This window comes from Chrysemys picta, chromosome 2 (assembly GCF_011386835.1).
Source record: "Chrysemys picta bellii isolate R12L10 chromosome 2, ASM1138683v2, whole genome shotgun sequence".
Lineage (NCBI taxonomy): Eukaryota > Metazoa > Chordata > Testudines > Emydidae > Chrysemys > Chrysemys picta.
In genome coordinates this window covers 200,190,973-200,326,726 of record NC_088792.1, presented here as the reverse complement: position 1 = coordinate 200,326,726, position 135,754 = coordinate 200,190,973, and the positions used below count along the sequence as shown (strand labels likewise).

At 42.2% G+C, this 135,754-nt stretch overlaps 2 protein-coding genes and 1 long non-coding RNA gene across 3 annotated transcripts; 2 read left to right on the top strand and 1 right to left on the bottom strand.

The window, feature by feature from the left end:
- The first annotated feature begins 40,726 nt into the window (after positions 1-40,726).
- Positions 40,727-43,621, top strand: MC5R (melanocortin 5 receptor). The gene is made up of 2 exons (XM_005282706.4): positions 40,727-40,862; positions 41,821-43,621. Exon 2 carries the CDS (start codon positions 41,903-41,905, stop codon positions 42,878-42,880), a length of 978 nt encoding a protein of 325 aa, XP_005282763.1. The 5' UTR covers positions 40,727-40,862; positions 41,821-41,902; the 3' UTR covers positions 42,881-43,621.
- A 4,268-nt stretch (positions 43,622-47,889) lies between these two features.
- Positions 47,890-98,511, top strand: LOC135981679 (uncharacterized). The gene is made up of 4 exons (XR_010598818.1): positions 47,890-48,486; positions 48,821-48,898; positions 95,583-95,688; positions 98,201-98,511. It is a non-coding gene; the product is annotated as an uncharacterized LOC135981679 (long non-coding RNA).
- On the bottom strand, positions 89,434-109,566 carry MC2R (melanocortin 2 receptor). The gene is made up of 2 exons (XM_042860382.2): positions 109,446-109,566; positions 89,434-92,908 (listed from the first exon to the last, which is right to left on the bottom strand). The coding sequence occupies exon 2, from the start codon at positions 92,759-92,761 to the stop codon at positions 91,808-91,810; it is 954 nt and encodes a 317-aa protein (XP_042716316.1). The 5' UTR covers positions 92,762-92,908; positions 109,446-109,566; the 3' UTR covers positions 89,434-91,807.
- Positions 109,567-135,754: the final 26,188 nt, after the last annotated feature.

The window sequence follows — 135,754 nt, the reverse complement described above, 5'->3', positions numbered from 1 at the left end:
CTCCCTTTGCAAACTGTACCCACTGCCCATTATGTGTGTCCAGATATCTACCATACTTTCTGTAATTATGGAGTGTGGAATTGTCCACACTAGTAGCGAAACAGGTAACAAAGCTAGAGAGAAACTTACTGACTGAGTCACTGTCCTAGTGGCCCTGGACCTAAAACACAAGAAGAAATAGACTTTCTATCCCCGGGAATGTAAAGTGTCTAGAATGGCACAAAACCAGTAGACAAGCTGAGCAGGGAAGAAAGTGTCATTTCAAACAAAGTATGTAATAAGCAGTGTCATGTCGTCCATCTTACTGGAAGTCTAATGGTAAATCTTCGAGCAGGAGCCATTTTAAGGCCGGTGGAAGGATTAAATAATCTCCACTTTTCAGTCACTTGGAAGAACACAACTACCATATCTGCAGATTGGACTACTTTCTGAAACTCCCTGGCTTCCCTGGTGTTTTTCAATTTTCCATCCCTTACCTTTCTACCCTAAATATACCGGTGAGTTACATTTTTGGGGGCTGGAGGGAGAATCTGGGAATCCTCTGTAAATTTAGAATTTGAAATATTTCAGATTTCTTTTTTGGCACGGGGGGATATACTCTGTACCTTTTATCTTTGTAACTCTATTGTTCTGTGGATGAGAAATTTCAATTCACTTCTCATGAATTACCTCTATTTTTACTTTTCTAGAGGCAAAAATATCTAAAGAACAAACTGTTACCTAAACTAATCGTTCATGGTAACTTATTAGGTAAATCCATATTGGCAGACCTAAGTAGTTAAATTGAAACTTGTGAGGAAAAACTGTCAAGTTAAGGGTGTATTGCACACTGCCTATGGAAGTGTAACAGCATTGACAACAATTAGTTGCTAATTAAAGCAGGTTTAGCTGGCAGTCTCACTGCTGAACTGTTTTGCAGTTTCAATGCTGAATGATTATTGTACTAAAGAATCATTGCGAGTTTTAAATACTGTTTAAGAGGGGCTAGTTTTTGCAAATTAGATAACTGCACACAAATGCACATGATTTGGGTGTGAATTTGTAATTACCACATTTGCTAATTAGATATGTGATTACATGCTTTAACTGTCCAAATATCTGCCCCAAGCTTTATGGGAGTGTACTGCACAATCTCTGAGCCAAATTGTGTCCCTTTAATCAATCAAGACACTCACTGGCTCAGACAGCAGTTTTGCCCTCTAAGGGCTTCAGAATTTGATCCTTTTGTTACTGAATGGAAAGAATCTGGTATTTAAGATTAATGCTGCTGTTATTAAATTGGGTTTTATGGTAAACTGCTGCCATAAAATATTTGCATTGCAGCTATGACACTGATTAAGTGTTCTCTCATAATAAATTATTTTTCAGGTTTCTAACTATCTGAAAAACTTAACAACTCTATTCTTAGCTCAAAGATGAACTTCTAGGGCAAGATCAGAAGACATCCATTTGGCTATTTTTGAAATATGCAAATATAAAGGCCTCAAGGGTTTTATACACAAACCAGCTAAGAGAATGTTCAGGTGCATTTTTGTTGCCCTCGCATACTTCTTTTTAGTACTACAGGCCCAGTCTACACACACAAATTGCACTGATTCAACTAAATCTGTTTCCTTAAAATTGGTGCAGTCCCCCTTCGTAGGCATCTTGAATCAGTTTGAGGGGTTAATATTAATGAATTCAACCTGTACAAATGCTCCTAAGCTACTGTGAGGCTAAATGTCTCTGGCCCGTTACTAGAATTATAGCTTAGATATATAGAGCCCTGTGCGGATACAAAATTTGTATCCGCGTCAAATCCAAGATCTGCAAAAATAGTCCAGGGATATAAAGCAGATATCTGCAGTTTTCAGGGCTCTTGATACAAAATTTATATCTGCATCTGATCTGCATAAATGGTCCACAGATAGCTGCATCTGTGGATTTGCAGGGCTCTACAGATATAGACGTTAAATATTGGTTACACCCCAGGACATGTAATTCAGCCTACCCACTCTGATGGCATGAGTGTTGTGGTTTGTGGAGAGGGAATGGTTGCCATAACACCTGTGTACCAGCCTGTGTTGACTTATGGCCCCTGGGTATGTGTCATGGCTGATCCAGTGGCCATGCCTTCCCTAGCCTATCCCAACTTGCTTTTGATGGCCTACTTCTTCAGAGCCCAGTTCTGCAGTGTTCAGCTGTTGTGCCGTGTTCCTGTGCTGCTGAACAGTGGTTCTGCTGTACTGGTGGCTTTAGTCCTGTGCATCAGGAAAAATTTCATCCCTTTGAAAATAACCTCTTAAGATGCTGCTGGGTGGAGACCTGATCTGTACAGTGATGTACCAGCACCTTTTTTTATTGAAGTAGGTTCAGTGATGGTGAAAGATATATTAACAGTGCTAGAGAGTGATGGAGACTTGTATTCACAAAACAGGTACATCACTATCCTTGGCAATTTATGCTAATTTGTCACCACCCTAATATAACTCAACTTTAAAAATGCAGAGATCACCTCTTGTGAGTATTTTTGTCTTCCTGTCCTCTACTGAGGCTACCAAAATAGGTGCCAATTGTGGTAGTGAGTTTTGTGATATGGATGCCTGTCCTCTCTAAACATTTTGTGCAGAAAAATGATAATCTGTGCTAGAAAGTTGCATCCTAAAATTGAAAGTTACAGTTTCTGCAAAAACTGCAACTCAACCTTATTGCCCATAGTTAATAGCCTAGTCAGTAAAACAATGGCTTATGAGCTTGATTTTTCAAGGTGCTGAGCCTTTTGGCTTTGATCCCACAAAGCACTTAAGCATGTGCTTACCTTTCAAGCATCTGAAGTTATTGGACTAGTTGGTCTTAAATATAAGCAAGTGCTTAATTGGAAGATTGCTGTATTGAATTTTTCTGGTATAAAATACTTTTTATGAAAATGGTACAGGATTTGAAGTAACCCTTTTACAGTATTGGAATAGTTAATTTACATAAAGGATATGTCAGTCCTTTGATTGAAATGAGGTATTTTTCAGAATCTCATTCCATATAACCAAACATTCTGAAGTACACATTAATTAAAAGAGGAGTAATTAGCATATGCTTGCTACAAATATAGTTTAGCAATTACAAAGCCTTTAAACAGTTACTTTGAGGAACATCAGTGCTAGGATAGAAATAAATCTAAAACAGCTGCAAAGTAATCAAGTGGTTGATAATCATCTTTGTAAGCTACTTAATGCCAAAGTAATACTGTTGGGGGGAAAACAGCCTAAAATCTTTATCTGTTAAGATCACCGTCACAAATTATCCTATTTGGCACATCTTTGCTATTTAGAGGTAGAATGAAAATACTGGGAAGAATATAACTGATTTATTGTAGGTTTAGGATTTTCTGGTAGTACACAAGTATCTTCTTAATAGAAGCTGACATCCAAAAGTTATGTGGTATCTTAAACTTCATAATTTTTTTTACTTTAAGCTCTCTTTCAATAATTAGTTGAAGTTTAGTTTCAAATAAAGGTGTATTTTGCTTCTGAATACATGAGGTTTTTGCAAATATCTTCTGTCCTGTTTGACTCTCAGTTCTAACAATTTGAGCCTTAGGAGAGGGGATAAACTTTTAATTCCCTGAAACTAAACTAAGACCCAAGATAGCCCATATTGTTTTCACTATTAATTTCATAAAAATGTCTTCAGTTCACTTTGAAGTCTCAAGTCCTTGTCTAGACTCTTCCACGTTTCTGAATCTTGCAGTCGTAGGGCATGATTCCCTGCTGTTTTGCATTTTGTGTAGTTGTTTACTTACAATGGTTAAACTGGGATTTTTTTTTAACAAATTGTAAATTCATTGAAAAATGCATTTTTCAGGGTACTGAAACTGTTCCAAAATTTGGGTCAAATTTGGGCAATAGTTTGGGCCAAAGAAAGTAAATCTTACATATATAAAAAAATAAGTCAAACCAATTTTGACAACTCTATATTAAATGTTTTGAATTTGTTTTGAAATATAGCTATATTTAGTATAAAATAAAAAATTGAAATGCCTGAAAACAAAACTGGAAAAAAAATGTTTCACTTATAGTTCTTTTGGTTTTGGGGGGGGTTTAATCCTAAACTTTTGCTTCCATACTTTCATTTCAGGAAGAAAAACGTCAGTTTCATTCTAAAGGAATCTTTTTCTTATTATTTTTCAATTCAGCCCTTCAACTGAAAAATCAATTATTCGCTCATAATTATTGCATGGTGAAAGTGGATGAGAAAATAATCAAATCAAAATGGTAATATTTTACACTCACTTTATATTGATGTGAATGATTTACACAAGGTGTAGAGCACTAGTGAATGAGTTCCCCAGAATCCAATCCTTCCTCAATCCTGCATTAGTTCTTGGCTTGGAATCCTGACTTCTTCACACCACCGTCTTCAGATAAAGACTACTTAACTGGTGATTCTAACTGGCTGTTGGACAACTCATCTCAAGTTCCCTTCTCAGTTCATACTATTTCTTTCACTGTCAAATTGGACAAAAGTTGCTCTAACTTGTGCATAAAGTACTAAAACTTTTTAAATGGCTGCATAAAGTAATAAACTCAAAGCCCTTTTTGTTAGCGGCTATATAAAATGTACCTTATGAATAACATCAAATTATTACAAAATCGCAACATTCAAAAAATCAATCACCATTATCACTAAATCTGGGTCCAAGCAAACTTGCTCTGCTCCTGCTCTTGCTCTGCTATCTCGTGGCAATAAGGGACATCACATTTTCAGAAAAACTGTTACAGGAAGCTACTTTGTTCACCCTAGAAATGAAAGGCTTCCCTAAGGATAGAAGTGAACAATGGATTACTTCTCAGTCCACTGTTTTTGAGGATTGTCATTGTTGAGCTTGGATGTTAGATTTGTTGCCTGCATTTTATAAATCGAGCCATAAATGTGCCAAACAAATAGCTCAACGGTAATTTCAGTGCTGGAAACTGTGTTGACTTCCTTGTTAACAGCTCCTAGTCAACAGTGAATGAGAAGCAAAGGGCTGGAGTCATTCGCTGATAACCTGAGTTGACAATGTAACAGTTATGAGCTATACAGGAAGGATAATTTAATATTTTCTGCATCAAATAGCACAGTGTTAAAATAACATGAAAAAAATTAATGGTATTGTTGACACTGGTCAGCTCAGAGAGCTGGTAATGGGTTATGGAGACTTTCCCTTAAGTGACTAGACTGAATTTGGTTCACTTTAGTTGTAACTGGGTGTTCTGTGGTTTGTCATTTATAGCCAGGTAACACTTCTGTATGCTAGATACTGTAAAAATATGGGAAGGTACAGTTCCCATCCCAAAGAGCTTACATTTGAATGCACCGATCCTGCAAGTAGCTCTGCATGCATGGACCTTTGCCTTCTCTAGGGCTGTGAATGGCCACAGGATTCTACCCAAATAGAGCAGCTTACAGGATCAGTGCCTGACAAAGATTAACTGACATTTTATTGTAATTAAACACTCTGCTCTTTAGAATAGAGAAACATCATTCTAAATAGCAGTGGTGTTCTTTAAGCATTTTTTAAAGGGTACTTTAAAAATAATGGCTCATTTTATAGACTCACATCATAAACTACCTAGCACAGCAGGAGAAAATAAGTAGGTGCATTAGCCCTCATGGCCAGAATTCACATGCTACTACACCAAATGGACTATTACTCAAAACTCCCAGGGCAGAAGGATGGCAAGTTGGCAAAAAGAGGGTGTTAGGGGATGGCGGATAAGTCTCTCCTGTTGAAGCCAGTGCACTATGGCCCAGTGACTATTTAAATTATTATACACAGGGGAACAGTCATTGGTCCAGAGAGAGAATGACTGTGTAGTCCAGTGGTTAGGGCACCCCACTGGGAGGTGGAAGGTCCCAGTACCTCCAACCATTCTTTCATTATTTATCCACGGTGCCCACACCACTCTCCTCAGCATCTTCCAGTGGCTAGCTTAGGCGGCTCCTTGCCTAGCATATTGGCTGCTGTGAATTGCATTCTTAGACCCTCCCTGTCTCTCACCATTCATTGTATAGGGAGCGTAGGTGCCTAACTTGGCTTTGTGTTGTTCCTGTAATATTCTAGACAACTAATAGGTGTCTAAATCCCTTTATAGATCCCATCTCAAGTTCCTCCAGCCAAAGAGACACAGTCACTCTCTTTTTATTTTCTTTAGACCTAAATGAACCCATCTATCAACATGACTCAGCAAATATCAGTATCCTTAACACAGATATTTAGCACCTGAGTGACTCAATTTTAGGGCTCGTCTTCACTACAAAATTTTATTGTGGCTGAACAGTTGTGAGCAAGAAGTCCAGGTTTTGGCTCTAGATCAGTACCAGGAGTTCTGTAAATCAGAATTCCTGTTATTTAAATAACACTTTTAATCCTAGTATTTTAAAGAGCTCCTGACCATCTTTAATTTTCACAGCACTCCTCTGATGCAAATATTTTATATACATTTTATAGATGAATAACCTAAGATGCATAGAAGTGCTCTGAATTGTCCAGCCTTACTGAACAAGTCAGTGACAGAGCCAAAAAAAAATCAAAATGTTGTGACTCTCTGTTCTCTGATTACATACACTTTCAGTCCCTCCGGCTGGGGGTATTTTAATTCTATGTGCAGTTTGAACACAATTTCTTCCTATGCTCTGAAAGACAGCAACTTAAACTAAGACAATAACTAAAGACAGCCCCCTTGTGGCTATGATTCTCTTTCACTGCACTTCATTTATTCTGGGCTAAATAAGTAGGATTAGAGTGCACTTTTTTAGTACGATAAAACTCTTTATGAAAATTTCTGAGTACAACAAATCAGTAAAAACATTTTCTAGAGACTGGAAGCCTTAAGTTCAAATTAAAGAACATAGTTTTAAGGCTGTAGCAGTGGGGGAAGAGACTTTAAAGGAGTTTAAAATAATTTTGTAGGGCCCAGTCTTCTTCTTGATCTACACTTGGAGGGGATCGTGTACAAATATATACAATTTATTTCTGAAAAAATTTGAGATTTTGAAGTTCTGTTTTGTCCTGATTTGGGAATGAGTTTTTTTTACTGAAAAATAAACATTTTAGATTTTTTTTGGACTAAGCAAAACATTCCCAAAAACTTTGTTCTGGGTCAATCTGAATATTTCATTACTTTTTTGATGTTTTACATTTTTAAAACTATAAAATGCAATACATTTAATTTCAAAAAAGTCATTTGTAAACAAACAAACAAAAATCAAAATTTTCAGTTCCAACAACTTCAAACCAGGACATTTCAACATTTTCCAATGCTTTGTTTCAATTTTTTTCAGAAATGAAAATTTCACCAAAATTGCCATGATCCTACATAATGTTTAGTTTTTGATAAAGCGGGGGATTCAGATGGGTTGGAGAAGGCTATTTTGATGTCTCTCAGCCTGCATGCAACTGGCAAATGAGTAACCCCAGTTAATCTGAATAAACCTTCTCTTTAGTGGTTTATAGTCTCTGGCAGAGTGATATTTGAATGTAGCTGGCAAGTGACTGGCCCATGAGGAGGTTGGCATATTGGGGAGCCATCCTCGTACCCATGGATTTTCCCATGGTTTGTTGAGGGGTGTTAACAGGATACTTCACTTTGAAGGGTCCCTGGAAATATTGATTAACTACTTATCCTCCACTTTGTATTTAGCTGTGCCACACTGAGTATGTTTCCCAGACCTGAAGAAGAGCTCTTTGAAAGCTTGTCTCTCTCAGCGACAGAAGTTGGTCCAATAAAAGATATTACCTCACCCACCTTGTCTCTAATATCCTGGGACCGACATGGCTACAACTACACTGTATCAGACTAGTATGAGCATTTATAAACAATGACTAGACATAAAAGAAATCCCCATGGGAATCCGAATGGAAACATACATATGTGAGTTAATGAATGATGGATTCCTTATTAGCGGGCTATGAATCAAGGTGAGCTATTGTTGTCATGAACTACCAAAATAAAGCTCATGCATCTGTAAAATATCAGGTCTCCAAGACGTTCTATAGACTGAAGAGCCACTTATTTATAGTCAATTTTTCTAAAGGTAGTGAATATTCTTTGAAAGTAAACCATAGACCAGTCAACATTGCTGTCGTTAAGGAATACTAATAAGACATGGCAGGCAATACATTTCTGGACAATTGTACATACAATTCATTTAATGACACAAGGCAGAAATCAGTCACGTTAATCAGGCAGCCCACCAACACATACAATTACAGAGACTGATTTGATAAAAGGAGACTGATTAGTTTTGTTGGCTATTGATATTACTGGGGAAGTGCAAACTGAGTCAGCAAGAGTGTGTTGAATATTTTCCTATACGGGGTTCCGCAGACACCTGGGTGTCTTGCTAACTTGATCAGAAGCTGATTTGTAAAGTGCAGCTTCACTGTTCTATGGTACTTGGGCACCACTGCATCACAGAAATGAAAGGATATTTTGTTCAGTTTCATTCTGTAGTTGTCTTTTTGTAGATATTATAAGATAATTAACTCATCTTACTGATTGACTAATACACCCACTCTGATTGTACCAAATGTCAGTAGTTGTCTGACAGGCAATCATTTACTTGTCTTGCACCTTTGTGCTTCAGTGAACTAATTTGTATTCATATACAGTGCTGATACAATGGCGTGAATGAGTCTTTTGTTAGGGTAAAAACAATGAGGAGTCCTTGTGGCACCTTAGAGACTAACAAATTTATTTGGGCATAAGCTTTCGTGGGCTAAAACCCACTTCATTAGATGCATGGAGTGAAAAATACAGTAAGCAGAATATATATTAGAGCACATGAAAAGATGGGAGTTGCTTTACCAAGTGGGGGGTCAGTGCTAACGAGGCCGATTCAATTAAGGTGAAAGTGGCCTATTCTCAACAGTTGACAAGAAGGGGTGAATACCAAGGGAGGGAAAATTACATTTTGTAGTGACCCATCCACTCCCAGTCTTTATTCAGGCCTAATTTGATGGTGTCCAGTTTGCAAATTAATTCCAGTTCTGCAGTTTCTTGTTGGAGTCTGTTTTTGAAGTTTTTTTGTTGATGAATTGCCACTTCTAAGTCTGTTATTGAGTGTCCAGGGAGAGAGAAGTGTTCTCCTACTGGTTTTTGAATGTTACAGTTCTTGATATCTGATTTGTGTCCATTTATTCTTTTGCATAGAGACTGTCTGGTTTGGCCAATGTACATGGCAGAGGGGCATTGCTGGCACATGATGGCATATATCACATTGGTAGATTGCAGGTGAAGGAGCCCCTGATGGTGTGGCTGATGTGGTTAGGCCCTATGATGGTGTCCCTTGAATAGATATGCCGATATATCTATGTTAGGGTGACATTCTCTCCATTGTTCAAAACCCAAACCAACTCTAATACTTGCTCCCTTGTTTTTGTCCTGCCACGGGATAATCGTGTGAATCCTGTAAACTATGGGACAATGTCCCTAAATGAAAGGCAGGTCCAAGCAATCTGAGATCTCCAGTGAGGCTATTTGATTGAAGGTCCCTTGGTACAAGGGGGAAAATTCAGTGTGGAATATCATCTGACTTCAGCCATTCTAATCACAGGTGTTGACTTTTATTTCTTTGGTGCTCCACCCCTTCTCTGCCCCGAGGCTCCACCCACACTCTGCTGCTTCCCCTGAGGCCCCGCCCTCACTCTGCTTCTTCCCATCCCATCTCCTCCTCTGAGTGAGTCCCTCTGCCCATCCGCCCCTCGCTGCTCTCCGCCCTCCCCCGAGTGCCTCCTGCCAGCTGCCAAACAGCCCCACCAAACAGCTGTGACTGGTGGGTGCTTGAACCCCGGAACACCCACGGAGTCGGCATCTATGATTCGAATTCTACTATATAATCAGTCCCAATTTGTAACTGAAAATGTTGCATGAAAATCTGTCCCTGAGTGTTCACAGGCAGCTGAACAGAGTGAAACCTTCACTGACATGAAAAATTTAATTGAAAACACCCTATATGTCTGTGGAAGTTTCATGGACTCAAAAAAAAAAATGCATTTTCAAACTCTTATCAGATATTTTGCACAGTTTTATCAGTATGGAGCATGATGCCAGGCATTTCCTAAGAATTAATCAGACTGACTGAGTTTAATGACTCTTTACTGCATTTTGGGCCATTAACTCCCCTCCCCTCCGATCATTAGTCTGCAGGAAAGGCCCCATGCCTCCATTAGATTGCAGCAGTTATTATTTTTGTGTGGCCAGGAGTGGCACTGCAGCTCATATCACAGCTTTTAGAATTCAATCAGAAACGAACAGAATAAGCAGTACAACCACCCACACAATTCCAAAACGAACTGATTTGTGCTGTCACTGAAGGAGCCCTTAGGGAAGGCAAAAGGCAGCCCACAAATGTCAAGTTATACAATTTTAGTCACAGCAGTGGTGCACACAGGCTGATGTGTTGGCAGGCGGATGCTATCAGAATAAAATGTTTTATTCAATGAGTCCAAAGCCTTGGTTGTGGAGGAACAATAACTCCTTGAGCTATAGAGATAATATGACTTCTTACATCACTAATGCTGGAATGACTTTACCTTTCAATGAACTGAAGTCACCTCTGGGATGAAGGGTGACAGGCAGCTGCTCAGTGCTGTGGAGAGGGGAAATGTAGGTCAGGGACTGCAGAGAAAAGTGCTGTTTACCAAAACAGTGCTACCAGATTTTATTTTTTTTCCTCTGAAAAAATGACATTGTGGGGTTCCATGCTTACTGCTGTTCGTTGGTGCTCATAAATTTGCTCTGTTTGTAAAACGACAGTTTTTTCTAACAACTAACCCTGAAAGCTCACTCTGAACTCTAAAAGGCACACTGAGTAATTTCTTCCCCACACATCATCAGCTGTCATAAAGATTCTGCAGGCCAATGTAACCTTCAGTTACACCTGCATAGGGTTGCAAATGGGGTTGCATAGGTGTCAAGGTTCCTTCCCCACTCTGAACTTTAGGGTATAGATGTGGGGACCTACATGAGAAGCTCTAAGCTTAACTACCAGCTTAGATCTGGTTTTGCTGCCACCACTCCCAAGTGCTAACTCCCTTCCCTGGATAGCCTTGAGAGACTTCTCCACCAATTTCCTGGTGAACACTGATCCAAACCCTTGGATCTTAAAACAAGGAGAAATTAACCATTCCCCCTCCTTTCCCAACACCAATCCTGGTGAGTCCAGATCCAACCCCCTTGGATCTTAAAACAAGGAAAAATCAATCAGGTTCTTAAAAAGAAGGCTTTTAATTAAAGAAAGGTAAAAATCATCTCTGTAAAATCAGGATGGAAAATAACTTTACAGGGTAATCAGATTCAAAGAGCCCAGAGGAACCCCCTCTAGCCTTAAGTTCAAAGTTACAGCAAACAGAGATAAACACTCTAGCAAAAGATACATTTACAAGCTGAGAAAACAAAGATAATCCTAACATGCCTTGCCTGGCTGTTTACTTACAAGTTTGAAATATGAGAGACTTGTTCAGAAGATTTGGAGAGCATGTATTGATGTCTGGTCCCTCTTAATCCCAAGAGCGAACAATCCCCAAAACTAAGAGCACAAACAAAAGCCTTCCCCACACCAAGATTTGAAAGTATCTTGTCCCCTTATTGGTCCTTTGGGTCAGGTGTCAGCTAGGTTACCTGAGCTTCTTAACCCTTTACAGGTAAAAGGATTTTGGAGTCTCTGGCCAGGGGGGATTTTATAGTATTGTACACAGGAGGGTTGTTACCCTTCCCTTTATAGTTATGAGAATAGGTGTCCCTGCAGAATCCTTAATACCGATGATTGATGTAAGAGCTGTATGTATGAAATAAGAGAACTTAACTATTAGATCTCAGGCTGAGTTTGTAGAGCTGTCAATTAGAAAAACCCCATGTTGTTACTTAAAAACTGAGCAAATTGGATATGGAATCAGTAAAACAAAATATAGCAGGAAGCCCTGTATCTACTTTTACAGTTACATTTCAGAGTAAAAGTGCCCTTTAAGGTCTGTTCAGTACAGACACTCACAGTTTTAAAGGTCTCATTGGAAAGGCCACATACAGTTAACTGCACAGCAATTAGGAAGGAAAGTGTGAGTGACTGCTGCTCATATTTGAACAAGTAGTTCTAGGGAGTCTAACTATAGTTCTCTAAATTCAGTGCTAAGGCCACAAAGCCATCTCTCCAGTAATACGCCAAATATCACTTTGAAAAAGACCAATGTAGCCAAAATATAGTATGTCTGCTTTGTCCTTTTAATGTAATGCATTTTATCCATGGAACTATAGGCTAACAGAATCATGTCAAATTTTTTTTATTCTAAGCAACATAACTCGTGTGTGTACAATTAAATTTGTAGTGTTAACTATTAAAACAATCTCTATAAAAATAAATATAAGGATTAGATGCATCAAAAGTGGTTCAAGGTCATCTGGTTAAATTACAATGTGGTGCATAGATGCTATACTGCTAACCTCGCCCACAACTTAAACTCCATAACCTCATGATAATTAGCTTGCTGTTCATTATTATGGAGGGAGCCTCCTCACTTGCCAACATGGGGGATTTCTATCACTTTAGAAAGGTAACTTTTGTGGTGCTGGGACCCAACAAAAAGCAGAGTTCTTTGGCGCTAAAATGGATGAGGACTACTGCACCTTCTCCGTAACGTACATATTATTAATTATTGTTTTATTATTTATACTGTAGTAGCATCTAGGAGCCTTAATCACAAATCAGGACGCTGTGCTAGACGCTGTTCAAACACATAACAGAGACAGTCCCTGTCCCAAAGAGCTTACAATCTAAGTATAAAACAAGAGACAACAGCTGGGGAGCACAAGGTAATACTCAGATAAAGCTGTACCATTACAGTCTACAGTAGCAATTGAGAAACATCCACAGAAAATGCAGTAAAATTACACTACAAAGCTCAAAGGCCAAAATTTCAAAAAGGACTAGTGATTTTAGATGCCACTATTTTTAGGTGCCTAATTTGGAACAACTGAAAGAGGTATGATTTTCAAAAGGCCCCTTTCTGATGGGCTCCCAAAAACATTAGTAATTTTTTAAAAACTTGGCCAAAATGTAGAAAACATATATAAGTCCCTGTGATAAGCTACTGTCATGACTTGTGTCCATTAGTTCTAGCAGATAAATATAATACTGATCACAACACAATATATATATATAGTACCAGATATGCAGTGGTCTCCTCACCATTCTAGTTGAAATTAACATTAGGTTACATAACTACATCAAGATGAAAATCTACCTCTATATATTGTAATGTAGCAATAAAATAAGAAAGAGAATTCTATAACTGATGTGTAGTACATACAACAATAATTATCATGGTCTGCTCCACCGCACATACACAGCATGGCTTGTTGCCCTCTTGCAACAATTAAACACATTGTGGTAGAATTCTGTTTACAGCTGCATTGTTTTAAGTTCAAACATTCTATGACAATATGAGTGTAATAGTGTACCCTGTGCAAGAGCTTCTAAGGGAGTGATATTAGCAGAGAAGGCCTATTATTCATCAAATGGAAAAGTCACACGTGTAACAATGGTTGGTCAAGTTTCTGTTCACTTCATTCTGCCTTGGCACAGTGATCTATTCAGTTGCTTATTGGGTATTGGTTTAATACACAGTCTCTTTATAGAGGAGTTTGCAAGTTCATTGATGGACAGCCATATGAGTTCAGTGCTGGCTTTAGTGATTCAGGCGTTGAGTGAGATTCCAGGGGTTTCCAGTGAGGTGCTTACTATCAAACTGGTCCTCAGTTTACACCATGTGTTGCCTGATCTTTAGATTATGTATTCATTATATTGAATACTTAAGAATCCCCAGTTATTACTTTGAGGATTGACAGATTCTTGCCCCAAGATCAGGCCCAGTATTATTCAAATTATTATATAGTTGGGAACCCTGATGTGCACAGTTGCAACACTCACACTATAGGAACTCTTTTATATTTACAAATACCGTTTAATAATACATTTAGCACAGTCACAAACACCACAATTTAGTAAGATAGAGATACTACAGTATGTACATCTGCACATCCATATACTCATCCCATCTCCTGTAGAACAACCTAAAATGTTAGGTATCATCTTCCTCATCACCACCACCTTCCCCATCATCACCAGTGGTCATCCTTCTGGCACTGCCCAAGGACAACATTTTTATCTCCCACCGCCCCTAGCCTGCGATGCCACTTTTATAATATGTTACGCTGACGCCACTATGTTTGATACATATTCAGTAGGGGATTTTTTCCTCTTTTCCTTATTTTTATTTCTTCACCTTACTAATGTTGGAGTGTCTTTTTCCTATAGGTTAGTATATCAATGATCTCAACTTATTATCATATACGTCCATTCGTTACCATGGCCCTTTTGTCATTAAGTATCACATTTGTTATTTCTGCCCTAACTGGTTATTTCGGTTCTTTCCAAGTTCCAAGTTGTGGTGTACCTGTTAGTTTAAAAGGGTATGAACTTAGGAATCCCTCTATGCCAACCTGCTTTAACAAATCCTCTATGTTAAAGGTCACAGCCATATATGGACCTTATGCTTTAGCTCATCACCATCTATCTAGGTGAAAGGTCCCAAACATATGTATGCTAACTTTGCCTTAGCTTGACATACAGGATGTATGTGGCCTGCATGTCTCTTGTGTTACAGCCAAAATATACTCTAATATAAACCTATAAACCTATTATAATAAAACAAATAATCAAACCCATAAGAAAATAAGAAACTTATAAGAAAAGATATATAGGCAAGCAAGCATGCTAGTCTTAGATATATCTGATGTATCTGTTATGTACATCAGTTTGTAGCCCGGACACTTCTGTGGTTGACTTATGAACCTGTAGTCAGAACTTCCCCTTAAACTGTATTTTCAGCTCCCCAAATACTTGGGGTTTTCCACTGGGCCATTTATCTGTGCAAAGTTCATAGGTCTCAAACCTTATGTTCACGTGCTGAAGCTAATGTCTTACAGGATACAGGCCTGTAGATTTCTTGCATTACTGCTGAATATAATGCAAAGAACTGACTATAATAAAGGCAAGCTAGCCCACTGGGGACAGTAGCAGTAAATACATAATAAATTATTCAGTACTTAATCTGTAGGAGGAATAGTAATTTTGGCCATGGGTGGATCAATTTTCTTTTAATTTTGCACTTGGAAAACTGGTGAAACAGAATTATTACAACGAGAAACAAAAATAAGCCATAGTTCTTCTCCTCACATACATATATCCAATAAAAATAAAACCATAAGGAAAATATCTTTGCTTTTAATTTTAAGTAATTAAAATAGGGGAGATAGAATGTTGGATCACCTCTACAGTGTCAGTGCAACACCTGGTCCTGTATATTTCGGTACAGATTTTCTTTTCAGAGTAGCAGCAGCCTCTAGAATACTCTAGAAGCAGCAGGATCAGGCCTTGACGCAGTGTTAGGGTCTTAAGTGACTATGGCCAATGGTCATAGTGCTATCAATTAATGTAAGCCAACAAGAGGAAGCATCACAATGATACCTTTAGGATGGGGGAAAGAATAGGGAGTAAGGAGAAAGTGAAATCTCAGAAGATATCACCAAAACATTGAAAAATAAAACCATTAGAAGTCATGGGATGGTCAGTATGTAAAAGCCTTCAGTGTTTTGATGGGACATTCAGCTTCAGTCATGAGCCACTTGCATCTGCACAATGAAACCTTTAGAATGGCCTCAATTGTAGTTAAAAGTGTCATATTACAGAGCAGGGGTTCTAGAACTGGAGGGGCCAGGGGGCCTTGGCCCTCCCACTTTTTGAAAGTGGATGGGCCTGGCCCCTTCACTTTTCGCCATGGGCCCTGCCCCGTCCCATCCTCTCCTCCCCAAGGCCCTGCCCCCCGGCTGGGCCAGCAGCTGGAGCCTGGCCGGGGAGCCCAGGCAGATGTGGGGAGTCACAGACCCTCCACCTGCCTGAGGTGGGGGGCCATGAGAGCAGCCCCCAGCCTGTGACCCTGCCCTCCCAGGGGGCAGAGCCCCAGAACCGCAGCCCGGCCATGGTAAGAGCTGCCCGGGCAGCTGTGGGGAGCTGCAGACCCTCCATCTGCTTTGGGCAGCGGGTCTGGAGGGTGGGGATTCAGGCCAGGGGCTTGGCTGTGGGTGGGGCCCCAGGGGGAGGGGCAGGGCCACAGAGGGAGTGGGGGGACCTTGGTCCCCCCACTTTTGGGAAGGCTCCACCACCTCTGTTACAGAGAACATTGTTTTCCTCTACTAGTGGCAAAATTCCTAAGTAAATTCATGACCATGCACTTAACATTTTAGCTGCAGAGGTCTTGCGAAAGGCTAGTGCCTGATATCTTCATTAGCATAGTGCTCTGCTGCTTTTCAGAGAACTCCTGATATTTTCCTTGAAACCAATCAGTAGTTCTGATTACTGACCGTTTGTAGCTGTGCCTTCTCAGCCAAAAATAATTGAACTTGATGTGCTGTTAAACCAGCATTTTAAAATGAATGTATTCAAAAGAGGTATGTTTGTCTCAAACTGTGGGGCTCATTAAAATTTTGAAAGTACTTTAAAAATACAACCACAATGTGATTATATTTTAATAAAACAAAAACAAAACCTTTCCCATTTATCTTTTAGATTAAGTTTGACATTTTCTATTTCTTGATTGAAAGGAGGGGAGAGAGTTGCTCTACTGATAACCCCAGAGGCAGAAGCAGCCGTGCTGAGACATTGTAACAATTAAAGGAAAATACCTGTCTGCTTGTCCTATAGCTCTGGCATGGGGCTAGATTCCCAGCAGCTAATGGGAGAAGGAGTGATTAGAAACCATCTGCCTTCTTTGGGGGTGAAGTTGCTATGAACTGGAGGAAGGAGCCAGTGATAGCAGGATACATCTCACCTGGCTTTTCCTCTACTTTCTGTTCCTCCCCCAACTGAAAGGAGAAGTGTCTCTTTCCCACAGAGCCCACCCCAGCCTTTCTATCTGGCCAGCTCCACTGTCTGTGTGTGCATGGATAGGCACAAGGGCTAAAGCCTCAGACATACATGCAGACCAATGGTGAGCAATTGTACCTGACAGAGACCTGAGGGTTCAGCCTCTAACATGTTGGCAACAGTTGTATAGCTTTTGTCTTGCCAATAAAATATTACTGACCTGAAAAATTGTGGATGTGTGTGACATACCAGGGTACAATCCATACCAATGAGTAGCTGTGTCACCCCTGCCCTGTAACCTAAGGTGCTTTTTACAATGTCTTGCTGCTGTAGCCTCCAACCTGGATTGCCCAGAAACAGCCTCACAGCATGTAAGTAACTCCCAACTATTTCTGTGTGTGCTGCAGTCAGCCAGTCAGACCTTGGCCCTTACCAGCCTTAAAGACTATCACAGGGTGACCCCAACATACTCCCAGTGCCAGATTTCCCCCGAGAAACATATGTCCTGTACTTCCCAGCTCTCTCCTGGACAGTACAAATTAGGGATCTCGAAAGATTAAAAACATTAATTGGAAGATTAAAAACATAATCGCGATTAATCGCACTGTTAAACAATATTGGAATACCATTTATTGAAATATTTTTGGATGTTTTCTAAATTTTCAAATATATTGATTTCAATTACAACATAGAACACAAAATATACAGTGCTCTCTTTATATTATTATATTATTATTATATTACAAATATTTGCACAGTAAAAAAGATAAACAATATTTTTCAATTCACCTCATACAAGTACTGTAGTGCAATCTCTTTATTGTGAAAGTGCAACTTACAAATGTAGAGGTTTTTTTTTTTTTTACATAATTGCACTAAAAAAATAAAACAAGGTAAAACTTTCGAGCCTATAAGTCCACTCAGTCCTACTTCCTGTTCAGCCAATTGCTAAAAAAAACCAAGTTTGTTTACATTTATGGGAGATAATGCTGCCCGCTTCTTATTTACAATGTCACCTTAAAGTGAGAACAGGTGTTCGCATGGCACTGTTGTAGCCGGACTTGCAAGCTATTTACATGCCAGATATGCTAAACAATTATATACCCCTTTATGTTTCAACCACCATTCCAGAGGACATGCTTCCATGCTGGTGACAGGTTCTGCTCGATAATGATCCAAAGCAGTGCGGATTGACGGACGTTCATTGTCATCATCTGAGTCAGATGCCACCAGCAGAAGTTTTAATTTTTTTTTGATGGTTTGGGTTCTGTAGTTTCTGCATTGTAGTGTTGCTCTTTTAAGATTTTTGACAATATATTCCGCACCTCGTCCCTCTCAGATTTTGAAAGGCATTTCAGATTCTTAAACTTGGGTTGAGTGCTGTGGCTGTCTTTGGAGATCTCACATTGGTACCTTTGCATTTTGTCAACTCTGCAGTGAAAGTTTTCTTAAATTGAACAAAATCTGCTGGGTCATCATCCGAGACTACCATAACACGAAATATATGGAAGAATGTGGGTAAAACCACAGAGCAGGAGATATACAATTCTCCCCCAAGGAGTTCAGACACAAATTTAATTAACACATTTTTTTTTTAAAGGGGCTCTAAAGTTTTACATTGTTTTGTTTTTGAGTGCAGTTATGTAACAAAAAAATCTACATTTGTAAGTTGCACTTTCATGATCAAGAGCAGCGAACAAGAGTGGCTAATTGGGGAGTTTTGTGAGGGAGTTCAGAAGGAGAGTGTGAAAGAGGACTAGATACACTTAACATTCTTTAAACTTAAAGCCAAAAATATCCCCCCAAAATAACAAAGCATCAACAAAAGAGTGAGCTGCAGGAGTAAAAAGAGAATGCAGGCAGAAGTCCAGCAACAGAGTGGGGGCTATCCTGTTTATTGCATCCAATGCAACATGTATAATTACCTGCCCGATGGGTAGGTGGTGTATGTGTGCATTCGGTGCCAGGAGCTCCTGGCCCTCAGAGACCATGTACGGGCTTTGGAGATGAGAGTGGCTGAACTGGAGGAGCTAAAGACCCCCGTCGCGGCTTCCCAGGGCTGTGTGCCCTCCTCCCCAGTTGGGGCTTGGCGGGAGCTGCAGCCAGGACCTCGCACCCCTGTCCCACAGCTGCGGCCAGCTCTGGAGTGGGGGCTGCATGCCCCCTATGGCTGCATCCCCTGCTGTGGCTACTGGCGGGGGGGCTCGGCCTGTCAGCCCCTCTCACCCCCATCGGACTCCATTCTTCCCCCCTACCTAGCGCTGACCCCAGGTTATTTTTAGTGAAGTCACGGACAGGTCACAGGCTCCGTGAATTTTTGTTTATTGCCTACGACTTTTACTCAAAATAACCATGATAAAATCTTAGCCTTACTTATGGTACCTCCGCATTCTAGCCCTAAGTGAACAATTGCCAAATGAGCAAGACAGGAGGCAAGAGTTGCTCTATGATGGAGAAGTACTTCTCCCTCTAGGATGGAGAAGTAGAAAAGAAGGCTCATGGGAAGGAAAACATTAAATTATTAGCTTCCCTTCCCCTCTTTCTCCAACTGTGCCTGTGGTAACCCACACCAAAGTCTGGCACCGGGTTTCTGGTCTGCACTATTTGCCCACCTCAGCATCCTATACTAGCAACTGTTTGAGGCTCTTTCTTTAGTCAGAACAGCATACCATGATGAGAGCTGTGCTCTGACAACCCAGAGTTATTAGAAGAGTGATATTGCCCCGACTTTTATCTTAAAATATTATTGAACAATATGAGTGCACTTGGTCCTAAATGGCAAAGGTTAGAAAATACCAAAGTTTGTTTTAACTTCTAGGTATTATTTTTCCAAGTAAAAAAAAATCAAACAAAAACAAATACAGCCTGAGATTTTACTTTTAAAAGCCATTTCAAAATTGTTTAAAAGGATTTATAGCATGGGGAAAACTGTCAATACCCACCTTTGAAGTTAATTCACATGGCTGTGGATGAATTCAAAAGGCACTTTTGTTGAAAGTGCTATTAGCTATTTATTTTTAAAACAGCAACTCAAGTCCAGCTTTTATCGATAGGAAAAGCACAAAGAAAAGTCCTCTGCACTTAAAAACGATTGATTTCAAGAAAGAGCAGGAGTTCTCTGAAATGTAAAGGAACAGAGTGTTAAGGCTTCAGGCACAGGTTTATATCAAGATATTTGTGCCCATTAACTGAGGACAGCAAATGTCCTATGGACACATTCACCCTGGCTTTTCTTCAGATAGGGAGAGTGGATATAAATAGAATGAATAGGACTCCATCTCCTTCAGTGGTAGTGAAGGTCTTCAAAAAACATGACTTCAACTAGGGCTGTCTACACACAGAAATGGTACTGCATTAATAACGCTGGTATAGTTAAAATGGAACAACCCTTCTGGGATGGACACAGTTACAATGATAGTAAGATGCTTATATCAGTATATTCTTATTCCTGGATGGGAACGGGAACTAACTATACTGACATAAGGCACCTTTATACTCATATAATTAGGGCCACACAAGGGGTTGTACCAGTATAACTATTTCAGTACCAGTACATAATCGAGACCAGGCCTTAATTGCCAACCCCCACTTCACAAATAGCCCGCAGAAGTGCACATGCAATTACTAGCCTACCTCCGCTTCACCATCTTTAGGTAGCCCCCACATCCCACTTTGCATTTATTACCACTTCTCCCAAGCAGGGCTGGCTCTGACTTTTTTGCTGCCCCAAGCAAAAAAAAAATATAAAAAAATAAAACCTGTGGGGTAGCCGGAGCGGCGAAGCAAAAAAAAAAAAAAGGAACAACCTGCGTGGCGGCCGGAGCCAGGGTACAGGGGGACTCCCTGCACTGCAGACATGCCCCGGGCAGCAGAGTGCGCGCCCCGGCTAGCAGGGGGAGGGGGAGGGAGCGGGAAGAGAGAGAGGGGGGGGCAGGGCTTCCTTCAGCAGGGCGCTCGCCACGCGGCCCCTCCCACTGCGCCGCTTGCTGGGAGGGCTCCGCGCTGCTCCGATCAGCGGGCAGGGAAGGACGCGGCTGCCCTGTCAGTCTTGCTGCAGACCTGGCACCGGCTGGGGCAGACGGAGTGTGCAGCCCACACCCAGCAGGGCGCTCCACTCCTCCGCGCCACTGCTCCCCACAGGGCGGCCGAAGCAGTGAACCAAAAAGAAAAAAACCCTGTGGGGCAGCCGAAGCGGCAAAACGCAAAAACCAAAAAAACAAACAAAAAAACCCTGCGGGGTGGCCGGACTGGCGAAGAAAAAAAAAAAAGGATTGGAGGGAAGCCACCCCTTAGAATCTGCCGCCCCAAGCACGAGCTTGCTGGGCTGGTGCCTGGAGCCAGCCCTGCTCCCAAGTTGGCAGAAAAACTACTCCCTGGCCATGTCCCTTACAGCCCATCCCAGGGGTCTTACACAAATGGGGAAGATTGTGAAAACATCTTATCAACTCCAAGCTCACCCAACCCTGGGAAGAGCCTATGGGAATGGAATGCTAAAACTGAGGGGAAAAGCAACATTTTATCACTAAGCATGGAAACTCGAATTTTGACTTTAACTAGTTGTCCTCCCCACCCCCCGGCAACTGAGATGTTGTGGTGACAATGGACAGGGGTGTTATCACTTAGTGACCATCTGTCCAATCCATGTAGGAAGAAAAGGAACTCATGAGATGACACGTGCAAGGAACTCTTATGCACAGTCGAAAAGAAGGATTAAAAGATGGAGAAGTGGAAGGAAGGGTTCCTGAAGCTTGACAAAGTGGAGAGAGAAAAAGACAGGGAAATGACTAGCTCCTCACACACTCAGCTGCTAGGGATGATGGAGAGGTTAATAGCTTTCCAGGAGAACATAGTAGCTCTATGGTGAAGGACAGTGCCACACCCCACTTGAAGCCCTATACCTCTGAGGCTACTGTATTCTGGGATAAACCATTCACTGCAACAACTCCCCAAAATAGGTCCTTTTGTAACTAACAAAGAAAATGGGAGCTCCCCTTAAGTTTCTCACCTGAGTTGCAGAGAACAGTTTTGAACATGTTCCGTGCACACATTTGTGATCTTAAAAGCACAAACTTGCTCCATCTTATAACTCTTGGTTTTTAATGGGTTTCTAAGTCTGCACATTGTTGTGTGTGTCCAGCAATTTTTTTAACTGCTCACAAAGTTGAAATTGGTATATTTATTATTATTACAAATTCATTGAAAATGTCTTTGCAGTCATGATTCCATGTCTAAAACAACTAATGAAAATGCCCTCCTCCAAGCACTAATTAATTAACCAATTAGTGAAAGTGCCCACCTTTGCTGCACCTTCACATACACTATAATAAATCGTTTAACCAGAACTATGATAAAGTCCCCACATAAATTATACAAGAATCCCCACATGTTGCATGATAAAAGTTTTGCAGCACTGCACATACACATTAATATATGTTCAGTAATCCTGACTGAAGCCTTATACAAAAGCATGTACTTTTTTCGCAAGTGACTCTTACCCTTATAGTAGGATCATAGTGCCTCCCTAATTCTGTGTCCCTGAGTAGTTGCAGCATTTTGTAGAGGCATCTTCTCTGGCTGTTCAAAACATACCGCAAGTCTGGCATCCTCCTCCTCCTCCAATCCATCTGCAAGGCTCTCCTTGCTCACACAAAGTTTGTACAGCAAGCAGCTACCTTAAAACGTGCATATTTATCATCAGCCTCCAGCCTCAACATCTGGCTCCTCCATCTATGTTTTGCTCTCCTAAATGCCACTGTTGTTTAGCAACTAATCAGGGTATACTTAAACTGTTCCTTTCTCCCACGCAATTGTCCATTAAAAGACTGCATAAGCCACAGAAGCAGAGGATAAGCTTCTCCCAGAATGAGTGGAAGAATGGCAACACAATCAATGTACATAGAGACCACGGGAGCAAGTTTTATTTCACATTGCAGAAAAGAGTCCAGAGTTTCTAAAGATCCCGGCATCATGGACCTTTCTAGACCATACTCATTAATATTCCTCTAAGGCACTCAGCTGGTTCCCATCATGGTCACTAGGCAACCCAGCAAGTTCAACTGGGCCCAATGAGCCTTCTCCAAATGGCTGTGCTTCCTGACTGGGCAGGAGAGCTAGCAGACAGCAGTCTACTTGAGCCTTGCAGTAGCACAATGGCTGCTAAGTGCATACCATACCCACGGCTGCGCTTGCCCTGCTCCTGCCTGCAGTCTTGCTCCAACCTGCTCCCAGTTCTTGTTCCAACCTTGACCCCTGACTGATCCAGTCTAGTTTTTGCCTCCTAATTCTGACTCTGGTTCTGACCCTTGGCTTGGCTCCTCAACTTTGATCCCAGCTTCAAATCAGCCCAGTATCTGATTCCTGGATCTATACTGGCCAGTAAGCTGAATTGCCACCACAACCACCAGACACGATCCTGCTTCACCCACTAGATAGGCCATCCATGCCCCAGCAGCTAGCTGTAGGGAGGGCATAGGCTTAATGACATGGAGATCCCTTCTATAATGACCACAGTGGGAGCCCAGCTCACCCTTGTGGACTTAGTTGGGGCCTTACAGGACCTGGTGGCCCAGGTTGCTGCATTTTAAGAACAGAATGTAGTCCTGCGGGCCCAAGAAATGCAGGCCTAGGCTGCCACACCACAAGACAGGAATGCCACTCTTCAGGCCCCCTGACTCTCACACCTATTGCCTGTGAGCTCAGAGTTTTCCTACCATGCCAAATTCTGGGGGTTCTTGAATCAATGTTGCCTGCTGTTCATACTGAGGTTTCTATCATACCCTGGACCCGTCTCTAGTAGGACTTGTGATTAGCCTGCTGACCGGAGAGGCTCAGGCATGAGCATGAGCTTCTCTACTATTGGAGGGGTCTACCCATCTGCTCAAACTCTTCGAGGAATTTGTCCAGGCAATGACTGGCATTTTTGATGACCCTATCAGAGTTTACATGATAAAAGCTGTGTCCAATCCCTCTGGCAGGGGTCCTGGTCTGTGACCAGCTACGCAGCCGAGTTTTGATGCCAGGCAGCAGATACCCACTGGAATGAGGCCATGCAATGACATCATTTCCTGCAAGGACTCAGTGATCCTATTAAAGACAAATTAGCTTGGATAGAATCTCAACCTAGCCTGAGGCCCTGATCATTCTGTGCATTAGGACTGATGACCAGCTAGCAGAACAATTCTAGGAAAAGAGGTGCAGCACCCAACCTTCATCAAATCCAACTCTTCTGTTGCATGCAATTCTGGGTAATCTACCAGACCCTGAGCAAGTTCAACCCCACCTCTCTGCCAATGAAAATAACCAGCACCAGGCTTGCGGACTAGCATTTTGTAGCCGGATGCCCAGTCAAGAACTGGGACACCTTTCCGGGTCAGGAAATGCTAGGACCCAGCCCCAGTAGTGAGGCTAGGACTGAATCTGTACTTTACTTCGCCCTGCAGTGAGTCACTCTGCCACAGCTCTGCCGGAATCCTGACAACTCCTAACCAGCACACCACTTCATCTTCCTCTCCATCTCCAGGATGCCACCATGCTCAACCACCACTTGGAGGCACTGGTCAAGTCAGGCGTATCCAGTAACTTCATCAACGAAGAAATTGTCAAATGTCATTGGATTCCTACCCTCTTCAAAGACTCCCCCAAGCTCACTAAGACCATTGACATCTCACCCCTCTTTTCAATGCCCATCATGTATCAGACAGGGCCTTTTGGAGGTCATCACCAGTGGTGGCCATGGGAAATTATCCAGTTCAGGGTGATCTATGCCCTGCACTAGCCAGTCATCCTCAGTCCCCTTGCCTCATCGCCTATGACCCCATAATCTGCCGGCAATCAAGGACAGTGCTCTGTGATAGAAGTCTGTGGTGTGCTCCAACCCCCAAGAGCAATAAACAGTGGGCCCAGCCACACCTAAGATTCCTCTCAAATATTGGGAATTCACCCAGGTGTTCGACAAACAGAAGGTGGACACCCTACCACCCCACTGCAATTACGACTGCCCTATCGAACTCCACCAGGGTACAGAAGTTCCCTTTGGACACATTTATGCTCTTTCTGAGCCTGAGCAGCTACAGGCCCTCTGGAAGTATCTAGAGGAAAACCCATGGAAGAGATTTATTTGTCCTTCCCCCTCCCCAGATAGCACCCCTATATTCTTTGTTCATAAGAAGGACAGCACTCTCTGATTCTGTGTCGATTACCAGGAATTAAATCAAGTTATAGTATGCAATTGATATTCCCTTCCTCTTATCAGTGAGCTCCTGGAGAGACTCAATCAGCCTGGGTCTTCATGAAATGAGACCTCCGTGGAGCATATAACTTAGTCAGAGGGATGATGGTCTATTGATCCAGATACAGCCATTTTGAATACTTGGTCATGCCATTGGCCTCTGTAACACTTCTGCTACCTTCCAACATTTTATGTTGGATGTCCCCAGGGAAATCCTTGAGCAGTATATTGTCATCTTCTCTGAAAATCAAGAACTCCATGACCCCCAGGTACATGTTGTTCTAGATTGGCTTTGCCAGTGAATTTGACAAGGACCCTGTGGAATTTTTGGGTTATGTCATCGCCCTGGCTGGGCTCACTGTAGGCCCTCACAAAGTAGCAGTGATCAAAGATTGGAAGGCACGCTTAAATGTGTAAGGGATATAGTGATTCCTGGGCTTTGAAAACATTTACAGGTGATTCACAGAACAAGGGATTCTCCAGTCTGGTCATTGCCTTAATGTCCCTCCTTAAGAAGGGAGCCAGATTCACCTGATCTGCTGATGTGCAGGCTTCATTTGATCACCTAAAAGAAGCCTTCACACTACCTCCTATCCTAACTCCTCCACACTCCACTCAGGTCTTCATCACTGAAACTTATGCCTCAGACATTGTAATAGGTGCAGTTCTTTCCCACTTCGCAGGTCCCTGTAAGGTATTTCACCCCTGTGCCTTTTTCTCTTGAAAACTGACTTTCACAGAGAAAAACTATGACATATGGGATAAGGAACTCCTGAACTTAAAGTTTGCCTTCAAGGAATGGTAGCACCTTCTTGAAAGGGCCCGCACCCCTGGCCAACTTTGGGTTGATCACAAAAACCTAGAGGACCTACAGACAGCCTGATGGTTAAACCAATGCCAGATCTGCTGGGCATTTTCTCGATCCAGATTCAATTTCACAGTCACTTATCATCCAGGGACTGATAATAGGAAGGCAGATGCTCTGTCTGTTTCATCAGCAGGATGGGCAAGGGCCAGCTGATGACCCTCTGCCAATCTGTGGTGCCAATCTGCCAGTACTTGGAAAACCCCGGTGCCTCCCCAGGATCAAGCTTCTGTCTATAGCAGGGGTAGGTAACCTATGGCACATGTGCTGAAGGCGGCACGCGAGCTGATTTTCAGTGGCACTCACACTGCCCGGGTCCTAGCCACCGGTCGGGGGGGCTCTGCATTTTAATTTAATTTTAAATGAAGCTTCTTAAACATTTTAAATACCTTATTTACTTTACATACAACAATAGTTGAGTTATATATTATAGACTTATAGAAAGAGACCTTCTAAAAACGTTAAAATGTATTACTGGCATGCAAAAGCTTAAATTAGAGTGAATAATGAAGACTTGGCACACCAATTCTGAAAGGTTGCCGACCCCGGTCTATAGCAAGGCCTACTCTACAACAGGGGGATGGTCTTGATTATTGAGATTGTGCTACAACTCCCCCATGGCAGGACATTTTGGCCAGTTTAAGACTGGGAATTTGATTTCCAGCTATTTCTGGTGGTCAACATTATGAAAAGACATAAAGGATTATATTACGATTTATGATATCTGCAGCACACTAAAAACACTGCACATGAGGCCAGTGGGCCTTCCCCATCTCCTTCCCATGCCCTTGATTCACCCTCTTGATGGACTTCAATGTGGAGCTGCCCTGTTCCCAAGGATGTTGGGAGTGAAGGCATATTTAGGCCTGACAGAAGCCTGCTGTGTATTTTAAGAGTCTGTTCTGATAACATTTAACAGAGTAAGCATAAGCAGAACTGTGTACGTGTAAGAAATTGCAGAGTAATCATGTTTGTGAGAACAAGAAAAGATAAAGTAACTAAAAAGCTAGAAAAGACCAGTTTGAACAAATACTAAACCGGTACTGACAGCAGAGGGGAGTTAACATAAAAATGAGAGACTAATACATATGTATAAGAAAAGATAACAAAAAGTTATAAATAAGTTTGCTTAACAAAGGGAGGTTGAAGCTGTATTGTTCAGTGCTGGATTCAACAGTGATGAGATTGTCCTGATAAACTACCCGCTTGTAAGTAATTGATCACTACTCGCTGAGTGTTTTGCCTTAATAAATATTTGTTAGACCTATCTGCTGAGTAAGTGAACCATAATTCAACAAAGGGCATTCAGTGGTACTGACAGTTATGGACCTTCTGACAAAAATGGCCAATTTCATCCCCTGTTGTATCCTTCCATCAGCCCATGAACAGCACAGCTCTTCCTGGAACATATCTTCTGTTACCACGGCATGCCATAACATATAATTTCTGATAGAAGTGCCCACTTAATCTCATAGTTCTGGGAGGAATTCCTTCGACTTCTCAGTACCAAGCCCCTCATCTCAGCTGCCTACCACACTGAGATTGGTGGCCAGACTCAAAAGGTCAACCAGACACTGTAACAGCATGTCTGCTGCTGCTTGAATTTTCACCAACATAATTGGGTCCCCTTATTATGACGGGTTGAATTCACTCACAATAAAGCAACCTATGCCTCCACCCAGCAAAGCTCCTGCAAACTTTGGTTTTCACTCCCAGTTTCAACCTGAACTATCAGAAAACCCCTTGGTTCTGGCAACCACAGACCTGGTCCTTCATCTTCAACAAATTCATCCCAGAGAAGGGGTAGGCAAACTTTTTGGCCCGAAGGCCACATCTGGGTATGGAAATTGTATGGCGGGCCATGAATGCTCATGAAATTGGGGGTTGGGGTGCAGGAGGGGGTGAAGGCTCCAGATGGGGGTGTGGGCTCTGGGGTGGGTCTGGGGGTGAGGGGTTGGGAGTGCAGGAGGGTGCCCCGGGCTGGGACTGAGGGGTTTGAAGGGCAGGAGGGGGAATTACGGCTGGGGCAAGGGGTTAGGGTGCGGAGGGGAGAGGGGTACAGGCCATGGGCTGTGCTTACCTCAAACAGCTCCCAGAAGCAGCGGCATGTCCCCCCTCTGACTCCTATGCAGAGGCACGGCCAGGCAGCTTTGCACGCTGCCCCATCTGCAGGCGCTGCCCCTGCAGCTCCTATTGGCTGTGGTTCCTGGCCAACAGGAACTGCGGGGGCGGCACTTGGGGAGGGGGCAGTGTGTGGAGCAGAGCCCCCTGGCTGCCCCTATGTGTAGGAGCCTGAGAGGGACATGCCGCTGCTTCTGGGAGCCATGCGGAGTCATGGCATGCACGGAATGGGGCAAGCTCCCAACCCCGCCCCCCAGCTGGAGCGCCAGAGCAGGTCAAGCCCTCAAGGGCCAGATTAAAACATCTGAAGGACCGGATGCGGCCCCCTGGCCTGCAGTTTGCCCATCCCTGTCCCAGAGCATTTTGCTGCTGCAAAGGAGTCTTATAAGAGCTATGCTGATCAACATCAGCAAGTCACCCCAGACTTAAACATAGGTGATAAGGTGTGGCTCTCTGCCAAGAACTTGAAGTCAACCCATCCCCCTCTCTGTCAAACTTGACCACAAGTAGCTCTGCCCCCTTCAGATCACCCAGAAAATAAATCCAGTGACTTTCAAACTCTAGCTCCCAGAGTCTCTTAAGGCCCACCTTGCCTTTCATGTCTCCTTTCTCAAACCATTCGTCAACAACCTCCTTTCGCAGGTTAGAGGGGTTCACCACTGCCACTGGGGGCAGGAAGAGTATGAGGTCTATCAAATCCTTAATTCCTAGTGGGTTGGGGGGAAGTTCCAATACCTAGTGCATTGGCAGGGGTATGGAACAGAGGAACCATCTTGGACGCTGTAGCAGGGTGCTGGTGCAGAAGCACCTAATTAGCCCCTGCCCGATCAGCTCCAATCAAGGGAAGCAGATTGGGGCTGATGGAAAAGGCCTGATGCCAGCCTGAGGATTGGCAACACCTGCTGGCCTGACAAGCCAAAGGCTATAAAGGCTGGGAGGGGGCCAGAAGGAAAGGGGGAAGCAAGGCAGGCAGGCAGGCAGGCAGGCAGGCAGCTAGCTAGCTAGCTAGCTAGCTAGCTAGCTGGAGGCCTCCTAGCTGAAGGCTGACTCTGCCTGTAAGGGAGGTAACCAAACCTGTAAAGCTTGTATATAGATGGACACTGGTGGTGGGATAACATTAAGTAAATAAAGACACGGGTGTTGCACAACCCTGAGGTCTCTCTGAACCTTACTGGGGAGGGCAAATGGGCCCCAGGAAGAGGGGCGGGTCGTGAACCCTGTTACAGGAGCCTGTAGAAAACGCCCATGCCCCTATCCTGTTGCAGGAATTTCACCAGCAATACCATGAAAAACCAGGACCAAGGGCCCCTAGAAGGAGCCCTAAATGAGTGGCTACAGTCAGGAGCACAGCGACTCCCAGTCTGGTCACTACACATCCTAGCAAGCTCAGCTGGGCCCAGTGAGCCATCTCCAAATGGCAATTCTTTCTGATTGGGCAGGCAAGCCTGCGGCCTGCTATTTGAGCCTTGCAGTGGCAGCTGCACAGCGACTGCTCTGTGCGTACAATGCCTGCAGCTGCACTTGCTCTGCTCCTGCTTCCAGTCCTTGTTCCTGACTCATTCCAGCCTTGACCCCTGTCTGCTCCAATCTAGTCATTACCTCCATGCCCTGCTCCCAATCCTGACTTCAGTTCAGATCTTTGACTGGCTCCTCAACCCTGATCCCAGCTTCACCCTCACCCCGGTACCTGACTCCTGTATCTATGCTCTCCCTTATTCTGAACTGTCACTGCAATCACCAGACAAGGTCCTGCTCCACTCATGCTGCTCCTGCCCTGGTATCTTACAATTTATAAACCTTCCACAGTGACCTACCAGGTCTTGCAGCACCATGGAGAAATAGTCCTGTCTGTTTATAAACTGAGGCCTGATGTAAGGGCAAAAAGTAGGCACATGGGTCTTACCAATAATTCCCCTATAATTCAGGAACCCCAACCATGCAAAACCATTAACAGTCTTCTGTGCATTGCCCAGTCTCATGCCCCAGTGTGACAAACTTCTTGAGAGCAGTGCACACCTCCATGACCACATCCCTGACAGTTGCTCTGTCAACGCCAAATTAGTTAGCTACTGATTGGTAGCAACTGGGGTTCATGAATTTCTAGTCACATGCTTCTCCATGGTGAGGGCAGCTTTCATGGTGGTATTCCACTGCTACAGCTCTAGGTGAGCTCTGCACAGCTTTCTAGGAAAGTGGCTTTCGACACCTTAAAGTTCTGTTGCCACAACTGGTCGTCCCAGGTCTGCTGCACTATCTTGTCCCACCTCTAGAGCAGTGTTCCTGCTCCAGATCTTCTAGGAGAGGTGTGTGCTCAATTTTTAGCCTCTTCCTCTTCAGGTACCCTTATCACCTTGGTTCTGAAGTCACTGCATGACTTTAAATATGCTTTCAGCAGCAGCAATCAGTTCATATTCATCACCGTGAGGCTCGCAGTACTCGCTAATTTCCTTCATGCTGCCTGACAGTGCTTTGAAAATGGTGCTGGCTCGCAAAAGCCAGCGGGATGATAGGATGAAAGGAGAGGAATCATGGGAATGACGTAATTTGACCCCCAGAAGTTCTTTGCCTTCCAGTAGGCACCCCACAACACACACTGTGAAAAATCCCACAATGCATACACCGCAGAGCAATACACCATGGGATGTCTGACCATAATGCTTATTTCAAAACATCACTATGCTGTGTGATTGTGATGATACGAGGCAAAAGTACCTTTAATAACGGGATAAACAATGCAGTGTGCGTCCACTGATTGTGCTACAGTTGTTGTGGATCACTTAACATGGATACACAAAAGTACTTGGATAACACAGTACTACATTAAAGTTAACACTTTCAAATTTGGATATCTAAACTTGGCCTTTTAAAGCACTCTGGTGAAAGTAGTCTAATTATCAGAAGTCCTGAGCACCAATAACTCCCAATGCAGTCAGTGGAAGCCATGTGTACTCAGTATCTCTGAAAATTCATTTACTTCTATTTAGGTGCCTGTGTAAAGAGTAGGTGCCTAATTTTAAGTTTAGAAGATTACACTAAATTAATCATTACAGTACAGATGTGGAATATATAGAAGGGTTATGTGACATATAGGCAAAGAACATAGTCATAAGACAGAACCAGAAAAACAAATACATTTTCACTGAACAATAAAAAATGATTCCGGTAGCCAAAGAGCGATACTGGAGTAAAAGTAGTTAAGTGTATTAACACCAAGCAAGTAGGGTAGATTTGCATTGGCTTCAGTTAAAGTTGTACACTACACCAATTAGGATTAGCATCAACTAACACCCAAATCCACCAGTGTAATAAGCTCTTTTTAACATTAATCTCTTCTGGGGGACATGTTACAGTATCCACTGATAAGTCACGCTGTCATGAATAAAGTAATATGTAACTTCCCTTTCACATCTTGCAGATATGCTATAAAGGAGTGAAAAAATCTATTTCCCATCCACTTCCACTCCTGCCTGCATTGGATTTAGACAGTACTGTATTGTAATGTATTTTTGAAGTTATTTTTCAAAGTGTGCTTACTGTTATCCTTTATTCATAATTTGCAAATTCGCTGAATGACTGCTACAGATTAGAACACACATACTACAGTAATACACTCCCATGAGCCATACCTGAATACTCCTTTACATGTACTGTATGCTCTGTCTTTGACCTGGTTGATATTTCACATCCCGAATCCCATATAACAATTGTACACTCCCTACATGAATGTATTATATATATATTGTACACTACACCAATGTATTATATTATATATGTATATTATATACATTATATATATATATATAATACATTCATGTAGGGAGTGTACAATTTATATATAAATAAATTTACAGTGTGTCTCCTCCTCTCTTTAACCATCTAAAGCAATCTTTCCTATTCATTCTCAATTTTAAAATATGATGCACATCCACTGACCGTCTTCATAATAAAGGATCATACATGTTTCAAAAAGGGTCTTTGTGAGGTGCTGTCCAGGAAGGAGTTTTTAGCAGACCTAGTTAATCATCCTATGAAAAAATAATGTATGAAGAGGGGTTAACTATGGCCTTTCCTGTTCCCTCTGTTCTGGTGGAAGCAGTCCCAGAAGAAACAGGTTTTTGGAGTGGCTTCCTGCTGCCTCTAGTGTCACCACCTTGTTTGAAGGAGATATTGAAGCAGTCATATCTCCTCTTTCACAGCTGCTGCCCCCACCTCATTGCTGCCCTATTGCAAGAGGTGTGGGCATCACGAGGTGGTTGGAATGGCTCCCTGTCCTGGTGGGAGGAGAGATGAGTGGCCATAGCAAGCCGAGCCAGCTCTTCCACTGCTGCTGTTCCATTTCCTTCTTTAATTATGGTCATCTGTGCACCTTGGGCCTATCCCTGTTCCTACAGAAGATAGTGACAAACTCCTGGTGATTTCAGTGAGAGCAGGATGGCCCTTACACCCCATCAAGCTCTTTCTCCAGAAGATCAACTACATCCTCTTTGTGATGTGTGGAGAGCCTCCTCCTGCTCCAACCGCGTGGAACAAGACTCCAAAGGCTGACTCAAAGTCTGAGTGTGTGACCTGGCACTGCACTACTGGACAACAGCCAAACCATCCAGTCTGGTGGCTGATTTCTTGTAATCAATTGGTCTACTCAGAGTATTAAAAAGAACAGTGAAAGCTATTGTAAATGCAGTTAAGCTGCGATGTAAGGAACATTATCAAGGGCAAACAGAATGCATAGAGGAATTTATAAATGGAAAGATTAGGAGAATTAAAAAGAAGACAAAATAATAAACAAACAATTAGAGGACTAAAAGAAAATAATCAGCACTGAAAAGAGCACAGTATCTACACTGTTATTGGAAAGTTTATAAACAATGAAAGGAAATGATTTCCCGCAGGAATCTGATTTCCAGGTGCTGCAGACAAAGGATTAGAAATTATGCAGAAAGCACAAGAAAGGTAAAACATGCCATACATCAGAAGTACTAAAGAAACTTTGAGATGAGAACCCTATATTCTTCTCTTTAGGCTGTGGAATCAGAACTATGAGATTCCCTGTAAACACAAACCATGCTAGTTACAACAGAAAGCTTTGTTTGAGAAGTGTTAGAGCCTTATTTATGAAACTGTGCTAACTAGCACCATCTACACAGCTGACTCAACTGTATTTAACCACTGTGCTTGAGCATGATTTAAACAGCTGTTGCTGATAGAAAGAGTTATAAACACAGTTGGATAGTCCCAAACTGTAAAAGTCTATGTTATTTAACCCTGTTAAAACACAAATTGGAACAATTTAATTTTGCTGCCCAACTGATGTTATATAAATAAACTGTTTGGGCCACATGCTTAAGTGTATTTGTTAGGCTAGGTTGTTTCAGTTGTGTAGACAAGACTGGACTACCTACCAGGTTAGTCTGTAGCACGATTCTCAGGAAAAATTCCTGTCCATAATGGTTAAGGAAGACATGCTTGAATCCTGCCCTCAACAGGATTAAACCATATTGTGCAACCAACATGGTTCTGATACCGGCGTGGATAGTTCCTTAGTACTTAGGCTTGTAATTAGAGTTGGGTGAAATATTTTGGGGTTGAAACAGTTTTTTTTTAATTTTTTTTTTCAGTTAAAAAATGCAGATTCAGTGATATCAAAATGTTTTCGAATTCTTGACACTTTTGCTGAAGTTGGAAAAAAATCTGAACAAGTGGAAACAAAAGATTATAATTAGGGCTGTCAAGCAATTAAAAAAATTAATCGCGATTAATCGCGCTGTTAAACAATAATCGAATACCATTTATTTAAATATTTTTGGATGTTTTCTACATTTTCAAATATATCAATTTCAATTACAACACAGAATACAAAATGTACAGTGCTCACTTTATATTTATTTGTGATTACAAATATTTGCACTGTAAAAAACAAAAGAAATAGTATTTTTCAATTCCCCTAATACAAGTACTGTAGTGCAATCTCTTTATCATGAAAGTTGAACTTACAAATGTTGAATTACGTACCAAAAAAACCCACATTCAAAAATAAAATGATGTAAAACTTTAGAGCCTACAAGTCCACTCAGTCCTACATCAGCCAGTCGCTCAGACAAACAAGTTTGGTTACAATTTGCAGGAGATAATGCTGCCCACTTCTTGTTTACAATGTCAGCTGAAAGTGAGAACAGGCATTCGCATGGCATTGTTGTAGCCGGTGTTGCAAGATATTTACGTGCCAGATGCACTTAAGATTCGTATGGCCCTTCATGGGTCAACCACCATTCCAGAGGACATGCGTCCATGCTGATGACAGGTTCTGCTCGATAACGATCTAAAGCAGAGTAGACCAACGCATGTTAATTTTCATCATTTGAGTCAGATGCCACCAGCAGAAGGTTTATTTTCTTTTTTTGGTGGTTTGGGTTCTGTAGTTTCTGCATCTGAGTGTTGCTCTTTTAAGACTTCTGAAAGCATGCTCCACAGCTCGTCCCTTTCAGATTTTGAACGGCACTTCGGATTCTTAAATCTTGGGTTGATTTGTAGCTATTTTTACCTTGGTACATTGGTACCTTCTTTGCGTTCTGGCAAATCTGCTGTGAAAGTATTCTTAAAATGAACGTGTGCTGGGTCATCATCCGAGACTGCTATAATATGAAATATATGCAGAATGTGGGTAAAATAGAATAGGAGACGTACAATTCTCCGCCAAGGAGTTTAGTCACAAATTTAATTAACACATTTTTTTTTAACAAGCATCCTCAGCCTGGAAGCATGTCCTCTGGAATGGTAGCTGAAGCATGAAGGGGCATACAAACGTTTATCATATCTGGCACGTAAATACCTTCCAACACCAGCTACAAAAGTGCCATGTGAATGCCTGTTCTCACTTTCAGGTGACATTTCAGGCAGCAGTATCTCCCATACATGTAAACAAACTTGTTTGTCTAAGACTTTGGCTGAACAAGAAGTAAGACTGAGTGGACTTGTAGGCTCTGAAGTTTTACATTGTTTGTTTTGTTCAGTTATGTAACAAAAAAAAATCTACATTTTTAAGTTGCACTTTCACGATAAAGAAATTGTACTACAGTACTTGTATGAGGTGAATTGAAAAATACTATTTATTTTATCATTTTTACAGTGCAAATATTTGTAATATTTCTACACTTTGTATGCTGTGTTGTAATAGAAATCAATATATTTGAAAATGTAGAAAAACATCCAAAATATTTAATAAATTTCAATTGGCATTTTATTGTTTAACAGTGCGATTAATTGCGATAATTTTTTTTGAGTTAATGGTGTGAGTTAACTGTGATTAATCAACACCCTAATTTTAATTTTTCAGTTTGAAATTCCCTTAAAATTTATGAATTAAAAATAATTAAAAAATAGAAATGAAAACCAAACATTGTATTTGTGGTCAAATGAAACATTTGGTTTGGCCTGAAACATTTTTTTTCCTGACTTTTTCTGAAAAATTTCATTTGCAGTTTGACCTGAAACATTTTTTTAAATTTTTGTCAGAATTGCCAACAAACCAAAATAGCTTTTATTCACACAGCTCTAATTGTCACTCTCAGAAATGTGCCCACTCTCCCAAAAAGAAGTTTGTCTTGGAGGGACATTAGAATGGGACAATTAGCCACATAGATATGAAATACCATTTTTTCTGGATTTTGTTCTTCTGGAGAACATAGGTATAGATGACTAATTGTGAGTAGTGGTGAGCTGGCTGTCACTACATCACCTTCCCTCTACTCATGTCATCGGATATAATAACATTGAATCCCAAGTTGGAGAATAACCTTGATATTGTTACTTGAATATACACACAGAGGAAACATGTTTTGATGTTGCAAGATCATTAAGGGTGGCATGAGCCAGAGAATTATCATGATATGGGCTTTTGAAAAGTAAATAAGGATCCTCCCTGTCCTGAGTGAGGCCTTTGCCAGCACTTTGCCTTGAACTGTGTTTGTGTGTCAATTCTGGAGAAAGTTCAAGTGGTTCCTATTTGGAGCAGCTTCTAAGGGCCTGTTCCTGCTTCCGTTCTTGTAATTGTCAAAACTCCCATTGGTCACAGTGGGAAACAGGAGTGGGAGCAGGCAAAATTTATTCCCAGAGGAACCTCATGAATCCATGCTCAAAAACACAATGAATCAAACCTCCTTGGAGGCAGGGACATGTTGTCTTCTATATTTGCACAGTGCCTAACACAGCGCCGGCCTGATCCTGAGAAGAACCTTTGGACACTACCACAGCATAAACAATTATAGTACTAAAGAAAGTTCCTGCTGTGCATCATAAACAGACACATTGATTTAATTCAAATTTAATAACGAATTCCTTGTGACCTAGATCTAAAATAACTGTCATTTCACCATATTGTTATTTGTGGTACATTGCATTGAAAACACACACAGCGACATAACATGTCCCGTTATTGTAATACAGTTTGTGCTTAGTCCAGTATTGCTGTTAATTCTTTAAGAAAACTGACATATTGAATAAAAATTTGCATTTTAAAATTGCTGTGCACTGTGGAAAAAGAACTCTGGTGAACTGCTGGCTAAGGGAGGCAAAACTTTTCACTTCACCCAAATCTGGCACCAACTGCTAGTTGATTAGTGGCTTATGTGGAATAAGTTGATGGTCTGAGTGCTGATTCCAGGAGGTTTTGTGCTGATTTTGATTTAGACAACTAACAGTCATAGCACAGAGGCAAAAGACTGAGGGCACAATCCAAAGCCCACAGAAAGTAAAGGAAAAACTCCCACTGAATCCACAAGTCTTTAGATCAGGCCCAAAACTAACACAAAGGACTAGAGGAGGTTAAACTAGTTGACCCTTGTGGGGAAATATATAGTTCTCATTGACTTTTCTTGTTCTGTGGATAGAGGCTGTCAGTCTGGCAAGCAATACATTTACTCAAACAAAAAGAAACGAAGCGCTATAGATGTAAAGCTTCATAGTTTATTTTTGCTTTTCAGTGATGTGCAGCAAGTATTTGGAGGTATCAGATGGCAAGCCTTAAATATCTTCCTAACTACTGACTTGTCTGGCAGGCTGATAAATGTCTGTTTGCTAAGGTTTAAAGTACATTTGACATAAACAAAAATTGTGCTGTCACTTGAGGTCTTTGTTGTGGTTTCATTCAAAATGTCATTTTTTAAAGACCTGCAATAAAATCCTATAAATGCAGATGGAACAATGGAACAGTTGGGTTTTATTTTTTCCATCACTGCATGTTCAAATAACAGTAACAAAGAAAAATATAACTTATTTGGAGAGCTGAATATTTATTGGCCAAACAATCATATCACAATAGCCTAGGAATAATTTGAATAACATTGTTGAGAGAGATTTGTCTTTCTTTTACCATAGAGTGAGTGGAGCAGGTTGTAAGGGCTAGATTCTCTTTTTGGACAATTTTTTCATGCTCACTTGCCATCTAATCCAGGGCAGAAGTTGGGCCTAACAATATAAATTGTGCCATGTAGACACAACCAGATGTAGGGAGTGGTGCAGAAATGACACTGCCCCATGGCGAGCAACTGTGCCTCAGAAAGGCACCATGCTTCCCAGGGCCCCATAAACGTTCTGGGGTGGGTGTCTGAAATTTGGGATGCACCTTTTTGTGCAGCATACCTCTCCACATGCAGCCACACAGCTCTGCTGGCTAGTGCATGAGGGAGGAGAAAAGGGAGTCCTGGATCTGCCTGCTTCTTCCCTTCCACAGGTTTCCAGAGGGAAGATTATAAGGTGCAATCCCTGTGCAGGGGATCTGATTCTGGGGAGGTGTTACATGGCCTTTGCCAGGGAGAAGCTGGTAAATTCTTATTTCCCCCAAGCCAGCACTAGATTTCAAACACCAGTTCAAGAGTCGTCAGATCTGCTGCCCAGTAGAAAAATAGGCATTTGCAAAATTCAGGCCGAGTAGCAGGATTAGATTTCAAACATCCTCCAAAGTTTAGGGGTGTTTAAATCTGGAGTCTTGGTTCAGGTCCAGTTTCCACCAAACACTTTTAATCTAGAATAGGGTGTTTAACATTATTACCATTTCTTGTTGGCTGTTTATACGGAACCAAAAGTGTACATGGCACTTTAGAGTGGCAGAGGCGGTAAGGTGCCTGCCCAGATATGTTTGCCATCTCACTCAGATGGATACAATGCAGGACATGTTTTATTTGGAGTACTCAGGAGTTCTCGTTCTATTAGAGAATGACTGGGAGATTACGGGGAGGTAAATGCAGCTTGTTTCGCTGTTCTGATTAATTTCATTAGTAGAATTAACTATTATTGTACAACAAATACCTCACATGCATTTTTGTATCTTGAAGGAATCTAAGGGACAAGCCCCTGCCCTGTGTGGATTTGCTAGTGGGAGCAGCACTTAGCCTTAGAGGGGGGGAGTCAGCTGTCTTGCATGCTACAGGTAAATCTACAGGTCACTATTTTAATGTTGGATAGGGGTGTGATTTTTTAAATAACATTTTTATACACTAGTAAAAGCCCTAGTGTAGACATGGTTATACCAGCAAATTAAAAAAAAAAAAAAAAAAGCTTTTGCTGGTATAGTTTAGTTTGGTCAGGGAACTGGTGAACTCTACTGATAGAATCACTCTTTTGCCAGTAGTTGCATCCCACTAGAGGGGTTGGCCAGTACAGCTGTCCCTGGATGGCTATGACGACAAACCTTGTTTAGCACAGGCTAGACATTTTCCAGCGGAACGTTTTTTGTCTTCACAAATGCTGGTTTGTTGAAATCAAAATGTCCTGGATGACCATGCCAATTCTGACAAAATTCAGGCAGAAGCCAGGCAGGTTTCCAGTGTATCCCTGCCTGGCAAGCAGATTTCAAAACTTGCCTTGTTTCCTTTTAGCTCACCTGCCAGGCTTCTCAGCAGCCTGACTGGAATGGGTAGGGTGACCAGATGTCCCGATTTTATAGGGACAGTCCTGATATTTGGGGCTTTTTCTTATATAGGTGGCAATTACCCCCCACCCCCCATCCCGATTTTTCACACTTACTATCTAGTCACCCTAGGAATGGGGAGCCTGGAAGTCTGCGAGCCCTGGTTTGTGGCTCTTTGGCAGAACAGGCTCCCAGGTCTTTCAAGGTTCCCAGCTCCAGAGGAGCCTGGCAGGTTGGCTCCCAAGGCTTCCAGCTCCTCAGCAGCCCAAAAGCCCTGGGAGCTCCCTCTCCCAGACTCCTCAGGCTATGGGCTGCCAGGGCTCTGGGCAGCTTGGGAAAACATAGAAATGTTTTAGAAAGGTTGAAATGAAATACGTTGACTTCTGGGAACTGCTAAATTTAGACCTGCAGCCCGAGCCCTGTGAGCCCAAGTCAACTGACCCTGGCTCTGAGACTTGGTTTTTCTATGCAGTGTCGACATACTGCATAGTCACAAACCTGACCCACCAGTCTGCGTTCCACTCACAGGACAAAGTGCCTGCCCAGTCTGGGTCATCCTGTACTGCCCTTATGGGCTAGTCTCTACACCTAGTGCCCATCTGGCACCCCTCCATTTGATCCCCCAACTCAGAGGGGATCCTACTAGTAAAGGTAGGCTTAGCATGTTCTTCTTTTATGTCTTTTTGCAGTTCTGTTTAATGACAGTGCAGCTCTTTGTTGAAGATCGGTGCCACTGAGAGTGCATATAAGGCAAATGCTAGGTGTTAATAAAAATAAATAAATAAAAGCTACCACAAAATTCTGTTCCTGTGCTCTCACCATTTTTGGATCGATGATTTCAGTGGAGACTTGTTTTCAATCAATACTAAAAATAATAGGGAAAGAAAAATAGAACAAGTGCGTAAGTGTAAGAAAACAAGCCAAGCAAATATGCCAGTTATTTATCATTATATACACACACACACACACACACACACACACACACACACACACACACACACACACACACACACACACAAATAAAACAGTTTGGGAGCAGGGCCAGCTCTGGCTTTTTTGCCGCCCCAGGCAAAAAAGCCTCCGGCCGCCCCCCCCGGCACGGCAGGGGAGGGCGCCGAGCCCAGCCACGGGCCGCTCTCCCCAACTGGCCGGAGCGCAGGGGAGCGGGGAGAGCGGCAAGCCCGCCGCGGCTCCACTGGCGGCCGGAGCCCCGGGAGGAGGGCGGAGAGCCCGGCCGGAGCTCCGCTCTCCCCGGTGGCCAGAGCGCTGGGGGGAGGGCGGCGAGCCCGCCGCGGCTCCGCTCTCCCCAGTGGCCAGAGCGCCGGGGGAGGGCGGCGAGCCCACTGCGGCTCCGCTCTCCCCAGCGGCCGGAGCCGGAGCACCGCGCCGGGCCAGGCCGCCCCCCCCAGGTGCCGCCCCAAGCACAAGCTTGGTGGGCTGGTGCCTGGAGCAGGCCCTGTTTGGGAGTGAATTCTGGATTGCAAATAGCTGCCAATAACAAATAGAAGTTGAAGTGCTCTACAAGTGTGAGCCACTAGGTGGTGGTAAAACCCCAAGCCTTCAGTAATGAAATGTGTGGGAAGAGAAGTTGGAGGTAAAGAAGGGGGTAGAGGAGGAGTCACAGATTGAGCACTGAAGTCATTAACTCTCTGAGACTATATAAGGCAGTTGCACAGTAAATAGTTTATACCTGGGCAGCCTTGGCTCTATGAATTTGAACATTCTTTTTTCATTTAGCTCTTGAGGATGGACAGGCAGCTAGAGGGAAAGAATACAGGATATGAAGAGAAATAGGATCTGAAGGAACAGTCCTGGTAAATAAGTACAACTGCTTCTTAATTTTATAGGAAATGTTACTTTTTAAAATGGGAGAGTAATTTATCTTAAAAGTCTTTGAATTTTATTTGCACTGACTGACAACAAGCTAAATATGTTCTGCTTATTAAGAATTTTATTGCTTATGACATTCCTCTCAAAATATTATCATTAGTGGGAGAAAAAAGCCTTGATTAATATACCCATAATTTGAATAGAATACCCATGGTTTTCCTGACAGAAATTCCCTTGTGATTTTAGAGGGCAAGTTAAAATATTCAAATCTTAATTACAAGAGAATAAAACAATGTGAAACCTGAAATATATAGATTTGTCTTGTTTAATGGTTTAAAACAGTATTGTTAAGCTGAGCATATTAGTCTGGAGCAGATAAGCTGTTTATATCACAAGTTATGCAAACTTAAGAAGTACAAAGGTCAGGAAAAATATTTAAATCTTTTGCTTAAAAGGCTAAGTCATTGATTCTTGCAGGAATTCAAATTTTATATAAGTATGATCAGATGAGAGAATACAGTCTGATTTCAGTTATGAATAGTGTATTCTTATGGGTTTCAAGGCTGCCAGGATTGAGACACCTGTCAGATACTATTTGTTGTTCTGTAGTAATTTAGCTGAAAATATTCTGTGTTCACCAGAATTTCCAGATAAAATGTGCTAGCTTCAGGGAAAGACAATCAACATTGGAGAATGAGCAAAAGTCTGAGGAGAAAGAAAAAAGAAGGGGAATAAATCTCTCTATTAGTTTGTGATTTTAATTTCCCTATGAGCAAGGATAGCTGGAAAAAAAATCGATGACAGGTTAACTTAGAATAAATATAGAATGTGGAGCAGTTGTGAGCTGTATATACTGAATTAAATACAAATATTTGATTCCATTTGATATTTGCTTTATCAACTCCTACCTGTTTTTGTCATGTTGTCATATTTTTTTGGCAGGCTTCTTGCCTTTCTGGAAAATGTATTTACCACCCTGCTTTACAAGTCCTTTGGAAAGAAGAGAGCGTATTTGCCTCCAGAGATGAACTCCTCCTACCAGCTACACATTCCAGAACTTAACTTGAGTACTTTTGGCATCAACTTTACGGTGCCTACTGTCAAGAACAAGTCATCACCATGTGAGCAAGTGGTCATAGCAGTGGAGGTGTTTCTAATCCTGGGCATTATAAGCCTCCTTGAAAATATCTTGGTCATCTGTGCAATAGTTAAGAACAAGAACTTGCACTCACCTATGTATTTCTTTGTGTGCAGTTTAGCAGTAGCTGACATGCTGGTCAGTGTTTCTAATGCTTGGGAGACCATAACGATATATTTAATAAACAATAGGCATCTAATTATGGAAGATGCTTTTGTACAACATATAGACAATGTTTTTGATTCAATGATCTGCATATCTGTGGTGGCTTCCATGTGCAGTTTGCTGGCTATAGCAGTAGACAGGTATGTCACAATTTTCTACGCCCTGCGTTATCACAACATCATGACAGTGAAAAGATCAGGGCTAATCATTGCATGCATATGGACATTTTGCACTGGCTGTGGCATTATCTTCATTCTTTATTATGAATCAACTTACGTTATCATTTGTCTCATCACAATGTTTTTCACCATGTTATTCCTCATGGTCTCTCTGTACATACATATGTTCCTCCTGGCTCGTACTCATGTCAAGAGAATAGCTGCTTTGCCTGGATACAATTCTGTTCATCAAAGGACCAGCATGAAGGGGGCTATCACTCTGACCATGCTACTAGGCATCTTCATTGTTTGTTGGGCTCCGTTTTTTCTCCACCTCATCCTGATGATTTCTTGCCCTCAGAACCTCTACTGTGTTTGCTTTATGTCTCACTTCAACATGTACCTCATCCTCATCATGTGTAACTCAGTGATTGATCCCTTGATCTATGCCTTTCGTAGCCAGGAAATGCGGAAGACCTTCAAGGAGATTATTTGTTGCTATAGCCTGAGAACGGCCTGTGGGTTGCCGAGCAAGTATTAGGAAAATGCATTTTTGAATGAGGAAACCAAGATGCAACATTATTATTTATCAGGAAAATCATGCATCAAAATTGTTAGCATCTTCTTGCCCTATTTCTGCTGAAGGAATTATAAAATGTCTTTCCACCTTATAGTTGTAATGAGGATCATATTTTTATGGAAAGCTGTTTTTCTAGTTTGATGTTATTTGGTTTATTTCCTCTTCCATACACACCTATAACTCTAACTGGCATTAATAGGAGTTAGCATATGCATGTGTATCAAGAGAAGAATAGAACACTTGGGGCCAGATTCAAGCCAGATATCTTATAAAAGTAGCAGAAATTTCATCCTTTCCCCTCTTTGATTTTTACGGACAGGGTACACCAATATGTAGATGTGGGTAGGATATCCCTATTTGCCTCACTGCCAAATGCAGTGAGCATTAACTAACACACAACCAATACATGGGTTTCTAGTTACATTTTCTTTGGGTACAACATGGCTCATTTTGGCTGTCCAGTGTGAGAATGGACAGGTTTCCTGTCAATTTCTTCATTGACATAAAACCAGAAGAATAACTGATCAGCATTAAGTGAAAAGTATAATCTGTAAATGTCAGTGTCCATATGCCTCAACCAACACAATTATGAACAAGAACTTATATATGTATATATACACAAATTTTTGTATCCCAATCATGATTGTTGCACTCACAAAATACATACTACACAAGAGGTCAATGTAATTGCAACATTTCCCAGTATTAAGCGTAGTATTTTGTGACACCTCTCTGTAGTTGTTGCAGTGTTCCTATTACTGTATATCTAGGAAAAGGTGTACCACATGCTGGTTTTAATGCTGCAGTGGTTCATCCTAAAGGCAGCACTGGATATGGGTTATTCTGGGCCCTGAAATGAGTACAGCATATATGGCTTCAAGGTAGACAAAGGTAACCCATGTAACATTTTGTGGGGAGAGGTTAGGCCAATGAGCATGTCAGAGGCAGCAGGAAGATTGTCAGATGCGGGTAGATTTGGGGCACTTATTATTGGAGAAATTTGGGTCCCCGAGTACATCTTTCACAATGGCCGTTACCCAAAGTAGGGGTGGTTTTCAAGGCATGCTGGGGGTGGGTGTCAGCAAAAGACGGCTCCCAGGAACATGGGAGAATGCCATGCCATAAATGCCATGTTTATATAGGCCTAAGCCAGCATCTGATATGCTTTTCTCTTTACCAAGAGGCTGCCATTTTCATAAAATACAGCAACCCTCTTACATTTTGTATAAGCAATTTGCTTCCTGTTGTGTTCTCTCCAATATTATCTTCTGTAACAGTTATGTAATGTGAAGAATATTGGATTTGGTCACAGATGAAGAAAGTACAATCAAGGAGCCACAAAATATTCTAATTTCTCTTCCAAGGAATGATACAAATCTACAGAATGTCCTCCCAAAAGCTGGATTTTTGCATTTAGATTTAAAATATATAAAAACTCAGAGGAAACAGTTTCATAGTGATTACACATCTGAAATGTAAGTAGCTCACAAGAGTAAATTATTCCTTTCCAAAGTCAAGAGGTTACTCTCGCTAAATTGTCTCCAGTGAACCTGTTTCAAGGCCTCAACCAAAGCCCATTGAAGCCAGTAGAAAGACTCCCATTATCCCAATTGGTTTTAGTTTAGGTCTGTAGATCGTAGCATATTTTAGAAAAAAAAACTTGGATGTTTTATTATAAATGTCAATTTTTTGCTCCAAACTCAGCACCTTATGCACAGCTAACTTCAAAAACACAGAAATCCAGAGATCCACACTCTTAGAAGGACAGCTGAATATCTTCGTGTCTACATTTTCAACGTGGAGGTTTGTGGTATTATGATAGGCTATTATCAGCCTCCCTAACTTATACTTTTTTCTTGCTCTGCTGTGGAGATTGGATGATAAAGCTTTGGACATGTGTTTGGAAAGTAGTCAAGTTTACAAAATGAGGGCCATATACTGCCCTTGATCTGCATCCTCAGCTCCCATTTACATGAATGGGCATTTCACTCACAGTTGACAGAATTTTAGTGCACCGATTGTATCAGGAACCCACCAATACTTTAGGGGCCAGATTCTTCCCTCAGTTACACCTGAGAATGGGATTTTACATTGGCAGAATTTTGCTTTAAGGTGAAGTTCACTCCAGTGCAGAGTTCACCACTTAAATCTCACTTTAAATAGCATGGATAGCAACTCTACACTGGGGTGAATTTCACTCTAGCTAGGGTGAAAATGAGACAGTACAATTAATTTCCAGCAACATAATTAAAGGCACAACAAGTCTTCAAATCACTATGTAAATAAACCATAAAATCCTCATTAGGTAATTCAGTTTGAAGATTATATATATATATATTTATATATATAAGGTCGTATTGTAAATAATTGTAAATCAATAAATAGGAAATCAAAACTGTAAAAGCTTTGGATATTTTCTTGAATTGTACATTACCTGATATTTTGTTTTTGCTCTGGAATTTTATTTTATGTAAAAAGATAAGTATCTGAGGTAATTATTAAAGTGGAGGGTTGGAAAACCCATTTGTTGTTGAATATTCATTGTAATGTAGTCTCTAGAGTTTATTTGGAAAATTGTCTGTATTTTTGGGGTGTTACTTCAAGTAGTAAATTGCAAACAGAATTCTCGAGGAATATTACACACCAGGATTTCATGTTTCAGGTTAAACTGATATTTAGTGATGAAAGCCTTATAAAAGAAGTTACGGGCTAACCAAGAGATATTTAAATTTATTTATTTGCTCCTGCAGCTGTTGACATCTTCTTTACCCATCATTGTCAGCTTTACATGGGGAAGGGGCAGCTCTGGCATGACACTGATTGCACAGAATAGAAACTGCTAGCATCTGTAATAAGAGACAGGAAAAATATGCCGCAATAGTGGCCCTGATTCTCTGTTCTGTCACACCAGTTTCAGTGGAATCATGCCAGTATAACTAGTATAGCAGAGTGGTGAATTAGGCCAGGCCCAGTGTTTATTGGTCATTGTGACTAACACTATTAAAACTAATGCTAAATAAATGAATACATAGATACCACCATACATACGCCTCATATTCAACAACTGAATGAAAACAAATGTGCTGGTTTTGTTTCTACTAGAATATGAGGGGAAAAAAAGTGAGTATTCTGATTGTTTCTGGCAGTCATCATTATTGAGTTTTAATTAAAAGTATGAACCTTCATGCCAGTAACCTCAAGAGAAAACCACAAGAAAATTAGCCACTGGCTTTTGCTCTCAGCAGCCCACCAATCCATGATATCACCCTTGCTCATGCTGTCATTCAGTTATGTTTCAACAGAGGGTCTGTCCACCTGGAAGACACATGCATAGTAACAACTCTGTAATAGAGCAGAATGTTAATCAAGAAAAACAGCCCTACCTTTGAAGGGCAGACTTGATCACTACTTCTTCACCGATCCACTAAAAGGCCACTTCATGTTCGACCTGGTGGCGGTAAGATCTCAAAGAGTTATCCTCTGATGTTTAATTTATTTTTTCCTTTAACCTTAAACACAACAGATATGACCACTATTATTTGCTGTATTGGATGTTTCCCCTTTCCCCATGTCAAAAACCAAGAGAGAAAAAGAATGGAAAACTTGTTTTGTTCTGTGTGGACACCAATGGTGTTCTATTATGAGTCATTACTATACATCTCATTTATTCTGCATTCATACCTATTAAAGGAGATGCAACTTCCATAGAAGTCACGGGGGCAACTGATGTAAAGGGATAGTGTCAGTTACACATCCAGTCAAAGGAGATCAGAAGGAACTAGGAGAGTATTAGAAAATTGAGTCACAGAGCTGCACCATAACTCTAAAAATAATAATAAAAAAAAATTAATGGAGATATCCCATCTCCTAGAACTGGAAGGGACCTTTCAAGGTCATTGAGTCCAGCCTCCTGCCTTCACTAGCAGGACCAAGTACTGATTTTGCCCCAGATCCCCAAGAGGCCCCCTCAAGGATTGAACTCACAACGCTGGGTTTAGCAGGCCAATGCTCAAACCACTGAGCTATCCCTCCCCTCCTAGCAAAGCTGAACTTTGGAATCCTCGATCCAAACTGGAGGACTGTTTTTCCCCCAGTATAACTTAAAGCAGCCCCACGGCTGCTGTAAGTTCTATTGGCTGCAGCGGACTCCAAGAGGCATGTTGTTGGAGTGTATGGGCATTCCAGCCATGACCCCCATCATGCTCCTGTGCTGGCTCTATGGCACTTGAAGATTTCCCTATGCCCTACACACCATGGTTGGTCTCATTGACTTGACAGAGGTACCAACATGAGTAAAGGCATGCAGGGTTAGGCCTCAAGTTAGACATTGTGTCAGTCAGATCGAGGAATCCTTCTCTCTGCTCATTGAACATTATCAAACTTTTCTCACTAGTAGAGCTGAGTGAATAATTGATTTTTCAGTTCAGTGGCTGAAACAAAACCAAAAAAAAAAAAAAATAATCAGCTACTTTCAAACGGAAACTGAATTTTTTGGGGGGGTTTTTCTCTCACCAAAATGAAAAACTAAAAACCAATTCACTTTGGGTCAAACAAAACTTTTGGTTTCACCTGAAATGAATCTTTATTTGTTTAGTTTCATTTTATTATGTTTTCAGGTGTTCTTTACCCCTTACATTATTTTAAACAATTAACAAAATGAAACGTCAAAACATTTTGTTTTGAAAAATGAAAAACAAAAAACAAACTTTTAATTTTTTTCCCCCATTTTTTATTTAGCCAACACTATTAGCCAAATTCCACTCCAATTCATAAGTAGTTTTGGTTGCCCTGAAACTGTTTCAGCAAATTTACTATTTGACTGAAAAATTTTGCCCATCTCTACCCACTGGTGACAGTACAGGTACACCCTCAACTGGACTTTCATATCAAGTTTAAATTGATTCTGTAGTAACTCTCTGGAAGGGGAGTGTCAGAGGGTGACACTGGCCTTTTATGAGGGAAGAGGCCAGTGACTGGTCAGTTGACCTCCTATTAGGCTTAAAAGAGGGCAGCTGGACTCTAGAGGGGGTGGTCCCTAAATGGGAGACAAGAAGCAGCAGCAGAGACTTGCTCTGGGAGAAATCTGAAGAGAGCAGAAAGCTCTGGATGACTTCCCTGGAAAGAGGGAGAAATTTCCAGGAAGCCAGCAGAGAGAGAAGCATGCTGACCTTTCTGAGCCTGAGAAAGCTCAGGCTGGAGAGGGCTGAGAGCACCAGGGGGAGATGTCTGATAGCTCTCTGAGCCACAGTGCTGAAGATAGAGGGCCAGAGAGGGCTAAAGGCTGGGCTGAGAGGCTGGAGCTGCAGAGAGCCTGAGCATGGTGCGAGATGCTGGGGCTGTACATTGATGGACTATTGAGGGCTTGCTTTGTGATGCACAGGGAGGATTGCCAGGTTTGGTTGGATGTATTCCTGGAAGTTTCATCACATGACAGAATCTTTCATTAAAGATTAATCTTTAATTCCTGGCGACTCCAGGACAATTCTGGCTACCCTATACAGGGTTGATAGTAAAGGGCTATTTATACTTAAAGACTATTTCTGGGAACCACCGAAGGGCAAATTGAGGTAAGCACAATTTGGTGTGGCTGCTACAGGAGGGCACTCCAGGCGGGAGCTTGCCCTATAACAGGGCAAGGAATACATGTAAAATTAGAATAAAACAATGGAAAACTTAGACTATCAGGATTTGTAAAATGCTACAGCTTGCCTCCCTGAGAGATTTCAGAGGTGCAAACTACAGCTGGTGAACCATTTAAGTCTGAATAATTGCATGAGGTTATCATGTTCTAGTGAATTTAAGGAGTAATTAATAAATGTGTGATAGAAATTTGATTTATAAACTTGTTTAGATAATGGATGGATTTACAGGTGTTCAGTGTTGCCCATGTTCATTCCTTAGGTCCAGTTTTCACAGTTGGATTCACATTGACACAGAAGCCTGCCTATGCTGATCTAGGGGAAGACTGGCCTTTAGATGGTAAGCGGCAGCCCATTGTGGCAGGAACAATGTCTTTTTTTCCTATGGCATATATTAGAGAGTGCCCAGCACACTGATTGTACCCAGTAAATAATTACTTTAGTTGTGTCATTTTAAATAAATCACTGGGACTCTATTGAGAGTGAATAAAAAAATGTGTTCAGCTTAATGAGAAGGGGTTAGCGGAGGAAGTTCACATGTCTGGACTATCTCACCTGAGACAAGATTGGAATACAGACAGGCTGAGAACCAAAGACCCAGTAGATAACCTAATGAAGGAAGTGGGAAATGCAACATTAGTCCCATCAAGCCTTCGTACTGTGAACCTTTGGATGGGAAAGCAAGGAATATGAAGAACCTAGTGTTTATATCCAATGACATGCTGCTGAAAATGTCACTTTGAAAATAATGTTGATAACGAGTAACTGAATAGAATAATGAAAGGTGCAATAGTCAGACAAGAAAAGGAAAGGAGAGAACCTGGAAATTCAGATATTTTAAATGGTAAAGGATAACTAAATACATCATATCCAATGAAATGTTAAAGAACGAGAAGTGTTAGTGCTGGTGGAAAATCAGATTATTTGAAAGTGTATATAGAAAATCAAAGGGAATTTATATAATTCCTAAACAGTATTACTTATTGACCGATATCTTACCACAGCCCTGAGAAGAAAACCCTGAAAATGATATAGAACCAGACCCAAAACCACACCTTTAACTAGATAGAATATTGCTCTATTAATCTACCTAAGAACCTTCCATTGACTTCAGTGGGTTTTGGATTAAGCCCTAATAGTATTTCCGTTATGTACGGCATAACACTATAGTGCCACAAATGATGGCAAAAGACTTGGTAGAGATTATGTATCTAATGCCATATAATTTTGTTGTTTTTGACTATGACTTAATTTCCCCCCAAAGTTATCCAATTTCTAATTGAGATCAAACCACAGCTGACATTTAATTCAACCATATTTTAGTTCTTTGTGCCAAAAATAAATAAATAAATAGACCTGAATTCCATTTTCTTTTTGAAAGTGTCACATTTCAGAGGCACATATCACCTTAGGGACATGTACCCCCCTGTCTGTACAGGGCGCTTTTGCCAAGTGACAGGCCTATCTCTACCTGCACTTCTCCATAGTGGAACTCACCCCACTTTAGATTGGATCACCAGCCTACATCACTCCTGGTTCCCACAGTCCAATCACGCTAACAGGGTGAGTGATGCCTGAGACCCCTTTGCAGCCCCTCTTGAATGTACACTCATGTGACAGGTTCTGCTGCCTTCACTGCTCTCCGGGTGGAACTCTGTGGTTCTACCACTCTCACAATGGATCCCAGGGTAACCCACCTGTTTCCAACTGTGTTAACACAACAGGCCCACTTGTATTTTGCACCTGTAAGAAATGTCCCTCTGGCAGCCCGTGACCAAGAATTGATTAAAGTGACTGAAAAACAGCTTCTTCAAAACAAACATATTGTTTATTCTCTCTCAAAAGGTACATAACATTCAGAGAGAAGGATTAAAACAACAACAGTCTTTAGGCATTTGGAAGAACAGGAGGACTTGTGGCACCTTAGAGACTAACAAATTTATTAGAGCATAAGCTTTCGTGGACTACAGCCCACTTCTTCGGATGCATATAGAATGGAACATATATTGAGGAGATATATATACACACACAGACAGAGAGCATAAACAGGTGGGAGTTGTCTTACCACCTCTGAGAGGCCAATTAATTAAGAGAAAACAAACTTTTGAAGTGATAATCAAGCTAGCTCAGTACAGACAGTTAGATAACAAGTGTGAGAATACTTACAAGGGGAGATAGATTCAATGTTTGTAATGGCTCAGCCATTCCCAGTCTTTATTCAAACCGGAGTTGATTGTGTCTAGTTTGCATATCAATTCTAGCTCAGCAGTTTCTCGTTGGAGTCTGTTTTTGAAGTTTTTCTGTTGTAATATAGCCACCCGCAGGTCTGTCACTGAATGACCAGACAGGTTAAAGTGTTCTCCCACTGGTTTTTGAGTATTTTGATTCCTGATGTCAGATTTGTGTCCATTAATTATTTTGCGTAGAGACTGTCCGGTTTGGCCAATGTACATGGCAGAGGGGCATTGCTGGCACATGATGTTTTAATTAATGGACACAAATCTGACATCAGGAATCAAAATACTCAAAAACCAGTGGGAGAACACTTTAACCTGTCTGGTCATTCAGTGACAGACCTGCGGGTGGCTATATTACAACAGAAAAACTTCAAAAACAGACTCCAACGAGAAACTGCTGAGCTAGAATTGATATGCAAACTAGACACAATCAACTCCGGTTTGAATAAAGACTGGGAATGGCTGAGCCATTACAAACATTGAATCTATCTCCCCTTGTAAGTATTCTCACACTTGTTATCTAACTGTCTGTACTGAGCTAGCTTGATTATCACTTCAAAAGTTTGTTTTCTCTTAATTAATTGGCCTCTCAGAGGTGGTAAGACAACTCCCACCTGTTTATGCTCTCTGTCTGTGTGTGTATATATATCTCCTCAATATATGTTCCATTCTATAAGCATCCGAAGAAGTGGGCTGTAGTCCACGAAAGCTTATGCTCTAATAAATTTGTTAGTCTCTAAGGTGCCACAAGTCCTCCTGTTCTTCTTTTTGCGGATACAGACTAACACGGCTGCTACTCTGAAACTTTTCTTTAGGCATTTGGTTTCACCTAAATGTATCCTTTTCTGGCAAGTTTTGGTAGTTTCCACGTAACCAGCTACCTCCAGCCCTGGGTGGGGAGAGACAGAGAGTCCCCTCTGCAGCTCTCTCTTCTCTGTCTCTCCTGCTGAGCAGTCGCTACCAGCTTAGTCCCCTTCCTCTCTACGCTAGGATCTTTAATATTTAATGCTCTTTTGATCCTAGGCTCAGTCCTGGGAAAAATTAACCTGCTGGCCTGAGTGGAGCCAGGCAGGTGAGTGTTTCCCATTCAATAGCTTCCCCATTGTTTCTTCAAGAACCTTGGTATTCTCTCTGGCAATAGCTCATCTTTTCATTGTTTCCCTTCAGCCTTCTTTGATTTAACTCCAGGCAGTCACACAGGGTAATATCAAACAGGGAAACTGAGGTGCACATGATATTCATAACAATAATACAGATAACCCCTTCATTTTCCATAAAATGCAAATAATATATTTTTTTTCTGGCTTTCCTAAATCAGAAATGGCTGTACAGATTTTTTCCCTCAAGTTTTCCCACACACAAAACTTACCACTGGATACAGGTCAAGAATGAGAAACTTCAGTCCAAAAGGACTTAAAATAGGATCTGAGCATCTAAAAGGGTAATTCAGACTGTATTCATACTGATTTGCAACCTTAGTATTCCTGCTAATGACATGCAACAACTTGTCCTGTTAGATCAGGAGACGTTTGGGATTTGAATTATTTCTTAAATTATTAGTAAATGCTAATCAATTAAGAATTACTTATAATTTCTCTCTTCCATGTTGCGTAAGTTGGACATTACGCCGTGTTTGCCTAAGCGGCCTCAGTGCCTCATGGGAACTGTAGTTTGGGTATCGCACCCTCTCATTCCCTCTGTGAGCTGGGCCCGCTGTTTGGACTACATCTCCTACAAAGCACTGTTCTCTCCCCTCTGATTGATCTGCTGTAGTACATTGTGACCAGCATGCATCATAGGAGACATAGTCCACCCAGCCCAGCCTCCAGAGGATTTAGGAATGTCAAAATGTTTTGATGTTTCCAAATAGAAATTTTGAAAAATTTCTGATCTCTGAAAAATTTGGATATTTTGACTTTTTATCCTGATTTGGGATGAAAACAAATTTTGAAATATTGGACTTTCCCACACAATGAAAATTCCAATTTTTGACCAGCTCTAATTTTAATGATATTTAACATTTCTACAGCACCTTCCATGACTATTTCAAAGTGTTTTGTCAACATTAATGAATTAAATCTCACAATATTACTCTGAAATAATATAGTAAATATAACACTGCCATTTTACAGGGTAGAAGAAGGGCAACAGAGAGGTTACACTAGCATTTTCAAAACTGGATAATTATAACTAGCACCATTGATTTGGCTGCTAATTTTAAGAACCTATGTTTAACAAATTATTGGTCTACACTAGAAAATAGTTTGACCCACCTACGTCACTCAGGGGTAGGAAAAATCCAGACCACTGAATGATGTAGCTAAACTGGCCTAAATCCTCATGTAGACAGTGCTAGATTGACAGAAGAATTCTTCCGTCAGAAAACCCCTTCCATCAGCTTCCATAGACAGCATCTACACGTCAGTGCTATAGCAGCACAGCTGCAACTGTGTTACTGTAGCATTTCAAGTGTAGACAAGTCCTGAGTCTGTAATCTAGGTCTCCTTTTTGGAAGTAAGCAGCACTTCTTCAAAGCAAAACATCCAGAAAAATTGTTTTTAATAAGGTTAAGTAGCCATACAGAATACAACCCATTACAGTAAAAATTGTGAAGTAGCTAAGGTCATTACATTGAATGAACTTAAATAAAATATACTTGACATAATGTTTAAATCTATAAAAGAGAATGCAATATAAGAGAGAGGGAGTAGGACAGTAAGATTTGCAAAACATGAAAGGCTAGACTGGCTTTTCTAACTTGTTTAAGAAAAATTTGCATAGTTCTCCGTCATTTTGAGCTTGCTTAATGAATCTCAAGTCCTCAGAAACTCTCTTTTAATTCTCAGGAGTATCTACTGAAGAGAGATCAAATACAACCCAGTTTCCTTACTGCTGAACTGAGACAACTATAGCCAATAGGATTTTATGGGTCAGCATTTCCACAGTCAACTATCATATTTGCATATTAACAACAGACTTAGCTGATGGTCAGCCAAGACTTTACTAGACTGGAGTTTTTTTCTGATAAGCCAATCTGATGACCATTAAAAATATACACTGAAAATTCTGTGCTAGAGCATAGTTTTAGGGCTTTTCTATAGATTTTTTTGATTTGCAATGCTTTCAACAGAATGTTAGGTTTCATTTAAATATAAAGTTTCCAGCTCTTCTGGTTACTAAGAAAACCTTCTCAACATGGAGTGCTACAGAGTCATGTTGCTGAATTCACTGACCTAGTGGAAACATAGCACTAAAAAGAAGTGACCATTCACCTCAATATGAACCCTTAAGATTTTTTTTATTGTCAACTATGTCAAGATGATCACTGTAACAACAAGATCTAACTCTTACCTTTGGCCTATGTAGTTGGAGTAATTTGAAAGGATGGTTGTCCTAGAGAGGAATATGTACAAATTGCTGTTGTGGGGATTTGAAAGGACAGCAGCAATCTATGAACATGATTTATTATCCAAGTGCATTGGCAAAACCACACAAGCCAGTGGCAGATGAAACAGAAGCTTCTTGTGCCACTTTCCTCTTCCTGGGATTTTCTAAGTGTAGGCAGAGTTATTTCTTTTTCTCTTGAAATGTACAGGAGATTAAAAATTAGAGGATTTTGGTTGACAAAATCCATATTTTTATAATATTTAGGCAAAACTTATGGCTTTTTTTAGAATACAGAATTGATTTTTCTTGTTTATTGTAAGATTAAGATACATCAATTTACTTTTAATCAGACTGTAATCACAAGTTTAAATTCTAAACATTCATATTTCCAAACATTTCTTTTATTAAAAACTTGTTTTCTAGCTACCAGCTAAGTCACATTAGTGTCATAGGCTGCTGGAGGCATTAGGTACATTGCTGATTACTCATCTATGATCTTCCTTTTTTGATTGCTTCAATTGCAGCATGAGCAGTAGGAAACTGTCTTTTACCACAAATGCAATGCTTTCATTTCCAGTTTAAGTCTTCCAGTAATCTACCACTCCAGGATTACAGCCCTAGGAACTCAAGATATAAATAATTGTGGCTTCCCATGATAGACAGCTATTAAGGTGTTTGTATCTTTTGGCAGCAAGAAATCCTGAGCTGCAGAAAATGCACTATATTTAGGATAAATTCCATGTATGTCTCCTGCAGAATTAAGTGACTGTGGATGAAAACTATGAAGTCCACCTAAATATCATTTTAATAAGGCTACCTGCCTTCTTTGATCAATGGCCAGGTGCACTAGGCCCTCTTTTAATTTGTGGGTTTCTTAAAGATTTCTGTAGCAGATTGGCAGCCATTTGTTTTAGGCCCCACTCCAGCACATTACTAAAGCATGTGCTTAACTTTAAACATGGAGGTAGTCCCATTGAAATCAGTGGGACTACTCACATACTTGAAGTTAAGCACAGGAGTGAAGTGGTCTTCTAGAATGTTCAGAACCTTGAAGGATGATGTCAATTAGCTCATGATGTCTTTTAATTCTGTTAGATATCATCAGTCTGGGCCTCTTCTTATGACACATTTCTATTCATGTTCTCTCCATAGCAGAGGAAGTTTAGGCAGGGTTGAGGATGTAGCTAATAGCCCGAAATCTGAATTCTGCAACAAGTGAGTTGGAACTTGTAGATTTCCTTTGCTAGTGCCATAGTTGTATTAATGTGTTGAACTGCTCTGGTAGGTACTTTTGCTGAAATCTGCATGTTAACAAAAAGAGGGCAGAAGTTATGGCCTTGAGGCAGAAATTTCTGGGTGAGAGTCTATGGCCTGTATTAGTCAGGAGGTCAGACTAGATGATCCTCATAGTTTCTTCTGGCCTTAAAAATCTGTGGATAAAATTCTTTGAAAGTATTATAGAGGGTTCATTTCTTATTCCTGAGGAATGTAGGTAGCTCTCGTCAGCCAACATGGTCAAATATACTACACCGTGGCCCACAATCACCAACATTTACAAGTGTGGAGGTTCACGCCAGAAGTATTCAGGAGACCAGCTTGAAATCTTTTATTTTAATCCTTCTGTTTGTAACAGCTTTAGTCATGGAGCAGAAACAGTACCATGTGAATAAGGGGAGTAGTTACACACCCGAAATGTAGAATAGTCAAAGACATAACAGAAGTGAATATGTTGGTCTTGAACTATAGGCTGAAATATGTTTGCACAAAATGTTCATAGAACAAGTTCAAAGGATAAAAATCAGAATATGTTGGTGGACATTTCATGGTTTATTCACAAACAAGGGCTAAATTCAATGAATAAATTAAATGTTAATTTTTTCACCTATTTACAAACATGCTTCCAAAACATTGGTGTTGGAAGCACATTATTTAATTCAGCACTTATTTGACTTGCTTAACCTCATATGAATTGACCCATTAACCTAATTTAACTGTATATGAATTATCCCCATTGTGAGTCTCTTAGTTGCATCCCCAATTATCCAAAGCCTTGAACATTAAGGCAGGCTGGGCCGGTTTGTTTACCTGCCACGTCCGCAGGTTTGGCCTCGCACTGGCCACGGTTTGCCGTCCCAGGCCAATAGGGGTGGCGGGAAGCGGTGGCCAGCACATCCCTTGCCCCGCGCCGCTTACCCTGATTACCCTGGAGGCCCACATGCCAAAGGTTGCCGATCCCTGATTTAGACTGTTTTAAATGCAAGGGAATTATATAAAATCACCTTACATTCATGAATGTGAAACTTAATTGCCTTGTACAAAAAGGGCAAGCCATCAATTTTGACGTAGTAATCCATCAACATTAGTGATAATCTGTTTAAATTACATTAAGTATAAATTAAAATGATATAGGTATTTCTGATAGGAATAAGAGAACTTATTTGGCCAAATTTAGAACCAACTCAAAAAAGGAGTTCTATGTTTGAAACAACTCCTTTTCTGGGGCATACATTTAATTTGGCTCTGGCAAAATTCAAGTTCTGAGCTGCTTCATATTTTTAAAAAACAGTAAATGTTTTCAGTAGTCCTAGAATCTCCTGGAATCTAGCAGGATAAGAATTACTTTAAAACAAGAATCTTTAATCTTTATTCCTTGCCTAGCTCCCATTTTTAGTTAGACATATGTACAGGTTCTTGTCATATTTCCTTTGAAGCATAAGGGGCCAGATAATCCATTGTGCTGAGCTTCCTCTCAGCACAGCAGAGAGCCTTTAGGAATAACCAGCTCTTTGATTCTCTGCCCAGCCTGGCACAGCTTAGAACAACATAGGATGAAGTAAGGCAGAGATCTGATCCAATAGCTTTAGTAATAAAATGATTGGCAAGCTCAAAGGGATATCATGAATTCTCATACACTAGGTGGTAAGATGGGAAGGACGAACCACTGACAAATACATTGTGAATGATATTCCAGGCATCCTCCGAGAGTATTTTCTTTTCCATAGCCAAAATGGAAGATGAAATAAGGATAGCTGTAAAGGTCCTGATTCTCCTGCCAGTGAAGTCAATGGAATTATACACTAGTATGAGAGGTGTGTACATGCTGAGAGGAATATCCGCTGATCAACACTCATTGGAGAGAGTATTTTTTCCGTTTACCTAATCATTTTAAGAGCTGTTTCTTCAGGACTCTTGTCTACAGCAATATTAAATATCAGCAACTCTGTTAATTAGTTTAGAAAATGATAAATAACTGCTGGTCTAATGAATTTACAAGTTAATTAATGAAAATAGCTTGATCCTTCATTTCTCACACACAGATTCTCATTGGGGGCTGCGGCTTATAAGGGTAGCCTCTCAACACAATTAAGAGAGTTAAAAACAACACTACCACTTGCTTGAATTTGCTTGGCACTTTGCAAATCTTAGGGAAAAGAAAATGTATTTTACCCATGTTGTTGGCTTTTTGTTCTGGAAAGTCATGTTAATTGTGTGGGCCTGGCTTGGCATGGGTAACTGGATATGGGAGAAACTGCCTTTCTTGGGAGTCAGAAGTAGGAAAGTAAATGAATCAGCAAGCTGGAAACAATGTCGGTACTAAGATGGGTCAGTCACCTAAGAGACCGAACGCACAACAGTGGACAAGATAAGCCTTGAATGTAAGATGAGGTAAAGAGTAGGTTGTCCATGGAGAGAGCATGCTGTCCAGGGCTTGTTTCCTACAAAATAATCAAGCCAATACCAGAGTGGGTGATGTAATTTACAGTAATGCAATGTGTGGCCTTGGCTACACTTACCGGCAAGTTCGACGGCTGGAAATCGAACTTCTGGGTTCGACTTATCGCGTCTAGTCTGGACGCGATAAGTCGAACCCGGAAGTGCTCGCCGTCGACTGCGGTACTCCAGCTCGCCGAGAGGAGTACCGCGGAGTCGACGGGGGAGCCTGCCTGCCGAGTGTGGACCAAGGTAAGTTTCAACTAATTCGAAATAAGGTACTTCGAACTTCAGCTACGTTATTCACGTAGCTGAAGTTGCGTACCTTAGTTCGAATTAGGGGGGGTAGTGTAGACCAAGCCTAAGTGTGTAAACATATGTAAAGGAAGAAGTTTTCTGTGTAACTTCGGATTTGGGATATACCCTGCATCCACCCTCTGCATTTGTGTCTGATCAGTGTTGCTTTGCTGCATGCCAAATAAAGACACCTGAGTGACAAAATTTGGAGTTGAATTGAGATCTTGGGAAGCCAAGTGGAAAGAGGTCTCAGAGGGAATCCCAACCAATTGCTTTATTTTTCACTGACCTCAGTTATTCTGCATTTTCTGGGGAGCTAATGACCAGAAAGATATTGACAAATTCGAGTGAGTTCAGAGAAGAACAAACAAACATGATCAGTGGAATGGAGACATTGATTTAGGAAGTAAATCCAGAGTTAACTACGTAGAAGGGAGACCGGGACCTTAATCTACAAATCCAGCTACCAAGAAAGGAAAGGACTAATTAAGAATTGTACTACAGCTAAGAGAAATGGCAAGTCCAATTCAGACAGTGCTGCCTAACTTGTAGCTGCAGAGGGAGCACCCAGAACATTGAGGTCTGCTCCAGCAGGGCAGGTTGAAACATTGACTGTGATGTTTACTGCCCACTCAGCACGTGCATATGATGCCAAGTACAAGCATTGGATAAATGAGAGATTTGTGGCAAGAACTGTAGGCACCCAGGCCAAGATTTTCATATGTGACTAGCAATTTTGTGTTCCTCAGTATTTGGGTGCCCAACTTGAGAAAACTTAAAGGGGGGTTGATTTTCAAAAAGTGAAATACGTACCTTGTCTTCATACTTTATGATTTCCAGGCCGGACTATTGTAACTCATCATGCCTAGAGATGAGCATTGCCTACATTAAAACTCTTCATTGATTTCAGAATTGACAGCCTGCCAGTTAAGCAACAGCTGCCAAAGCACAACACCCCAGAGCTCTGCTCCTCATAGAATACAGTGTCAAACTCAAGATCCTGGTATTAATTTTCCAGGCAAGAGTCCTTGGAAAGCACTTCACTTTTTGTGACGAGAGTCTCCTTTGACAGCACAGGATCGTTGAAGTTTTCAACCTCAAGGGAGAAGTATGTGAGAGCAGGGCCTTCTTAGAATCACAGAATATCAAGGTTGGAAGGGACCTCAGAAGGTCATCTAGTCCAACCCCCTGCTGAAAGCAGAACCAATCCCCAACTAAATCATGGTAATAGGGCCAAAGATTTGGAATTCAGTACTAGAGAAGATAGTGAAATCTGAGATTATTCCTGCCTTCAGAGTGAAGTGAAAAAAAAAACCTCACTTCACCTCAGCTTTCCCGTGGCTGTAACTAAAAACAGCAAAGAAGAAAGGAGGAGGACAAAGAGGTGAAGCCAAAGAGGAGAGAGAGAAAACGGAGGAAAATTAAATTGCTGGCTTATTGTGACTATGCTTCAGGAGGTGCTCAGATTCTGTGGTGAGGGGAGTCTTTATCAATACCTAGATAGGTAGAAAGCAAAATAGTCTTCTACGGGAGCTTTGGAATCTGTTTCTTGAGCCACTTATTTAAAATTAGACCAGAGAAGCACTAGTAAAATGAACAAGAGGCTTAATCTTGCAATGGCAGGAAAATAGACCAGATAGCCTATAGTAATAGGTCTTTTCCATCTAACATCTAGTTTATGATTTCATGGTACATCTGATGACTGTCTCTATTACTCTGTTACTTAATTTAGTCTAATATGTAATTTAATAACCATAGAGTAAAGTCTATCTGGGTCATTATATGGCTCATATACTATTAAAATCAGAAAAAAATTATGTGAACCTTTTGAAAAGAGGAAGGTATGAAAGATTTTTTCTTGATGTAGAAACATGCTGTTCTGTTACTAGTAGGAACTCTGATGTGTAGCATTAAACTGAAAATACATTTGAAAGGGTGATATTCTTGGCAGCTATACAGTGTTACACTTTGTGCAAACAAATAGTGTCAAGTTTTATTAAGTCAATCATGATTTTATACCACGTATGATTAGTCAAACTTTCTAGGAATTTAAATGAATGAATTTAAAATGCTCAGATCTATTCAGATACAGCCTCTTGATTTTTTTTCTTTAGTTTACATTTTATAGAAAGTAAAAATAGACTTTCACTGCTGCACCGCTAAAATGAAAGGATAGATTTTCTGAAGGGGGTGGATTATGCTACTCTGAATGATCTCTTTAGTGACTGGTAATAGTGTCAGTACATGAATTCTGTCTCTCTTTCCGATAATTTTGTTTCGATGATTAACTAGAATTTGCAACATATTTCTTAGGAGGAATTATTTTAAAACTCGCCCTAAAGAACTGTTTTCTAAGAAGAATGTCACTGAATTGAAATTCAGTGTATTAAATAGCAAAAGCTTGAACGAGGCAAAGTATGAATAACTTTTGTGCAAACTTCATTGCTGTAGAGTTCCACCAATGTTTCTCAGCCCTGATTTGCAACAACTATGCTATTCCTGTCTTGGATGTCTCCAACTGTCAACTGATCATGCCAAATTGAATAAATCATGCCATTCTTAAATCCCATTTAACACACTAGAGTATTTGTCCCTTCTGTACCGGAACTTGAATGTCTTGCCTAGGCTTCATTCTCTTGGCAAATTAGGAATCTTAGGGTATCTCCAGTGGTATACACAGCAAAAAGTCAGAACAGGAATCAACTTCCTGCTAGAGCTGGGCAAATAGCAGATTTTTCAGTTTGCTGGACATTCACCCCCCTCTTGCCACTCCCCCCTCTCCCCAATCACTTTAGGGTTAAACCACAAACAAGATTTTTCAAAATTTCCAGCCAAAAGAAAAAATGTTTGAGCTCAAACTAAATATTTTGATTTTGACCAGTTTTAAACATTTGTTTAATGAAATTAAAGGAAATTTTGAAACAAAATGGTCATAGTGAGTTGAAAAATCTAAAAGTTCTGTTTTTTAAAGTCGTCACCCCCCCCCCCACCACCCAGTCAAATCAAATGTGGTGAAACCAACACGAATTCACAACCCGTTTTGGTGTTACCAACTTTGCATTTTTGCCAAAAAAGTTTTGTAAGAAAAAATTTGCCCAGCTCTACTCCTGGCTTCTTCGCTTCAATTTTTGACTTCTAGTTTGTAAAAAAAGTTAAGATATAGCAAATACAGTCACCCACACAGCAGATGTATGGCCTGACCTAGTGCTCATTGAAGTAAATAGAAAGTCTTATAATGCAAGCACAGTATGTGTACATAGAATAGGATTATATTGCCCTTTATATAATACATTTTTGCAGATGCTTTCATTCATATATACACAGAGTATAACACTTGTAGGTAAGATAACAGTGGTGCTGGAACTAAGGCTTGGTCTACACTACCCCCCTAATTCGAACTAAGGTACGCAACTTCAGTTACGTGAATAACGTAGCTGAAGTCGAAGTACCTTAGTTCGAACTTACCTTGGTCCACACTCGGCAGGCAGGCTCCCCCGTCGACTCCGCGGTACTCCTCTCGCCAAGCTGGAGTACCGCAGTCGACGGCGAGCACTTCCGGGTTCGACTTATCGCGTCCAGACTAGACGCGATAAGTCGAACCCAGAAGTTCGATTGCCAGCCGCCGAACTAGCGGGTAAGTGTAGCCAAGGCCTAAGGGTTCTGCCACACCCTCTGGCTTGAAGTAATAACAAACACCAAATACATGGTTTCCATATCAGCATCCCCACTATAAAAATCATTCTAGCACACCAGTAAGATAATGTTAAGATTGCACTGTTAGCAACAAAGAGTAAGTTTATGTTGCATATACAATTTTATCTCTGCCCCTTCCTGCATTGCAGAATATTGTAATTCTTGAATTGAGAAATAATATATGATCTGTAATTTAAGACTAGGTAAAAATTTCAAAAGCATTTAAGTGGTTTAGGCACCCAAGTTCCATTTTCATAAGTGACTTAGATACTTAGGAGCCTAATTATTATTGAAAGTCACATTAAACTTTTGGTCCAACAAATATTCCAGCCAATTTTGTTTCCCTTTCATTGTTTCTATTTGCCACCTCAAATGTGAAATGTTTTCAAATGTGAAAAGTTTGTTTTCGGTTTTGCTTTGCTTTTTTTTTTTTTTATTTCTATATATAGGTGACATTTTCCATAACCAAAGCCACAGATAAAGACTGTGAGAGCATCAAACAGTTAAGTCAGTAGAGCAGTGATTCACAGCTTGCAGGCTTTCATAAAAGCAGCAACCTTGCCCTCTAGTTGGGAAACATATGGTGCATTAACTTAAGTTTAATGCCAATATGTTTTTCTAAAGCCCTAATGGCAACTAAGGTTGAGAAAGTAACTGCTGAGGACAAATTCAACTGCAGCAAATCTGAGTAACACAGGCCACTAACAGCATGACACTCCAGGACTCTGCTCTCCCACAGATTTCCCCATGGAAACCCAATTCAAATTCAGGGTTAAGATCCTTATCTTCAGAACCTGTGGTTGAACTCTCAGGCCTGGTCTATGCTAGAAAATTAGGTTGGCATAATAAGTCATAATACGTGAAAAATCTACACCCCTGAGCAGCATAGTTAAGCTGACTTAAGTCCCCGTGTAGATTGCGCTATGTTGATGGAAGACCACCTCTGGAGGAGATGGATTACCGACACCGATGAGAGAACCACTTCCATTGGTCTAGGTAGTGTCTACACTGAAGTGCTACAGTGGCACAGCTGCAGCAGCGCAACTGTTCCCCTGTAGCATTTTAAGTGTAGACAAGTCCTCAGTCAAAGGGAGGCTGATACAGACAAATATGAACTTGTGAAGCTGAACAAAATGTTGTTATAAACAAGATTGAAACAGTCACTTAGGGAAACTCCTAGTGCCCTTATACAAAGTTCTCAAGAGAACCACACATTGTATGTACCACATTGGAGTTCATTTGGCTTCCCTGTCTCACTGAACTGCAGGGTGGTCAAGCACTGGAATAAATTGCCTGGGGAGGTTATGGAATCTCTGTCATTGGAGGTTTTGAAGAGCAGGTTAGACAAACACCTGTCAGGGATGGTCTAGATAATGCTTAGTCCTGCCATGAGTGCAGGGGAGTGGACTAGATGACCTCTCGAGGTCCCCTCTAGAGCAATGTTCTGAGACAAGGAGCAGCTGGCAAAGGTGAGGGGAAGAAAAGACTCCCCTTGAGTAGCTCTGGCCTCCGGGAATGGTACAAGGAACAGAGAGGCCTGTGAGGAAGGAAACAGTTGTTCAAGAGCCAACAGTACGTTTTGGGTGTAGGGGAGTAGGGGCAATGTTTTCCATAGGAGGATAGAAGAAGACTGGAGCACAGTTGCCTCTGAACTGCTGGGGTCTTTATACTCCCTCTGCCTCACTACCTTCCTGTGAAAAAACCTGTCAGCACAGCCTGATCTTTCCTTCCTCTATTCAAACACTAGTTCTGGTTCCTCCTGAACAGCTCTGCTCCTTACCTCACAGGCCTGTGTTCCTTGGCTGCCCCACAGATGGTCATGGTGTTGTTTTCATTGAAAGGTGGCAGCCTAGGCAAGGATCACCTCTCTCCAGCTTCCCTTCTCCCTCTAGCAGTGCACAAGAAATCCATGTCAGGGCCCTTTCCCAACTCCCTCCGCAGCCTGGACTGGGTCCCAGGCTTCAACAGATTACAAACACTGGTTTAATTAATTAAAAAAATGAGACCACTTGCTTACCGATGGACTTGATAGTTAAAAAACAAAGCTTATAATCGGTTGCTTATGGTGGGACATGCAACATTTCAGTAATTTGTCACATAGTTCAATGCCTTGAGTCACCCACTGGTAGGTGTCAAGGTTGAGAGGGATGCCACTTAACTTCCTTGGGCAGTGAGCATGGCTCTCCATTCTGTACAGAGCTCTCCTCAGCCTGGGTTTGCTCAGGCATGCCTCTCCCCTCCCACACCCAGAACAAATGGCCTCATTAGAGTTGTGAGCCTCCCTCTTTTCAGGGGGCTGTGCTTTTTCTATTGATAGTAGCTTGTGGTGAGTTTTGCTCAGAATGGTTGATTGGGCATTGTAACCCTCTTCAGCAGGGCATGGGTTCATAATCAGGTCAGATATTGTAGGATGGTGACCCTGTTTTACTTACTAGGGTGCTATAGAAAAATGTTAATGGTTAATAATTAGGCACATCTGTGGCTGAAAGGCACTTCAAAACCACTCATTTGTGTGTGGTGTCTGTCTGAGGGACACTGGTTATTATCCACATTATCATTTATCTATGCAAGCTCTGTTTTGTTAAATTAACAGCTGTGAATGGCACACATAATTGGGACAACAATCACTTTTTTTTCCTCTGGGCTCAATCCAGAGTTTGACTGCATGCCCAGGCTGGCGAGTATGAGAGCATAAGGAACTCTGCTACTTCCTGTTGCAGGCTAACTGCATTGCCAGACTCTGTCTAGGAGAGAGGGATAGCCTGTGGATGGCTTCTCTTGTGCAGGTAGGCGGGCAGAGATTTGACCCCATTCCCAATGGGGTAGTCAGCACAGCTGAGCCAGTTGGGACCTCTAGAGCCATAGGGAAAACAGGGACCAAATTGTGACTCTGGGGCATACCTGCTACTGCTTACTTAAGGTGAGTGGCAGTGTGCTAATCCAGACCTTTGGTTTTGTTTTTCAGAACCACTGAGTGCTAGTCCAGCCCTAGGATTTGTAATCTAGAAGTACATGAAGCAGTTCCAAGTTGAAGTTTCATATTTATCACAGTGCCCCTGCCTGAGGTGACAGTTTTCATGAGCAATGGGAAAAAATGGAAATATGAATGTACAATGGCATTTTGAACTTAGGGTACAATAGACATGGATTATTCTTGTGCAGTCTGAGTCTATAATGAGACAAGTCTTCTAATGGGAAAATGAAACACCTGCCCACAAGTGTGTGCCAGTGTAAAAATGAAGTGAAATTCCAGACAGCCCATTCAATTCTTTCTTTTGCTCTTATCCCTCTGGAACTGAATGCCAGTATTTATCTTTACAGAGTACCAACAGTCTTTCCCACAGAATCCTCAATTACTCACTGTACCTAGCCACAAAAAAAGCTAAAGCTTGCTTCTCTGTCAGCATCTATCTCTAACTGTATCTCTGTGTGAGGGGGCTAATCAGGAAGCAGTCCAGCTTTTTATAATACTAATTCAAACAAAACTGTAGTCAGGTTTGTTTTTCTGCTCTCGCCAAAACCTTTAGTTATATAACTGCTCAGGTTGGCAGGGCTCTGGTAATCAACCTTTGTCCCCAGGATTCCTGTATTGTTTAAACTCCCTCTTCCAGGTCCCTTTTACTGTTTTCACTAGACTTGCAAAATTAATGTTTGCCATTTGCCTAACAGAGGAAAATATCCTATTTGCACAGGTTTGGGGCAAAGTGATTTTCATTTCAATCTCAGGCTTTTTATAAAAACAGAAGATGGCTTTTGCCAGCAGGAAAAAAACAAAAAAAAACAAAACACCACACCTCATTTCTTTGCAGAAATTTGTTTGACTTAACTGGGGAAGAGGTAAATTTGCAACTGAAGTAAATATATGCAGAATCAAGACTTTGTTCAGAAGTAGAATTTCATCATTTTCAGGAAGTATTAACTTAATTATAATAATTGCATTTGCTGAAAGAAAAAGATGCAAAATGGCACAGGCTCAGCTACCATGGTGATGAGCATAGTACAAATATCTGGACTCAATCTGACTTCATTAGATGGACAAATAGATTTAATCAAATTAGTAAATACTCAGGAAGTAGAAAAACTAGTATGTTGAGTGCCACTCACCACTGGTGCACCCTCTCGTAGCTCAGTGTGACTCAGCAGGCTTTTTACTTGTCTAGTGCCCTATACTGACAGTGGGTCCTGCCCTGCAGTGGTCTTTTTTCCTCCATAACTCATCCCTCCTTAAGTCCACCTCTTCAAGGCTAAGAACATCCAGCAAACAAGAGTCCAAATGCCTTAAAAAAAGGTTTTCAGTCCCAACTCTGGGCCCCATGGTCCTCACACCTTTTCCTCAGGACTGTCTGCCATTATTGTCCCTTTCTCAGGCCCCCACACAACCTCATCAGCAGCTGGCAGGAAAATCTAGGCCCTCCCACTACACCAAGTTCTAGCTCAGGGATCTATAACCAGAAGTCAAGGTCTGTTCTAATTCCTTGCTACCACCACTCTGAACTTCTTCATAACCTGAGAGATGCTGGGTTTCTGCCTCACAACATCTCTACATTCACCCTTCTTTCAGGGCAAGGACTCTCAGGGCCCTCCCCTAGAAAATCCTAACAAACTCTAAAAACATAATATATAAACATAAGCACATGTCTACCCTTCTTGCTCTTGATCTTATGTCCTTCTCAACTTTCCTCTCCCCAGAGATCCAAAGCCTGCCATTTTGACATGGTGTTCCCATCAGAGCTTCCTCCCACACTGGTAGCTGCTCTCTATTTCCCCTGGCCTCCTACTAGACTTCTCTACTGGGCTGCCTCCTTGATGCTGCTGGTCTCCCTACTCTTTAATCCCAATAAGCAAGTTTCTCCCTCCAGACCCCTTCTGCTGTAAACGACCTCTGTTTATAATCCAGTGCCCCTCCTTAGCTGGGCTTCATCATTTAAGCCTGGCCATGCTCCAGGTGAAGCCTGATATGCTAATTGGCCTCTCAAGCCAACATTAACTGATTGCATGCCTGTGTGGGGTATGCACCCCATCACAGGCCATCTCAGAGGTCCAGAGAGGCCCGGGCCACTTCCAGCTTTTGAGGCTCCTAGCCATAATAAAAATAAAAAATTATAACACATGAAAACAAAATAAGGCACCAAAAAAAGAGTGAGACATAATTTGAATATTTTTTATTTAACAAATGCTTTTCCAGCCTTTTTCTGTGCAAATGCACTAATTATTGAGGAAAAATCTAGCTTTTGTGTGAATAAAAACAAGTTGTGAAACTTATCAAATGCCAAAAAATTAACAAGTGTCTACATTTGAGGTCCCCTTTGAGCTTATGGCCGGGGCCAAATGGCCCTGCTGGACCCCCCTCCGATTGGCCCTGCCCATCATATAATAGTCTTCTGCTGGCTTTGGCTACAGGGAGATTTAATGAATCCCAGGACAGTGGAACTGAAGAGATTTTTATTTTTTTGCTGAGAGACAAAGAACTTGTTCCCCAGGTGATCTCCCCCTCCCATTCCCTATCTTGATTAGTAAGCCAGTCTGTGATCATTTCCTTAATTGTTAGGAAAATTGATTGTTTCCTAATTAAGAGTCCATGAATGTCACTTGCTAATTACCATGATTGGTTTACTTCTACTTGCATAAAGACATGCTGCTGAAAACTGTGATAAGGAATTTCTAGAGCTCAGCATAAAGACAATTTAATTACACAATTTAGAGCCACAGGCAATAATTAGTGAAAGAAACAGGCCTATGGTGACATAGTTGAGAGGCATAAAATTATGTGTTTCTTGAGGTGCAGCCTGTGTGTTTTTCTCTGCTCCCTCCTACCCCTCGAACCAAATGTTTTCATAACTAATGACTACATGGTCTGTGACTCCATCCTCCCCTGTCCAGGAGTTTCCTATTCCTATGGTGGCTCAGCAGTAATGAGTGGGTTACTCTCTGGTAAATAAGTTAAAACATTCTTCAGAAAGCCTAAAACAAAGGGAGATGTGGAATTAAAGGGCGTAGACAAGGGATAGATGACAGCAATTTTCTGACTCTCCAACCTGTTCTATGGTCAGCAATTCTCCTTCTAGTACTGACTTAAAAGTTTCTCATTTATCTAATAATCCAGTACATTGGTAGTGTCCCTAGATTATAATAAAATATTATACCCAGAAAGTTCAGATTCTCCCACTCTGCATTTTGACTCTTATTTCAATGTTTGGACCAAGTAATTCTTTAGGCCTATTGCTGGCTTCCCCTAACCATCATGTTTCTTGACCTCACTATCAAAGCCTTGGACATCATTTCCAACTTTACATGTCTGCTCTTATTTCTTGGTTACTTCCTCCTCTAAACGTACTCTTCTTCTGCAAAGTCTTAGCAATGCCGTCTAAAGAGTCCTATAGCAGCTTGAAGTCTTACCAGTACCTGAGGTACCATGGTTCTGAACTGTTTTGTTTATGCTTGTGTAAGCGGGGGAATGGTCCCGCTATTGTGGGGAAATTTCCTGACTTCTGCACTACCCCGGTGAGGTGGGCTAGCGAAAGGATCTGAGTCCCCGCTCCCACTTCCTTTACCCAGAGGCCTCCCTGCCCTTGAGGGCTCCCCTTCCACTCTCCTGTCTGGCTGAGTCCTCGTAACCCCAACAAGGCTGGGCCCAGGATTCCTGGGGGGCTCGACCCCCAACCCTGCTGTGGTCACCTAGGACAGGGGCTAGGGTGTCCCCACTCCGGGGTACTTTCTCTGCACTGGGCACCTCCCTGACCCACTGATTATTCCATACAATTTAAAGCAAATACAAGTTGTTTAATTAACAATTAATCTAAAGAAAAGAACAAGGAAAAATGGGAAACGTTAAAGGAAAACACATCACCCCGCTCTGTGGCAGGGAACATCACAAACAATGTCTCTGGAATGTCAGGGCAGGTCACAGTCTGCTTCTTGTAGGTCCCAGGCCTCCTTCTCAGGCCCTGGCCGTGCTGCAGAGACGCTGTGGGTTGGACACTTGCAATGGTGGTGGCCACACACCTCCGGGCTTTGAGTGGTGGGACCCTTCTTCCCAGCGTCAGCCCCCCGTAGGGTTAAGGTCCCCCTCCCGGTCTGGCCTGCAAGGGCCCTTGTCTGGGGGTGTCTTTCTGTGCTGGGCCCTTTGCCCAGGTTCCCCCTTGGCTGGCCCCACTTGCTCACCACACCTGGCTCTGTGGCTGCAGCTCTGCTCCCAGCACAGGATCTGCTCTCCCTGGGCTGCGTCTCTGGCTCTGTGGCTGCACCTCTGCTCCCAGCACAGGATCTGCTCTCCCCGGGCTGTGTCTCTGGCTCTGTGGCTGCAGCTCTGCTCCTAGCACAGGATCTGCTCTCCCTGGGCTGCGTCTCTGGCTCTGTGGCCGCAGCTCTGCTCCCAGCACAGGATCTGCTCTCCCTGGGCTGCGTCTCTGGCTCTGGATCTGGCACGGTTCTGCTCTCCAGCTCAGCTTGGGCCCCTGCTCTCTCCTTAGCTCGGCCTAGGGTGACCAGATCACCCAAGACAAATATCGGGACGCGGGGGGAGGGGGGAGGGTGACGCAGGGGAGGGGGCGTGGCGGGGGGGGCAAAAAAAAAAAAAAAACACCTTCCTCCGCAAGCCTGGATGGAGGCCCGGGAGACTCAGGGGAAGCGCGGGGCCGGGGTGAGTAACAGTCCGGCCTGGTTCCTTGCAGGCAGGACTCAGTTGGGCGGTAGGGAGAGGAGGCAGCAGGGGAACGAACGGGGTTGGGCTGCCGATGCCTCCGCCCCGGGGCCGCCGCGGGATACCACCAGCTGGGCAGCCCAGACGTGCCTAGCCAGGGGCTGGGCCCAGCGTGCGCGCTGCTGGGTCCCCGCAGCAGGCCCCGGCTCGGGGGGTTCGGAAGCGCCGCAGCCGCGGAGCGCCATGGCTGCTTCCTCCCCCGCGGCAGTGGGAGCTGCAGCAGCGGCTGCTCCCGAGTCCCGCTGCCCGGGGGGACAACAACAGTCGCCGCCTGGCCCCGCGGGTCGCCCCCCTCCTCTCCCAACCACCCAACTGAGTCCTGCCTGCTCGGGGCCAGGCCGGACTGTTACTCACCCCGGCCCCGCGCTTCCCCTGAGTCTCCCGGGCCTCCCTCCAGCGCTTGTGGAGGGAGGGGGAATGGTGAGCCCGGGGAAGAGGCGGGGATTCGGGGAGGGAGCCAATCGGGGGAGGAGGGGGTGGAGTCGGGTCGGGGCGGGGGGGCGCGAGCACTTCTGGGCTCCAGGCTCCGGGGCATTTCCTTGTTTGTCCAGTGTCCCGACCGCATGTCGGTCGGGACGCGGGACAAACAAGGAAATATCGGGACAGTCCCGATAAAATCGGGACGTCTGGTCACCCTAGCTCGGCCCCACTCAGTCTGACCCAGGCAATTCCAGTTCACACGGAGGACGGGACCCCCCTGGCCTCCTGACTCTCTGATTAGCCTGCCCGCCCTGTCAATCAGGCTGATCTGGAGCATTGGCCTCTCCCCATTGTTCCTGATTTGCCATCGACCCTTCCCCTTTTAGTGCTGGTTTTAGCCAACCAAAACACCCCCACTGAATGTTAGTAAGGGGGCAACAGTCCCCTTACACTTGCATTGCCTGCTGTAGCTTGTAAGCATCTTTGGGCATTCAACATCTCCTTGTTTGTTCATTGTCAGTTAATTTATCACATTCTTGAGGTAACGGCACCTCCCTTAGGTCTCAGGTCTCTAGCTGTCACATTTCTTGAGGCAGAGTCCCACGACTCTCTCCACCAGGTATTTAAACTTCCTCCTGCAATTCACTGTGATCACTTTTTTAGCAGGTCTGACTTTAGTTCAGTACTGGCAGTCCTGCTTTCTCTGGGGCAATGACAGGGTTAACCAGTGACCAGCCAGCCTTCATAAAGAAAAGCATTATTTATTCTGAACAAAAGCATTTCAGAAAAAAAATCTTTAAAACAATAATCAGCTTACATGCATGTCTGACTTACCAGGTGTCACCCATCTTCCACAGGAGACCCTGGCAGGTTTCAAGGTACTTCAAATCCTCTGAAAGACCTGTCCCTCTCAATACAGTCTCTTTCTCCCCATGTCAGGGTGGTCACTTCTATAAATTTTTAGTTCTTTGTTTGCCAGCCTCTTATATACTGGTTTAACATAGTTTAAAATTTCCCCCAAGGAGTTGAGGCCTCTCTGGACTTGTAACCTGGCTAGGGATTTGCACTAGTTATCCCTGAGAGATTTTAGTTCCTGCAAGAACCAACCATGACTCCCCTATGGAGCCAGAATATAATCCCTAACCCATAAATATACATACAACATTTATAATATTAATATGTAATCCTTCTGCTAGGTGTTATTGGCAGCAATGAGGGTCGGGTTCAGTTATCTAGGGGTTCCTTCTGAAAATTTAAATAACACCATCTCAAACTCCCATCCAGAAACCTGGGAAAAGTAAATTACCTCCCTTGGGTGCCCCAACAGGCAGTACTTCTCCACTCATAGGCACTGAGTTTACGGGTTTAAAAGAAAGAAATTTATTGGAAGGGAAAAGGAGGACAAGGAATCAACTTAAGAAAGCCAGAAATTAATAAGTTAGTTACCAATATCTATTAGGTAGTTCCCTTCCTCCCTCTTGGTTGTCTTAACAATAGCCCCAACCTCAATCCTCCTTTTGCAATTGTGAATGGCTGGTGCATTCTAGTCCCTTCCTTCCTCCCCAGCTTCCCCACTTGTCCAGGGGTGGAGGAGTCCAAGAATTCTACCAGGTCAGTCTCCAGCTCCTAAGAGAAGTATTGCCTGAGGTGCTCTGGGGGCTGTGTCACCTGAAGTGATTTCACCTTTGAGTGCTAGGTAGGGAGCCTGCACAGGAACCCATCAGCTACTGCTCTATGTGGCTTCAGAGCAAGCCACCCAGCCCTCTCACCTGCCTCAGTTTAGCTGTGACCATCACCTCAAAGCCATCCCCTTTCTCAAAGCTACTTCTGAGCTGAGTTTTTGGTATATAGGGCTCTTTACAGCCTTCTTATTATCAAAGAGGCATTCCTAGCAGAAGACAGGAAATCTTTTCTCTTCAGCCTTGTCCAGGCTTCCTTACCCAGCTGTGCCTGACTGTCGTCTCCGTCAGAGTGCCTGAAGTGAGGGGCCACATTTGGTGCTGCTCTCTTATCCTTTCATTTCCCAACAGGGTGAACAGCAGTTTAGTGCCCCCAAACTCAAAAAACATAACTGTATTTTAATCAAAATGCCCCAAACTATCACATAATTGAAATGTAAATGAGGCCTGGCCAATTCAATCGTTTCCCCTTGTTCATCAACATGCTGGCAGCGAGTTCCTTCCACCATGGAGTCTCTGCACATCTGGAGTCCTCAAGCAGCTCTGGGCCACTCTTCTCCTTATTCACTCACAGGTGCCAACAGTGAACTCTAATGTATCTGTAAGCCTGTGGCCTGATGCCATATAGAGTATAATCTTTGAATATTCCGTGTGCCCATAACATCTCTCACAATGGTCACGAAATAGGAATTAGGACTGCAGTATTTCTTACCATTTTACTGGTGCAATGAATATTGTATTCCATTTTTAAAAGCCTAGGACAAAGGATGTAAAATGCCTGCCCCTCTCCCCTGCCCCCAGCTAAGATTTCTTGTGGATAATATTCAGTGGTTTTTTTTTTTAAGTCTGGCTGATGAATGGTGGCTATTTCTACTTTAATATTATTCTGGTTGTGAAACTACATTGACTTCAAACACTGAATCCTCCCTAGAGCTTTATTAATATGTATGATCTTGCTTCTAAAACCGCAGAGGAAAAAAATAATTCTGTGTGTTGCCAGATTTGTCTGTCAGATGTCTTCCTTTCTTTCCTTCACTCTGGCAAGTGATCTTAATGCTACACCAAATTTCATGCACTCTATTGCAGTGTTTCTCAAACTGGGGTCGCCGCTTGTGTAGGGAAAGCCTCTGGCGGGCTGGGCCGGTTTGTTTACCTGCCCGTCTGCAGGTCTGGCCGATCGCGGCTCCCACTGGCCACAGTTCGCTGCTGCAGGCCAATGGAATTTGCTGGAAGCAACGGCCAGTAAGTCCCTCGGCCCGCACCGCTTCCAGCAGCTCCTATTGACCTGGAGCAGCGAACTGCGGCCAGTGGGAGCCACGATCGGCCGGACCTGCGGACGGGGCAGGTAAACAAACCGGCCCGGCCTGCCGGGGGCTTTCCCTACACAAGCGGTGAGCCCAGTTTGAGAAACACTGCTCTATTGCAACACTTCCTCGTTGCCCGTGTGCTTATAAATGATTAATATTAATAAAGCACCAAGTAACTGCATTTCACCTTACAGAACAAATATAAATGAATTGTTTGCATAAAAGAATTTGTGATTTAACAGCTCAATCCTTTGGATAAACCTGTGGGACGGGGAGGGAAATCTCTGCAAGATTCACCTTGCAGTTTTCTTCCTAATCATTCCATGGCTGGGGTATGTCTCCCCTAGATCAGGTCATGGGGATGGCCCTCAAACCCACATACTCCAGGCCACCTCCAGCAAAGAGAACCTAACAGAGATTCCCTCCCCATCCCACAGCCTTCGCCATTAAGACAAAAACAACCAACCACCAAGGTTCAGGAGCTAGCCTCTCAACCTGACCTTATCCCCAGCCTCATACAGAGATTCAGGAATGAAGAATAATTCCCCCCATTGGTGAAAGTCAATGGCCTGTATTATGAGGAGGTCAGACTAGATGATTATAGTGTTCCTTCTGGCCTGAATCTATGAATTTCCATGAGTGGGTGGTTACAGGGTCAACTTGGGAGACAGCCTGCATCTGGGTGATTACTGTTCAAGTAGTTTCATTTTAGAAGTGCTATAGTTTACTTATATGTAACATCGAGGAAGTTGGTCTTGAAAAGGAACTTAATAAAATGGAGGGAAGAGGAATGGCAAATGGTGGCAGAAAAAGAGTTCTGAGCAGAAGGGATTGTGTGAAAGGAGCCAGGTGAATGGGAGAAGGAGGCCATGTCAAGGCAAGCAGTCAAGGTGCTTGGACGGGGTGAAGGACAAGTGCAGAGTCCTGCACTTAGGATGGAAGAATCCCATGCACTGCTACAGGCTGGGGACCGAATGGCTAAGTGGCAGTTCTGCAGAAAAGGACCTGGGGATTGTAGTAGATGAGAAGTTGGATATGAGTCAACAGTGTGCCCTTGTTGCCAAAAAGGTTAATGGCATATTTGGCTGCATTAGTAGGAGCATTGCCAACAGATCGAGAGAAAGTGATTTATTCCCCTGTATTCGACACTGGTGAGGCCACATTTGGAGTTTTGGACCCCCCACTACAGAAAGGATGTGGACAAACTGGAGAGAGTCCAGATGAGGGCAACGAAAATGATTAGGGGGCTGTGGCACATGACTTATGAGGAGAGGCTGAGGGAATTGGGCTTAGTCTGAAGCAGAGAAGAGTGAGGGGGGATTTGATAGCAGCCTTCAACTACCTGGAGGGGGGTTCCAAAGAGGATGGAGCTTGGCTGTTCTCAGTGGTGGCAGATGACAGAACAAGGAGCAATGGTCTCAAGTTGCACTGGGGGAGGTCTAGGTTGGATATTAGGAAAAACTATTTCACTAGGAGAGTGGTGAAGCACTGGAATGGGTTGCCTAGGGAGATGGTGGAATCTCTATCCTTAGAGGTTTTTAAGGCCCGGCTTGACAAAGCCTTGGCTGGGATTATTTAGTTGGGGTTGGTCCTGCTTTGTGCAGAGGGTTGGACTAGATGACTTCCTGAGGTCTCTTCCAACCCTAATCTTTTAGGATTCTATGATACAGTTAAGAGATCTATGCATATATCATAGGTAATTTGCTTCCTCATAAAAAACTGCTTGAAACACCATAATTTGAAGGTGCCACTCTTTTTCTAGTCTCAGCTTCATGTTCTATTGCAGCAGCTCTCAAATGAAGGGAATGCTACCTGTAGAGATTGTATCTTAAGTTATTCTAAAGGGGAAGTTATTAGAATAAAGCACAGCACTGCACATAAAACCACTATTGCTACTGCATCACTACAGCAGCATCAAATAGTAAAGACAGTTACTAAATCTTGATGGAAGACCCAGGTGATTTAAACAACTGCCTGAAAACAGCAAGTATGAAATAAATTAATTGACTAGGGTACAAATTGTAGTTAATAGTTTTCTGCCTTCACCCTCCCCAATCACATACAGTATTCAGAGATGAACTATATGAATGGGTTTTGGTTTGGAGTCCAGGCCAAGTCAGAAGGAATTTTGCAGTTCTAAGGGATTAGGTCATTACCAGTCCTCCTTCATGTCATCTTTGGAGAGGCTTCCCCCACTCATCAGACTTTAGCAGCTGTTCCATGCAACTGGTGAGAGCCTTTACAAAAAGAGTGCAAGCTTCCTTGCTCTCTCTCTCCCATGCACCCACAGAGAGGCTATCTACACCTTCACTCCCAAGCACCCACAGAGAGGCTAGCTACAATCTGGCCCTTAGTGTATACATACTTTTGGTGTCCATCTACTCTTGTCTTTGCTTTTTGACTTTGTTATTTGTGTTTTAATTTTCTTCAAGAGTAAGTTGTCAGCTCTGTAACCCTTACAGTAGTTTTATGTGTTGAAGTCACTGCAATTATTTACATAAACCAAACAATCGTAGAGCTACTCTTTACCACTGAAGCCAACTGTAGGGGTGGGCAATTATGAAATCCTCTCCACTCCCCCCACTGTTAATGTTAACACCACCACCATGGTGTCACTCAAACCCTTAACCTAAGAGTTAACTCATGATTTTATCCTTCCTCTTGCCCCAGACATCCAGACAAGAGCTTCAAAAGTCTTGCTGCTTCTTTCTCCACGACACAACTTGAAGTCAAGAGCTTTGTGGGGGGGAGGACATGGCACAGGGAAGGGAACTCAGAACCTCCGGAAATTCATGGCTTCAGTGTCTTAAACTGGGCTTCCAAAAACTGACACACTCAAAATCAAGGCACTTCTTGCAGTTTTTAAGGCCAGAAGAAACTATTATGATTATCTTATCTGACTCCCTGTATAACACAACTTCATACTGTAATTTCTGCCTCATTTCCATATCTTGTGGTTGAACTTGAGTATATTTTTAGAAAGACATGCAACCTTGATTTAAAGATGACAAGGTGATGGAGAATCCACCACATCCTTTGGTAAGTTGTTCCAATGTTAATTACTCTAAATACATAATTGTACCATATCTCTAGCCTGAATCTATCTAGCTTCAGCTACCAGCCATTGGCTCTCATAATGCCTATGTCTGCTAGATTAAAGAGCCCTCTGTCATCAGAAATCTTCTCCTCATCTTGGTACATGTAGGTCACTATCAAGTCATTTCAATCTTCTCTTTGATAGGCAGGTTAAACAGCTTCCTAAGTCTCTCACTGTAAAGCAGGTTTTCCAGATCTTGAATTATCTTGTAGCTCTTTCCTGAACATTATCCAATTTTTCAACATCATTATTGAAGTGCTGACATGAACAATTCTATATACAGAGGTAATTCCACTTCCCTACTGATACTTAACATTCTGACATGATTATTTGGCCCTAGATATTTCAGAGGACATCACTTCTGTCCTCAGAGTTACATGAACTAAATGGGAGGTTGCTTTTCTAAAATCAGGCCCTGTGTCAGCAACAAAATATATAGTATGAGGAAATGAAATAACAAAATTAAAAAAAAAAATCTTCAGATACCAAAGAAACTCAAAAGCCTCTGTGAATTCTATGGATATAATTTAACATACTTATATTTTTTTCTCCTTTTCATATGTTATATTTGTTCTTTACTGAAACGCTGTAAATAACCTAACAGCAAATAGAAAAATAATTTGAAATAAACTGCATTTTTAGGGATGCAGCATTGAATCACATAACCTTCAATCTAGCTCAGGGATCGGCAACCTTTGGCATGTGGCTCACCAGGGTAAGCACCCTGGCGGGCTGGGCTGGTTTGTTTACCTGCCGTGTCCACAGGTTCGGCCAATCATGGCTCCCACTGGCCGCGGTTCGCCATCCCAGGCCAATGGGGGCAGCAGGAAGCGGCGGCCAGCACATCCCTTGCCCCGTGCGGCTTCCCGCCACCCCCATTGGCCTGGAGCAGTGAACCATGGCCACTGGGAACAGTGATCGGCCAAACCTGCGGATGCAGCAGGTAAACAAACTGGCCCGGCCTGCCAGGGTGCTTATCCTGGCTGCCCTTGTGCCAAAGGTTGCCAATCCCTGAGCTAGCTAATGGTATAACAATATGACATTTTGGCTAATAAAGCTTAATTAAAAAAATTTAAAACTCAGAACCAGAGAGGATAATGAACACACCTTGATCTTACAATACAGAGTGGGGGAAAAAAAAAAGGCTCTGGACCAAAAAATAGAATAAAGATTCAGAGGGGCAAGTTGAGAAAAGAATAGACACAAATGCATTGTAAGAGATTTGGGGAGACAATTGTAAAGGGCAGAGAAAAACTCCTATTGTAGACGTACGAAAGGGGAAAAAAATCAGAGAAAAATACAAAAGACAGTATACCATAATAACCTGCAGCTGCTGAAAGTCTGGGAAAAAGTCTGTACAAACAGCCAGGACTTCAGCTAACTCACAAGTTGATGGGCTTGAACCAAAAACCTGCCACTGAACTCTCCTACATTGAGCTGTTTTCAATGTACATCCAAATATCCCAGCTTCAACCCATGTCTAGTTTTTAATTAAAAAAAATGTTGTGACAGGAGTTGTGTCAAAGGGTGCTCAGGACTGACGTATGCTCTTTCTGTTGTGGTTCTGGCCATTTTTCTCCTACTCCTGTTTCTTATAGCTGCACTTCTGCTGCTGAAAGAAGGCACTGCTTGAATTGAGCTAACATTCCATCCCCACCCCGCTTTTCCTACCAAGAGCTAAATTCCACATCTGCCTGTTCCAACCCAGAGCTGGCTGCATTTTGGTGATGATGACGTGGTTCATATGAACATACAGGCTCTGATCCTGCACATAGATGCAGAGCTGAGAGCAACTGTGTGTAGAAGGATAGTATGTTAGAGGTACATTAAAGGGTGACTAGCACACCAGATTTCTCTAATGAAGATGAGGCCTCAGTATAACAATGCTGAGCTTTTTGGAGCAGAAACCTACATAAGACAGTCTCCCAGTTCACTGCAGAAAAGCCAAGAATATCTCAGATACACAAATGGACAGCTTCTGTGCTCTCAAGGGTTGTGTTATCCAGAGCTGAGAAAAGATAATGAATGAAGGGATTCATCAATGAACAGTAAAGAATTTTCTCAACCTGAATCTGGTATGAAGAAATGCTTCTAAAAATTTTTCATAGTCATTTTGACATTTCTTTATCTCTGGCACAAAAATACTAACGTAGAAAGTATCATTAATAGAACACATGTACTTCAGACCCTCTGAGTCTTATTTCTGAATTTTATTCCAGGAAACAATTTCACAACATTCCCAGGTGGCAAGAAGGATTCTTTATACCAAAGCTTTTGTCATTCAAATTACATCAGCATGGGCCAGGAGGGAGAGCAGACTTAATTCAAATAGACATGGAAGATACTTCCTCCTTCCCCTCCTCTTTACCATCTTCCTCCTTCAAGGGAGCATTAGCCATCCTATCCTCCAAATCCTCAAGTTGATGGGCTGGCTTTTGAGATGTTAACCCAGGGAACGACAGCCTTTGGAACGCGGCTTGCCAGGGTAAGCACCCTGGTGGGCTGGGCTAGTTTGTTTACCTGCCGCATCCGCAGGTTTGGCCGATCGCGGCTCCCGCTGGCCGCGGTTCGCTGCTCCAGGCCAATGGGGGTGGCGGGAAGCTGCGCGGGGTGAGCGATGTGCTGGCCACTGCTTACCCTGGCGAGCCGCGTGCCAAAGGTTGCCGATCCCTGTGTTAACCGCAAGCAATTTGAAACTGCTCAGTACAGCTGTGGCTATCTTAATTCAGCCTAGGAGGAATTCCTCTTCAAGTGTTTACTGTAACAGTTCAGACATTCCAAAGAATGCCCTGACACCTTCTACCATCTGGTTACAAACTGGACCCCCTCGATGGTGAGCAGCACCTGCTCCACAGGCTGATGCGGGTTGGGGCTGTGGTCTTGCTGCCTCCCCCATCCTTGATGCATGATTTGTTCTCCAGAAATAACAAGAGCCAAGCCCCTGTTGGGAGGGGCTGCTCTTGCACAGACCATGTGTGTGTGCATGTGCGGTGGGGAAGGGGGACTGCTGGGAAGAACAGACTGCTTGCACCACACTCTTCTCCTGTGCACAAGAGCAGAGCACGATTTGTTAGCTATTTTAAAACAGCTTTTAACTGGTACTGTAAATATATGCTGCCAGGACCATGCTTATTTAGCTCTGAAATATTTCTAATTTTAGAACCTGCTTCTATGCTGCTTTGCACCTCAGTTACACCTGTTTAAAATGTGTGTAACATGTTACAAATATAAGGCAGGGTACAGTCAAACTCACCAAGTCCTCTTTCATATTATTAAGTATCAGAGGGTTTTACAGATTCAGACTAACACGGCTACCCCTCTGATACTTAATAATATGAAAGAGGATTTGGTGAGTTTGACTGTACCCTCTGTTGCTTTCATATTATTATTAGTCACTCCTCCTATTAAAGGTCTTTAAAGGTTTTTAAAAATCAGAACAAAACTGTTGAACAGGTTATCTTATATTAGTAAAACTGTCACAGTAGGCAATTTTAAATGTACAGGCCAAAATGAATGATGATAACTCAATAGCAGTGAATCTAATGTACACTAATGTAATTAGGCTGTAGGATGGTTATAAAACACTACGCAGTGCATTATTAGACTTTTCACAGGGACCTCATCATTTGGACTTCAAATGAACATGCAGTAATTTGAATGTTAGGATTATTAGGCTTTTTTTTTTTGTAGTTCTGATATTTTATTCAGATAGATTTTAATAATGTTAGGATAAAGACACGTTATATTAACAGGGAGCAGGTTTTGAAGAGACATTTGTATAGTGATCACTGATGAATCATTCTGAAATATCTGAATATACTCCAAAGGTGAGAGGAATAAAAATAATAATAATAATAAAAAAAACGAGAACCTACATGCATGCTAATAAACTTAAAAGCATCCCACCCTACATATATATATATATATATATTTTTGGTTACAAGTTCCTCAGTGCTTCAGCTCATAACAAGCACAGAGTCTTCTGAGGTTTTTCCAATCCTCACCTAAGAATTGGGGCCTACGTAGAACAAGGGTCCTGTCGCTTTGCTGGGTTAGGAAGGAGACCCTGAATCAGTTTAAAACCTAGGCTTTTATCCCAAAGCCTTTTCTTTGTCTATTGTTCTATGGAGAATTCAGTTTGAACTAGTATAGGTGTGTCTCCCCAGGTGGGTTGCTTCAAAGGTTGATAATGGAGGAAGTTCATTAGCAACCACCATTCCTCCTAGAAAAGGTACATACAATGCCACAACACCACATGCACAATTGCATTTTTAATACAATGTACCCCAAAGGTATTAACTCTAATCCAATAGAATTATAGTTCATCTTAATTCCATAAGGTTTGTTCAGCATGTTATCAGTCTGTCACAGTGAGGAATAGCTATTGCGCTTTAAATTCACACCCTAACTTAGTCCACACTAACTTCCCGGTGTAGACAAGCTCTAATCTGTGGATATCTATGTACTATAGATACTGTAGATATCTTGTAAGGTGCCGATCACTTTATTTATACATACTATCTAGATAGAGAATTAAACAGGGCTCTTATGCTCCTCTGGCCAAACAGAAGGTTTGATCCCACCAAAGTCAATGGATGCAGGATCAAGCTCAAAAGTCTGTGGTTCCCCTGGAGAGTCAAACATCCTAAGGACATCCTTTATAATTTTTTTTTATTTTTATTTTTTTTAAATAAAAAAGAGTATTATCTGTAATTTACTCCTGTTGAGTTACCTATGAATTTTTTCATGTTCTCTTAGAAATGACACTAATATAATATCAGTCAGAAATTACACAGCCTATTACTTTACATTACACATCCGGTGTTGGCTCCATCTGTGTCTTATTTAAGACGTGCTAAAAAATGACTTCGACATGCTAATGAATAGATTGATGATGGTTCACAAAAGGTTATTGATTTTTGTTTCTTCCTGAACAGTGGGTGAATAAACACCAGCATGTTCCAGCTGAAATAAATTGCCTACAGAGGTTGTGGAATCTCCATCACTGGAGATTTTTAAGAGCAGGTGAGATGAACAACTGTCAGGGATGGTCTAGAATCTAGATAATACTTTGTCCTGCCCTGGGGGCAGGGGACTGGACTAGATAACCTATGGAGGTCCCTTCCAGTCCTATGATTCTATGAACTGTTTTAGGACAAACTGTCCTATGTTTTTCAGTTACAGAATTTGACAAATTCTGTAACTGAAATTGTATTTTCAAAATGCATGGTATTCCTAGGATATATTAATTGAGCACTGGCAGTAGGCTAGGCTCTATCTAACCAGGGGTGGGGGCCCCTCATACCATTTTAGTGTCATCCTGATGCTAATTTAAATTTCAGCCCAATATTTAGCAGTGGTTTGTAACTCAATTACTCTCCGTGGTATTGGAACACTTAAAAAAAAAAAAAAAAGATATGGTAAATTAAATTTTTAAACACAAGCAAAAGCAAACCCAGCACTTGAGAGGTCATACATAGCTGCAAGGCTTTGCTCTCTATAAGCATGATCAACAGCAATTAGAATGCTAGAGGGTTGCTTAACTCATCTGACTGCAGCCGTGACTCAGTTTCCCTCCATTGATAGAGTGTCCACCCCTTGGAGGGTAAACAAAGACCCAAAACACTCCTTTCATCCTCCCTAAGCCTGTGCTTTCCACCTCAGTTCAGAGATTCAGTTGCCTTTTACTCACCAGCAGTTAAATGGATATTTTCCCCTTGGAGAAAGGGAGTTATAGGGGCTTCCTCCCACATGCCCAGAAAGACCCAGCATAGGATCCCTATACCAAAAAAGTCACAAGTCCACAGTGCTGCTCTGCTCCAAGCCATTTCCTTCACTTGCAATTAACCCCTCCTCAGGGGTGCCAGGTTTATATAATTTTTGGTGGTGCCCAGAACAGGTTCAAGCAGAGCCATCTCGTCCATAGGACGGACAGAGGCAACCGTCCCGGGCCCTGTGCTTTGGGGGGCCCTGTACTTTAGGAGAATGCAGGGTCCAGAGGGACCTGGGGGTCTAGCGGGGGGCTTGGTACTGGCAGCAGCGAGCAACCTGGCCCTTGCCTGCCCCTGCTCTGCCTCCTCCCTGCCCCCATTCCACCCCTCTCCCCAAGTCCCTGCCCTGACTCTTTCCAGCTTCCGCCCCCTCCCCCACGTGATGCCAGGAGCTGGCGGGGGTGGGGGGACACACAGAGTGGAGCAGGGTGGGCTGGGGCCGGGTTGCTCACTGCTGCCAGTGCCAGGCCCCCAGCTGGTTCCCCAGGCCGCCCTGGACCCTGCGTCCCCCTGAAGCGCGGGGCCACCCAAAGCTTGGTAAGCCCAAACACTGGTGGAGCTAGGCTCACATTCCTAAATATTGGTGGAGCACGGGCACTATGGGCCCATATAACTTGCCACCAATGCCCAGGGTCCTTCTGCATTTGACCTCTGAGCTTCTTCTCCTTGGGCCTAGTCTCAGGCATTTTACCACATAGTCCCTCTCAACAGGGAAGCACTGCCAGTCTTGCCTTGAAAATTCCTGCCTATAAGGTTCTTTCCAGCTCTCTTCTCTTACTAGGGAACAAGGCTTGCCTTTTATACTGCTTTCCCCACTCCGATAGGCCCTGCTACTGCTATCCTATAAACAGAGGAAACCAGAAACAGGTGGAAGATGAGGCCTCAGTTCCTCTTAAACTGTGAGATGGCATAATGGGATTTAAATGGGGTTTAATTGATGTATAAGCCTTGTTGCAGACCCTCTGCACCCTAAGGCTCCAATCTTGCAAACATTTTAATTTTAAGATTTTAACAATTTTAGATTAAGCATGTGCATAATCCCATTGACTTCAATGAGACTATTTACATGCTTAGTTTAGAATCATAGGGTTAGAAGGGATCGCAAGGGTCATCTAGTCTAACCCCCTGACAAGATGCAGGATTTGTTGTGTCTAAACCATCCAAGACTGATGGCTATCCAGCCTCTTTTTGAAAACCTCCAGTTTTCAACTACATCCGTGGAAGGGGTTTTTCCATCACTGTCGTTAATTCACTTCTTTGAGAGCTGGTAGCTAGATTGACTGAAGAATTCTTCCATTGACCTAGCCATGTCTATGTCGGGAGTTAGGTCGACCTAACTATGGTGCTCACAGCCCTGAGCGATGTAGCTAAATCAATCTAATTTTAAGTGTAGACCAGGCCTCAGTGAATATTAGTGTAATGCTGCTATTGAAGCAATGCAAAAAAATCGTAATGGAAATCAGTTATTTTCATGGCAGCATTGTACAACTTGCTCCATTTTTAAAGCATTGTTCCCTGGATGATTAAACCAAACTTACTTTAATCCGGTCTCCATTCAATCTTATGTTTTGAGAAAGTCAAAGGTGCTATCACCTTCCTAGCTTTGCATGTTATTTATAGTTTAAAGATTTATTTTAGTTTTTATGAAGGATGCTGCTTTAAATATAATAAGCTGCCTGGAGGAAATTCAGGACCAGCTTCACTGGCACGCTGCAGCTACTCTGCACCTCTCCCGTGATGCAAAGCAGCCATAACCAGTCAGTTAAATTGGTTTTATATCTGCCTTGCCTCGCTGGAGCAGTGCAAATCACCTGAAGTGCATCAGTGAATCCAGCTCTCAGTTTCTAGAGTACTGCAGGATGGCTGCTCTTGTGTTTATTTTTTTTTTAATTGTCCAAAGCCAAACTGACCTGACACTTACCGGTGGCATTTCTGTTTGGAAACTTTGAACAACCTATTTTTGCTTGTTACCTTTTGCTGAAATCATTGCGATTCTTTTGTTTTAAGGCAGTAACATTAGTAGATAGTGACACAACTGGAGGAGGCAGGGCAGTTCATTGTACTCACCAGGGGCTCCTTACATCCCTGCAGCTTGCCACTCGAGATCCCTCTGTGCTACCTTCTCATCACCTTCTATTTCAGGTACTCTCTGCATCTCCCCCAATTCTTCTCCCTGAGGGGTACTGTCAGTGGCGTAGCCAGATGGAACGAACAGGGGGAGCAATCACAAAAAAAGGCGCCACCTGCTGCGGCGCTTTTACTCACCCGGCAGCGCTTTTACTGATGGGGCGGCGCTCCGGGTCTTTGGTGGCACTTCGGCGGCGGGTCCTTCACTCGCTCCACGGGTCTTCGGTGGCATTTCGGCGGCGCATCCTTCAGTGCCACCAAACACACCCAGAGTGAGTGAAGGTCTCGCCACCGAAGTGCCGCCGAAGACCAAGAGCGACGCTGGGTGAGTAAAAATTAAAAAGGCGCCAAGAAATTGAAACAGCGCCACTTGTGCTCAGTGGGAGAGCGGTCGCTGCCCCGCTCCACCCCCTACCTACACTACTGGGTACTGTGGCTGTCTGTAGTTTGTGTTTGGGGGTTACTTGCTGTGTGCTGAGCTTGTGTTTGTCTGCCTGTCTGTCTGTTTGTTTGTTTGAAGGACCATGTGCTGTGGTCGGCCATTGGAAGCTGTGAGATTCTAAACAAGGTTTGAAATCTAGAAGCCTCTGTTCATTGGCGGAGCCTTCGTCAGGGGGCGAGGCTATCAGGAAGGCCAGGGCTTTATAAAGCAGTGAGCAAGCGACCAGAGAGCTTTGTGGACAAGGGCCGCTAACAGGGAGTTTTGAGAGGGAGTTTGGGAAGGGGGCGAGGTACACTTGCCATTCTTTAAAACCTTTAAACTAACCTATAATCAAAACTTCTTGATTTAAACAAAAACCCTATCATTAACCTAGGTAGCTGTAGGAGAGAATGCAGGCTGAAGCACAGCAGCAGAGAGGGGGCTATCCTGTTTATTGCACTCAGTGTAGAATGTATGATTACCTGCTCTGTGGGTGGGTGGTGTATATGTGCTTTCGGTGCAAGGAGCTCCTGGCCCTCAGAGACCGCGTACTGGCTTTGGAGACCAGGGTGGCGGAACTGGATGAGCTAAGGGAGGCAGAGAGGTATGTTGATGAGGCTTTCCGGGACACTGTAGATTTGTCCCACTTCCGGTCAGACTGCCCCTGTGCTGTTAAGGAGGATGAAAGGCTCAGGGAAGGAGAGCAGTCAATGGGAGCAAAGGGAAACCTTCCCATAGTTGGGACCCTCCTTCCAGATGATGTTGGGGTATCCTCTCGCACTGAGGTTACCTCTCGGGGAAGGGAACTCCAGTCATTAGGGAAAGGCAGGTGTTAGTAATGGGAAATTCGATCATTAGAAACATAGATAGCTGGGTTTGTGATGACACAGGAGAAGCGTATGGCTTGCGGTGACTTGCCTGCCTGGTGTGAAGGTTACGGATCTCTCGAGGCATCTAGATAGACTTATGTGTAGTGCTGGGGAGGAGCCGGTGGTCGTGGTACATGTAGGTACCAATGACATAGGGAAGGGTAGGAGAGATGTCCTGGAGGCCAAATTGAGGCTGCCAGGAAAGAGACTGAAATCCAGGACCTCTATAGTAGCATTCTCAGAAATGCTTCCAGTTCCATGCGCAGGGCCAGGTAGGCAGGCAGAACTTCAGAGTCTCAATGCATGGATGAGACAACGATGTAGAGAGGAGGGGTTTAGATTTATTAGGCACTGGGGAATCTTTTGGGATAGGGGGAGCCTATACAGGAAGGATGGGCTCCACCTAAACCAAAGTGAATCCAGACTGCTGGCACTTAACATTAAAAAGATTGCAGAGCAGTTTTTAAACTAAGAGATAGGGGAAAGCCGATTGCTGCAGAGAAGCATGTGGATTGGACAGAGACTTCTCTTAGAGGAGAGTCTAATGATAGAGATTCTCTAGGTTTTAGTCAGGAGGAGCGGCTGGAAGAGGATAAAGTATGGGCCAGATCAGATGAGAAACATTCACATAAAAAAGAATCTGACACATCAGAAAAGGGCAGACAAATAAACAGTGACAAATTTTTTAAGTGCTTGTACGCAAATGCTAGAAGTCTAAATAATAAGATGGGTGAACTAGAGTGCCTCATGTTAAAGGAGGATATTGATATAATAGGCATCATAGAAACCTGGTGGAGTGGGGACAATCAATGGGACACAGTCATTCTGGGGTACAAAATATATCGCACGTACAGAACAGGTCGTGTCAGGGAGGAGGAGGAAGGGGCAGTGATAGAAAATGTAGAATCAAATGAACTAAAAATCTTAAATGAATCTCTATGGATAGTAATTCCATGCTCTAATAAGAATATAACAGTAGGAATCTATTATCGACCATCTGACCAGGACAGTGATAGTGACGATGAAATACTAAGGGAGATTAGAGAGGCTATCAAAATAACAAACTCAATAATAGTGGGGGATTTCAATTACCCCCATATTTACTGGGTACATGTTACCTCAGGACAAAATGCAGAGACAAAATTTCTCGATACTTTAAATGACTTCTTCCAGGGCCAGCTCCAGGCACCAGCCCACCAAGCTTGTGCTTGCGGCGGCACCTGGAGGGGGGCGGCCCGGCCCGGCGCGGTGCTCCGGCTCCGGCCACCGGGGAGAGCGAAGCCGCAGTGGGCTCGCCGCCCTCCCCCGGTGCTCTGGCCGCCGGGGAGAGCAGGGCCGCGACTTGGCTCGCCGCCCTCCCCCCGGCGCTCTGGCCGCCGGGGAGAGCGGAGCCCCGGCCGGACTCGCCGCCCTCCCCCCGGCGCTCTGGCTGCCGGGGAGAGCGGAGCCCCGGCCAGGCTCGCCGCCCTCCTCCCGGGGCTCCGCTATATTATTATTAACTATATTATTACTTGTTCCAATAATATAAGAACTAGGGGCCACCAAATGAAATTAATGGGCAGCAGGTTCAAAACAAATAAAAGGAAGTTCTTATTCACACAGCACCCAGTCAACCAGTGGAACTCCTTGCCTGAGGAGTTTGTGAAGGCTAGGACTATAACAGGGTTTAAAAGAGAACTAGATAAATTCATGGAGGTTAAGTCCATTAATGGCTATTAGCCAGGATGGGTAAGGAATGTGTCCTTAGCCTCTGTTTGTCAGAGAGTGGTGATGGCTAGCAGGACAGAGATCACTTGATCATTACCTGTTATGTTTACTCCCTCTGGGATACCTGACATTGGTGACTGTTGGTAGACAGGATACTGGGCTGGATGGACCTTTGGTCTGACCCAGTATGGCCATTCTTATGTTCTTATTTGTCGTCTGTCTGGGAAAGAAGTTAGTTATGGTGCCAACATGTTACACTCTCTTGGGTGGATGGGCAGAGATGAGGGATTATTATGCAGAAAGGCACTTATTAGGTTCCATCAACCAGTTGTGTGACCTATAGACAACTGCAGAGGAGCAGGAAGCTGTGATAAAGATGGCAGGGATTCTGTGATCCCCATTTCCCCCAGATCAGTAGGATTCTAATCACTGATGCCTAGAACATTACTTGAAATTTTGGAATTGAGCAGATGTGGCATTCAAAAGGTATTGTGTTACATCCAGAGAAATGCTGTTGAGTGCCAGCTCAGCCAATTAGGAGTGAATGGAATGATGCAACAGTTAAAAGAGAGATCCAGATATTGGAATTTAGGAATTGGGTTTTAGTACTGGACATTGGGGAGCTGAATATGAAATTACATTGATGGTAACAGTAAGTACATTATATAATTACGCCTGGAGGTCTATCCTATTGGTGTCTGACTCGCATTGTTGAGTAACTCAGAAAATCAGCTCTTGAAATTCTGTTCACACATATGGAGTAACCAGTTCTGAAAGCTAAAGGGGTGATGCATTGTGCTATGTGCTGGAGTTCAAGATCTTTATGTTCGATCAATATTTTGAGGGGAGTCGGGGACAAAGATGCCTTTAGGAAGCTGCCTTGAACTGAATGTTCTCCAGATTGGTACCACAAGTCATCCTCCTTGAATGAGGAACTCACAAGAGTTTTGTGTTCTATAAAAGTGACACTTCAACAGAAGCAATGTCAAAGCACTGTTGAATAATGAATACGTAACGTCTTGATGGATGGCTATCTACTAATTATTTCAGAGCAGGAGGCCTTGCAGTACAGACACCAGCTTATCAGGGTGAAGTCATTGTCTGAATTTATAGCACCTGAAGGGCAACTGTTCAATACTGACTCAAAAATATGTTTTTAAAGAGTATTATTTTTATTAAAGTGCAGGTGAATAGTAGTGAAGCAATCACTTCCTAGAGTCTTGTCCACTAAAATAGCAAGCAGAGAATCCACTGGCTTTCTAACATTAATCACTAAACTTGTGAATATAACCCCAATGCAGCAATAACTATTAAAATATTAATTAGGTTTCATGTTAAATTGGTGATTTCAAACTCTCTTCTTTATTTTTTTTCCCTGTAAATTAAGTGTAGGTGACTTCATACAGAGGACCTGGTCCAAGATTTTTTCAAAAACAGGAATCTAAAGTTAGGCTCCTAAATCAATATTTTGGCACCTAAATAAATGGCCTGATTTTCAAAAGTGGTGAAGTAAATAGCAGCTGAAGATACTCAGCACTTTTGAAAATCAGGCCACTTATTTAGGTGCCAAAATATTGATTTAGGAGCCTAAACTGAAGCACTTCTATTTGAAAATCTTGGGTCTGTAATGGATCACAAATAAATTACAGCTAGGTTGCTTGTGTGTTTTTTCCTTCCAGTTTGTAAATTGTAGCCTGGCCATTTTGAGGATGAAATAGAACTACTTATCCAGGTCCACCATTTGGGTAGCCATAGCTTGCTGACTGTTCCAAGGAGGATGTTCCCCACTCTTTGCCTTTCGCTATAGATTTTGATCTGGTTCATCTCGCTACAGTTATATATTCTGTCCCCATATATAAAGTTAAACACAAACAAAAAACAAAAGTGGCTGGGCTCTTTTTAGTTTGTTATTAAATATTATTTGTATCTGATAGCATCCAAGATATGATGGGTGACTTCCCAACAAAGACAAGGCATAATCCTAAATTTACACTCTAAAGGCAGGCAGACAGACAAAAAGACTGTTGTTGGGGGTCTATGTTCAACATCTAAACAGAGTGGTCAAAGTGGTATTTGGCTACATCTTGGGCTCGATGCTCTATATCAGAATGACAAAAGTGGGGGTACAAGAGGGAGTTAAACATGGTGTGTGTGTGCGTGCGCGTATGCGTGCAGATATGCCAACTCTTATGAATTAATCGCAAGAGATGCGATTTCTAAGTAAAATTAAGCCTGACTCATGATCTCGCTGAAAAAAAAAATCCTGATATTTGAGAGTTCTGGCCCGAGATCATGAATCAGGCTTATCAATTTTACTTAGAAATCACTGTCAGTCAGCTGCCCAGAGCTGACAGTGGGAGCCACAGCCAGCCAGGGATGACACCAGGAGTCCATCCTCACAGGGAGGGAAAGAAAGAAAATAAATAATTTAAGAAATAATACAAGCTTCACTGTTTACATTTTTACATAGTGTTTTTCTTGTCAGGACTTTTTCTTTTTTTAATTTTATTTTTATTGTTTTTATATAAAACACAACAAAACAAAACATATATAAATATATACAAGATGGAAATAGCATATAAATAACAAAATTTAACATTCCTTATTTGCAAAACCAGAAAAAACAAAAATACAAACAACCCCACCTCTGAACCCATATAGGTCACGCAGGGCATTAATTATTAAAGTCACTAAATAGATAAATAAGTGGGAACATAATCTATGAGTATCAGGGACTAATATATACTAAACTGCAAAAGTATGCAATAGTCATGTGTGACCAGACATCCTCATATTTTTTCCCAAGCACTTCTATTTAGACAGTCATTTTTTCCATTAATGCAGTAGTGGAGAGCTCACTAAGCCAGTTTGCATATGAGAGAGGAATTGCAGATTTCCATTTTCTCAAAATAACTCTTTTGGCCACTAAAATAGTTACTGCAATCCACTTCTTAATGTTAACTGGTAATAGCAACTCACCCAGCACCCCTAAGATACACAAGCTTGGAGAAGAAAAGATAGCAACACAAAGTTTTTGAGAGAGAGTATAGAGGATGTGTGAAAAGTTGGCATGTGGCTGTTTGCATCTTCTCTTCCTGCCTGGAACCCTGCCTTTTGTCCATCTTCCCAGCATTCATTTAGGCTATGATGATGAACTGAGCCAAATAAGCCTCTTTTAGGGAACTTTTCCCTTTCTCAAATAATACAAAAGCCTACTATTTATGAGAGGAATCCCACCTATTCTATCTGGGCCTGCATGGGTTATAAACAGGTTTGATACTGTAAATGTCCTGTATTACACAGGTTTTATGGCTGATCTGATTCCCCATCCAGGAAGAATGGATGGGGAATCACTTCCACTGTGGTCTGTGATTCTTTGAATTCCTGCTCCAGATGATTTTTTAGCTCCTTAAGTTCTTGCTGCAGTTCATCATTGTTAGCAAGTTCCAAGTTGGCCAAAGCTTTCTTGGTCACCATTATTTCCTGGTCCAAGGTAGTTAGGTTGCTAGTCATCTCACTAATCCAGTTTACCAGTCCAAATAGAGGGTTTTGTGGTTGGGCTTCCAAATTTGCCTAGATGCTTTTTGGCTGATGCCACAACAATAATGTTATCTCTGACTGCAGGTCAACTCTCAGTCACTTCCAGGAAACCTCCAGATATTTCCTTAATTCCTTTTGTGAAATCTCCAGCTTTTGTTTAATTCTTGTTTTTGGTCTTGTTTTAATTCCATTTGGTCAACTTTGATTTCTATGAGCACCTCTCATTTGTTCCAGTTTACTTCAACTGGAATATTAGCTCACAATTTCCCTCCATAGGGACTTTATCCCACTACTGGCACCAGAGTTACCCCTTTAGCTCAAGCAGTTAGCCAATATTTGGGGCCTTGCTGAGTTCCTCCTATTAGGAGGAGAAATTGATTACACAAATCACTTATTTCTTTGGTGCAGTCTTGTTTATTTATAAAGAATGCACATGAAGTCCAGTTAGCCTGAAAGAAGAGTGATTAGTACACCTATCAGCTTTAACCAGACTGCAATTGATGGCAGCCGTTAACACCCTCCAGAACAACAGTATTATAGTGATGTGACTGTGACACTATACTTCAGTTAACAATTTAATAACACATGTAATCTTAATCCCTGTTTCCAATTACTATAAAACTTTGTCTAAAAATGTCTTTTGGATCAAAAATATCTCCTGCTTGGCATCAGCCTCCTAATGACATTTTTGACACTTTAAAAAAAAAACTTGCTTGTCTCTTTTGAAATTAGCTATATATAAAAACAAGAAAATCAAACCAGCCAACACCCAGCCATATCTGTGTGTATTGGTTCACAATAAATATTTTCTTATTCTGAAAACATAATAATAAAGCAGTTTAGAAAAAAATGTAAAGCTAATTTCCTAGTTAGTTCACCAGAAGAGTTTTATAGTATTTTCTCCTTGAATTGAAAGCACTGATACAGTATTCAGTGGCCTAAACTCTGTGGTGCATCTCTATGTACTGTAAAGGAGTCACTGCAGGGTTGAATTCAGCCTAGTACATTTTCTCAGTTAAGCAGTTGGTTAAGATTTTAATTACTTTTAAGATGGAACACAGGCTCTCCATTCCCATGATCAGCCCTTCTGCACCTGCTGCAGGCTGAATTCATAGTTCTACTGAGGTCAATGGGACTACCCAAAGTGTATTAAGTTAAGAATATGCGTACATTTTTTGTAGAATTCTGGTCTTAGTTAGTGTCTATAATTCTGAACATCATTCTTACCAGTATTATGCACGGCACTGTAGGCTTAATTTTACAAACATTTTTCAAATTTGGTATTCACTAATTCCAGTCTGACCTGGTGCAACAGAACATTTTCTTCAATGTACTCCGTAATTCTGGACTTCGGAACGCATAAATCATAGGGTCAATGATGCCATTGCACAAGATGAGTGTAGCATTCACATGGAAAATGGACATGTAACAAGCACAGTAAGGGTTAAGTGGGCAAAACTTCATGAGGAGGATGTGAAGAAGAAAGGGTCCCCAACAGCAAAGGAAAACACCAAATAAAATAGTTAATGTAATAGCTCCTTTCAAGTTAACTCTCTGGGGAACTGCACTGGTAGGCAGTGAAGCAATCTTTTTGGCATGAGTTCGTGCAAGCAGGAACATGTGGATATAGAGGCATAATATAAAAATTAACATAAAAGGAAACAGAATAGTGAAGGAAATGACTGTAGCTGTTTCATGGGAGAAGATGGTCATAGCAATGCCACTCCCCGCACAGAATGTCCAAATTACTGCCAGGATGATTAAAGCACGATTCAGTGTCATGATGTTATGATACTGTAATGCAAAAAATATAGTTATGTATCGGTCAGCTGCAATGGCTAACAAGCTGAAAACTGACCCCAGCAAAGACAGAACAAATAAAGAATCCATGACATCATCTATCTTGGTCTCTAAGTCTCCACGAGGTGTCAGATACCCCATTTTGCCTAAGATGATCAAGATGTTCTCCAAAGTTTTGTACAGACTGACCAACATATCCGAAACTGATAAACTGCAGATAAACAAGTACATGGGCAAGTGGAGATTCTTATTCTTGATCACAGCTATAAGGACAAGTAGGTTCTCCAGTATTCCAGCAATGGCAATTGTGAAAAAGACTTCTTCTGGTACTACAACCTGGGTGCAGTCACTGTTCATGGAGAGATTGCTGATATTTTCAAATGAAGGAATGCGTGTCTGCCCTAGGAGTCTCATTATTTGAGAAGCACTATCAGGCCTCATTTCTTCTGCTTGTAGAAAAATATGTGATTACTCAGGCGTGACTTCATTGAGAAACCGACCTGTCATTCGGATAATCTTTTCTGTGGTGAAGCCTTTCTGGTTCTATCTTGAGCAATTGTAAGACTTAAGCGAGACGTATTCAGCCACCTATGATAAAATATATAGAAAAGTAAGTGAGAGGAAAATTAATACATCTCTGTGACAAAATTAGATATTTTGAAGTTCAACCTATGAATTTACTGTGATGGAATGAATGTTTTTCATCAGTAAACTGGTTTGGCTAAAGTAAGAGTTGTCCTAAGCATCAGCTCAAACCTCAAAGGAAAATGAAATGTTAACTCCTTTCAAGGCTGAATAAAGATAAGTATATTTCCCTTCTTATTTGGCCTCCTACATTTGCTGAAATCGATCCCAGACTCCCTGAATATCTGGCAATGTTCACTTGCCTAGCTGCTTACTTTGAATAATTTTGGTACTTCTCACAAGATTGACAATATTACATGAAACAAACTAGATAAATGCCAACTGAAGCTGATGTGTAGGGCAACAGCATATTTATCTTGTTTTGAGGCAATGCGTGGGGAGGCATGTGGGGTCACGTGCCCCTCACCCCCCAGATTTGCTGCCTGGCTTGTATTGAGCATGCTCACACAGACTGAGCATGCTCAGTAACAGTGCTGAAGCCAGCTGCCCTCACTCTGCCCCACCACTGTCAGCAGGCATGGGTCATCTCTGCTTGTTCATATATATAACATATGAAAACTTGTAAATATTTTTCATAGGTACATTAGAGATTATTTTGCTGGAGGAGCTGTCTGAGGCCACTTTTCAAGTAAACCGAAATGTTCTTCTGATTTGGCAAACATAACAGTAATTTAGGTTCAGATCCAAAGGAAATTCTTGAACAAATTTTACAGCCCAGCCCAAATACTGTACAATTTGTTCAAGAATTTCCTTTGGATCTCAATCTAAATTACTGTTATGTTTGCCAAATCAGAAGAACATTTTGAAAAGCTGAAAGCCTTGCTTCAGTGTACTTGATGCTCTTTTTCCATTATGACCTCAATCCAACCCCCAGTAAAGTCAACAGGAATCTTTCCATTGACTTTAAGGGGAATTGGATCAAGCTCTGTATGCCCTTAGCTAGGGTTACCAGGGCAACTGTGAAAAAAACGGGACGGGGGGGGGGGGTAATAGGCACCTAAATAGGCCCCAAAAACAGGATTGTCCCTTTAAAAATGGGACATCTGGTCACCCTACTTGTAGCTATTCATTTAGATGTAAATTGGTGGATTACTTTGTCCTTGGGACAATAGGACCTAGATCTTTCTGTCATTATTATGCCCCTCAATTACAGAATACATTTACTGTTGCTATTCAGAATGCCCACTTTTGGTTCATAATTAAAACCAGCAGAAGAAAGATTTTTAAGCTATATAAATCTGGGATCACACCTCTTCATATGCCTAACCAACATAGCTATACGAACAGAAGTCTGTAGTGTAGATATAGCCTTAGTTTTAAGGGGGCACACATAAAAGCCTTGTTTATGCTATACTCTCCCTCCCACTGCAAACCTCCTGTTATTGACAACAGATGTCAGCAATAAGTGCAGCTGAATTTGTGCTTGATATGGTTTAGCCACAATATAGACAACTGTGTTCAGCCCCATTTCAGTAGCCAATGGCTTTGACCACAGTTCACCACTGTTCAGTCACTGAGTTCTCTGCTGCTGAGATTGTTAGCAAAGTTGTAAGTTGTGGTCATGGCTTTTGATAGCCATCAGGAACTGGACTAACACCTCCAATTCACTTCACGTAGGTTTAAAAGAATATGTTCAGGAGAATGCCCGTGTTTATTTGAAAGGCTCTGATGTGGAGTAAATGAGTTACATTATATGGCAGAAATGCACTGCATCTAACTGAAAATTCTCTATTATAAATAAAGCATGGTACTTCAGGAAGTAATTAATAATGAAAATGGGAGATTTAGCTTTGTCTGTAAATTGACAGGGATTTTTCCAGAGAAAAGGCTGGTGAGGTAATATCTTTTATTGGACCAAACTTCTGTTGGTGAGAAAGACAAGCTTTCCATCTCTCTGAGCTACTGCCACAGGGAAGCTTTAGGATTTATAAAGCTAGCAGTCAATTTCAGAACAATTTTATTTTGATATTTGATTCATTTAATAAAAACAGATAAAACTGTAGTTCAATGGGATTTAGGCAAAGTACTTCCCACAGGGAAAAATGCATTTATTAAATCAATGTTTTTTCATATATGGTTTCATTACAAGATCTTTTTGTTCCCATACTCAGCAGATACCACTGAGCTTATTTCCCCTGACCTTCTAGTAAGTAAGGCATCATATTCACACAAATCAATGGCATATTAAAAAGTAGTGGATGCTGTTAAACCCTGGTCGGCAAGAACAATTTGTGTACATTCAATGGCTAGCAGCAGCTATTAATTTTAATAGAATTGGAGGGTGCCTTATAACAGTCAATAAAGCATGGCTGTACAAGTGTTGCTTCACTGGAAATATGATGAACTGAATGTCTACAAAGGTTAATTTGGGGAGTGGGAAAAATGCAAAATAAAAAACAGAATTTCATATTTCTTCTTCTGAATACTTTTTTTCCAATTTTTTTCTTAATTAAAAATAATTGTAACCCAAACAATGACATGTGCGAGGGTTATGCCACTTATTGAACCTTAAATGATATGGGAACAGGCCTGTCTGCCATTGTCCTGAAGTTTTCTGTTCTTTAGAGATTGTGAAGAAAAAAGCCCCTTGTAAAGCAGGTTCTCAAACTTTTCCTAGAGTGGACCGCATCTTAATGGAGCTAGTGTCTGATGGACCAAACTCTCCCCTCTAGTGAGCATCCCATGGACCACCATTACTACTTGCAATCACATACCTTCCTGATGTAAGTACAGTAATTGGTAACAGAAGGGCTTATGGTCTAAATAAACAAGACAGACACAGGCCAGGGGAAGGGCTATAACACACAAGCAGAGCAAACAATGTGATGGCAGCAAACCTCACATTAGTGCTGCAATTTTTTGGGGGGTGGGTTTACTTAGGAGTGGATCAGGTCATTGGAATGAAAAGGGAAGGGCAGGAAGTTGAAGGGGACGGGGCAAGGGAGAACAAAGTAAGAGGAGCAAGTGTGGAATGAAGCTGAGGTGAAGAGACGGTGAGGGAATGGGAGGATTGTGGCAACAGGACAGAGAAATTCCAGTCAAAACTGTAGAAAGTTCTATGAATGTCCCAGCATCCCTGCTTTGGTTGCTTCTGTCTATGGGCTGGAGGGTCTGGCTGGCACCTCTTTGCAGTTTTTCCCCAAGGCCACATGGGGGGTTGGGGAAGGGAGGCACCGCCTAGGTCCTAGTGCCCCCAAAGTATGTATGGGGCATCTCCCCTGCATAGTTCTGGGTCCAGGAGTGGTCCAGGCTGGGCCCTATATTACTTCTTGTCCGTCAGCCCCTGCTTTGGCTACTTCTAACCCTGGTGGCTAGAGTAGCTCCTCTCTGCATTTCCTCCCAAGCCGATATGAGGGTAAGATGGGGAGGCAGAGGTGCTAGTGCTCCTCTTTTTCATACCACTTTGGTAGCTTAAGGCACATTTTCACTGTCAAAGGGGCATAAAGGAGCCTTTGCATAAGTGAGAATCAGGTCCCAGGACTTGATCCTTTGAGGTACTGATCACTCTGAACTCCTACTGGCCTCAATGGGAATTGAAGGCTCTCAGCACTACACAGGATTGAGCCCTTAAACATAATGCAGGGCTCCCTTTGTGTAAATCCCTGTAGATCTGGCCAGAAAATATAATTTTCTGTGCACTACAATTGCACTGAAGAGACGGTAGCACTTGGACGTTTCAGGAGCAAATCAGTTCTGCACTTGAGTTTTTACTGAATAGAGCTTTAGTTCATTAGACTGAAAAAAGAAAAAAGTTATAAATTGGCTCATTTTCCTTTTCTTCTACCTCCAGGTAAGATGTAGTTTCAGCTCTGATCTATAATGCATATAGTGATAAGCCCTTGAGACACACTGAATAAATGGTATTTCTTAAACTTTCATCACTTCTTAGCTTTCTTTGCCATATTTGAATCATTGATATAAAACCTTTGCACTCCAGCCTAGAGAGAGGGCAACTATAATTACTCTCTAAACCCGTGGCGGTACATGATACACTGAGCACTGAATGGGTATTGATTTTTCTTGGGTTCTCTTGGACTGCACAAAATGACTACGATAACCTCGTCAATAAGGCAGAAATGGTGGATTTACATCAGGCTTGCAGATTTTGTTTATTTTAGAAAAAATGCCACCTATTAGGCTAGAAAGGTGATAAGTTGCATTTTTAGAGATACCGTGGCATTAGCCTTGTTGGCATTCTAAATGATTAAGTATATCTCCTTGATCCAGAAACCACTGCTCCTGTAAAAGCTTTTATCACTAGAGCAGGTTATGCATCTCCAGCATTTCAGTCCTGAAGCTACTCCATTTAATTCAGTGGCAAAACTCCCATTGACTTTGATGGGAGCAGAATCAGGATCTTCATCATCAAGTCTCATTGGAAGTCTGTTCACTTTATTTTCTACCTCTAAAAATAGCCAGTAGTGGAATAATGACTCTATTCAGAGGTGGTTTTGCAAGCTGGGTTTGATTGGTTACATGTAGCGCTGCTTAAAGCATACTTCAGACTTTTTGTAGATGACAGCCCAACTCCTATGTTTGAGATACATTACTGCGGCTAGGAGAAATACAATATTCACTGCTCCCTTTTATAATAAAATATATTTTACAAAAATTATGGCAAATCACCTTTTCCCTTGTTTCCAGTTTTCCAGTAGCATTTGATTATGTGCCATGCCAGTTAAAAGCACTGTTAAAGGGTTTTTTAAAGATATCAAGCAAGTGAGTAGAGGATTTTCTAATGTATTTTCATCAGCATGTAACTAATTGCATTCTTGAAAGCATAGGGAAAAGGAACTGTAATATTCAGGCCAGTAGCAAGGATGTGAAATTCTCTGCACTGGTTCCCTAATGGTCGTAAAACCTTGTCTTCTGTGTGGGTCAGAACTATGCTAGTCCTGGATGAACATGAAACTGGGTGAGGAAGAGCACAAGGCATTTTTCCACTGTCTTGCAACTTGTATAGTCACTCACCCCTGTACACAGTGAGTACATGTAGGGAAATTCATTGTTGTGCTTGTGCATGGAAAAAAGCAGGGCAGCCTTGCACCTCCTTTATTCAGTGGTATTGGGGTCTTTCTCAGCTGTCCCCCAGCCCTGGCAGGCCAGGTCAGCCCTCAAAGCTGCCCCAATTTGCTTTCTGTGGCAGTGACCTTTGTGGAAGATGTTTATGAATTACTTCAGCCATTTTGGTTTCCATGGAATTACTCACAGTACTGTGTAATTTATATATTTCAGACATTTTATATGTGCCAACCTCTCTATGGCAGATGTTCATCTCTGTTGAACAGAGCACCATACAGATGTTTTACTGACTACAGGTGACATGTTTAACAACAATAAGCTCCAGAAGTATTGGAAGAGTTTTTAGCTAAGAATCTGGACAAAATGAAGGACTTGCAAAGTATACAGCTAAAGAAAATATTAAAAAAAAAAAAGTACACATGCATCCACACAAACCCTGCTGCCTTCTTATCTTCATAGAATATCAACTTTGAAATACCCCAAGTAAACATATTCTGTTTCTTCAATAAAGTGAATAAACTCTGCCCAAAGACAGGTTTCAGAGTAGCAGCCGTGTTAGTCTGTATCCGCAAAAAGAAGAACAGGAGTACTTGTGGCACCTTAGAGACTAACAAATTTATTAGAGCATAAGCTTTCGTGGACTACAGCCCACTTCTTCGGATGCATATCATCCGAAGAAGTGGGCTGTAGTCCACGAAAGCTTATGCTCTAATAAATTTGTTAGTCTCTAAGGTGCCACAAGTACTCCTGTTCTTCTTTCTGCCCAAAGAGACCCCAGTCTCCTAATTACAAAGTTTATAAATGTTCAATGTACCATTGATTTCAGTCAGCAAACAATGAATAAATGCACTAAGGCAGCTAGACTCTCTAGGGCTGTGTGTGCAGAGGCACCTTGAAGCCAGCCCCAAAACATCCCACATCATCCCGGGGATCCCTTGTCACATCACAGCCCAGGGCAGTTTTCTCTATATGACACTAGCAAGGCTATACCTAGAACATTACATACAGCTCTGGGCATTTCAATAGTTGCTGAAAACTGCATGGGAATGAAGGAAGAGCAACAAAAAATGATTAAGGACAGAGTATTACAGCAGCCATCACTCCAGTTCCAAATATAGAGGGTAAAATAACTTCTCTATCCCTACTCAAGATTCCCCTGTTTATGCAACCCAGGATCGCATTAGCAATTTTGGCCACAGAATCACACCAAGGGTATGTCTATACAGCAATGTAAGCCTAGGGCTAGTGGGACTTGAGTCAGCTGACCAGTATCAGGAACCCTGAGCTTGAGCCTCTACACTGCATTTTAACCCTAGGTTAATGCTTTTCTGATCCATGCTCGAACCTAGGCTCTAGCATCCACACTGCAGTGCACAGGGCCCAGTCAAAGTAACCCCATCCCAGAGTGTCTAGCACCCCCATCCCCATCTAATCTGGGAATTGGGCTCTCCACCTCTAGGCTGAGTCCCAGGGCAGGAAGATGCCCATGTGCACCTGGTCTGAGGATAATGGGGACATCAGGCTCCAGGGCTGTCAAACTATTACAATTAAACTTTGCAATTCTTCATATTGAAAATGGGATGTTGAATGAAGGTGGTTTCATTTGGTTGGTTTTTTTATTTATTTTTTCTGTTTGTTGTGAAGTTTGACATAAAATGTAGGTTTCAGAGGAAAACCAGTCTCCCCGGCGCCCGCCTGGCTACTGCTGGCTGTGGAGCGGTGAAGTGCATTCCCAGGATTTGGGGTGCAGTGTGCTCCAGCACCTCCCAGGGATCCCTTATCCCCGCCCCCACCCCATTCTGGGAGGCAGAGATAAAGGATGCCTGGGATGCTGTGGGATGTTTTGGGGCTGGCTCCCACTCACTGCCTTGATAGTGTGCACTGCCCAGGTGCCTCTGCACACACGGCCTAGAAAGGGTGTGGGGGTGGGGAGAGCCTGGGAGCAAGAGACAGAGAGCAGATCAGGGACTAAGCAGCTGCCATGCAGGGAGAAGGAGCAGCAGAGCTCCCAGCTCAGCACAACCAGGGGAGGGTGGCCCCCAACACTATAGCTGTTTGGTCCCGCTGCCCTCTGTCCCCTCTCTAGCCCCCCTCCCCCTTGGGCCTGCATATGCAGGGGCACCGTGGCAGCATACACTATCAGGGCAGCTAGTAGAAGCCAGCCCCAAAACCTCCTTGCAGCCTCCTGTGGTGGCAGCTCCAGCTCTTCCTTGCTGCTGCACAGAGCTTGCCCGGAGCAGGGAGCAAACCTGACAGGCAGGAGGTGGCTCCTAGCCACCAGGATGTTGAGGTCCATGGCAGGCTGATAGGCCTATAATTACATGGGTCATCCCATTTACCCTTTAAAAAATTGGCACAAAATTAGCTCTCTTTTACTCTTTTGGAACTTCACCAGTATTCCAAGACATTTAAAAGCAACATTAACAGTCCAGTGAACTCCTCACCCAGCTCTCTTAAAACTCTTGGATACAAGTTATATTTGTTAGCAAATATTACCCCATTTTCCCCTCCTTCTTGAAAATTAAATTCATTTGCATATTAACTATTCTCCCAGAATCATAGGATATTAGCAAAGTACATTTGAAGTCTAAGGCCCAGAGTGTTGGTTCTCAAGCTGATCTGTACTCAGGAATTTTTGTGTGATTGAATGTTGGTCTTTATCTAACTGTCCTCAGCATCTCTGGGTCTGTGGGAATATAGAGGTCTAGGAAAAAGACCCCTCAAACTAATATAGATTATCAACAGAAGTATAGTATATACAAGACTGGGTAATTGATAAGGGGTGCCTATGATTTAAGTATGCTCTACGACTGATAAGAATTGCTTGTTATTGCAGATGTTTTCTGTAATGGATGAAATAAGGATCAATTGAAAGATGTTTAACTCAGTAAGAACTGCCTGCTGTCACACCTGTTAATAAGAAGATTGGATTAGAATTCCCTTTAGTGTGTTGCTCATGTAACCTAAAAATAGCATAAAAGAAACTCCACAAATAGGGAAAATTAAAGTGTCAAAAACAGAACACGTAGTAAAATTAAATGAAGGGAAAGGATTTTTCCCATCGAAAAGGAAGTTTCTTTGTCTCACACCTTATAAAGGAAAGAGGGTTGGACAGTTAGGTTGGGAATGAACACTGTCAGCATTCCATCAGGTACCGAAGAAGGGACTAAACTACCTTCTCTTCATACAAGGTCTGTCTTCTTTCTGTTTGGTCCTGTACTAATCTGAGTGTCAAATAACTGGCTCAAATGGAATTATTTAATCAAAGATTAACAATCTTGAATCATTAACAACTTCAAGCATGCAATATACTAATTTTAAAATGTCTAACTTTAATAGCTGCTGTTCAACATCCTCTTGAGATACTAGTGGAATGGAAAGTATTATCATATGATATGACTACAACATGACTACAACATGTTTCCCCCCCCTTCAAATACAAAACAGAAATATATGTTGAACACTTCTGCCTTTTCTGGATTATTATTGATAATTCTACCACTTCCATCTAGTAATGGACCAATAAACTTGTCATGATTCTTTTTGTTCTATTATATTAAAAAAAAACCCAAACCGTCTTGACTGTCCTTAACTCTGCTGGCCACAGATTCCTCTTTGTGCCCCTTTACTTCCGTTATCAATTTTCTACAATCCCTAATGTCTGATTTATATTCATTACTATCAACTTTCCCTTCTCCCATTTGTTTTATATACTTTTTAAAAAAATAGTTGCCTTCATTTCCCCTGTAACTAATTCCCCTGTAACTAATTCCCAGGTCAGTTTTTTAATCCGCATGGCCTTCTTTCTTGACTATGGCTTTTTGGACATCTAGTAAGGTATTTTTCAATGATTCCCAATTATCAGTGACATTTTTCTGATTAAATTCTTCTACCTAGCTAATTTAGCTGAGTTGCTTTCAGCCTTTTGAATTTGGCCCTAATAAGGCACCAAGTATTTATATATTACTGGTCTGGACTTCATTGTGCTTGGGCACTATAATTCTGATGATCACTTGTACCTAAGCTACCATAATTTTTAGTTCTGTGGTTAGACCTTGTCCTAATAGATGAAGAGGAACTAAAGAATTCCCCTGTGTTGGCTGCAACACTTTGAGTTAGGAAGTTTGTCACTTATAATGTTTAGAAATTCCAAGGATGTTTTAATACTGGCAGCATGAGACTTCCAGCATGTGTCACTCAAGTCATAGAGGGAAAGGAATTCTTTAGGGTGTTTCCAAAGGTGATAATGAAGAGTAGTAATCTGACAGTGAGAAAAATAAGATTTAGTTCTGAAAGAACAAAACAAAGACAACCCCAAACCTCAACCCTCAGGAAACATTTCCTAGTTGTAGAGCACCCTCCTAAGCAAAATGATGAGGTGCCCTTCTCTCCAGTCATGTACAGTTAAATTGGACTCTTGAGAATATATAATTTCTCAACTCTAATTTCTGTGATTCTGTAATATCCTGTAAAATGCATAGGGCAAAAGTTGGCTTAGGGTGCTTGATTTTTAGTGAGTCATAAGCACAAACTGTTTACAAAGTCACCACCCCCGGTGTATGCACAAACTCATACTCAAATCTAGGGGTATGAGCAATGAGCAATTTACTGTGACAAACATTTGAACTATGGATTGTGAAAGTCTGACAGCACTACTGACTGGATGATTTTTTTCTGTATATGAAATCTGCACTCTGAAGGACATTTCTTTTCCAGGGCCAAAGATTGACTAGTTCAGAGACCAGTAGTAGGTATTTTAGAGCAATACGTTTTCCAACAATCACATTAAGTGAGGTTGCCTGAAACAAGGGAGTAACATGGAGTTTTCCTCTGATCATTCCATTGATGGGGGTGAGGTGAAGTTCCCTCCAATCCCTATGAGAAAATGAGCAGGGTTTTGATTCCCAGACTCTGAGGATCTCTCCCCCCCCCACCATATCCTTGCAGGTCAAGGATACAGGGTGATGGGAGTCTTTAGGAATACTGGGTCAGATTCTTTACGGCTTAAATCACCATAGTTCCATTGACTTCGGGATCAGCTTGATCAATAGAGCTGTCAATATTCACTAGCAGAGGCTTGGGCCCATTATCTATGGGGACACTCATTAATTCTCTGTGAGAACTAAAAGTGACTTGCAGGATCCTGCAAAAAACCCTGATTCATTTTCAATTAGAAACTCATGAGGTAAAAGTCTTCACACTTTCCCCACAGCTGCTGCTACTGCCTTCTTAGTGAGTGACATATTAATGAATTTATTACCAATCAATTGTATTTTGTATAAACAACCTTATTGTGATGAGAATCCTGCAAGCCAAGTTACAATTACTGTGTAATGATGCCCTAAGATTTGGAGTCACATCCTTACTTGGTGTAAATCAATGTCCCTCCACTAAAGTCAACTTGTTGCCAACCTATACCAATTTACATGACCTAAGTATCAGGACCTTTATTAAAACTGCAACAAAGTGAATCTTATTTGTAACTGTTCAAGCATCAGTTATTGTCTTCCAGACATTACAGTCTGCTTCTTTCTTACCTATCTACAGAATACATGAATTTAAAGACAGATAAATGTAACTTTTCCAAGGAATAAAAAATAATGGTGAATTTGAGTCCAAGACAAATAGTCCTCTGGATTAATTGTAAAAAAACAAAACAAAAACAAAAACAAAAAACCCACTAATCAAAAAGGCCTTCAAGTAACATCTCTGTTTGAGGACACTGTTCTATTTTTATTCCTTCCAGCAATGCTGCTGGCATAAACCTGTTATAAACAAGCATCAAGGAAATCTGTTGTACAGAAAGATATTAACCATTCTTTGGTAGGAGAATTCAGGTGCAGAAAATTTCCTTCCAGTTTGTTGCCCTAGGAATGCTGCTCTCCTGCGCTCTAATTTTTAGGGACCATCAACTTTATTCTAACATTTAACTAAAAGATGCAAATAAATCAATAGTTAAGATAAGTGAAACAATTAACATAATGTCTTGAACTACTTAAGGGGTTTTTCTCTGACTAAAGAGGAAAAAAATCTTATACTGTATTTGGAGAAGAAAAAGATTTGATTTCAATGTTACAGGAATCCTATCTTGAGTAACTTGAATATGTGAAATCTAAATAATTATGAAATTAGAATATTAAGAGACTAATTGGATGTATAAATGGAAAACAGAACCCAAATAAATCAGATTCATGCTAGCAGACAAGAGTAGCAAAAAAGGAGTTTTCCAGCTGAAGGAGGAGCATCTAAGTGACCCTTGGAATGAGTTAGTTGTCTGCTCATTGCTTGCCATGTGCCTGTTGTGTGGTCTGTTTTTGGGGAGGGGAGGCTTGTGCTGAGCCTCGTGCCTGCTAGGCAAAACTGAGAAGCTTCCTAACAAGGCTCTAGTTTGCTGTCTTTTGATCCCTAATCCTTGACAAAGGGGCAGGGCTAACTCAGGGAGAACAGGGGTTTAAAAAGCCACCTCCTAAGAAACGAGAAAACTAGCAAACAGGAACAGCAAAGAGGGAATTTTGTGAGGTAGAGGGAGAGCCAGATACACCTAACAAACATTCTCTAAACTTAGGCCTGTAACAAACCTTACCCCCCACTCCAAACCAAAAAACAAAAACACCTGCAGGAGTAAAAATATTGGAGGCAGAAGTCCAGAGTGGGGACGATCCAGTTGATTGCACTGGGTGCAGCATGTATGATTGCATGATTGTGGATAGAGGGTGTATGTTTGTATGTGGTACAATCAACTCATGGCCTTCAGAGATCAAGTACTTGCTCTTGAGACAAGAGTGGGTGAACTGAAAGAGCTAAGGGAAACAAGGAGGTACATAAACAAGCCTTTTGGGGACAGAGTAGAGTGGTTCCACCCTGAGTCAGAGAGCCTGTTTTATTGTGGAGGAGGAAGATCCTGGAGAAGGAAAACATCAAGCTGGAGCAGAGGGAAATGATCCCATAGTTGGGACCCTCCTTCCAGATGACGTGATAGTATCCTCCCATACTAAAGGATACCTTTCTGGGGGAGGGGATCCTTGTTATTAAGAAGAGACAAGTAATAATAATGGTAGGATTTGTTTAAAAATCTAGATAGTTGGGTTTATGACGACTGGGAGAACCGAATGGTGAATTGCCTGCCAGGTGCAAAGGTTTTGGTCCTCTTGAGACATCTAGGTAGACTTATGTGCAATGCTGGGGAGGAGTCTGTGGTCATGGTATATGTAGTATCAATGACATAATGAAAGGTAAGAGAGGCCCTGAAGTCCAAAATTGAAGCTGCTGGATAAGAGATTAAAGTCCAGGACCTCCACAGTAGCATTCTCTGAAAAGCTTCCAGTTCCATGAGCAGGGCCAGGCAGTTAGGTAGAACTGTAGGGTCTGAATGCATGGATAAGATGACTGTGTTGGAGGAGGGATTTAGGTTTATTAGGAACTGGGGAACCTTTTGGGAAAGGTGGAGCCTGTACAGGAAGAATGGGTTCCACCTAAGCCAAAATGGAACCAAAACGGTCATAGAGGAATTCTTAAACTAAGAATTGGGGGGGGGGGGGAAGCACATAGTTCAGACAGACACCGTTTAATGAAGGATTTATTAAAGGGGATAGTCAATATCCTACCAAAGAGGAGGACAGGAGCAGATAAAATACTGATAGGAACTGAAGAGAAACAGTTGCACACAAGAGTCCCATTCAATTACATCACATGAAGGCAGACAACAAAATATTGACAAGTTTTATAAGCTTAGAAGCTTTATAAGTGTGTATACAAATGCTAGAAGTCTAATTACTAAGATGGGTGAACTAGAGTGCTTGGTATTAAATGAGTATATTAATATAATAAGCACCACAGAAACTTGATGACAGTCAATGAAACACAGTAATACCAGGGTACAAAATATATAGGAATGACAACATAGGTCATGCTGGTGCGGGAGTGGCACTATATATGAGAGAGCATGGAGTCAAATATAGTAAAAATCTAAAATGAATCAAAGTGTATCATAGAATCTGTAGGCATAAGATTCTATGCTTGAATAATAAATAGTTTAGCAGTAGCAATATATTACTGAACACCTGACCAGGATGTTGATGGTGATTGTGAAATGCTCAGGGGGCTTATAAGCTACAAAAAGCAGAAATCCCTCATTATTATTGGGTCTTCCACTATCTCATATTGACTGGGTACATGTCACCTCAGGACAGGATGCAGAGATAAAATTTCTAGACACCATTAATAATTACTTCTTGGAGCAGCTAGTCCTGGGACCCACAAGGGGAGAAGCAATTCTTGATTTAGTCCTAAGTGGTGCCCAAGATTTGGTCAAAGAGGTGACTACAACTCAGTAATAGTGACCATAATGTAATTAATTTTAAACGTCCGGGGAGGGGGAATACCAAAAGAAATCCATCCCAATAGCATTTAACTTCACAAAGGGAACTACACAGGAGTGAGGAAGCAAGTTAAGTAGAAGTTAAAAAACTTTAAGACTTTAAAAATTGGAAGGGAAATCCTACTTAGGAAAATAAGGAGCATGGGGGAACTCCGGCAAGTCTAGTATAAAAATATAATTAAGCAGGCCAAAAAAGAATTTGAAGAGCAACTGTCAAAAGACACAAAAAACCTAACTTTTCAAAATTATATCAGAAGCAGGAAGCTTTCCAAAACAATCAGTGGGGCCACTTGACAGTTGAGGTGCTAAAGGAGCATACAAAGATGACAAGGCTGTTGTGGAGATGCTAAATGACTCCTTCGCATTGCTATTCCCTGCAGAGGATATGGGAGAGAGACCCATACCTGAGCCATTCTTTTTAGGTGACAAATCTGAGGAACTGTCCCAAATTGAGATGTCAGTAGGAGGTGGTTTTGGAACAAATTGATTATTGTTTAAATTATAAGTCTGCAGGGCCAGATGGTATTCACCCAAGAGTTCTGAAGGAACACAAATATGAAATTGTAGAACTGTGGTATGTAGCCTATCGCTTAAATTAGACATTTCCAGATGACTGGAGGATAGCATAGGCAATCCAATTATTTTTTAAAAGGCTCTAAAGGCAATCCTGGCAATTAGGGGCCAGTAAACCTAACTTCAGTGCCAGGCCAGTTGGTTGAAACGCTAATAAAGAACAGAATCAGATATATAGAGGAACACAATATGATGGGGAAGGGTCAACACTCCTTTTGTAAAGGGAAATAATGCCTCATCTATCTACTAAAATTCTTTGAGGATGCCAACAAGCAGGTGGACAAGGATTATCCACTGGCTTAGTTTGGCTTTCAGAAAGCCTTTGACAAGGTTCCTCTCCAAAGACTCTTAAGCAAACTAAGCGATTATGAGTTAAGAGGGAAAGTCCTCTCAGGCATCAATAATGGGTTAAAAGACAAAACAAAAGGTAGGAATAAAATGGTTAGTTTTCACAGTGACAGTACTTCTTATTGGTTTCCTTAGTTTCAATCAGACCAAGTAAGGAAATACTCAGCATGAGTAAGGGTGGCAGAATCTGGCTATTCTAAGTGACAAGTAATTCTGCTTTGTCCATTAGATTGTCTACCTGATATATAGGAGATAAGATTTTTTTCTCCTTTAATCATTGTGCTTTAGTGAGAACAATTGCTTTACAAGATTATCTGCTGTACATGGTATTAGGAAAGAGGTGAGGATATAGATCTAGACCAGGGGTCGGCAACCTTTCAGAAGTGGTGTGCCGAGTCTTCATTTATTCACTCTGATTTAAGGTTTCGCGTGCCAGTAATACATTTTAACGTTTTTAGAAGGTCTCTTCCTATAAGTCTATAATATATAACTAAACTATTGTTGTATGTAAAGTAAATAAGGTTTTTAAAATGTTTAAGAAGCTTCATTTAAAATTAAATTAAAAAGCAGAGCCCCCCGGACTGGTGGCCAGGACCCAGGCAGTGTGAGTGCCACTGAAAATCAGCTCGTGTGCCACCTCTGGCACACATGCCATAGGTTGCCTACCCCTGATCTAGACATTTCTGACTGGATTAAACTATCTCCTTAATGTGTATCTACTATAATTTTGATATTCACCCCAATGCAGAGGGTCCTCACTGGACCCTGTGTACCATGTAAATCCCACTTAAGCCATTAATTTGGGTTTTAAATGGGAGTTAAGTGGTACACAGGGCCTTGTGCAGGCTCTTTGGATCGGAGTGAATTAAGATTTAAAAGCTTTCCCCATTTTATTATCACTATGAAAGACATACATGCACTGACATTTATTTATTAATTTTTTTATAGGATAAAAATTGGCATTAGTTAAACACATGCCACTGAATATTTTCTACAGTCCTTTAGCAGTAACAACTCCCTATTGGCAAGAGGAATCCCTTAGAGGAAATTATGATTCCCTTAACATATCTTAACTGGTGGAAACTATTTTAAGTCTTACTGTTCTGCATTGGTCAGGGCTAGCTCCAGGGTTTTTGCCGCCTCAAGCAGCGCAAAAAAACAACCCCCCCTCCCCGTGATTGCGATCTGCTGTGGCAATTCAGTGGGAGGTCCTTTGCGCCAAGCAGGAGTGAGGTACCGTCTGCCGAATTGCCGCCGAATAGCTGGACATGCCACCCCTCTCCGGAGTGGCCGCTCCAAACACCTGCTTGGCAAGCTGGTGCCTGTTGCCGGCCCTGGCATTGGTAGAGACATTTACACCTCCATGCACTAAAAATCCAAAAACATTAAAAAATGGGACCAGATTGACACTTCTCATGGGAAAACCTGTGGGAAGGGATAGGGAGAAGGAGAGAAGTTCTGCAGGGTGACTCTGTCTGGGGGTGAAGAGTAAAAAAGAAAAGAGCAGGGGGTTCAGCTCCAACCCCTGCCATAAAAATCTGCATAGATCTTGGAGCAGTAGCTAGAGAAATCTGTGTGAAGGACCAGTGCCTTTGTGAGTCTTCCTGCTTGCCTGTCAGAACATCTTGAACGGATCTAGTTTTGACAGTGTGTGCCCTATGGGCAGAGGTACCTGAAGTCCCTGTGAAGGAAGTATTCCAAAGCATTAGGAGAGGTCTGCTCAGATGCTCTGAAGGTCCATGCACTCCCTGCTGCTTCCAGCTTGCCTCCTTCCCATATAAAGATCCTGGACCACATTGAGAGCCCAGGGAAGGGGAAGTGACCAGTACTCTCATTTCTGCACAGGCAAGGACAGATCTTTGTTAGAAAGATCTACTTCACATGTGGATGTGGTAGATTAACTGAGGATTTCTAATTCTGGTTGAAAGACAAATGGAGATGGGTGAACAAGTGTATTAGCCCCATACACTACAATAGAGGATTAAATAATCCCATTTACTTTGCACCAAATCCTTAGAGGAGAATAATTGTGAGATGAGAAATTTCATGGATTATTAAAAATTCAGAACTTTCATTCCACAACTCATATTACATCTCTCGCTCTATGTTTTCCAGACCGACTTTTCAGGGTATAAGATAGTTGTAGTAAACTCCACTTACCTTGGTCCAGAGACAACTTTCGAGTCAGTGTGAGGGTATTGCCAGGAGCAAGATTACTTATTAAAGAACTGAAATCAACACAGCCCTTGCGCAAGGAAGAGACTGGAACATCTAATCAGAGAAAAGGACAGCTGTCTTGTTATCACAACCTTGAGCTAGGGTCATTTTAAGACAAGTCATCCACTTTCTGAAAAAAGTTTTTTTTTTTCTTTTTTTTTAAACACTCAGACTAAGAGGAAACACTCTAAAATGAAGCAGCCAGACTAGGCTGTTCCCAGTCTTTCTGAAAGATACATTTAGTGGAACAAATAACAGGAATCTACAGCAGGCTATGTTGTTTATTACAAATAGTATTTCAAGTTTCTAGTAAATTCCTGTGCTGTTGTAGGCAGGGCCATCCCTGGCGGGGAGGGGGGGGTGCAGGGCCCGGGACACAGGCTCTGAGTTTCTATCTGTCGGAGGGGTGCTCCCCCTCAGCTCTGCCCAGGCCCTGCCTCCACTCCACCCCTTCCCCCAAGGCCCAACCCTGCCTCTTCTAGGGTGACCAGATAGCAAGTGTGAAAAATCGGGACAGGGGGTGGGGCGTAATAGGAGTCTATATAAGAAAAAGACCCACAAATCGGGACTGTCCCTATAAAATCGGGATATCTGGTCACCCTCGCCTCTTCCCACCCCCACCCTGCCTCTTCCCCACCCAGTTCCGCCCCCTCACTCCTCTCCCATCGCCCTCAGCGCCTCCAGATGACGCAAAACAGCTGATCAGCTGTAGGCACTGGGAGAGAGGGAGAGGCATTGGCTGGGGGGGAGGGGGATGTTGGTAGGGTGGCTCCTCCTCATACCCCCCTGCCCACCCACCTCCTGCCTCATCTCCCTACCCGCCTCCTCATGAAGTGCCGGAGCCCCCAAAGCGCAGGGCCCAGGCAGTGGCCCCGATTTGCCGTACCATAGGGACGGCTCTGGTTGCAGGACATGTACTTTCAGCTCCTACGGAACATCCAGATGATATTCAGGTCAGGGGGAAAAAATGTAGTGCTTGTTAAAGACAGTTCAGAAAGAGGCAGGAGTCCTGAAGTCAGCTGCTGAAGCACTTTTGGGGGGATGAGTTCAGGGGCAGTTTTTGTCTAAGGAAAGACTTCAGGGTTAGACTGATAAATTGAAGGGTTTGGGGATATTAGGGCCTGGAAATAGTTTTACACTCCAAACTGACATGATTTAAATGAGCAAATACAATTGTATTCAGAAAACAAACAAACAAAAATAAAATAAAAAAACAGTTTCTCAAAGGACAAATGGAGCCTGAGGATGAAATTCTCCCACGTGCCAAGGGATAGCACAAAACCCCACTTCATCCCTATTTTGACTTCTTAAGTGGTGCACAGGTGTTGCATTAGCTCTCTGCAAAGGTATAGGATTTCATGCTCAGCAACTTGCCGGCGTAGGCCTTCATGGTACTAATGACTTTAATCAAAACTCCAGTCTTGCCTAATTACAGCCCTTCTTGAGGGTCAGAGTTTCTTTTTATTTTAACTAAATTAACAGAGTTCCCAAAAGCAAACACAAAAGGAATAGTCTATCCCTCTTAAACTGGGCATAGACCCATCTCCCTGAGGTACTATCCCTTCTTTGGGGACCACTGCAGGAGAGCATCTCTCCCTGTAGCTTCCCTCTGTGGTCCCTTTCTAGCTCTGCCCTCTCTTTGGCCATTTATAGCCCAGGAGCAGCCTCATCCCCTTAATTGGCTCAACCCAAAGTAGTTGATTCAACCCAGGTATGGCTCATTCTGTAATTAGGGCTGGCTTAGCCACCCTGTTACATATCTCCTGCCTCAGAGCCTGGCCTAATCGGAGGCAGGTTTTCTAATTCAGGCTTCATTTTTGCCCTCTGCCCTTAGCAGCCGGTATCTCCAACTGTAAAAATCTCCAGCTCTTTCAGCTGGCTGATCTCAGTCCAATTGCTTTTTCTCCTGGAGTACTCTCTGCCCATCAAACATCTGGAGAAAAATTTCTTTTTTCCTCTAACGTTTCCACAGAGAATTCCAAGCCCACTTGTCACCAGCTAGTTCCTCCCTCTTTCAGGGCCTGCTGCTTCGCCTCTAGCAAAGCAGCCACTTCCTTCAAATGCCTCTCCTTTGAGGAAAGCAACTTAGTGTCCTCTCCCAATAGCATCATATTTACACCCTTTTCACACCCAGTAACTCTGGGTGCCTTAGATGTTTCCACACACTGATCATGCCTTAGATGTTTCCACACACTGATCATGCCAGTCCAAGGTTGGTCCTCCTTCAGACTTAACGCCTTTTCCCTAAGCTTTCAATAGCTCTATTTTCATCTCCTGACTTCCTGTATTACCCTCCTGGATAGCAGAGCTATTTCACAGCTGCTTCCACCTTTGGCTCTGCCTTCCAGGCCCCAGCCTTCCCCAGTCAGGGTTTCCCAGAGGAGCCTCCAAATTCCCTCATTGTCAGGATCTTCCCTGCTCAAGCTTTTTCTCACTTCTAAACCGGGAAAAGGCTAGCCTTGCATCTCTCCCTTGCTCAAGCACCTGGGGTAGCTTATGTTCTACAAATAGCCCACACAATACAGAATTCAGTGCTCACTTTATATTATCATTTTTTATTACAAATATTTGCACTGTAAAAAGCAAAAGAAATAGTATTTTTCAATTCACCTCATACCAATACTGTAGTGTAATCTCTGTATCATGAAAGTTGAACTTACAAATATAGAATTATGTACAAAAAATAATGTCCCTTCATGCTTCAACCACCATTCCAGAGGAGGACATGTGTCCATGCTGATGACGGATGCTGCTTGATAACGATACAAAGCGGTGCGGACCAACGCATGTTCATTTTCATGATCTAAGTCAGATGCCACCAGAAGAAGGTTGATTTTATTTTTTGGTGGTTCAGGTTCTGAAGTTTCTGCATCAGAGTGTTGCTCTTTTAATTCTTCTGAAAGCATGCTCCACACCTCCTCCCTCTCAGATTTTGGAAGGCACTTCAGATTCTTAAACCTGGGTTGAGTCCTGTGGCTATCTTTAGAAATCTCACATTGGTACCTTCTTTACGTTTTGTCAAATCTGCTGTGAAAGTGTTCTTAAAATGAACAACATATTCTGGGTCATCATCTGAGACTGCTATAACATGAAATATACACAGAATGTGGGTAAAACAGGGCAGGCGACATGCAATTTCTCCCATGAAGAGTTCAGTCATTTTTACAATGCAAATATTTGTAATAAAAATAATAATATAAAGTGAGCACTGTACACTTTATATTCTGTGTTATAATTGAAATGAATATATTTGAAAATGTAGAAAAAAATCCAAAAATATTTAATAAATTTCAATTGGTATTCTATTTTTAACAGTGTGATTAAAAGTGCGATTAATCGTGATTAATTTTTTAAATCGCGATTAATTTTTTTGAGTTAATTGCATGAGTGAACTGTGATTAATCGATAGTCCTAAAATAAACCTATTTAAAACAAAATGCGATGGAAGAAATCAAAAAGAACTATCTGATTTAGGGCCTGATCTGGAGAATTACTGAACACTTGCTGTGCAGCTGACTTGAATGGGAATTGCAGAGGCTAGGCACCTCTCAGGATCTGGCCCTAAGCAATGAGTAAGTGATGCTATGATAAAATTCTCACAGAACTTTCCAGTTGTTTCTGCAGGCACAGGGATGAAAGGAAATCGGAAGCTCAGGAAACTAAGGGATCGATTCTGGAAGCTGCTGAGGCCTAGATCCTCAAAGGGATTTAGGCGCCTAACTTCCAGTGATTGTGTATTGAAAACTGTAAAAGTTACAAGCTGACACTTTAAATGCTAAAGGTTTTCCCTGATCCTGCTTGCAGGCTAGGGGGCTCTTATGGAAGTGGTTGATCAGAAGAGCCTGCATACAGTCAGTCTAGAGTAAGATGACATGAGTTGTGCCTCTATTTTAGAAAGCAGCTTGCTTTCTCTCCTTCTGTTGTGGAGTTCTTGTGTGCTTTCATTCTGAGGATCTGGTCCTGAGTGCCCCCAGAGAGGAGATCAGCTCCTTATAAGATCAGGCCTGGGAAAAAAAGACAAAACACCTGTTTACACAACATTACATTTTACTTTGGCTGAACATGTCTGGTACCTTCACCGAATATATTTGCTTACTGTGTGTAGTGAGGGTGGGGAAAGGAGAGGGGACACTGCAGTGAACGATCAGCAGGGTAGATATAGCAGTTTCACTAAAAATCACTTTTTAAAATTACATTTTACTATGTAAAACAAATGCAACAAAGAACATCAAATGAAAGAGCATTAATAGCTTGTAATAAACCAAGGAAGGTCTTTTGCCAAGCTTTATACAAATATATGCCACATACTTCTTGTGGCATGAAACTTAACCAGATATATCTTTAGTTTGAAAGATTGAGAGTACAAAATAATAGGAGAGACATGAACAAAAAGTCATCTACAAATATCCCATGATAATTTCTCAACTCTGGGCTTATAAAATAGACCAAATGTAACACTCGTAAGTCTTTAAACGTTTCAATCTAATTTTGTTACTCCAAAAATCACTATATTTTAATTCCAAACGGCACTTCAGGAGACAGCCAGTGACCTTGCAATGTGCAAAGACAGAAGGCAGTAAAATAACATTTTTATATTAGCAGAGAAATATAGAAATGCTAGCATCAAAAAGCTTTGTTCATGGACCATTGTTTCATGAATGACTGATCCATCGCCAAAGTGGCTCTCAACAAGAAGACCCCAAGAAAAGGAGATCACCAATGGACCACCAGAATGTGAGTGCTGTTTGTTTCCTCAGCATCCACAGTTTTCTCAACAATCAGAGATATACTGATTGATATATACCTCTAATAATAAAGGAGTATTAATCAATTATAGGTGCCTATATTGTATAGGCCACACCCTAAGGTAGTGTACATCAGCATAACTCCATTGACTTCAATGAAGAATCTGGCCATAAACCTGCTTCTTGGGTTAAAAAGGTACACATAAATATACAATCTCTTCTCCACCCCATCTCTAGATCTGTACATAGGAAGCTAGGACTGGATGGGATCTCGTGGGTGATTGAGTTCAGTCCAGTTCTGTTGCAGCCAATCCCATCATATAAGCCCATTCATAGATTTATCAAGCTCCATCTTAAAATTAGTTAGGTTGTTTGCTTCTACTATTCCTGTTGGAAGACTGCACCAGAATCTTACATCTCTGATAATTAGAAACTTTCTTCACATTTCCTGCCAATATGGCCCATTTATACACATTTGTTCTTGTGCAAAAATTGTCCTTTTGCTTAAATAGCTCTATGCCCTCCGTGGTGTTTATCCCCTGATGTATTTATACAGAGCACTCATATCCCCTCTGAGCCTTCATTTTACTAGGCTAAACAAGCCAAGCTCTTTTAGTCTCCTCTCTTAAGAATGGCTTTTCATTTTCCTGATCATCCCAATAGCCTTTTTCTGCACCTGTTTCAGTTTGAGTTCATCTTTCTTGAACAACCAATGTTTATTGGAGCTAGGTCATTAGTTAGTGGCAAGAATCAGAGACGAGGTTTTTTTAAGCAGAAGGTAGGCTAACTGAATTCATTGAAAATTCAAAGTATATGAAGAGTTGCAATTGTATCCTTAATAATCTGGTATCTTTATGGGGGAAAAAAACCCTTTATCTTTCTAGTTGCTGTGCAACTTAATATATATGGAAGGGGGTGGGGCAGGTGAAGGAGGAAGAAAATCAAGGTTTTATTGGCGCTAATGAATATACATCAGGGGATGAAGTCACTTGAACAGTTACATCAAGAATGAATTTAGCGATTCACTTGAACAGAGTTACAGCATGAATGAATTTGGCCAATTTGTTCAGAAATTCCAGGTTTTTCTCTGTGCTCTATATGAAATGTGAAATGTAGGATGAGTGACAGGATGTGTTTGAACCCTACTGAGCGTTTTGTAAGAAAGCAGGGTATAGACAGAAACCAAGGTACAAGATTGGTATACTTCTTGCACTTTGCCAGCTCTTGACTGATTCCCAGAGACCCATCTATTAATGTACTGTGCATCAAGTGACCAGAAATATATAGTAATTAGGGCGGTCAATTAATTGCAGTTAACTCACGCAACTAACTCAAAAAAATTAATTGTGATTAAAAAATTAATTGCGATTAATTACACTTATAACAATAGAATACAAATTGAAATGTATTAAATATTTTTGGATGTTTTTCTACATTTTCAATATTGATTTCAATTACAACACAGAATACAAAGTGAACAGTGCTCACTTTATATTATTATTTTTTATTACAAATATATGGACAATAAAAATGATAAAAGAAATTGTATTTTTCAATTCACCTCATACAAGTACTGAAGTGCAATCTGTTTATCGTGAAAGTGTCACTTACAAATGCATATTTTTTTTGGTTACATAAATGCACTCAAAAACAAAACAATGTAAAACTTTAGCGTCTAAAAGTCCTCTCAGTCCTACTTCTTATTGTGCCAATCGGTAAGACAAACAAGTTTGTTTACATTGATGGGAGATACTGCTGCCTGCTTCTTATTTACAATGTCACCTGAAAGTGAGAACAGGCGTTCGCATGGCACTTTTGTAGCCGATGTTGCAAGGTATTTACATGCCAGATATGCTAAACATTAGTATGCCCCTTCCATGCTTCAGCACCATTCTAGAGGACATGCTTCCATGCTGATGATGCTAGTTAAAAAAATAATGCATCAATTAAGTTTGTGACTGTACTCCTTGGAGGGAGAATTGTATGTCTCCTGCTCTGTTTTACCCGCATTCTGCATATATTTCATGTTATAGCAGTCTCGGATGAGACCCAGCACATGTTTGTTTTAAGAACACTTTCACAGCAGATTTGACAAAACGTAAAGAAGGTACTGATGTGAGATTTCTAAAAAAGGCTACAGCACTCGACCCAAGGTTTAAGAATCTGAAGTGCCTTCCAAAATCTGAGAGGGACAAGGTGTGGCGCATGCTTTTAGGAGTCTTAAAGGAGCAACATTCTGATGCGGAAACTACATACCAAACCATCAAAAAAGAAAATCAACCTTCTGCTGGTGGCATCTGACTCAGATGATGAAGATGAACATGTGTCAGTCCGCACTGCTTTGGATCGTTATCAAGCAGAACCCATCATCAGCATGGAAGCATTATCCTCTGGAATGGTGGTTGAAGCATCAAGGGACATATGAATCTTTAGCGCATCTGGCATGTAAATATCTTGCAATGCCAGCTACAACAGTGCCATGTGAACACCTGTTCTCACTTTCAGGTGGCATTGTAAACAAGAAGCAGGCAACATTATCTCCTGCAAATTGTAACAACCTTGTTTGTCTGAGTGATTGGCTTACCAAGAAGTAGGACTGAGTGGACTTGTAGGCTCTAAAGTTTTACATTTTTTTATTTCTGATGTCAGTGGTTTTTGTACATAATTCTACATTTGTAAGTTAAACTTTCATGATAAAGAGATTGCACTACAGTGCTTGTATGAGGTGAATTGAAAAATATATTTTTTTTGTTTTTTACAGTGCAAATATTTGTAATAAAAATAAATATAAAGTGAGCACTGTACACTTTGTATTCTGTGTTGTAATTGAAATCAATATATTTGAAAATGTAGTAAACACCCAAAAATATTTAAAATAAATGGTATTCTATTGTTGTTTAACAGCACGATTAATTGCGATTAATTTTTTTAATCGCTTGACAGCCCTAATAGTAATAGCTCCAAATCTTTGGGAAAGTTAACCTACCATTAGTCTCAAATGCTTGCAAAACTACAAAAAGAGCCTTGTTATTTTTCTATTTCAAATAGAGGTCACAAATGATATTCTGGAATTCTCTTACTACCTCTGGGAGAAGATTACAGAGAAGAATATGGAACAATGACAGTAATCTCAAGAGACAAACCATCTTTAAAGATGAGACAGAGCTGAACAATAACATTCCCTGCCACCAACTAACTAACTTCTTGATGGATTTTATGGATTTTATAAGCTCTAGATAAACATAATGAATAAAGATTTGAGAAAACTACTGTACATTGACCATCAGGCAGCAAAACTCATCCCAACAAACTGCTGAACCTTGAAGATGAGAGAAGATTATGAATGAGTCTGAATCTGAGTGAAAAAGTAATTTTAAGGCTCTATAAAGTTGAATAGAAACACAAATCATTTGAGTTATTCAACCCATTTCAGAACTTTGTACTATTTCTAAAGGCACGAAGAGTATGTTGTGGGATTTTGAACCACACACCCATATTTTCACTAAGGGCTTGTCTACACTGGCAATTTACGCTGCTGCAACTTACTCGCTCAGGGGTGTGAAAAAACACCCCCCTGAGCTCAGCAAGTTTCAGCCCTGTAAAGCACCAGTGTAAACAGTGCACCAACGCCTCCATGGTGGTGTTTTTTTAGAGCTCTGCCGCTACTACACAAGCCATGTTAAAGTGCTGCCAGGGCAGCACTTTAGCATTGCCAGTGTAGACTAGCCCTCAGTGTGAGGACACAGAGTAAATCAAATTCTCTGCTGCTGTTTGGGTGGAACCCTTTTCTCCATATGAAGTTTGAGTAAATTATGCAGAACTGTGGGTGGGTTGAGGAAGTGACATCCACACCTCAGTCAAGGCCAGGGTGCAGGTCTCTATCCTGTGGGCTGGAGTAGCAGCTACAGGCATAATGAGATCCAATGGCTAGAAGCAGAAGGTAGACAAACAAACTCATACTAGAAATAAGGCACATATTATTAACAGTGAGCATAATGAACTACTGGAACAGCTTACCTAGGGACTTTACTTGAAGTCTTTAAATCAAGACTGGATAGCTTTTTAAAAAAGAGATGCTATAACTCAAACAGAAGTTATGGGCTTTATGCAGAAATTACTGGGTGAGGTTCTTTGACTTGTGTTATATAGGAGGTCAGACTAGATGATCACAACGGTCCCTCTGGCATTAAAATCTATCATTTGCATGTGTATTAAGGCCAATGAATCCACATAAACATTGATCCCACTGCCCTTCTTCTGGCTGGCCCCTAACAGACCCTCCATACAATTCTACAGTATGTGGGGCTGGAAACTTGGAAACTGGAGGAGGAGACTAGGACTGACACTGCAAGGAGCCTGGACCAAGAAGCCTGAGATGAGTAACATGGGGTTGGGAGTGGGCCAGGGAGAAGTATGACGGGCCACAAATGCTCACAAAATTGGGGTTGAGGTGCAGGAGGGGGTGAGGGCTGTGGTTGGGGGTGCGGACCCTGAGGTGGGGCTGGGGATGACGAGTTTGGGGTGCAGGAGGGTGCTGGGATCAAGGGGCTTGGAGAGTGGGAGGGGGATCAGGGCTAGGGCTGGGGTTGGGATGTGGGGAGAGGCTAGGGGTGCAGGCTCTGAGTGGCTCTTACCTCAAGTGGCTCCCGGAAGCAGTGGCATGTCTCTTCTCCGGCTCCTATGCAGAGGCGTGACTAGGTGGCTCTGCAAACTGCCCCATCTGCAGGCACCGCCCCTGCAGCTCCCATTGGAGTGCCAGAGGGGGCCATTGGAGTGTGTAGCTTCTGGGAGCCACATGGTGTGGCCCCCGACACTGCACCCTATCTGGATCGCCAGAGCGGGGCCATGCCACGGCTTCTGGGAGCCACGAGGTGCAGTTTCTGACCCAGTGCCCCCGCCGGAGTGCCGGAGTTGCCCCTGACCCAGACCTCTGGCTGGAGTGCTGGAGCGGGGCAAGCCCCAGACGCTGCTCCCCAGGGTAGCTTGTGGGCCGGCTTAAAACGGCTCACAGGCCAAATCCGGCCCACGGGCCATTGTTTGCCCACCTCGGTCTAAGAGATAAGGTGGAAAATCTACTGCTGGAATCATTTAAAACTGGACTGTAGAAGACACTGGGGAAGATATAGGGAATAAACATACATTGGCTCATGAGGGATGGATTAAGTACTCGATCCTGCACAACTGAAGTCAATGACTGCTTTTAGTGGGTGCAGAGGCAAGTCCTAAATGGCCAACTGAGCTAGATTTCTGATGCGTGGGGCCTTGCTTTCATCAGTAAAATGGCTAATTGCAGAAAGGCTGGGATGGATTAAAAATTTGACACAGTCCAAATCATTGGTGGGCAACCTGAGGCCCTTAGGTTGCCCACCACTGCTCCAAATCCAATCTAATCAAAGCATTCTCACTCCCCACCTTGAGTCCAAGTCCTGCCCTCTGCCCATTTCTGAAACATTCAGCTCTTTAGAGCATCCATGTTAGTAAAGCTGGTGAAAACACAGAAATTCAGTTGTCATTTTGAAGTTTTTTTCATTCCAATTTGGATCAAAATAGAAATTTCACAGCTTCCCATGAAAGGGAAATTCCCAAAAAGTTTCATTTAAAAAAATATTGTTTCAAGAACACTCCCCTGGCTTTCAGGCTGCCATGAATCTCTCAGGGCTCTCCGACTCCTAGAGCAGTTGGTTCCCTGATTCCTAGGACATTTGGGTGCCTGGGGAGTTGGAGAGGTCAGGGAACCAGCCCTGGCTTCCAAGCTCCCTGCCAGGTGGCCTGCCACACAGCCAGAGAGCCCAGAGGCCCCAGCAGCCCTTCCTCTGCCACAAAATTGAAGTTTTCTCACAGAAGATTTTGATCTTGTGGAAACTATTTTCCATTGGATACTCATTCAGGCAGGAAACTCCTGTTAAAGTATCACTTAACTATTCATAAACTGCCATTTCATATAACAAATGATTTTTTATTTAAATGTGTTACATAAGCCTCAAACATTTGCACAGAATAAAGACGGGTACAGTCTGCAAAGTATGGGTGACTGTTATTTCCAAATTAAATCAGTGGCTGATAGAATCCTTTTCAAATTTGTTGTGTACAATTTCCATGAAGAAACTCCTTGAAATTAAGTGTGCTTCTTTCTGAGCTTTCTTTGTCAGGTGATTGGGAGAAGAGATGTAATGCTTATTGTATTAACACAAGCTAACAATTAAAAGTACACAAATGAATAAGACTATAATGCTAATCACAGGAACTAGTGTTATTAAAAAGTATTTTTAGGCATGTCAAGGCAAAAAATCATCTGTCACTGTATGGAGATCTCTCTCTACTGATGTACCAGAAGAGACTCCGACTCCTTACTATAGTTTGCATGCACTAAAAATCTTGAACCTCAGAGGCCCCAATTCTGTCCTCGGTGGTTGCATTGGGATTGCTTGAGTGTAACATAGAGAAGAATTTGGTCCCAAGGGTGATCTTTTAGGTTAAAGCATGCTTCTCTTTTATTCTGCTAGCTCCTGGCTCTCCCTTTGTACAAGGACTGGTGAGGTAGATTGAAAGGAGCTTAAGTCAAGCTCAGGCAGCCATCCCTGCTGTGCCAGATGTGTAAGTGTAGCTTACCTGAACACTAAATAAAGCAATCACGTGCATTTGATACTAAAAACTCTGAGGTAGCTCTGCACAGGAAGCTATGGGTGCACCTACCAGTTAGAGTGAGCAAGAACAACTCAGGATGAGAAAGAACATACTCAGAGAAGAGAAGCCTACTGTGACCCAAGAACCTCTTCATGCCTATTGGCAAGGGGGTTAAGGACAGTCCATAAATAACATATTGCATTAAGGGGTCAGTGAATCCTTAAGTTTGCATGTTTGTTTCAGTGTTACAAGGGGTGGGTAGGTCTTGTAACCTCATCAAAAATGTGTTACATAATTTATGGACAGCCCCTTACGTGAATCTCCTGATTCTGCTATGTACATTCTGGTTTGTCGCAGAATATTATGTGAGGTCTTAAATGAAAGCCGGTGTCACTCTGGTCGTTAATACCATTGTGAAATATATAGACAGATACTATGTAAGGAGATGTGCATATATGTACTGAAAATATGTTTTTAATGTCTGTATCAAGATATTAGTCGCGAGCAAAGGTGAAAAGAGTTTTTCTGCCAGATAGATGGATAGACATCTCCTATCTGTTAACATATAAATTGAGTATGGTCTCGTTCACAGTGGGTCCTCTACCACTAGTCTGGTATAAATGCCAAGGAGGGATTGTGGGGATTTCAAAAAGAAAATAAAAACAGTAGATGGGAGCAGGTGGGTGCACTTCAAAGGTTACTTGACTACAGTTGGGGGCAGAGAAGACATCCAGGAGCCCTCTTATTCCTTTAGTGAAGAACACCATTTTTGCTTCAAGACAAAGGGGTCTCAAGCAGGCTTGACTGAAAACACTGAAGAGAACTTTGTGTGAGATAATCTTCTTGAGATGAGAGTTAAGTTTAGTCTCTGGAAGATGTGTTGTGATTTTGTTTTACACGTAACCACTTGTTTCCAATATTCTGACTCACTCTCACTTGAATATCTTCTTTGATACTAAACTTATTCTTGTTTTCACTATAAATTTAGCTAAGTGGTGATCCTGAGCTGAATCTTACCAGCTGGTGTGTACTGTACCTTTGGGAACAGCAGGTCTGGTAATTCTGTGAGTGTTCAGGGGATAAGGGGCTGGACACTACAGGGAATGCTCTGAGATTCTGTGAGTTGGTGGGTGCCTCTTGCTACTTGAACAGAGAGAGCGAGGCATGCAGAGGCCTGGAAGGCAGTGCTAATGCTGCCAGAGGCTGTTGGTTTCCGGGGAGCTGATCCACACAGGCAGAGACAAGATTGTTTCACACTAAGGGCCTCATAACCCTGGGTATCTTTGGGGATCCTCACCCCTACAATGTAAAAGAGAAAAGCTTTTCAGAATCACTCCTGATATCCAATACTCCTACTATAATACCCCTGTAAGTGCAGGAAGCTTTGCTAGAGTATTAAAGACACCGCACACAAATTATTGCATAACAAAAACAAACAAGCAAGCACAGGGTTTCTCAAACAGGGGTCGCCACTTGTGTAGGGAAAGACCCTGGTGGGCCGGACCGGTTTGTTTACCGGCACCGTCCACAGGTACGGCTGATTGCAGCTCCCAGTGGCCGCGGATCGCTGCTCCGGGCCAATGGAAGCCACCATCGGCCGGACCTGCGGATGGGGCAGGTAAACGAACCGGCCCGACCGCCAGGGGCTTTCCCTACACAAGCGGCGACCCCTGTTTGAGAAACCCTGAGCAAGCAAACAAAAACCCTAATGGCATTGATGTTACAAAAATTCTGTAAAATGAAATTTGGTTTTTGGCTAACTCCTTTAAGCTAGTAATCACTTCAAGATCAGAGAAGGCTTTGCTCATATAGATCTTTAACAATAATTGAGGATTTAGCCTGGTAGGTTCTTTCCTTCTTTAATTGCTGTGATCTCTGCAAAACATTTCAAGTCCAGTCAGGCAAGCACGTCATTTTAGGGAATGAAGTCTGAACATTTTTGCCTTTTGGCTTTTAATTTTTTTGTGATCATATTAGTTATTGTCAAGTTTTATACAGATTATACAGGATGATCTTTCTAGAGTGACATTTGTGTACAATGTCCATACTCTGCTTAGCAGTGGATAATTACATGCTGGAAGGCAAATGAATGTGATTTCGGAGTGTAAAGGACACTGGGAGATGATCAATCTGTCACCTTTGTCTCTTGCTTTTTCTCTTTTAAGCAGCTACTGTCTAATTAATTTCTAACTCATAATGGAAACTGAAGCAGAACATTCTATCACATTTTTACTGTTCCCTGGGACTCCATAATATACATTATTTGAATACTTTATTCTTCTGACTAAATACCTTTTCCATAAATAATTGGGTATTTGTCATTCAAAACTGAAAAGCCTCTTACGTTGTGGTAGGTATTGAGAATTGGGGAAAAATTTGAAAGGGTTTGTACCAGTAAATAGGGCTTTTGAATCCATAGTAGTCAGTACAAGTGGTGTTTGTGCTCACTGGGCGTTTTCAAAAATGAGTGCAACTGGGTTGTTTTAATTTGGGTCCAAATTAAATGCCAGAGGGCATTTATCTCGGCAGCACATGGAGGAGGACTGCGATTGGAGAGTTTGATTTGAGCCATTTGTTAACAGTTCCTTTTAATTTCTGTCATGTGCGTAGATATCAAAATATAGTAATTCAGGTGTTTTAAGCAATAGGATTGTAGTACAAGACATTATAAGATATGAATGATATTGGAAGACAATAGAAGAGGAGGAAGAAAGGTGATGTTCTATCTAGGTATTTGTATGACCTCCATCACTTTAGTGTCTGAGAATCTCACTGTCTAACATATTTATCATCACAATACCGCTGCAAGGTAGGGAAGTGTTATTCCCTCTGTTCTACAGATGGGGAACTGAGGCACAGACAGATTAAGGCCCAGTTCCACAAAGGTATGTAGGTGCTTAAGTTTGAGGCCCCACTGAAATCCACAAAAATGTCTGCTTGGCTGCTGCCTAACCCTGTAAGTGCCTAAACTCACTCAGCACCTAATTTTTCTCAGGGACCCAGGGAACTCTTACTAAGTTTCTGCCTCTGGGCATGTGCACTGTTGCTTCAATCTAGGCATCTGGATGCGTAAGTCCCACTGCAATCCAAACTGAAGGAAGAAAGGCGGCCTTCAGCATATCTCACCTGTGCAGCCCAATCCAGTTGGTGTGCTTGGAGGCCACCTACTGCATCGGGTCTTGTTCAAATTGTGGCCAGAGGAGGAGAAGGGAGTAGTGGCAGTGACCAGCTTACAAGACTTTTTGCCTACTTGTTAAAGCACTTGCCTAGAAAACTACTTGAACAGGGGTTTCCCCATACCTCTCTGAGCATAGGCGCCGACCTCCCCTCTGCCTGGTGGGTGCTTGACTCCCCCGCCCCTGTCCCTGTCCCTTCCCCGCCTCTTCCCACCCCTGCACCGCCTTCGCCCTGCCCCCATTCCACCCTTCTCCAAAGTCCCCGCCTCCTCCCCTGAGTGTGCCGCGTTCCTGCTCCTCCTCCTCCCTCACGGAAAGTCCTAAGCGCCGCTAAACAGCTGTTAGGTGGTGGGGAGGTGGGAAGCCCTGGAAGGGAGGGGAAGGAGCGGGGATGCGGCGTGGGAGAAGGAGGCAAGGAGGGGGGAGCTTGGCTGCTGGTGGGTGTGGAGCACCCGCTAATTTTTCCCCGTGGATGCTCCAGGCCGGGAGCATCCACGGAGTCGGTGCCTATGTCTGAGTCCTCTAAGCACTAAGCTAGAGGATATTGCCTGGGTCTCCTACCAGTAGGCTACAACCTCATTCTCACTCTCTGGCCCAGTGACTCTACATGTAGAGTCCAGTCCCCCCGCTCTTCAATTATTTATCCAAGACTATCCCATGGCTTAATAGTCAGAAAAACTTAGGGGTGGAGACCCTTGTTCAAATCCTCTCTGCCCTTCAGGCAGCATGAGGAATTGAACCTGGGTTTCCTACATCCCAGGGAGTGCTCTAACCACTGGGCTAAAATGTACAGGGCTGCACTTCCACCACCTCCTTTTCCAGCCATTCTGTATGGAGTGAGGCAGGTATTTAACCTCATTCTCACAAGAAACAACTGATGTGCCTAAGCCTCCTGACCCCAAGAGAAGGGTACCTGGTTGTGGATTGTTGGCAGAGAGAAGTGGCTTCCTGCAGCCTGGGCTTGGGTGCCTAACACCCTGAGAGGGGAGGGACTTAGGACACACCCCTCTTGTCAGCCTATCCTATTAGCTAGTTTAGGCAGCTCCCCAACTACCATGCTGGCTTTTGTGCATTGCATTCTAAGTCACCTATCTCTCCCCATTGTACAGGGAGTCCTGGGCTACATCTTCACTAACCACCGTATTGGCGGGTAGCAATCGATTTATCCGGGATCGATATATCGCGTCTCCTTAAGACGTGATATATCGATCCCCGAAGGCGCTCACCGTCGACTCTGGAACTCCACCAGAGCAAGCGGCGGTAGCACAGTCGACAGGGGAGCCGCGGCCGTCGATCCCGCGCCGTCTGGACCCCAGGTAATTCGATCCAAGATACTTCAACTTCAGCTACGCTATTTGCGTAGCTGAAGTTGCATATCTTGGATCGATCCCCCGCCCCAGTGTAGACCAGCCCCTAGTGCCTAACCTAGGCTTTGTAGATCACAATGTTATTCCAGTGGTTTTCTAGGTGCTGCAACACTTTGAGTTATCACACATAAGTCCCTTTGTGGATCTGGGCCAGACTAATTTGCTTATGGCCACACAGGGAGGCTGTGGCAGAATATGGAACCAGATACAGCTCTTCTGAGTCCCAGGCCAATGTCCTAATCACTGGACCACCTCTGTTTGACCTCCAACATGGGCCTGTGCCAATTAGCCCAATCCGACTTTAGGAATGATGTAACGGATCAAGTATGAAATAAAAAATGTAGTAGGAACTGCACCGTTAAGATATAACCTCAGAGAAAGTATTTTCTACACCAGCAACATTACATAAAGTCTTGAAAATTTAAATATGTGATGCTTCTGCTCAAAGATGGACGAGTAAACATTGTCAGTATGAATGTTTTTATCTCCCCATTAAGCACACTAATCCAGAGTCCCCTCTCCTTGATTATGGTACTTTGTCTTTGATGCTTTGAATTACAGTTTAATAAAGCAACCCGCTTTGCTTCATTCTGCTCAGAAAATATTTAGTGCCTTGCGTCCCTTTCAGTGCTTTAACTGGTTCTATCTCATCCTTACATCACTCAGATCTCCTAAAGTGCCACATGCCCTCTAATGGAACCCAGAATAGCTTGCTTTTTATTCTGAAGAGATGCTCAATAATTATATTAAGCTTGAAAGGATGGAGCCGTTCAAAAAGTGAGAATGAACAGGGATTCCTACAATTGACACAGCCTGTGCACTGACTCTGGGAAAAGCTGCTATTTAGAGTTAGTTATTAATCATGGTGGGTACACACTGATTTGCTTATGGGATGTCAGGCTACTGTGAGAAGCAAAAAAATATATGGCCATAATGAATGGCCACTAATTAGATACAGTGGTGTGTTAATCCAAATTTTAAAAACATTTTAATTAGCTGTGATGAGAGCTATGTGAGACATACAAGCTCTTTTAAGATAGTTATGTAGTCAAACCAAAAGTGCATTTTACTTGGTTTTGTGGAACATCGTCCAGCTTTAAAGTTCCAATCCTGCAAGCACTTTGTATATGTATAGCTTTGAAGTCAGACTGGGGCCTGATTTATAAACAAATGTCATTTTCTGGTTATGAGACTTGTGGTACAGGGGGTGCCCGGTATACGTCTCCTCCTTATCCGTCGTTTTACATATCTGTTGCTCATCAATAGGGAGTAGCTGTAGGGGCTCTTTCCCATCCCAGTGACAGTGACTGCAGGCAAGGATGAAGTCAGGAGTGAAAGAGTGATTCTGAAGTAAAAGTGAAGTATTGGGCCATGTTGATAACTGCCAGTTCAAGTGTGCTAGCTTGACCAGAGTTAGTGCACACACCTCTACCTGAGCTGGAAGTTACACCTCCAGCTCAAATGTAGCTGTATCCTCAGGATGTGGTGGATGGAATTTGAGAGTTGGTGCTGGGACCCATAGAGGAGCCTATTTGGGTACTGTTTGACCCAAGGAGCCTTGGTTCTTGACCAGTTTTGTGTCTATGCAAAACAACTAGCACCTTGCACATTCAGGTATATAACAGAGGAATTTATTCAACTCCACTTGAGGGCAGGGGCGAGCCCTCTCAGTATTTGACAGTACAATCTGTGGTGTCATGGATAGTGGAGGGGTGGTCTCTATCAGGCTAATAAGGGGTTCAGCAAGGAAGGATTCAGCTAAGGCTTTGGAATTTAGAACTCTGCAATGGGGAGGAAGAGAGCTGACCCCTGACTCAGAGTATCAAAAAACCCCCCCAAGATGAGTCAATTTGTCCAGTCAATGCAGCACAGACATGTCTAGTGTTAAGACTGGTTGCAGGCCCTATTACCTCTTCAAGGAGAAGGGAGTTACCTCAAAAAAGGAAATTTCAGTTTATGGTAATGTCAGAGTATATACTGAGATTCCCCTGGTGGAGTGGGATTCCATTCAACAGCACCGAAAAAGAGCCCAATAGGTTATGCCTATCAATGGTGGCAATTGAATGAATACCAGTGTAGTGCTCCACTCCTGCGGAGGCTAATTCAGTAGGATGAAACAGACAAGCTGGTGACTCCTTGTGACTGGTGTCCAGTGCAAGTACTTGTAGCATAAGGGGCTAATTCCTTGATGTACCAGAGCTGGAAGTAGACTTAGGGGAAAGAATCTCCCGAAGAAGCTGGGGAAATCGGGTTGGGAATCCCAACATATGGTACAGTGAGGAGACAACCTGCTTCCCTGCAAGTCCTTAACAATAGGATGGGACCAGATTTAGAGGGGGCTGATGGCAGCTCTCCCTAAATAGATTTAAAAAAGTGAGGACGGAATAATGACCTATACTGCCAGAGTTATCACTGGGGGTATTTTCCAGTGAGTTAGGTTAATAAATTTGTGGTCTAATTAAGCCACATTCCTCACATCTTATTTTGATCCCGCACATCTGGGACAAAGAGTATTGTGTTGTTTTATTCTTACCTCTTCTTTCCCTCTGGGGGTGACAAAGTATAATCTTTAAGAGACCTTAGAACTTTTCTTCCCACCCTCCCTGATATATTCATCATAAATGATCCTTTACTGTGGGAAAACAGAGGGAGGAAAATGAAGAGAAAATTAAAGACAGAAAACTAAGGGAATATTGAAGAAGAGGGAAATAGAGACACACTATATTAACTGTAGTTAAGATGAACAACATTTTCATTACCATGCATTTATATTGATTCTTTCACAAGAGTCCCAGTGCACTGAAAGAGTCAATTAGCAGCTAAGAAAAGCAAACCACAGCAAATAAATACCCATTTATTGTAACCTGCATTGCTGAGTCAGACACAGGTCACATAACAGTCAGTTAGAGAGCTGGTTCCACAACAAGGGAGCACAATTACACAAATCTCAAGGTTACAGATACAGCCAACTCTGCCCTCAGTGGGCCAACCTGCAAATAAATGAATATAAAAGCGTAGTCAGACATGCTGGACCAGAAACCCTGAGGTAAGTCATGGAAGTGAATGAACTTACAAATCAATATGAAGTGTACGAGGTGGCCAATGTAAACGTTTTAGAATAGTACCAACCCAGCTAAAACCAGACAGAATCTGAGACTTTTTATAAGCTAAATCCTATGATTAATGATCAGGAAGTCCTGCCAAAGGATAATTACAATAAGCCAACCTTGAAACAACATAGGCATTAGCCCTCATCTCAAGATCATTCTTACTAAACAGAGCTCTCACTCTGGTGATTTTTTTAAAGTGATAACAAAGGACATTCTAGTCACTGTCTGGAATTATTTATCCCTTGACAACCCAGAATTTTCTGAAACCCACTGGCCTGGATGGAGTTAAAAGGGCATTCTCGTGGAATTTTGATGTTATTTCTGCTTCATGTAACAGTCAACTGCCTCACCTAAGACTAATTCTTAATAAGAAATTCTATTGGAATTAATTTTTAGTAGTAAATTAACATTAATATGAATAAATAAATAAGCTCAAAAACAACGAGGAATCCAGTGGCACCTTGCAACCGGACTCCTCGTTGTTTTTGTGGATACAGACTAACACAGCTACCACTCTGATACTTAAATAAGCTCAGTTTTTCAAAGCCAACAGCAACATTGCTAGTGATAAGTATTTCTCCAAGATCTAATTCCTACATATTCATATACACAGAACTAGCAAGATGGTTTTCAATAGCATCATCTGATTGCCAGTAATGTCAGTTTTAACAATATATTCAAAAACATATATTCAATAACAATATTTCAAACCACCTAGTATTTACATTATAGTCCATAAAATCAGATATTTTTGTCACCGTTCATAAGTGGCACATACTAGAGGGGCCCATCTATGTTTTAACAATTAAATTTGTATTGTTCATAGTGGCCTCAATATTGCATCCTGAAACAGATGGGACAGGATGACTCACAGGAGTAAGGCTTGATCCCTTTATGTGGAAGGATTTACCTTTCAAATGAGTAATTCAGATTTAACCAATATTGAAGTCAATTGCTCTGAGCTGTCTACTAAATAACCATTGTCCTCAAGGGATTTACAACTCCATTGCTTATTTTCTTCAGTGCTTCATTAATCCCTGACTCAGCTATAGTGCCTTGATCCTAGCCTCATTTTCCAGACAAAAAATATTGGAAGGGGATAAATTTAGTCTAAGTTTTTTGCCTCCTGCCTTCCTTACAAGGTACAACATTCCATAGAGAACTTTTAAAAGCTATTCTTGCTCTTGTTCCTTGGTTAATCTTTTTAAATTTTAAATCCTGCTATCACTCTGCCTTTTGTCATCTTGCAAACCATTTTCTGGCTCTCACAATTAGAAAACCAGTGTTCAGAAAGCAAGTGAAAAAGTTTCTTCCCCATTTAAGTTATCATTTACATCTAACCCCTGAACTTTTATCCAATTTGGCTTTCATGAAATTTTGTGGTCCAGCCTTATTAAAGAGGCAGATTGTCCAGTGGTAGGCGCAGAGCACAGTGAGTTGGGAGTCCTAGGTTCTATTCCTGATTCTGGAACTGATTTTTCTAGATGAGTCCAATGGGAACTCAGTCAGATCCAATGTTAGTCAGTGGGAATTTTCACTTTAACAGGAATTGAATCAGGTCTAAGCCCCCTGTGCTTCCCTTTTCCCATATCTAAAATGAAACATGGAGCCTGAAGTCCCTCCTCCAAAAGAGTTTTGGCTGAAAAGGTTCCCCTAGCTCTAACTTGGACAGTATATGCGTTTTTCTAATTATGCCAGCAGCATAGGGTCTCCTCTGCACATTAGGTACTAGTACTATCTGCTTTTTCACTTCTGTTTTTTTCCTATGTTGTATTTGGCCTTCAATTCATTTAATTTGTTTATTTTTTCCTTAATCACAGCCAATTAAACATTGGTGTTATTTTTAGTGTAGAGCTCCATACACTAACTACAGATACCAGGGGTAAAATCCTGGCCCTATTAAAGTCAATGGCAAAACTCCAATTAATTTCAATAGAGCTTTGATCTCACCCTAGATTTTTCACATTTCATTAGTATTTTTCCAACAACTGACAAAGGTGCCTTTTGCCTTTAGAAAAGTTATTAGAAGAATATTTTCTCCCTTTTAACATTTCATTTTTACATCCAGTTGTGTGTTCCTTCATGTCACTGAACAGCTGCTATTGGATGGTTAACTTTCATGATGAACAAATGCATAAAAGAACTGTAATATTTTGAAGTCATAGAATGCTTTCACAACTCATCATTAAGTTCATCCCAGCGCTACAGCACCATGGACCTGATATTTAAAAGGTATTTAGGCATTGTGGCACTCAGCATTGCAATGCCTAACTGATTTAGGAGCCTAAATGTCATTTAGGCCTTGGATACATTTGCAAGTTAGATTGCATTAAATCAGTCCCAGGCACCCTAATTCTTGAGGTGTCCACACTGGCAAGGCACGTAGAGCTCCTGGGCTCTGCAGCTGGAGCGCTCCTGGTAATCCACCTCCATGAGAAGCATACAGCATGCTGTGCCCTGGCTGAAATGCCCAGGTGTCAGTGTGGATGACGTGTTGCATTACTGCGCTGTGATTGGCCTCCGGAAACGTCCCATAATCCCTTGAAGTCAAGTGGCCACTCTTGTAATTGTTTTGAACTTGGCTGCAGGCATGGGGATATCCACTTTCAAAGCTCCGTTTCTGACAGCCGGCATGCTTATCTGCTCCAGGACAAAGTAAACCAATACTGTGGAATACTGCTGCCGCCGAGGCAGGCATGTGTGCATGTGTGTGTGTGGGGGGGCTGATGTCGGGGTTTCCCCCTGCTGCTGTCTCAACTTACAAGACAGCATGCTGACACACTCTCTGCCCCCCAAAACACACTGAGGGGGTAACAGGATCTATAGAAAGTACAGCAGTGAATAACAGGCTCAAACATAACAGTAATTAGTGCAGACATACTAAAAAGGCCTAGGGAATTGGGGATCCAAAAAGACAGGGCCAGAGCCCTGCTAGCTGCTCAAGTTCTTGTACATCTGAAACAAAAACTGATCCCCGTTTGCTGAATATTGCTGACAAGCAGCAAAGAGCAAAAAAGGAAACCATTTCAGTGGTCGGCAGGATGAGAGTCAGCACTTTCAGATTTGAGAAAGGCTCTTGGGACAGCTTCTGTCTTGGCCTATCCGTGCTACAAAACCCTTTCCATTTTTGACACAGATGTGTGTGCTTACAATTTGAGGGAGGACAGAATTGCAGCTTTTCACCCTCTCCCCTCCCCTCCAAATCTGAGAAAGTAGCTTTGGAATTTGACCCTGGAAAAGTTGTTCAGAGATGAATTTCCCCATTCCAACAGAATGGGCAGGGTCTGCCTCAGCCAGCTAATGCCACAGAAATAGACATTCCTCAGGGGCTGAGGAATAAACAAAACTGTATCAAATAAATGCCTGATTATCACCAATTTCTGCTCCCAGAAGGAATATCCCAAAGGCCCCAAACTTTGACCAGCTGCTTGGGTCAAAGAGGAGCAATACTTCCTATATTTTGCTCAACACCTCTGAGTAGGCTGGCCAGCCCTGTGCAAGGGATCCTACTGTGGCCCTTATTCAGCAAAGCACTTTGGCACATGCTTAACTTTAGGCATGTGAGTAGTTCCATTGGTTTCAGCGGGTCTTTTTGTGTACTTAAAGCTGCGGCATGTGCTTGAGTGCTTTTCTGGGTGAGGGTTTATGACTTATGCCTCAATTAAGCAATGTAGAGCCCTGGAAATAATCTAGAAATTGAATGAGAATTCAAGTTACTAGTGCTTTTCCTTCAGCTACCAGTCAGATGTTTTAGGGCAGGGGTCGGCAACGTTTGGCACGCGGCTTGCCAGGGTAAGCAACCCAGGGGACTGGGCCAGTTTATTTACCTGCTGACGTGGCAAGTTTGGCCGATTGCGGCCCCCACTGGTCGTGGTTCGCCGTCCAGAGCCAACGGGGGCGGTGGGAAGCCGCGGCCAGCACATCCCTCGCCTGCGCTGCTTCTGCCTCCCACATTGGCCCAGGACGGCGAACCGCGGCCAGTGCGGGCCGCGATCGGCCGAACCTGCCGCGTCAGCAGGTAAATAAACTGTCCCGGCCCGCTAGGGTGCTTACCCTGGCGAGCCGCATGCCAAACGTTGCCGACCCCTGTTTTAGGGTCTAAGGAATTTTCTTACCACCTCTGCTCTAATCTATTTTCTGTATAGGTTGGTCATGTGAACTATATCCTGGCTTTATGCCTCACATTGTTCAATGTAAACAAAAAGCAGCAAGAGCAAGCATGTTGACCTAACAGTGTTATGTAGAAGTGTTGTTGAAATAAAGCATAGAATGGAGTCAGAGAAATGATGTACACTGTGTCTGTCTGAACTAAATACTCTCCCCTCCCCGCTGTTGATGAGAGGTTTTTCTTGGGGTCCCACTGTGGTCATAGAACAGAACAAAAAGAATGGCAGGAGATGCAAAGGAGGGTGCATATATGCATCACTGTTTTTTTGGTAGAATAAGGTTGTGACCCCTTTCACATATTGCTTCTTTAAGGAGCTCATGGTAAGTTGCTTATGAGTTGCAGTGCATACTAACCAGCACCATGATTATGGCTGTGACACTAATGTTATTGTCTTCGCTTACCTATAACCTGTTTACTATCATATTACAATGGCCATCTGCAACATTTTGCTTATGAGGTTGGAGTTTCCTTCCCCACGTTTTTCCTTGAGCCTCTTTTTTCTCCCTCTGCCTTTTTTCCATAAAAATTATATAACTTAAACAGCCAGGACAGATCTACCCTTGCAGCATTTTAATAGTATTGTAATAGCAAGCTAAGACAAAGTGTCTTAGTAGACTGATTCTGGTCAAAAGATTGCCAGATCTCAGAGTGGGTAATATGGCATATCCGGGGTGGCAAGATATATAAAAAGTAAACATGATTCTGGGATGTATTAACAGGTGTGTTGTGAGCAAGACATGAGAAGTCATTCTTCCGCTCTACTCTGCTCTGGTTAGGCCTCAGCTGGAGTATTGTGTCCAGTTCTGGGCACCGCATTTCAAGAAAGATGTGGAGAAATTGGAAAGGGTCCAGAGAAGAGCAACAAGAATGATTAAAGGTCTTGAGAACATGACCTATGAAGGAAGGCTGAAAGAATTGGGTTTGTTTAGTTTGGAAAAGAGAGGACTGAGAGGGGACATGATAGCAGTTTTCAGGTATCATGAGGGGAGGGATAGCTCAGTGGTTTGAGCATTAGCCTGTTAAACCCCCCGTTGTGAGTTCAATCCTTGAGGGGGCCACTTGGGGATTTGGGGCAAACTCAGTACTTGGTCCTGCTAGTGAAGACAGGGGGCTGGACTCAATGACCTTTCAAGATGAGATATCTCCACTAATTATTTATTATTATCTAAAAGGGTGTCATAAGGAGGAGGGAGAAAACTTGTTCACCTTAGCCTCTAAGGATAGAACAAGAAGCAATGGGCTTAAACTGCAGCAAGGGAGGTCTAGGTTGGACATTAGGAAAAAGTTCCTAACTGTCAGGGTGGTTAAACACTGGAATAAATTGCCTAGGGAGGTTGTGGAATCTCCATCTCTGGAGATATTTAAGAGTAGGTTAGATAAATGTCTATCAGGGATGGTCTAGACAGTATTTGGTCCTGCCATGTGGGCAGGGGACTGGACTCGATGACATCTCGAGGTCCCTTCCAGTCCTAGAATCTATATCTGCTATCCTCTGCTAGCTTTCCTGCTCTGTTCCTGTTTGTGTTTGTCTTAAGAAAACAAAGACTTGGACTTGAACAAACACAGGAGCTACCGCCAAAAATTCATTAGTTAGAAGCAAGGTGGGATTTTGCCTAAAGAATATTTAATGCCCTTTGCGTGGCAGTCTCTCAAATGTTTCCTTTAAGAATACTCTAGAGAGAGAGAGAGAAGGGATTTGAGAAATAAGGAAGACTGTTTAATTGAGTTTGAGATGTTTAAAACTGTTTTTTCTTATATCTATTTGAAGCAATGCTCTAAAGACTTTGTTAGGTATTGTACAAACAAGTGAAACAAAGCAGCTGACAAGAGAACTCTGAACCCAGATTACTATTAATGTAGCAGTGGGGGGGAAAAAAGAACTGATAGAACAAATCTTTAAAAATAACATCCTAAAATCCCTATCTGATCCTCACAACAGATTATTTTACAGTGCCCATAACTGTGGTATCTGAATGCCTTTTAAAATAATGCCTGTGCACTTGTACAACACCGAATACACTGTGCGTGCTACTGGAAACAAATAATAATTGTGCTCCAAGGGTGACATCTGCTCCAGCTGCTAATTTTCAGTTTGATATTCTGGCATATTCCTAAAAAAATAAAAAATAATTAGTATTTGCTATTGCTATTATTTCTTAAAAGAGGATTATTACGCCTGTCAGCTATTGAGCATACAGTAACTCCTCACTTAACGTCCTCCCGCTTAACGTTGTTTTGAAGTTACGTCACTGCTCCATTAGGGAACATACTCGTTTAAAGTTGTGCAATGCGCCCTTATAATGTTGTCTGGCTGACTTTACAAAGGAGCATTGCAAAAGTTCCTCTTCTCCACCTCCTCCCCCTCCCTTCCTCCCTCCCTCCCAGCGCTTCCCCCGCCACCAAACAGCTGTTTGGTGGCACTTAGGACTTTCTGGGAGGGAGGGAGGGAGGGAGGGAGCGAGCGAGCGAAGCTGCCCCTCCAGGCAGGGACCAAATGGCTAGGAAGCTGCGCAAGGTGGGAGGGGGCATGGGATAGTTCAATGGTTTGAGCATTGGCCTGCTAAACCCAGGGCTGTGAGTTCAGTCCTTGAGGGGGCCATTTAGGGATCTGGGGCAAAATCAGTACTTGGTCCTGCTAGTGAAGGCAGAGGGTTGACCTTTCAGGGTTCCTTCCAGTTCTATGAGATAGGTATATCTCCATATATATTGACACTAAACTGGGAGGAGTGGTAGATACACTGGAGGGTAGGGATAGGATACAGAGGGACCTAGACAAATTAGAGGATTGGGCCAAAAGAAACCTGATGAGGTTCAACAAGGACAAGTGCAGAATCCTGCACTTAGGACAGAAGAATCCTATTCACTGTTACAGACTAGGGACCAAATGGCTAGGAAGCAGTTCTGCAGAAAAGGACCTAGAGGTTACAGTGGACGAGAAGCTGGATATGAGTCAACAGTGTGCCCTTGTTGCCAAGAAGGCTAACGGCATTTTGGGCTGTATAAGTAGGGGCATTGCCAGCAGATCGAGGGACGTGATCATTCCCCTCTATTCGACATTGGTG

What these genes read in the sequence shown, in the direction of transcription:
- MC5R (XM_005282706.4), top strand. Translation starts at nt 41,903, where the DNA reads ATGAACTCCTCCTACCAGCTACACATTCCAGAACTTAACTTGAGTACT.
- MC2R (XM_042860382.2), bottom strand. Translation starts at nt 92,761, where the DNA reads ATGAGGCCTGATAGTGCTTCTCAAATAATGAGACTCCTAGGGCAGACA.